The sequence below is a fragment of the Sebastes fasciatus genome, chromosome 6 (assembly GCF_043250625.1).
Source record: "Sebastes fasciatus isolate fSebFas1 chromosome 6, fSebFas1.pri, whole genome shotgun sequence".
Classification (NCBI taxonomy): Eukaryota; Metazoa; Chordata; class Actinopteri; order Perciformes; family Sebastidae; genus Sebastes; species Sebastes fasciatus.
In genome coordinates, this window is record NC_133800.1 from 29,105,174 (window position 1) to 29,227,069 (window position 121,896).

At 41.9% G+C, this 121,896-nt stretch overlaps 5 protein-coding genes across 31 annotated transcripts in view; 1 reads left to right on the forward strand and 4 right to left on the reverse strand.

The window, feature by feature from the left end:
* The window catches only part of kcnt1b (potassium sodium-activated channel subfamily T member 1b), a 117,592-nt gene extending 108,054 nt beyond the window's left edge, over positions 1-9,538 (forward strand). For 8 of the 20 annotated variants that reach the window (XM_074639031.1, XM_074639034.1, XM_074639033.1 and 5 more), the window contains 6 exons: positions 1-78; positions 2,579-2,641; positions 2,896-2,946; positions 4,817-4,828; positions 5,832-5,916; positions 6,091-9,538. The exon at positions 1-78 is cut by the window's left edge and continues 220 nt beyond it. In XM_074639031.1, coding sequence (XP_074495132.1) covers positions 1-78; positions 2,579-2,641; positions 2,896-2,946; positions 4,817-4,828; positions 5,832-5,916; positions 6,091-6,211 — 410 coding nt within the window. In that variant the 3' untranslated portion in view covers positions 6,212-9,538. The other 12 variants (XM_074639038.1, XM_074639039.1, XM_074639041.1 and 9 more) reach the window with 5 other exon arrangements.
* Positions 9,539-10,645: 1,107 nt separating this feature from the next.
* LOC141769702 (uncharacterized) lies at positions 10,646-17,217 on the reverse strand. 4 transcript variants are annotated; one of them, XM_074639052.1, is made up of 9 exons: positions 16,819-17,217; positions 16,646-16,741; positions 14,250-14,774; positions 13,991-14,182; positions 13,721-13,816; positions 13,329-13,427; positions 12,281-12,403; positions 12,136-12,201; positions 10,646-12,040 (listed from the first exon to the last, which is right to left on the reverse strand). In XM_074639052.1, the coding sequence occupies exons 1-9, from the start codon at positions 16,853-16,855 to the stop codon at positions 10,845-10,847; spliced, it is 2,430 nt and encodes an 809-aa protein (XP_074495153.1). In that variant the 5' UTR covers positions 16,856-17,217; the 3' UTR covers positions 10,646-10,844. The 4 variants fall into 4 exon arrangements, with proteins under 4 accessions (XP_074495153.1, XP_074495152.1, XP_074495155.1 ...); XM_074639051.1 differs by having other exon boundaries at positions 12,281-12,406; positions 16,819-17,215; XM_074639054.1 differs by lacking the exons at positions 13,329-13,427; positions 13,721-13,816 and having other exon boundaries at positions 16,819-17,215.
* An 828-nt stretch (positions 17,218-18,045) lies between these two features.
* Positions 18,046-46,345, reverse strand: camsap1b (calmodulin regulated spectrin-associated protein 1b). 4 transcript variants are annotated; one of them, XM_074639029.1, is made up of 19 exons: positions 45,902-46,345; positions 43,916-44,082; positions 38,698-38,960; positions 34,189-34,350; positions 33,100-33,180; positions 32,710-32,742; positions 28,348-28,489; positions 28,012-28,151; positions 27,724-27,820; positions 26,845-26,968; positions 26,240-26,325; positions 26,045-26,129; positions 23,248-25,516; positions 22,946-23,082; positions 22,636-22,856; positions 21,383-21,485; positions 21,137-21,249; positions 20,719-20,837; positions 18,046-20,316 (listed from the first exon to the last, which is right to left on the reverse strand). In XM_074639029.1, exons 2-19 carry the CDS (start codon positions 44,079-44,081, stop codon positions 20,020-20,022), a joined length of 4,638 nt encoding a protein of 1,545 aa, XP_074495130.1. In that variant the 5' UTR covers position 44,082; positions 45,902-46,345; the 3' UTR covers positions 18,046-20,019. The 4 variants fall into 4 exon arrangements, with proteins under 4 accessions (XP_074495130.1, XP_074495128.1, XP_074495131.1 ...); XM_074639027.1 differs by having other exon boundaries at positions 26,812-26,968; XM_074639030.1 differs by lacking the exon at positions 32,710-32,742.
* A 3,215-nt stretch (positions 46,346-49,560) lies between these two features.
* On the reverse strand, positions 49,561-59,363 carry ubac1 (UBA domain containing 1). The gene is made up of 10 exons (XM_074639024.1): positions 58,915-59,363; positions 56,653-56,773; positions 56,488-56,561; positions 56,247-56,354; positions 56,031-56,133; positions 54,449-54,557; positions 53,943-54,327; positions 52,959-53,045; positions 52,392-52,530; positions 49,561-51,990 (listed from the first exon to the last, which is right to left on the reverse strand). Exons 1-10 carry the CDS (start codon positions 59,050-59,052, stop codon positions 51,875-51,877), a joined length of 1,380 nt encoding a protein of 459 aa, XP_074495125.1. The 5' UTR covers positions 59,053-59,363; the 3' UTR covers positions 49,561-51,874.
* A 2,155-nt stretch (positions 59,364-61,518) lies between these two features.
* notch1b (notch receptor 1b) lies at positions 61,519-111,781 on the reverse strand. 2 transcript variants are annotated; one of them, XM_074639026.1, is made up of 34 exons: positions 111,524-111,781; positions 110,775-110,856; positions 94,271-94,533; positions 93,724-94,062; positions 90,038-90,160; positions 89,700-89,933; positions 89,244-89,399; positions 88,704-88,889; positions 87,202-87,315; positions 82,946-83,059; positions 82,569-82,802; positions 82,377-82,487; positions 80,571-80,763; positions 80,278-80,423; positions 80,012-80,125; positions 79,178-79,297; positions 78,651-78,803; positions 78,308-78,536; positions 76,983-77,184; positions 76,261-76,414; positions 75,944-76,128; positions 75,392-75,524; positions 73,792-74,049; positions 73,033-73,145; positions 71,813-72,384; positions 71,286-71,720; positions 71,018-71,166; positions 69,278-69,491; positions 68,863-68,953; positions 68,429-68,591; positions 66,271-66,569; positions 65,442-65,589; positions 64,450-64,547; positions 61,519-64,328 (listed from the first exon to the last, which is right to left on the reverse strand). In XM_074639026.1, exons 1-34 carry the CDS (start codon positions 111,579-111,581, stop codon positions 62,973-62,975), a joined length of 7,539 nt encoding a protein of 2,512 aa, XP_074495127.1. In that variant the 5' UTR covers positions 111,582-111,781; the 3' UTR covers positions 61,519-62,972. The 2 variants fall into 2 exon arrangements, with proteins under 2 accessions (XP_074495127.1, XP_074495126.1); XM_074639025.1 differs by having other exon boundaries at positions 68,429-68,594.
* Positions 111,782-121,896: the final 10,115 nt, after the last annotated feature.

Genomic DNA, 121,896 nt, shown 5'->3' on the forward strand with positions numbered 1-121,896 from the left:
GACGCTCCGAGCGACAGGAGCTGTCTGAGCTGGTCAAGAATCGCATGAAGCACCTGGGCCTGCCCACCGTGGGATACGGTGAGTGGAACCGCTGATGGCATGAGATTTAGGGAAGTGATAGGCAGTCTTTGCTTTGTTATGAAGAAGTTAATTTAATGCAATAGTTTAAAATATATTACTTATTGTCTAGCAAAGGCTAAATACAGTAAGGGTGGTTATTAACTATTTTTTAATTCAGTTTATTGCGATTTAATCATAATAAGTCATAATGTGCCTGAAAATAAATAATAATGCAAATGATAATGTTTCTTGCAAATTGGAGTCTAAGTTCTATAAACATTTCTTTAAGGCCACCGAAGCAGGAGGCAGAAATAATGTAATTGATTGAGTTAGACCTCAGTGGGTAGAGCCTTAGAATCTCAGCTCTGAGGTGAGACGATGTCGTGACACGTCACCTGTAGCTCGTCAACAGTGTCATGTGATGTGTCAAGCTACAGATTTTAGTTTTTTTAATACAGTATATACTGTATGCCATAAAAAATATATAGAATAGTATATCATCATAGTCACAGTGTAGTATGTCGAAAAATGTCATGAAAAAGTCTTACTATAGTATGTCATAAAAAGTAATGTATAATATGTCGAAAATATACATGATAAAAACTCATAGAATAGTTTGTCAAAAAATATGATAGTTATAGTATATGTCTAAAAATTTTATGAAAAAAATCATAGTATAATATGTTGAAAATCTTTCAAAAAAAAGTCATAGTATAGGATGTAAAAAAATTTATGAAAAAAAAGTCATAGTATGTCGACATTTTTTATAAAAAAAAGTCATAGTATAGTATTTAAAAAAAAGTCATAGTATAGTATGTCGAAAAATGTTCTAAAAAAAAAATCATATAGTATGTCGAAAATGTTTCTCAAAAAAAAAGTCATAGTATAGCATGTCGAAATTTTTTCTAAAAAAGAGTCATAGTAGGTTGTCGAAAAATGTAATGAAAAAAAGTCATAGTATAGTATGTAAAAAAAATTTATAAAGAAAAGTCATAGTATAGTATGTCGAAATTTTTTATAAAAAAATTCATAGTATTGCATGTAAAAAACGTTTATGAAAAAAAGTCTTGGTATAGTATGTCAAACATTTTAATGAAAAAGTCATAGTATAGCATGTCAAAAACTTATGAAAAAAAGTCATAGTATAGTTTGTCGAAATTTTTTTTGAAAAAAAGTCATAATATAGCATGTCGAACATTTTTATGAAAAAAGTCATAGTATAGCATGTCGAAATTTTATTTTAAAAAAAAGTCATATAGCATGTCGAAAATGTTCATGAAAAAACGTCACACTATAGCATGTCGAAATTTTTTTCTGAAAAAAAGTCATACTATAGTATGTTGAAAATTTCCTGAAAAAAAGTCACAGTATCGCATGTCGAAAAATGTATGAAAAAAAGTCAAAGTATAGCATGCCAAAAAAATTTATGAAAAAAAGTCATAGTATAGCATGTCGAATATTTTTCAAAAAAAAAAGTCATAGTATAGCATGTCGAATATTTTTCAAAAAAAAAAGTCATAGTATAGCATGTCGAAAAATGTTTATGAAAAAGTCATAGTATAGTATGTTAAAACATATGAAAAATGACAGTATAGCATGTCAAAAATTGTCATGAAAAAAAGTCATAGTATAATATATCATACAAATCCTATTATAGTACGTTCTAAAAAAGTAATAAGAAGTCATAGTATAATATGTCATTAAAATGTCATAAAGTTAAAGTATGGTATGTCATAAGGATAGAGCTCAGCTGATTCTTTTGCTCTACCCACTCTCAGCCAATTGAATTGTTTCAGCTGTGTTTGAAAAAACTCCAATCTGTGTTCCAGTCATTTAATCTCATCTAACTACCTATTAAGACGCGGTGCTGTGGGTCTTGATAGTTCAGATCATTAACATCACACTACATCATCATGAACTCTCAGAAAACGTCATTCTCTCACATCAGTTTCACACCCATCAAACTCTTCCCCTCCATTGTGCCATCACTCATACACACCACTTCACAGTCACGATCATACCAACATGTGAACACGTCATGCATGGAGATGCAGGAGCACCAAACCTCTCAATTGCATTTGATCATAGACTGCAATTGCCTGCACTCTTTACCTGCTCACTTCTGTACTTTTTATTTTCCTTCTTTAGTTCTTCTCTCCTCCCAGCTTCACGCTTCAAAACAAAAGCAGAATCATGATCCAGATGTTATGATAATTATGTAACGTGTCAATTAAATACATTTTCAGGAAGAACCTCAAAAGCTCAAGATCATCTTATGAACCATGAATGTCAGTGAGGATTACTGCAACAGGATCATAACATGTGACAGATTCTGTGCACACACCATTGCATGGCTTTCTTTGCATCGCTCTCACCTTTTTAGAGGTTATTTTTTGAAACTGCAAATGCATTCGCTGCCTGCCTGATTTTCTTTCTTTTTCTTGTTTTCCCCTCCCTCCTCTGTTCCTCCCCTACTCTCTCTCTCTGACTCTTCTATCTTCCCTCCTTTGGCTTGTAGAGGATGTTTCTAATCTCACTGCGAGCGATGTCATGAATCGAGTAAATCTAGGATATTTGCAAGGTAATTTTTTTGTGCTGTTTTATAACTCATTTTTACAACAATGTGAGTGGTTACGTTCCATCTTGTGGAGAAAGGAATTTGTCCTTTCACCAGCATCCATTGAAGATTAGTGCACTGAATTTATCCACAGAACTAGATATAGACATTTTTTAGAAGATGATTGTTTCCACTCTGATCTTTTTTTGTGGTTGATTATAAAAATTGTAAATGAACAAACTAGGATATTGAAGTTAACAGTGACTGCCGTTGGTTAGAGTTGCAGGACATTTCAGAGCACCCGTATACAGAGGGGACCAGGCCGTCAGGTTAGCTGGTTGATCACAGTACTGCAACTTTACTGCATGAGTGTGTGTGTGTAAGTGTGCGTGTAAGTGTGTGTGTGTGTGTGTGTGTGTTCTGTCAGAACGAGTAGTAGATCAATAGCCAATTTCTCCCTATCTCGCTCCACTATCTCTCTCTCTACCTGGTCTTTTCTGCATTGTGTTCCCGTGAGGTGACGTCCCAAGTGGCTAGAAATACTGCAGGGCATCAGAGTATGGCTTAAAGAGTGGAGCGGAACGCATTATGTCTGTGGATGGAAGGTTAGATGTAGAAATATAATATATTTATTATATATATTTATATATATATATATATAAAGAGTAATGTGTATCAGAGGTGTCCTGATGTAGAAAATAAAGAACTGTAGCTCGTCTGTTATTTTCATACAGTATATCAAGACACCTCAAAGTGTATTATCACACTTATACCATGGCCATTTAACCACTGGTAAAAAAGGTTTCTTAAGGTTTTGTTTAGTTAGTTTAAAGCATGGTTTGATCTAGTTTGGCTAGTTTAGACTTAACTAGTATTGTTGCTGTGATTGCCTGCAGTTTAATATACTGTAGCTGGTGCACTAATTTAGAGTGGTGGTTCACCCACAGAGTGTAATCCAGCACGTAAGTTTGGAACATTATTTATCCTTCAGGACAAGCTAGTATGATATAGTTGGTTCCAATGGGTTCCTTAGGTTTTCTAGTTTCATATGATACCAGCATCTTCACTCTAGCTTTTAAATTGAGCCCGCTACAACTTCAAAATCGCAAGTTGCGTTATTGCGTTAAAGAAATTAGTGGCGTTAAGTCGAATTTGCGTTAACGTGTTATTATTGTGTTAATTTTGACAACCCTAATACGTACATTTGCATATTTGCCCACTCCCATGTTGATAAGAGTATTAAATACTTGACAAATCTCCCTTTAAGGTACATTTTGAACAGATAAAAAAATTTGAGATTAATTTGCAATTTGTTGATTAGTCCCACCCACGTTAGTTTTGGGCAAAAAGAAACTGCTATGATTGAGACACATCACGTCAACCTCTCCTCAATCAGTCACTTCACAACGCAGAATCGAGTATTCATCAAAGCCGTGTAATAAGCGTGTTTAACTAAATAGGCCTGAAGTATTTCAGTTGAAAAGTTTTAGAATTTAAATAGTTCCAATGGTAGTAAGCATATGTTTAATCTGTGTTATGATTATATGTATGAGGGGGTCCATGGAAAATGTTCTCCCCTGGCCCCAAAACGTTTGAGATAAAGATAAAGGCTTACCTTTTTTTGTCTGTGGCCATGGTATAATCCATATTTAATACACTGAGTAGTCTGAAGAAAAAAAAAAAATGTGGATTAGAGAGGAAAACAAAACACACATAAATCCTGCAAACATCTTTTCTCACCACTTACTGATGATTTGTTAGTATTATAGAATAAAGACTCCAGCAGCAGGTTGACCTCTTCCACTCTCACACTCCCAATGTGTTCTGCTTCACTCTCAGTTTGGTTCAAGTCGCTCTGCGTTTGGTCCAGTCTGACGGATGCTGGAGCATGTCTCTCTGTGTCTGTGTGTCACTCTGGGTGGTGGGGGTTGTGGGGGCTGAGTGTCGTCCGTTGGCATGGCAACCTGCCGCCTTGGTCCAGTGTGGAATGCGCAGGAGGTAAAAAAAGAAAAAAGAATGCGATGGAGATCGACTTGTTGCGTAGCCACGGAGGCCGTCTGCATGCTGGCTCCGTTCTGACGCTGCGCATGGAGTGCTGTTTCAGTCAGCAGGCAGCATGGGCCTCCCCTTGTTCCACAAAGTGCCCTGTCAGTAACGGTTAGACCTTCTCTCTCTTCCACCACGCCTGGCTTTATAAAGGGCCACAAGCAGGTGGGTTGTCATGGAGACACATGTGCCCTCCTTTCCCTTCCTCCGTCCATCACGTAACGCAAGTAGGAGCCGCCGCCAGAGAGCACTCAACACGCATACAGACAGACACTAATAACACACACACATTGACACACACACTGACACACACACACACAGTACTATGAGTCATCAGGGGAATGAATGTTAAAGTCAGTTTCCTCTTATTGATTCTTGATCAAATATAAGACCTCGGTAGTGCTAAACAGTTTCCACGATTAAATAAACTATATTGTGGAAGCAATATAAGATTATTGTTGCAACTGTTAATGTTTACTGTTTATATAATAAATATTTAATGTAGAAACAATTTACAACTAACTGTATGAAGAAAACCAGAAGAGTTTTAAATTAGTGGTTCTCAAAGTTTCCCCCTTTGGAGGAATGACCATTTTTCACACCTGTGAACTAAGTTTAATTACCTATCAATTTACCATTTATAAATGATGGTGATTAAGTGTTACTGAACATTTTAAACAAATCTAAGGGATCCATATCAAGACTTTTTGTTAATGTTATGTGTGTGTATATATAAAGAAAAAATTGCTATCTGCTGATATGTCTATCAGATTAAATCTCCAAATATCTATTTCAGTATTGATAGGGCTATAGTCAAAATACTAATTGAATGAACGGCGGAATTTGTTTGTTAATTCAGCTATTTATTTCTCTTAAAAAACAGTATTGTCGGCTTGATTTATAAATCCCTCTACTGGTATAGGTTAGTGCAATTTTAAAAGTAGTTCAATTGTAATTGTTAACAGTTGTAACAATCATCTCTTCGGTTAACAGCTGATACTGTACGTGGGTCACTCCGCCTTCATCCTCACTGAAAGGTTGAAAAGGAGGGAGTCTGATATTTCCAGTGGTTAGACGGCTCATTACCTGGCTGATGTTCTGTATAATGGAGGAGGACGAGGGAGGGCTCCAGAGCAGCTCTGAACGTCTCCTCTGTCTCTTTTTCCAGACGAGATGAACGACCACCAGAACACGCTGTCCTACGTCCTCATTAATCCTCCTCCCGACACCATGCTGGAGCTCAACGACATTGTGTAAGAAGAACCTCACTTTTTCTTTATGTTGTTATTGAATGCAACCGGCCGTATCATGGAGCCTCAGTGGGCGCCTTCAGTCGTACAAACAGAAGAAGTCAAGCGTACGATGAAGACTTAAATCCATACTTACCGGTCGATGCTGCCAGATGATGTTGATTTTTGTCTTCACAGGTACATTATCCGGTCCGACCCGCTGGCCCACATGCCAGAGGACTCCCAGGTGGGACAGGCCCGCAGCTCCAGACAACGGCAGGACTTTGGCACGGAGACGAGAGACGAGACTCACCTCTGAAACTCCCCTCACAGTCCTCGACACCCTCACACCTTAACCTCCGAGCCCTCGCCCGGGGCCGACGGAGCATGTTTGTCTCACCACAGATGAAGGCTTGTCTCGGGGCCAAAAACAGCAGTCCATAGTGAATGTCCATTATGTGTCTCTCAGCCTCAGATCAGAAGTATTCCACATTTATCAAAGACGGCCCTGAGAGACCTGCTGTTTCCCCCACTGAGCTGCTACAGGAGGACGCATGAAGAGTGCCTCGCCATCGACCCCCCCCCCCGACTCCCATCGCACACCTTCTGTACTCGCACACGTCACCCTCGCACCAGGCACAGGAAACGGCTCTCCCTCCTTTCCAACCAAAGGACATTTGATGGATGTTTGCGAGAGGTCTTTAAGGAGGTTTATGTGCACACCAGGATATCAAATCATTTCACTCAGGGGTGAAGTTGCCCTTGTGCCACGACTTCCTCTTCGCCGGTTTCTGCCTAAACTCACAAAGAACTGACTCTCGGGGCAACTGCACCCTCCGCCACATCTTAACAGTCGTGTTTTTCTACAAGTAAATGCTCTGAATTTCTAACAATTCAAGCATTTACCGTGAAATTACAGTACATGTGCACTTTTTCTTAATTTATTACAAATGTCTGTTTGTTTTTTTGTCGGTTTCTAATCAGACAAGGTTTTCATTTTCTTTATGAGCACAAACTTTTTTACGACATCTGTGAATATACACACTGTAGTTTATCAGCCATATTAGAGTTATCAGCATTTCTCTCTTTGTTGTGTTGTTTTAGACAGATTTCTTTTCTTTTTTTTTTGTGGTTATTGTTGAATAATGAATATTGTTAATTTATTTCACTATTATAAGTGTCGTAAATCATATCTGCTATACAGTATGTGCCATTTTATTTGTTTACTCTATTGCTTTGTAAATATCTTATGTGCCATTTGCATCTGTTTTGTGATTATATATCAGTATTATTTTTTATTTTAGAGCCTGACCGGGGCCGATATTATCAGCTAATTTTAGTTTATCAAAGATACGTCAGGCTGAAGGCTGAAAAGATAAAAACAAAAATCTAATATTTCTATATTTATATTTCAAGTTTGCCCACAACACGTTCTACTTCATTTAATGTCTATTTAGAGTCGTATTTTTCGTAGCTGAACTTGAGCATATTCATGTTTTATTAGTGTTATGTTTTGACACGTTTTTTGTATTCAAACGTAAAATGTACGACTTGTCGGTAAATATCTTGGTCACAACAATTTCATAACCAGATTTAAAGGAATAGATTGAAATGTTGGGATATAACTTTGTGAAAAATAGCAAATAAGCTTAAGGCCTTTACACACCGGGGAGTGATGAATAAACACCAAGAAAATAGGAAATATTAATTTGCCTGCGAATATTCCGATTCAAAACTATTCATACCGGCAGCGATGTGAATTTGTGACAGTTGCAGCACTTTTTCAATAACTATTTTGAATAGTTTCACGCAGGCAGAGGACCAACTACCAGAGAGAGACCCGGAGTAGCATCTGGTAGTCTGTCTGAGGTAAATTGTTGTCAAGCCTAAACTACCGTGAGCTATTTTGAGTTTCTTTTCAGCAAAGTGAGAGTGAATTTGACGCCGGTTAGCAGTTACTCAGTGCATATGTCTAGGGCTTTTATTGTGAAAGGTAAGAACGTAAGAGTTGATCTGGTCTGCGCTGCTGTATGTGTACGTTTTGAATATGTCCGTTCTGCATAACATGATTGGTTGATGCTTTTATTTGCATTTGCATATCAGAAAAAATTATCTTGTTCCGGAAAAAAAGTTACTTTGCCGCCGCATAATATTCACGGTCTATGTGAAAGTATTCACGATAAAAACAACAGTTCAACGAATTAATCGCACGAAGAAAAACGCCCCCGATGTGTGAAAGCCTTTAGATGAGAAGCTCGACGAGAGTGGTATCAATCTTCTCCTCTAACTCTCAGAAAGAAAGCGAATAAGCGTATATTCCAGATTGTCAAACTATTACTTTAAAGTATTATCAGAAATATTTGTTAAAATACAAATGTATCAAATTCAAAAACCCCAGTATCAGTCAGGTTCTAGTGTTTTTATTGATTTACTCTTTTCACCTTTAACTCGTTGACGTCGGTAAATATTCATTCATATCGTGATCCTCCAGTTTCATAACTCTTAAACGAGTAGCAGAATCGTTTTGCACAGACGGCGACGGGCACAGTCAAGTCCATTTCTATCATGTAATGTTTCTAAATATTTGGAACGTACTTGAGCTCAAAACAAAAGTGCTCCCCCTCTCCAAATTGTACAGGCCACACCTTGTGTGTAAGGCAGTATTTAACCTTGATTTATGTAACGTTTTGTTTATGATCACTGTAAATAGTAACTTTATATATCGTTTGCCGTTTTTGTTCTTTTTGTTTCGGTCTCTTCTGTGTGATAAGAAGTGAAAGAGGACTTGAACTATTTTTGCACTAAGCTCTGCGGGGGGGGGACGTGTGGAGCATTACGGCATGACCCTTTAATCTGAATCCGTGCAACGCGGTGGACAGTATTCAACCATTCCTGTGAAGCAAAGAAGTCAAACGTGCGGGACTCATGCGTTTTGTTGTTTTGATTTTACCCTGCAGATGTTTGAAAGGCGGATTTTGGTGCCATTTTTATTTATCTGTTAAAGAATTATGAAGTGAAAGTATTGATGAAGAAGTAATCTCAGATGGATTTGTTTTTTCTCTTTGCCAATTTTTTGTTTTGCAAAAAGATCTTTGCTCAGCGGGCCCCTCACAAGTGTCAGTTTACAGGACAGGAGAGCTGAGGAGTGAAAGCGCGAGTGACCACGACGGAAGATACGATCGGTGTGCCGAACCATTCATTTAACGTCTTCCTCGGTCCTCACTCTTAAAAGAAAAATCTTAACACTCCACTAAAGAGTTCACTTCAGATCTCCTACTGTCCATACTTACAAATACCACAAGGGGCATGTTAACACTAAACAGCATGTTTTGATATAAAAGCTTGCCAAGAACGAAACATTTTGTACATTTAGTGGGATGTTCCCATGGCTAGAGAAAACACATAATCTAATAAGTCAACTGCTTGCAAGTTGGAGCCATTATTTGATACTGTGTATTTATATGAATGGAACATGCATGTTGTGTCCAGGTGTTATCAAAAAGCCTACGTATTCTGTTTACCTCCACTTTATGTTTTTAAGTCATTGTCAAAAAGGGGTTGATCCATTTTGTACTATTTCTTATGAGAAGCGAGTGTACTTCTCCACGTATAAAATATGAACAAATAAATGCTGCATGCAGCCAGATACTATGAACGAAAAGACTTTTTTATTTCATCTCAACACAACAACTTGATGAATGTGGGGACAAACACGTGTATTTAAATGTGTCATTTAATTTGATTAGAGTGCTATTATTTGAGTAGTATTGACTTTATCTCACAATTACAGTGTAACAAAGATTAAACTTAAACTGCAACAGCATTTAAAGTAAATTATTTTCTTTCAGGAATAGAGTGCTGCAGGAATGAGTCCTAAAACCTGGAAATGAGTTAGCATTTTAGCACTTCGGTTACCTCGTCTGGAAGTCAATGGGTTTTTAGTTAGAAGCCTGAAATACGGTCTGTGGTTAACACAAGCTGAAGAGATTTTAACGTTTTGTTCTACGATATAAAATACGTCAGTAAATATCTCACTCGTGAATTTTGAAGCCTTTATGTCTTGCTAACAAGTGGCTAAATGAGACGACATCACGCCGACTCGTCCTCCTTTACAGCCTCGTTGTGTATACTCGCGTTCATGCGACCGTTATATAGTTTGTTTATAGCCTAACGTTAGCTTTTCAATTCTGGAGATTGCATTCACGCTTCCAAAATCATAAAAGTGGTGTTCATTTGTGAAGATTATCTTGCTGAACAAAACGTGTAAGTATCATAAACGTGTGTTCTCCACAGAGCTTATTTTCTGCAATAATCTAAAGACCTAATGGAAAATCTCATTGGCTTTTTGTCGAGGGGAAACAGGGCGATGCTAACTTCCTGGTTGGCCTAAAAAAATACGTCATCCATGGAGCACTCTATAGTTCGACATTTTAGGAAATGCACTTATTTTCTTTCTCGCTGAATTAGATGAGAAGATGTCGTTTAGTAGTCTCATTTAGCCACTTGTTAGCAACCGCCTTTTAAAAACATGTAAAAGCTTAAATTCACGAGTGGGGTATTTACTGACGTATCGTAGAACAAAATGTTACAATCTGTTAAACTTGTGTTAACCACAGACCTTATTTCAGGCATCTGACCAAAAACCCATTGACTTCCAGACGTGGGAACTCATTTCCAGGTTTTAGGACTCATTCCTGCAGCACTCCATTTGCCCTACTTTATGGAAGTGCCATACTAAATCACTGGACTGTCCCTTTAATGGTCAGATCGATCTCCTCATCTAACTCTCACCAAGAAAACGAATAAGCATATTTCCCAAAATGTCGAACTGTTCCTTTAAGTGTTGACATTTTTAACTGCAGCAGGTAAAATAAGTAATGTGACTTTAACTTTAAGGGTGACAGAATAAAACTACAATATTTAGTGTCTTTAAACTTTGAGTGAATCTCTTTCTAAACTCCTTCGGTACCTCTGTCCGGACACCGCTGCCTCTTGACTTGCATCTTCTTCCACCTCTCTCTGGTCCAGCGGCCGTTGTTCTGCACCACTTCATGCAGCAGGTCCAAGGCGTACTCGTTGCCTGACAGCAGTGTCTCATCATCGGGCGAGACGCCACCAGAGGGAGCCTTTGAGCCGGTCTGTCTGCTCGTCACAACTCGCTTTGGCTCGTTCCTCTGTTCTGTCTTGTTGCTGCTCTTCTTGTGTGCAGGATTTTCTGCAGATTTCAGGTCCTGGTTCAGATTTTGGGTCCGTCTCACACTGGAAGGGTCCTGGATCGTCTCCTCTTCCTTCTTTAGCTGCTCCTCTGGCCTTGTGTCAGTGTGGGTAAGAGCCTCACTGAGAAAAGTGCTCTTGTCATTTGGGTTTGAGGTCTGAAACTTCATGTGAGCTACAGTCATTTTTAGGGGATCTTCAATTTGAATTTTCTCAATGTCATCTCCCTTTTGGTCCGAACCAGAGGGATGCTCCTCTTTCTTCACCTCATCTTGAAACTTTGGTGTCCAAACAGTGAAGACATCAGACTCCTCCTCCTCCTCCTTCATTTTACATCTCGCCCGCCACTGAACTGCAGTCGAAGGCCAGGTGGAGATCCTCCCCAGAACTTTTCCCGTCTGTGATCTTTGACCTGAACCGTCAGTGGACTGTTTGTTGAAATCATCAGGGCTGGGTTTATTCTGGTTTGTACCGATGCTCAGATAAGGCACAGCGTCAGCGTTGACAGAAACATGGTGGGAGTTTTCGTCTAGATTTCTACCAACATCCGTCTCAACTCTTCCATCTACTTCAGTTTCATCTCCCAGTTTCTGCTCTCCTTCATCTCGATTTTCTGCCTGTTTTGACTGAGCCTCAGTCTCAGTTTGTAAAGTCACTTTATCTTTCACAGGGGCACAAAAAGGAGACATTAAGAGAATAGCATTAGCTGACTTAGCTCTGACTCCAGTGAAGGATCTCCTCCATCCCATCTCTGAGTCCCAGTGATTGTTCTCTGTTTTCTCCTCAGAGCGTCCTGGAGACGGAGCACGACTGGATCTGCCGTCCTCTTTCAACTCATTCCTCTTTTCTTCAGGCATCACGGTTTTGCTGTTGCGTTTCCTCCGACGCAGCACCGCCAGGAAACACGCCACGAACAGGAGCAAAGACAGAACCACTGTAGAGAAGCACATTGTTAGAGGAAACATACGTTTTTAAGCATCTTATAATGTTTTTCAGCACAGAAACATGCAAAACAAAGACTAAACATACCGATCACGACAACGAGCATGCAGACAATATTTGTATCCGACGATGGTCGTGATGTCACACAGGTTTCTGGAGGGAAAAACAGACACATTAAGCACAAATTATATAAAAGGTTAAAACATCAAAAGATGAGAAGAACCAGACATACTGGTTGTTCCAGTGGGTGTAGATTCAGTAGATGTAGTAGATGTAGTAGATGAAGTGCTGGGCAGGTCAGAGGGTTTAGGATGGACAGAGATCTGCGTCACTGATGGAGGTGATGTCACGTTAGCTGCTAAAGGAAAAAACAAACAGACAAATTAGAGAGATAGAAACCTGCTCAAGCTGCACAGTCTTCTAAATGTGTTATTTTAATAACAGAAAATGTTTTTTTAAAATGTATTAATGGCTCATTCTAAGATAACAAAAACACGATTGTTATTTTCAGGTGATTAAACACTAAAGAAAACATCCTTATTATTTTATTCCATTTCTGCCAACAGATCCCCCTTAATGTTACACACTGGTCCTTTAACATACAGTCATAATATTAAGAGAAGTAAGATGCAATTTTGGGGGAAAAGTAATAAAGAGGAATAAAAAATATTACTAAATATTTTGTATGAATTATTATGAAAAGAGGGATATATTACAACGAACAGTGGGCCACAGTGCAAATAACAAAAGAACACAGAAGAAATGATGCATGAGAATAAAAACTCTCTAAATGACCACATGGTGGTGCTAGCCACAAAAAAACTCATTTGTTTCTTACTTTCTAATACCATCCATCTGGTACTTTTTGCAATATCCTGCTTAGTAACAGACAATTAACCTCAATCATATGTATGTAATGAGTTGCAAATATTCTAGTTTAAGGGCCACAGGAAAAATGAAAAAAGATTTCAAGAATAAATATGAAATATTTTGAGAAAGTAGATAGTTATTTTGAGAAGAGTCATAATAATCTGTGAATTTTATTACTCTGTCGTAGTGAAAAAGTGAGATTAGTCAGTTTTTGTGTGTCAAATGGGGGGGTGTGGATCACCTGAAGTTACAGGTTTCACAACAACGGGCACCTCGTTATCAGAGGTTTAATGATTTTAAAATTAAATCACCATACAAGTTTTTTCTCTCAGGTTTTGTCCCTAATAATAATAATATGTCATAATAGTCTAATTTATTGGTAAAGAAATTTAAATATGAACAAAACGTACCAGCGTTTAAAGTAGGCGTAGTGACCGGTGTGAGGATGTCAGAGGGTTTGGGTTGGACAGAGGTTTTTGTCTCTGATGGTGGTAGTGCTGAAGGTGTTGCTATAGAGAACAACACACATACTCAGCACAAATTTAATTAAAACTCTGATGGTAACTACTTTATAAAACAGAAACTGGGATAAGAAGAACCACTGTACCAGTGAGTGAGGACATTAGTATGGGTGCATCTGTGGGTTTGGGTTGGACAGAGGTTTTTGTCTCTGACGGTGGTCGTGCTGGAGGTGTTGCTAGAGAGAACAACACAGATACTCAGCACAAATTTAATTAAAACTCTGATGGTAACTAATTTTAAAAAACAGAAACTGGGACAAGAAGAACCACATGTACTGTACCAGTGTGTGAGGACATTATTATGGGTGCATCAGTGGGTTTGGGTTGGACGGAGGTTTTTGATGTTGGTCGTGACGGAGGTGTTGTCACAACTTTTGCTTGAGGGAACAACAGAGATACTAATTTTTTTTACAGCTAGTGGGTTATTGTTGTGAAATAAACCCTGACAGGTTGATGCAAATAAGCACTAATAATATGTGTAAGGAGCAGCAAATATCCTGATTGTGATGGTGAAGAATTTCAAGTATCAAACAGAAACTGAGAAGATGTACCAGATGTGGATGCAGGGCCTGCTGTGAGGATGTCAGTGGGTTTGGGGCGGACGGTTTGCGTCCCTGACGGTGGTCTTGATGGAAGTGACGTCACGCACACCGACACGTTCCACACAGGTAGACCCCTCAGAGATGGAGGACTCTCACAGGTCGTCTCCATCTGTCGGTCCAGCAGAGATCTGCTTCGTAGATCTGAGAAGAGAAGCAGCTTTAGGTTTCTACAATGACTTATTCGTCTATATTTAACTATTTCACAAACCATTTAGGAAGTCGACAAAGTCCTCAACGCCACAGGAACAGTCCCAGGGGTTCCCATCTAGTCTGATCCGGGCGGATCTGAGAGACCTGAAGACTTGAGGCGAGACCCGAGTCATCCTGTTCCCAGACAAGTCCAACTCAGCCAAGATGGCGAGGGAGCTAAAACTATTTAGGGCAATACTTGTGATCCTGTTCTTACTCAGTCGGAGTGTTGTGAGATTATTGAGCCCGTTAAGCATGAACTCACTCAGAACTTCTATTTGGTTTTCTGTGACAATGAGCTCGCTGAGGACATCAGGCCGACCAAACCAGTTTGGGTTGATCTCTTTCAGCAAGTTCTGGTGTAAACTGAGATTTCTGAGGTTCTGGAAAGAACTGAAGGCCCCTTCAGCGATCCCTGTGACGCCGGCGTCTTCGATCCTGAGTCTGGTTACAGAGGCGAGGTTGTCGCTGCGTAACACGGTGGAGTTTATCTCCCCGACGTTCTTCAGAATCATCAACAGAGATGAATAACCAGGGCTGAAAGCTAAGAGCACAGTAGTTAGTCAACCGCAACACAACAGCAGTTTTAACATGAATCAGCTGCATTCAGTAAATTACAGACCCCTTTTTTAAAATACACTTTATTGATTCTATTGGAGGAGAAAAAATGGCTACAGTAACAATGCAAATATAAAACTAGAATGGCACTCGGAGAGCGCATACCTCCGCCAAGGTGCCTGACTTTAAAAACAGATCACAGCTCACAGCTGGCGGTACCGTGAGGTGGTCGGCTTATTATCTGCGGATGTCTCTCTCATTCAGCAGGCTTGTTATGTCTGTATAACGTTACACTACATTGTCTCGCATCCCGTCATCTACCGCTTTTTTCTTTCTCAGCAGCTCCCGCACCTCGATGTCTCGCCACACATCCACACACGTTTCTCTCTGCTCTCAGAAGGAGGCAGGGTCACGCGTCATCAACGCAACATCAGTTACACTGTGCATGCGTCATACCCTGTGGTCTTAATGCTCAGGCTTATCGGATTTCTTAAAAAAATTCCTGAATCCGGATCGCCACCCAAATCTAATGGATTGTTCATTGTGCTACACAGCACCCCTCTAAAAAATTCTATTCAAATCCATCACGAACTTTTGGATTACCTTTTGGTAAGGGCCTTGAAGGAGGTAATAAGTGCAATAAAGGTGTAGTGTGTCGGATCTGGCATCATCTAGCGGTGAGGTTGCAGGTTGCAACCAGCTGAAATTTCTCCCGTGTGCCAAGCGTGTAGGAGAACTACGGTGGCCGACAGGAAAATGTGAAATGTCTGTTTCTAGAGCCTCTAGAGAATTTGTTTTGTTCGTTCTGGGCTCCTGGAGAAACAGGAGCTTCACGGCCGGCTCTGTGAAGAGGACCTGCTCTGTATGTAACGAAGGGAACGAAAACACAACAATTCTTATTTTCAGGTGATTATACACTAAAGCCAAATTCACACTACATGACTTTCAAAGTCGTCAGATCGCTGTACTGTTCACACTACACAACTTGCTGTCATGTAATCGGGAGCCTTTGAGTCGTTGTGGATTTCACACTAGATGACTGACCGCCGACAAGAGGTCACACAAGATCTTTCACCGGGAGGAATCCCGGATGTTTTTTTCACGAAAACGCACGCGAGAAATACACGGTAAATGACGCGATAACATATGCGAGACACTTTGCTGATGTGTTGTTGTTGTTGTTGTTGGCATACGTTCACAAAATAGCCTGTTTCCACACTCTTCTTTTACTATTTATTCCTCTAGGTGCAACAACAACTTTGCTCCGTGTTGCAAATGCAACACATACAGTAAGTGTTACAGGCGACCTCTCCTCCCCCAGGTTTCCCCTCAACTCGTGTCTCAAGCGCTCATTGGCTGTAGCTTGTGGCCAGAGTCCCCAACAGTTTTAGGGGAAAAGTAATATTGGAAGAAAAATATATTACCAAATATTTTGTATGAAACATTATGAAAAGAGGAATATATTACAACAAACAATGGGCCTTTTACTACATTGTATGTTTTGTACAAAATTTGGTGAAGACATTTTTCGAACATTTTGCATAAAATATAGTGGAGAATTTGTTGAGTAAGAAATGGGCAGGGGCTATGCCAACAGAGTTGTCTTGAATGAAGGAATACAAAATAAAAAATAAAACAAAATTTGGCTCCTCCATGTCTTTTAAGACATGCAATACTGTATATAACATACAATATAACCAGTGCAAATAAGTAAATAGAAAATGTTGAGAAGTGGGATCTATTAAGTGTGTTAAATATCATTGACAGAATAGTATAAATAAGAATTAAATACAAGCTGTGATAAGAAAGACATCTACATCAGAGGACATTTTATTAAAGGCTAATATAAGTCCTCACCAGGTGGTATCTCGACACAGATCAAAATTTGTCCATCTCCGGTACAAGAACGGCACAAACGCACATTTAGCAGCATCAAAACGAGACCAGCAACAACTGTGGAGACACAGACGAATCAGATTAGAATATCTCATCATTTCCTACATGTTATATGAGCGTGGACGTGCACTTACCGTTCATGGTGACCGATCTGATCGACGCTTGGTGCATATCTGGGGTGACGAGTCAGGAGGTCTTGTGATGACCTGAACTAGCAGGTGTGAAAAAGGAAACACAGTTGCCATGGTAGAGCAGAGTTTGCCATGGTTATGAGCGCCGGCGTTGAGGCGCTGAAGCCGCTGTTCCAGTTGGGTGGTAGAGTGTGAGACAGTCAGCACCACCAGGGGAGGTCTGAAGACGCTTCGACTACTTAGACTGCTTAAATTATGAAACCCGGTGTCATGTTGGAGGACACATTTTGGTTTGCTTCTTTGCTTTGACAAGATCCGTGCAACCCTGTGACGTTAGTGTGAACTCATACATGGGAAGAAAAATAAACATTTCAGTGAAAAGATGCAGCGCTGCCTCTAGGGTGACCAGGTGTCCCACTTTACGAGGGACTGCTCAGCATTTGTATCCCTTGTCCCACATATTGAGACGATGTCCCACGTTTTCATTTGCTGTCGTTTTAAAAGTCACACCACTGCAGGACAGACGCTTTTTAAAAATCTGGCTTTTATCCAATGGCTGTGAAGAAAGCAGGGAAGGCCGTCATCACAGGGCTCAAACTGCGCACACGTGAGTCAAGTGCAGGTTAATGTCTCACCTTCTTTGCTACGCTACGCCCAACGGAGACAATTGCGAGTCACCGCAAAGTCACAATATACGCAGATTTAGGCGGAATATGATGGAAACTACCACAAAGAAAAGGAAGAGCAGCTACAACAAAGACTGTGACACTACTTTATAGTATTTATAAGCTGGTGGAAGGCGATTCTTAGAGGTTTTTGTGAAATTTGCCAGTTATTTTTCAATTTCACACACGGGAGGAATACGACATGAAGCGACACAGTTCATGTGAGTCTCACAAGAAACGTGTGGCCCAAAAAGAGATGTGCCGATCTACGGATGCATTCGGGTAAAGCATAGAGATGTTACAAGATAAGGGGCAGAATAGACGACCTCTCAGCCTTGGTAACGTGTCCCACATTGTCCAACACAAACATACTCTTCGTCCCACATCTGGTTTGTTGAGATCCGATCACTCTAGTCGCCTCTTGTGAAAGAAAGTGAAAAACAAAAAAAACATTGTTGGTGAGCTGTCGCGTAAAGATTTAAAAATCAGTGTGGTGCCTAAAACTAGGAAAACAAAAGAAACAGTGGAGTCTCACAAATGGACAAAACAAGCCATGAGAAAAGAATAAAAATGAAAAATGTGACTTTTATTCACTTGAAAATGTATTCTGTTTCAGTGCTTCCATTTTTTGAAAATAAATAGATGGCATGGGATCAAAGATAAAAATCAACAAGGATGAAATAGTACACTAGTGTAACAAAACAACGGTGACCAAATGCCAATACAATCTTTTAGTTAACATAGAAACACACTGGCATACAATTTAAGGATCTGCCACCTCCTCCTCCTCCTCCACCCAAAAACAAATCAATATGCAGCAAATGAGAAATCAAGTATTCGGTTGTTTTTGGAGACAGCAGTAGTATCATATCAGCGGAGATCCTTTAGCTTTAAACGTCAGTATTAAATCTTAGCGTTTGGTTTAGTTTTAAACAATTTTACGCACAACAGCAGTGTTATCAATTAGTTCTTATGCCCATTCAAAAGGTAACAACAGACAGAAAGTAAAGTGCTCGTGCAACACTTCTGGTTGTTCTCGAGGCCAACAAACGGTTATTAAAAAAGCACTTTGATTTTTTTCTTTAAAAGACAGAGAGAAGAGAGAGACGACGTGGCAGTGTTCGTCAACACCTTGGAGGAATGTTCTTTAATGTTGGTACATAACTGAACCACAATCCCCCGTCCCCCGACACAGAAACCCCTTTTGTGAATATATCAAATACCGTCATTCGAAGCGGTTACAGAGCGGCACGAAAAACACCCTTCACAACAAGAGTGCGAGTGCCGCTCTCGTGGTTAAAGACGGGACGACAGGCCGACAAAAACACTCAGGGAGGGAAAGGAGGGAGAGAGGGGAGTTACATTGCATGAAAGAAGCCGTCGACAAGTGTTCATGAGTGCACCTTTATACAGGACAATTCAAGAGTGCCCAGTGGAGAGAGAGAAAAACACAACTAAGCTCTAAACATCAGAGAATTCCCGTTATGATGAAAACACATAACATCAGATCAGACTCTATACCACGTTGCTTTAATCATAATAAAAGTGAGAAAAAAAAGCTGAAACAAAACAAAAAAAAGCATCATTTCTGTACCAAAACATTTCATTCCCCCTCCTGACACCCTCAAGAAAAAAGGATGTTTTGACAAATAAAAGTATTTAAAATGACCGTTAATTTTTTTTTTTTTTGCTATACACATATCCAGTGCTACACGATCAGCGTCTAAGTTTAAAAAGCGGTTGAATAAATAGACGATAGTACCACGATGCGTGAAAGGCCAACAGATGTCTGAGGGGGAGACGCGACGAGCTCCCCCCCGTGACAAAAAGAAGAAGACAGTTCAGAGCAGCAGGTTTGTTTTGGAGATCCCTGGTGAGGCAAAATCGGCAATGCCAGCCTGATTCGACAGATTCGACAGTCCACGCAGGAAGAGATTGTTGTTTCGTTGGGACAGCAGAGCAGTCCGACAGTCCTAAAGGGGTTGTACAAAGGTCCCTTTGCTTCGGATTTTCTGAAAACAAGCGACATAAATGTCCCCCTCCTTTTTGTCCAAATTCGTCCGAAGGAGAAGGAAGGACTTTAGTGCTGCAGCTGAGCTCTCGACCATGACAGTGCTGAACTAATAAATACTTCATGTAAAAATGAACATCCACCACGTATGAGAGACGGAGAGAAAATAAAAAAGAAATGCCACATGCTTTGTTCGTGGTCGTCGTAGAAAAAACCGAGCCGGACCAAAAGAAACCCGAACAGATCGCACTGAGATCACAGGGAGAAGAAGCTAATTCAGCCGGCATTCCTCTTTTTGTTGCAAGCACCAGCCGTCAGACCACCTGTGACAAACACACATACACACACATACCTTTTCCCTTGTTTGTGCCTGGGGGCACCTACAGAGGGCCACAGGTCCTTAAGTGCGACCTCTCCCCGAGCAGGTTTCCAGGCCGAGCATGGCGGTGAGCATCAATGCATTCAATTCAGGAAACAAGCAAGATGGCGATAAGATGATTCGGATGATAAAGAGGGTTTTAAAATCTGCTATTTTCCGCTTTTCTTTGGCATAGCACCTCTCTTGATCTGCCACAGGTGGTTGTGAATGGTCAGGGCGTCCACGCTGACTGACACAGTCTTGGCAGGGATGACGGTGAACTGCTTCCGGTCGGAGCTGTACTTGTACAGCTTGTCGATCATCTTCTTGGTGATGCTCTTGGGTCCCGTTCCCGTCAGCTTCTGTATCTCCTCCGTGTCGGGGAAGTAGGAGTAGAGCGCCCGGAACTGGCAGCCGCCGTCACGAAACAGGATCATCAGGTGGTTGGACTCGCACTTGTCCAACTCCTAGTGGGGACGGAGGTTAAACACAAGTCAGAAAACTGTTAATATGGCGCTGATGTATATTACACTGAGTTCGTCGGTCCATAGGTGCAAAGCTGCTGGTTCAAATCCCAGAAAAGCAGAAAAAAAGAGACTTTTCCCCTAAAAAAAATGGAGAAACATCTTATATTCGAAGACATCTACATGTTCACAGATGCAGATATACTTTTGAAAAGAGTGACTACCTGCTCGTGTTGTGTATAACGTGGTGTTTTTAGTCTTGATGTAGTGTGTGCTGGAGTTAGTCAACCTCAAATGTGTCATGTTACAAGTTTTGACGTTATTTATTTATTTATATCGTAGCGTTTTTAACGGCAATTTCTAGTATCGATATACCGAGCAACACTAGTCTGGCGGAGCACTGACCTCTAGGATCTGGTTCTTCTGTGGCTCGTTGACTTTGCCAGCCAGACAGCAGTGAGCGATTGCATTATGGATGATTGGCTTGTTCGACTTGGCGCTGGGCTCCTTGAATAGTTTGGGACCTAAAGGAGAAAAGCCAGTTAGATCACACAAGTGTTACGTAACACATAACGAGACAGGAAATAATCAGACAGACGACTATAAATCCACTGCAGCTGACAAGTGTATGTCATGCGCCAGTCGCGTTGGCAGGTAGCCACCATCCAATTATTGTGTTCTGAAAATTATGACATCTGTCACAGTAAAAACTGACAAGCCTTTGTTGTGTACTAACATTGAACTTTTCCCCACTGTTATCACAGAGACATGTCTGATAATTGCTGAGAAAAAAAAAACAACCTAATAAAATGTGTGCACTTACCAGTATATTCAGCCATGGAGGCGATGGAAGACGCAGTGGAGCCGTTGTCCCAGTCTCGTTCTGCAGTTCGACTGTTGTTACGACTGCCTGGAAACGACTCCACAGAGTCACAGCTGGAGGACATAATGAAAAGGAGGTACAGCGTGAACAATAAGATAAACAGAAAATACTATAAATACTGCAGACATGAACAATACACAGAATATTCTTGAGCACAAGCTCACAAGGAAGCAAAACAAAACTGACCGCTGGGAGCCAGCCCCTCCAGAGTTGACGCTGTCGGCTTCGTTGGTTGCAGCGGAGGCCAGGGACAGACTGGAGCCTGACTGGGCGTTGCTCAGGTTGTCAGCTGTGTGAAACAGAGAGGACACTTTCTGTTATTTTGTAAAAATTACAATGTGACTTTAGAAACAACTGCTAAATACACAGTCTCGGATATCCTGTTGTGTGTGGGGAACCCAGAGGACAGCCGATGACGCAGTCAGGTGGGAAAGAACGATAGCAAATTGGGAAACAAGCTGACTGAAGAAGGAAGGACAACAATGTGTGAAGCATAAAGTAGTAGTAAGATGGACCTCAGGAATGGAGGACCAACTTGTTGATTTGTTTATTTAACGTGTCTCCATGACTTCATCCGTTATTTTTATTTTCTCTTCATGAATGTTCAGTACGAAAACTAACATCATTAATTCTTCCTTCCCGTCGTCCGCCATGTTTGTTTACACTAAAAGTCACGTTTGATCGCGAGACATTTTTCGAGATTTCCGTTCAAGTCAACACTCTTGTTGTTCATGTAAGGAATCTGTTAGCGTGTGGTGTGCCGTTTTGGCCAAATCATTGCTCTTCACACACTACAGGAGCAAAACTGTTCAATTTAACATGTCGTCATGTGTGGGGTCTCTCACATTTTGGGCCAGCTGTTAGATGTCAACGCATCTCACCATCAGTTTAGTTACTAGACGACCGCCTGAACGATAGAAAAACTTAAATATATAGCATTTGCTGCGTGAAATACCATCTCTTCTTTTCTCCGCAAGTTTATTTTTTTATTTCAAATAATTGTTCATTTTTATGATGTTACTGGTGGAAGTCTTTGTTTCAGGCGGGGTGGCCCAACATCACTATAAAACACGAGAAATATTTGACTATATTTGTTTGTTGGGTAGGTAATTGATATTCAATTTTGGTATTCGGATATTCATTATTGTTTTTTTAACTCACTTGGGATTACAAACATGCATAAAACACACCAAACCTTTTGGAAAATGCTTCTTATTCAATAACAAATAATACAAACAACAATACTGTAGAACAACATCCTTAAAAATGAATGCCTTTCTAATTAAACCGAAAGACGTGCTGCAGTGCTATGTGGAAATACTTGCAGTACAATAGAAAATGAGTGGCAGTCAGCCGGTGTGCCCCACAGCTCATTTGGAGGAAACAAAAGATGCACACCGTACTGAGATATGTCAAACTAATTGATGTCACAATCTTACGTGTGGAAGAAGAGCACTTGGAGAGAGTATCGCTGGAGGATTCCTCTCTGAAAACAGACTTGGGTCTGTGGGACTTGGGCTTGGCTTTGGGGGTTTTGGGCTTCACGAGTCCTTGTTCCTCGAATATCTCCTGCTGCTTCCTCCGCAGATAGTCCTGCTTTATCAGCTCCCGCCGGGTCTTCTCCTCTTCTTTACGCAAGCGGTCCTCCTCGGCCTTTCGTCTGATTTTCAAAACCAAACCACCAGTGTTAGCATTTTTTTTGGAGGAATGACATTTAGATCTTACGCTCATGTTAGTAAAGTAAGTTACCTGGCTTCGTCTCGTTTCAGCTCCGAATCAGATTCTAGTTGTTGTTTACGGACTCGAGCCTCCTCGGCTTTCTTCTGCTGCTTCAGCAAGAACGCTGCTCTCTTCTTAGCAAGCTCATCCTCCGCCTTCTGCTCATCCTACAACATGGAAACATTAAACTTTCATTCACTGCCGACATGAACGACTCGACTGATGATCAGAAAACATTATCAATGATAACAATTTATAGAATCATCGTCACTGCAATAAAAACTAAATTAAATAAATAAATAAATATATCCATTTTCATGCAAAGGCATTACCTTGAAGAAGAAGCCCATGACTGACTTCTGCCCGTCTGTCGTCGTGTCCTCAGCAGCGTCCTCTTCCCCGGGGGCTTTCAGCTCCGACAGATCGACCTCGATCAGTTGGGATTTGTTGCGCTGCACCTCGTCGGATGGTATATTTTCTTTCCCTGAACCATCTGAAGAGTTGAGCTCAGACTCTCTCAGGGTGCTGGACAGGCACACGTCAAAGGACACTTCTGGGGAAGCCAAAGCCTTTAGGTCCACTCGGGTCGGCAGGCGCACATTCGCCTCGTCGTGAAGGCGGAAGTTAGCGCTTCGAATGTGGCCGGAGCCTGGCCTGTCGATTGTCTCTCCTGCTGTGGGGGTCCTGGGGCTGTCGGGCTGGTCGGTCCTGGGGGACCTGCCCCCAGCTGACTGCCTTAGGTGTTGTAATGTCTCTGACCCACTCTGGGTGGGGGTGAGGGTCCTGGAGCCCTGCCGGTTCGGCTCCTTGGATATCTTTAGGTCTGATGGTTTGGACCTGGAGCTCCGGCCTGAGCTCAGCTTCGGGGGTTTCCTGTTGGGAGTGGTGCCGGTGGTGGAGAGGTGCTCCACAAAGTGAAAGCTTGCCTTTGAGTCACTGTTTTTGTCGCTGGTTACAGGAGGAGGTGGAGTGGCACCAGAGGGGGACTGTACATTCTGTTTCATCAACATCTCCTGCTGCAGCGACAGCTGCATCATCTGTTGCTGGATGCTGCCGATGGCATCGTTCAACAGATCGATGGAGCGGCTGCACTCATTCAGGTCCAACTCTTCTTCTGGATGGGAGCTTCCGCTGGTCCCTTTCTTGTCTGCTTCTAAGGCTTCCGCCACTGCTTTGTCCCCTCTGAGGGCGTCAACACACAAATCATCTTTACTTGATGGTGCTTTCAGCCCACGGTGCTCCTCTTTAGAGATGTCAGCTTTAAGTGGATTTGGTAATGTGTCACTCTTGCCTCCACCTTTCTTCACGATGTGCAGGAAGGCTGCCTTTCCCAGCTTCTGCCTCTGCCTCGCCGACAGCACTTCCATCTTCTTCTTCTGGTGCTCAATGGCACGTCGTTTCTCCTCCAGCTGCATACGGAGCTGGACTATCTCAGAGGCCAGCACATTAGAACCACCGCTACCATCGCCTGTACGAATGCATCCTCCCAACGGTGAGGAGGGGCTCTGGTCCCTTTTAAGCCTCCAGGATGAAGCCAGGGGCCCGCTGCTCTCTGATCCATCTGGAGTGGTCCTTTGGGAGCTGGAGGCACTGGAGCGGAGGTCGTGGTTGCTACCGAAGCGCTGCTGCTGGGCTTTGCGCTCAGCGAAGGAGGTCATGCGCACGCTGCCGCTGGCCATGCTGCTGGCCTGGGAGTGACCGCTGAGACAGGGGCTAGAGCGACCGCTGCCACCATTCATGTCTTTGTCCTCATGCTCTTTCACATTCATGTCCTCTTGGAGTTTGGCTGATTCTTCATCATCTTCCTCAAAGGCTTTCCTGGGGCAGTTGGGGTCTTTAGTGGTAATGGCTTCATCCAGATCCTCTTCTTCTTCATCCAGGTCTTCAAGCTCAGCGTCCACGCCCTGACCGGACTTTGGTTCTTCAGAATCTGAATGAAGGTAGAAACCCCCAGCTGGCTCTCTGGATGAGGGGTCCACACTGCTGGTAACAGTGGGGCAGAAATCTGCCTGACCCTGTTGAGGCTCTTCTGACGAGCCTGCCTCCTCACCCGGAGGAGTAAAGGTTTGGTTCAAGCTGTGGGGAGCTTTCCTACGAACGGCCGATGTAGCTCCATCTCCTCGGTGTAGAGAGCCCCTCCCTGAAGAGTGGGGCCCCTCACCACTCTCCTCCTCCTTGTTTAGACATACAGACTTCTCTTTAGCTGTTTTGATCAGGGAAGGCATCAGTGGTTCTAAGTAAAAGCTATCTGGTTCAGGTTTGGACTCAGTGGAAGGTTTGGGTCCCACTGTGGCAGTTGCTTGCGTCCCGTCAACCCGTTTGGGGACGACGGGACCATCAGTCCTGGCAAATGCCACCACAGTTTCTTCCTCGTCCTCAATGTTGACATTGCCCAGGAGGCTGTGGCCGTTGACTCGGCGCAGTGCAGCCTGTAAAGGCTGGTGGACAGATGTCTGGTGCTTGGGTGTGACGTTGACGACATTGGACGCCAGGCTGTCCTTACTTATGGAGCGAGCCAGACTCACGCTGTCGCCAGAAGCGACGTCTGCATCGCTGTCTGTGGCTGAGTGAAACATGTAGGGGTTCAGTGTGGACATCGGTCTGCAGAAGGAGTACATGGAAGAAATCTCACTTGTAAAGTCAGCATGATATACAGCTTACAGTATATGGAATTTCTATACTTTCTACATACGTTTCACTTAAATTCTAATTATATTCTTAAGGCAAATTTTTACCACTCTGATAGAGCTACTAGTTCATGGCAAATAAAAAAAATGTTTTCCACATATGATATCTGGTCAGACTATGCCTCATAAAAATAAAGCATCGAGCAAAGAAGCCAAATTGGATACAGGTGCAGGATTAACAATCAATTAACTTACTAATCACTGCAGCTCTGCAAGTATATTAAAAGTATATTATTGTACATGCTTACAGACATGGAGTGAACCTGTAACCTAAGAATATTTACATCCATCAGCAGATTTAAAACAAAAGGTGTCCTATTCTCACCTCTACAGCAGTATATGGACTGCCATATGGAAACAAACGTTCTTCCAAACCAAATGCATGAGTACAAACATGTGTTATAGATTAGAGCACATTAAGGTTTTTAATAACTTTAGGTACCTCTGCCTCTTGTCGGGCCATGCAACAATAGAACCTCGTGGTTGTCCGTCCATCTGAGTCAGGGAGTTGGAGCGGTTTCTGAGACCTAACCAGAAACACACACAAGCAATGAATAAGTATAAAAACAGCTGCAGGTCACCAATGACAAGCAAATCTGTATCTTTTGTTGGTGTGAACGTTGTAGACTGTCCTTACCCGCACCATCTTCTCCTTGCTGCTTTTGTTGCCTCTGTCGGAGGGGCAGGAGCGGGTGGGAAGGACTGAAGGTTGGACCCCCTTTACTAAAAGCCCAAAAACAAAACAGAAATCTATTTTCTTTTGCATTTTACAAAATCAGAACTGTCATTCAATCACTATCGGCAGAGCAGAACAGCAGAAAGTCTTCACTGGATTAGCGTGTGTGAAGTGCACAGGGTTAGGACATTTTCCCTCCAACCAAATGCATTCAGTTATCTTTCGACACAGACAAAAAGCCAAATATGAAACCAGACAACAGATGAGTGGCATGAAAAAAAAAAAAAAACTGTTCCCAAAACTTTCACACATGCTCTAACAGCGCATACACCGACAAAGACATGACGCAATAATCAGCTTAACATCGTGCAAATCCTTTGATGAGGTGACAAGCGGGTTAGAAGTGGAAGGGAACATGACAATGAAGGTCAGACACTGCTGCATATCTACCCATCCTTGTAGGACTACTGTTACTGGTTAGGAGACAGGATCACGATGAGGTGGAACAAAAAGGAAAGTGATAGAAGACTTACAGGGGGTCAGAGTCTTCTGGGTGCAGGAAGTACCTGTTACAGACTTCGGGGCTGCTCTGGTTATCGGCCGCACCAGGGCTTGCCAGGAAGCTGCGTTTGGTGGCGTTGGAGATAGGCACTGATGGGCGGGCACTCTTGGGCTGAGCTATGGCTCGAGCTGAGGAAAGGAGGAAGAAAGAGTTGTTGATCAAGCTAATTGTCGTAGTTAGGGGTGGGTGATATATCGGATATACTCAAAGTACTGCGGCTTGTTTTACGTGGGATGTAGCGAACAACTATATTGCCAAGTATATGTATTAGTTGTCCTTTTTTTAAGCCGCCAGCATGAGACTCGCCTTGGCGTTTCGCTTCTCCCGCAGCTCTCTCCCTCCCACAGACACACTCTCCTGGGCAAGTGTGTGTGTCATATGAGCATGGATGTGCGTATGGGCGTGTGTTTTTGTATCTGGAGAGAGCGAGAGAAGTGAAACGCCAAAGCGAGTTTATACGTGTTGAGGTCGGAAAAGGTGATGGCCAGCCTCCACTTAAAAAACAAGTTACCAGTTTTCATAATCACCACGGTCTCAGAACATACGAGACATACTGGTTTTGAACTGCCCGAGGGAAGAATGAACATGTAAGAGTCTGTCCATTGTGGATAAAAAGCTCTTTCCATATGTTGTCTTGTATGAAAATACTCAAACTGAACACTGTAAGAAGACTGCTTGATTACTATAAGCAAATTATTTAAACAACATTTGTATAGGAATGATTCCGAAGCTTTGATCACTGTAACCATGGTCACTATAAGCGGTTTCCAGTGTTTACCTGTGTCTACCTATTGTGTATTATAAGCTGCTTAGTCACCAGTCATTCACCAACGTCATCATTGACCACCGACAGTCAGCGTAGTAATCACACTGGGATGCTTACCATCTTTGAACTCTTGGAGATCTCTGGGCTGGACAAACTCTGGCTTGACGGTCTCAAACCACCAGAAGAGTTCAGCAATGAACACCATCACATTGTGCTACACAGAGAGCACAAGAAAACACGTTGAACACAGACTCTTGAAGTGGGTTTTAAAATACCTGGTTAAACAGTGACAGCAGCGGTGTCTGTTGCCTCTTGATATGATGGCTGGCTTTGTGTACTACAAGATTAAAATGTACATTTTTATTGCAAATGTTTTATGAAAACACAGTACGTCACTTTTTGTACCTTGAGCACGAGTGGCGAGTAAAGCATGTCCTCCGTCGTCAGATAGAAACCTTTATTCAGATACTCGCTGGCGAACTCTTTGAGTAGCTGGATGTTGTAAAGGCTATCAGCGATGGAGGGGACTTCCTTCAGGCAAATATCTAATCAGACGGGCAGAGAGCAGAGTCACAACTCAATGACCTGGTTGCTATAAATGTCACACTGACTAGATTGGAACAGTAAGCCATGTGCGAATGCCAAAAATAGTATCACACATGGATATTAAATTCAATGTGTTAGCAAGGACAGCTCAATGCTCTCTACGTGCGAGTGTGTGAAAGTGCAGGCAGAGCATACCCTCCAGCTTTATGAGGTCTGGGCAGTAGTAGTTGACCACAGTGAGCAGTGCAGCTCCGTCGCAAACATCCCTCATCAGGTCTTCCAGTAGAGGGAAGAAGGGCAGCTGTCGGCCTGAAGCGTGCTCCCGACGATACCGTACCTAACCACCAGGAGGAGAGGACGAGGGTTTTATGAGAAGAAAAGCAAACAGCAACAACACACACCAACGAATGACACCACATAAAACATCCTAAATGCAATGACTAGTGTCACAAGTACAAATCTCTTTTGTTTGCGAGATTCCCCTATGAACTAGTCAAGGCATATATTGATCAGGGATGTTTTGCTTTCGTCTGCTCTAGGCTATCCATTTAAGCACCGGATCAAGGTTCTCCCCTGGAGTTTCAAAGCAAAGGATATTTCTTTGTTTTTATATCAGATAATACTCCTCTTCAACTGATCAACAGCATGTTTAGTGTCATTTCCTGAAGAAATTAATGACAAAACTAGGGCTGACCGGATTGCTTTCGAAGCTTCGACCATTGCCATGGTATTCAACCTCCAAATCACTATTCAAATGATTCTTTTTTATTTTATTTATTGTTTTATATTTCATATATAATCCCAGAATAGCCCATGAAATAAGGATTAATCCCACAACTTTATTCATTATTTATATTCAACATGAATTATTATTAGTTATTCTGAGACGGATATCGCTGTTTGTTGTGGGTTGAAGTGCATGTGTGTCTCTGGCACTGAGAGTGCAGAGATGGAGACAGACTAGAAGAAGAACATGTCAGCCTGCCGCGCCGCGCTACTCCTCCAAGCTTCAAATACCTTTGAATATTTCTCACCGAAGCTTTGAAGCCCCAAAAAATGGTATTTGGGACAGCCCTAGACAAAACCATAGAAATAAAATAGGAGTAGAAGGGTCACTGAACTGTTTGCTGTGGTAATTTGACGAGTACTAAAAGGAAATGGTGATGGTTGTTAGTTGTTATGGTGACATAACATCACACATTAGTGGGGCCATAAAGTGTGGTCGCAGCTTGCCGGGAAGAGAGCGGACGCAGCACCCGGAGACTGCTGGCTGGATAGTTAGCTAAGTAGCTTGTTCCCAGGCGGAGGAACTGTTTAGACCCGGCTCTGCCGCTGGCCACCACCCCGCTGTTCGGCTCATTTTCCATAATCAATGCCTGGTGGAACCAGCCCAAGAGCTAACCAGCCAGCTATATTTCATTAATTGTGCAGCCCTACGCAACGGTACACATAAAAATGGTCGCCGCTCTGACCATCCTGCTACGTTGATCTGAATGGGAATGTCCGTTCTACTCCTATATTCTATTTCTAGGGACAAAACCTTGCGGCTCATGATCAGCTACTTTAGGGAGAACCCTAAAGACCTGGTTAACTGTGAGGGAGATGGAGGTGGAAGTGTTTAGAGCAGTGATGTGAACAACACAGAGTGGATGGTCAGGCTTCCTCAGGCCTCAGTGGGAAGGCAGCTAGTGAAACTAGGCAACGTGACCCAGCTGACTGGGAGAGGAACTGGGGTAATCACTGTCCCAGTTATGGAAAATGAGTGTGTAGTAAGTACAGGAACTCACTCACCCCAGATGCTTTTGTTTTGGATACATACTCTATACAGCTGGTAAGGATGGGCATTTTTCAGTATTTATTTCTGTTTCCACAAGTTAGTGATCAGATTGAACAAGCAAAAATTAACTAAATACTCAAATAATATAGGCTAAACATTGTTACATAGGCATTTGCACCCAGAAACTAAAAATGGAGATCAATTACAGACCTACACAGGGCTCAATAATAAGGACTGCCAGCTCCCCCGGGGCAGGTAAAACGCCATGTCAGGGTAGTAAATCTAGCAACACCTAGGAATCTAGGTGTTGCTAGATCTAGGAAGTAGCTAAGGAGTGAGCCATCTTGCTTCCTTCTCATCTCTGTTGAGAGTTGTGCAGAACCGTGAGAAAATGTCCCAGGTAATGACAAAGCTTATGAGCTGAAGCGCAATTATCTTGGAAACAGGCGTTTAGTTGGGTGGGGTTAGAGAATGTGGTCGAAACTCCAGATTCATTTACTTAAATAAAGATTAATCATGACAATTAACTTTGGTCTTTGTTGTTATTTGATAACCGCTGATTATTATTTTTATTAAACTATTTGTATCGGGGAAAGTAAAAATGGACTTTTGGCAAGTACTTTTCTGACCCACTTTCCCGACAGAGCAAGTGAAAAAAAAAATGCCTACATACGATCTGGAGCAATATAAATATAGACAGCACAGGATGCCAAAAGCACTGTACTGACTGCTACTTCTGCTTGTAACCCCTAATGATCCTGCATGACTGCAAGACAAATATTCACCTTATGCTGGGAACACCGCTCCTCCCTGTTATGTAATGACTAATCAGACATTTCTGTGGCACTTGTAATAGAGCCATTAAGAAAATGAGTGAAAGTTATTTAGAAATGCAGATTGCATCAGCCTTGCAGGTTTTCAAGAAATGTGCAAGATATTTGTATCACAATGCAGAAGTGGAAAGACTCCAAAAGAGCCAATATTAGCTTTTTTGTAGATATATCAGTATCTGTGTACATGTTGGTCGATAAGTGACAAAAAAACAAACAGTGTCACCATAACAAAGGGCTAGTTTGTCCACCGGAGAGCACTGACAAGTTGATTTTTCAACCGTTAAATGTTACATTCAGTAAGATTAAGAGAATCATTAAGATATCGAAGCTTTAAATTCATTAAACATGCCAAACCCTAGCACAGGTCTGGTGAAACTATGAGACAACTATGCACAATTTAAAAAGATCACAAACAGCACAACACAGACGAGCAGCTAAAAAGAAATCTATCTAAATAACTTACAACATGTACAGCATTTTCTTAAAGTCCCCTTGAAATGAATGCTGTCACTGTGTTAATTGTTCATTTATCTTTTGCTATATGCCAAATATGTAAAAAAAAAAAGAAAAAAAAAAAAAAAAAAGTCAGTATCGGAGTATCAAAATCCCCTTCTTTTCTCTTCCTGTAAATGGTTTAAAATGTTTGATGACTCATCCTGCACTTGGGGGCGTTTACAACTTTCTGCAGAGACTTTGGGCAACTAGCTAGCTACACTGGTCGTATGAAACTGCACTTCACAGTTTGTGGATCGTAGAAACTAACAGAGCAATATGGAGTGATAGGAAAAGATGTGTTTTTGGATATCAGTGAGCAAAAATATCTAAGTATCTAAGGTCTAATTCTTTCAAGAGAAACTTTGCCGATTTTCAACCGACTGTCAGTGCAGCAGTAAATGCAGATGAACGTCCGCCGGATGACGCGAAACAACGTGCAGGCTTTTGCCGACGGGTGAGCGGGGGGGCTCCAGGTGCCATTCATCTGCATGTACTGCCCACAAAGCCTCACCTCTCCCTTTAATCTCTCCCTCATCCTCCTCCTGATCTAACAACAGGTGAGGTAGGTATGTGTGTGGTGATAACAATCCTCTGCAGGAAGGAAAACATATCATCGGAACATCTCTAAGCTAAAGACTCCCTACCGTTTGTTTCATGGGGACTTTAACATGTACTATGATGCATCTACATTGCATTAAGAGGCCAATCCACAAAATTACACCAACTATACTGAGGCAGCTTTTGTCACAAGTCTCAGGTGAAACTACCAACCAGACTTAAGGAGCTCTACTACAAAGGAAGTTCTACATATAAGGGATTTCTCCTGACTAAGAGGAAACACTGTACCGCTTCAGAGAGCTCCTCTGGCTCCAGCATGCAGTGGGCCAGCTCGTGCATGACATCAGGCTGACACACACACAAGAGAGCAGAGATACTGTCAGAGGAGACCGTGTGTGCACACAGAGGAAACAGTGTGTGTGAGAGCAGAAGAGAGAGACCGGAGGGGGAATGACAAAGCAGATCAGTGAGAGGAGGTGGCCAGGGATGGGACTGCAAAGCAAAGAAGAGGTGTAGGCATGGGTTTGCTCTTGTTCTCACTGGGCAAGCAAATACCACACACACACACGTACAGGGAATCCACATGGCCTATTTGAGCTTGAAATGAGATAGCACACATTGCGTAGCTAAAAGAATATCTTCAGAACACTTAACAAAGGTTAGAATAACCTTACACCTGTGTGACATGTTTGCCACAAGGGGAAAAAATAAAGAAACAAAAAAAAATAGCTGTCAGCTTTCTCCCCCTTGCTGACACACTGGCTACAAGCAGCAGAGAATGAGCTTGAATGAGCCATGGTGGAGTGTGCGCACACATCAACACAGAACTATGCGTGCAAGGGGGAGAGAGGAAAGAAATGGGGTTATGTTGGGGGGGACTGGCATCCAACTTACAGGGACTAGCTTCCAATACCATTTGGAGGGAGACTATCCAGTTTGCAGGGATAAGAGAGGGGAGGTAGGGAGGGACATATGAGAAACAGGAGCAGAAAGAATAACAGGTCAGAGGTCACAGACAATAGGATCGGATCTGCTTCCGATTTCAACAGAGAAAAAGAGAGAAGGGTCAGAACAACTCCATCAGCGAGAAACATTCCTTATCAAAAACTAAGGATCTTGTCTTGAACCAAGTATTTGCTCGATAAAAAGGTTTTGTGGCGATGACACCTGGATAAAGACGAATGAGGAAAACGTTTTTAATATAGGAGTTACTTCGTTGGCCATATTCCCCCAGAGATGTCTCTCCTGTAAAAGAAGCAACTGCAAGACACTGAGTGGCTTTACCTTTTGGTGGCTGGGGGACTCCAGCGGATGGTGCTTGACTTTGTGCTCCCTTTCGGTAATCTCCCTCATCTTCATGTTCACCTGTAGTAGAAATAATGACGGTACGTTTAGATGTACTCAAGAAACCAGGTTACTCAGACAAACCAGATTATAGGGTGGGGGGGGGGAAATCAATTCACCTATGTATTGCAATTTTTTTTTTTTTTACGATTTTTAAATAAATATTTTAATGCCAGAATCAATATATTTGCTTAATTTGAGTCTATGCGGAGGTAGAAGGAAGTTATCGCTAATATTGTTGTCGTCTGAGTAACCTCATGTTGGGTTGGCTGCTCTGTATTTACAACTTCACTCTCCTCCTTCATGTCTGCCCAAATCACGTTACCTTTACATAACTTACAAGGCAGCTGGATTTGCGAGATCACGTGGGAATAGCCTCCACAGTGGAAACGGTATTGCCAAATCTCTAACGGTGGACACATTTCTACCGTCGCACAACCCTAAATGGAGTTCTGGAGGCCAGTTTGTGTTAGTCCAACCAAACAAGCCATTTGAAACTTGCTCTGAAAAAATTGTTATGGACACTTATTAATGTTTTCTGACATTTTATAGGCTCAACGATTAACAATCAAAATGATAATCTTTTATTCCCCCACTTTGGGAATAAAAACTGTCAATCCCAAACAGACACTTTCCTTCTTCCAGACAGTGATGGTGTCATGATCATTAATGGACACACTGAGTCACGGCTTTCGCTGCCTCAGGCCTTCTGTCTCTGAGCACCAGTGACATACAGGACTCAAAAAGAACAAGTGGGCCACTGTCGTCTATAATGTCAGCGTGAAACCGATTATTCATACCACATGAATGCCACCAGAGTGGCAGCTTAGGGTCATAATCAGATAGACAATTAGGGAATGAAAAGGCTGGACTCAGTGCAAGATGTTTGGAACGCTGTTGCTGTGAAAAGTTTTTAAATATGTGCTGCTGGGTTTCTTTTATTATGTCTGTGCTTTGTGTGTGTGTGTGCTTTGTGTGTGTGTGTGTGTGTGTGTGTGTGTGTGTGTGTGTCTGTCTGTGTGTTCCCACCTTGTTGATCCAGAAGACCATAGCGTCCTCCAGGTCAAAGGGCAGCTCCTTGGAGGCACTGAAGGTAGAGAAGCGCTTGACAGAAGCCACCACTTTTTCGATGCTGATCATCTCCACTGTGTAAGCCATCATGAGGGCATCAATCATTGGCATGTGAGCACTCTGGGTGAGGGAGAAATAGAAACAGAGGAAAATTCAATTTCATTGGATTTTTCCAGTGCAATTATGATGAAAGCTGCAGGCAAAGAGGCTGAAATTGCAATTTTACCCAAACAACATAAAACGTTATGGAGTTTATTAGTGTGGAATATAATCTAATGAACATGTTTACTTTGTAATTCCAGCAAATGAGGACTATGCAAAAAGAGTGAAAGTGTTTAGTGTGTTTTAAGTAGGCTGTCCCTTCCTGATAAAAAGTGAGAAATTACCACCGGCTGGAGACATCACACATTTTATCAGATTTTCCGCAGCTCCCTCCGGAGCCACAATAGGCTTCATACAACTTTTTATCACACATACAGAAGTACTCCCCAAGACCTGTAAACAGACTTGGATGAGTAAAATAGGTGGGGTTCCCCTTTAAGTGTTCATTATAAACATCCTTCAGACATGTTTGCACTATGAATGTCACAAGAACCGATACTTCAGTACCAGTTGATGCCAAAATTTTGATTTTGTTTTTCTACAGTACCGCAGGTACTGTCAGGGCTTGATACTAACAGCGTCCCGTTGTCCCGGAGACGATAGAAAATGTATATGGGATGCAGTAAACAGGGGATGCACCCTATTTTTCCCTGATAATGCTACATTGTGAACAACAAATCTGTGTTGAAATCCACAGGATGAGAGCTAGCTGTTAGCTCTGTGCAGGACTGTGCTGCTCACCAGCTGCTAACAGCTAACGTTAACTAGCTCTCGTCCTGCCGATTTCAACCCGGGAGGTGCGGTTGATTTTCATAATGATGAGTTCAGACTCTATTCAGTAAATGAGTATTGAGCGAAGGTAAATTCTAACGTCTAACATAGCATGATGTGTTCAAATGCAATCTTGTAAAATGCAGTTTTTGGCAAGAAACTTGAATAAACAGTTGTTTGAAGGAGATGTTTTCACTGCAATATAAAATAATAGAGAGGGAATTATGACCCGTTTAACTTCCTAACAAAAAACAGTATGCAAACGGTAAAAAAGGAGTGTATGTTGAAGTACATGGGATTTAATGCTTTACTTTTGTTTTTAACTGTGGTATCAAGTTGGTATTGAGAATTGTGGAATTTCACTGGTATTGGTATCGACTACCAAATTTCTGGTATCGTGACATCCCTAATGTGGACGACACAAGAGAAGTAGTTTTCAAGCATATCCCAGTCATTACTTTTGCTGGTAATGAACCATTATTTGAAGGTCATATTGTGTAATAAAACAGTCAGTGGATTCTGGGATGTAACAGCCACTATCGGGCGTAGATAAATGGATGAGATTAATGGACAAGGATGCTGTCTTATTCAGAGCTCTAATGGGACAATCCTGAGTTTCCTAAACAATTGTGTAGCTTTAAATAACCTGCCACGGTTTAATCAAAGGTGACACCTCTCATTCAGCACAATGGGTGTCCGCTCTTAAACCTGCTCTCTCTATCTTAATGAAATCAAGAGGCCCAGCAGGGGCACATCCCTACTCCATGTGGCCTAACACCTGGTGCCTACCGGTAAAAATATTGCTTTTTGATAGCCAGGGTGGGAATTAACACAGGCCAAATACTAATAAATATTTGTCCTCAGCTGGCAAAACCCAATTTTGGTAGTCAGTCTCTTTTTCTGAATCTCTATGTAAAAGTCTATTACTAAAGGATTATTCCTTGTCCACAACATCCCAATAATGCAGCACCTGAATCCATTACAGAACAAATACATACATGCCATTGTTTCAGTCAGTGCTTTGTGTAATGTGCTCCTGGCCTAATCCAATTGGTAGTGGAAGTGCACAGAGATTAGGCTTGTTAACATAACGAATGAGAGATATTTAGAGCATTCACCACAGCATGACCTACATGGACATTACCTCAGTGAAAATCTACTTCCAGACAAACCTAGACCATAAGATGTAAGACAGGGGAAAGTTAAAAATGATGTAGATTGTGCACAAAGGAAACTAAAGGCTGCTCAGCTTCTACTGAATCATTGGATTCACTCACACAGTAGCTACTGTTTTGCTGAGCTGTTTTCACAAGGAGATTTAATCATAAGCCTTCAGGAATTTCAGATAAATTCTTGTTCCTTTTAGACAGGCAGATCTCCGTTCAAAACTGCTGTTGCACTGACGTCATTAAAAGGATAATTCCGGTTTATCAAAACCCTGATCTTATTTCTATGGTTTGAATCTTTTCCTATGTCAGGTTTTAGTTTTCATACACAGGTACGGGTAAAATAGGTAACATTTTCAGTTCAATATGAAGAGAAGAGGCTTAATATATGTGCAACATGACTCCTGTATTAATTTACCACCCAAGTGTCAATAAGTAGTGCTCAATAAATAAACAAAAGCGCCAATATAATAGCATGATGTGCTGTTAAATCTTTTGTTCTCCTCCAACATGTATGCCCTTTATCAGCGCAGTGTGGAGCCCCATGGAGAGGGCTGCTGTTGCCCTGAGCTGTCTTTCAGTCTGTGTGTATGACAGACAGACAGCGTGTACGCGCACACGCACACACACACACACACACACACATACATACAAAGGTTTAAGTGGACTCAAGAGGATGGCTAGTTTCTCGAGGTTTTACAAGCCCCAGCTGTTGCCCCAAAAAGAGTGTGAAGGAACTGTCTGCAGGCACAGAAGCTGTTTCATTCACACAAAAATGTGAGTTGCTATGGAAACGCCTTGTCAAGTCAGCAAACTGGGAGGAGAGAGGGGGGTTCCAACAGTCTATCAGAGATAAGCGGTGTCCTGCTCAGGATTTTCCATCCCTGCTTTGTGTCTGGCTGCTTACACACAGGCCTGCATGGATTATTTTGTCAGGCCACTAGCAGGAAAAAACAGACGCACATCCCTGACTAGGGCACAGCCTGCAGAGAGGAGGCTCCGTTCAACACCATTGCTGGTTTCCATGGTAACAAACGGGGTAGGAAGATGGCTGAGAGCAAGTGAGCAGGCTGGCGTTCATTCTATCCGGTGTGAAGTGCTCTTGGTGAAATTGTGAGACATCGGATCTCATTGCTACAGTGGAGGGAGGTGGTGGGTTACTCCACAGCTCTGTACTTCATTCACTACGCTGTGACATGGTGCTGATGACCGACAGGATGTGGGTTACACACCGAGGACATTTAACCCGTCTAAGAGCTGATCACCCATATGATGACTACAGAAAGGGTCAGTACGGGCTGGATAAAAGGCATTTAAACTGGGCATTCAAGGACAAAAGGGCAAGATTTTCAAGTGCCAGCATTCAGCAAATGCTCTTAACAGATTGATGAAATTGCAGGTGGGAAAAAAAATCACCAACAATAAAACCCATTCTAAGAAGTATTAGCACAAGAGTAACCCTCTTAACACTGATGATTAAACTGCCTGTTCTGAGAGGGCACAAGCCTCATTTTTTATAAGGATTTGTATTATTATTTTTTTCATGAACTAGATAGAAGCTGAAATCTTTGACAAAGGAAAAAGGTATCAGATTGTTCCATATGTGAAAACTCCAGCAGAGAGGATGCTGAGAAAATATTATAAAAACAGCCAGCTTTACAATATTAAGTGCCCATACAAAATGAGAACAGGTTTTAATGTTTGGCTAACAGCACGAGAAAGAACAGATGTGGGAAAAACATATTAAATGTTTTTACGAGCAAAAATAAGTCCCAAGACAGACTGGAAACAACACACAACCAGCTCTAATCACATCCCTATCTTGCATTATAGTCCTCACACGACTAGCATGAGTAACAGTCAAATTCCACCTCCTAATTTGAATAAAAAATGATAAGGATTCAGCCAAATCATCTGTTTCACTAAGTCAAGCTGCTAAAAAATGTCTCTTATACGCAGTGTATGATGCAATGTGAAACATTTTCATGCCTATCCACAAGGTTTCAAAGTTACTCTACACAGTTCCCAGTGGTTGAGATTGATTGCACTGCTGGATGAGGATAAATGCAGTAATCTCTTCCACTGATTTCACTGTGGTAAGATAATACATGAGAAGCAGGAAGAGCTGAGGATGCGACAGGTAATGTGCAAAGTTGATACAGCTTCTGGCGTGATTTCTTTCCTCTCTAACATGCAATCTGTGCTACAAGTTACATTTGGTAAAAGCTTCCTCAATATCACGGCCTGCTTGGTGTTGAATGGGTCTGTAAACAATAGGAGTATAAACACATCAGTAAAATTTACTTTTAATTTCACCAAGAGCAGCAGCTTTAGTTGAAAATGGTCAATTAGTGTACACTGAGATTGAAAGACCCTTTCTCCATCGGCTACCAACACGTCTATCCCAACCTTAAGTCCATCCACTCACCATCTTGATGGGCACGCAAGCCAGGTCCTCATCTGTGACGGGTGTATCGTCACTCTCCACGACATATATGCCCTTTCTGGACAGAGACTGGATGACGGACATGTGGGACTGAAGAGACGCCGCCTGCTCCGTCTTGAGGATGAGGGCGCAGACACGGCAGTAGAGCTCGCAAGACAGCAGCAGGCGGATGACAGGCGGCTTGATGTGTTCCTGGTCGTACTGGTCTGTGTAGAACGGGTCCCTTAAGTCCTCTGGAATATGATCTGCAATGGAGGTAGTGGTTAGGTGAACAATGTGGCATTGCCAAGTGCTCCTAAAGTAGTATGTGCAGTTTAGCTTTGTTGTGACCTGGATTGAAGACAGACATTTGGATTAGCTGGTAAAATAACAACCTAATAAGTTACTGTATGATGAAGCAGGAATATAATGGTGCTTGGCAAGCACCTTTAACACCAGCCTCTTTGTCTGCCTCAGCCTACACCCATTAAACGTCTACAGTGTCAACAGGCTACAGAAATGCAACAACTTGTTATATTTGTTCTATGCCAGCTTCAGTTTACTTGGAGCAAACATGGCCATTTGTGATTGTAAGTCACAGCTTATTGCCTCAGGAGTACCTTGGGAAACGGATCCTTGCTAAGCCGAGTCCTCAGTGAGAGCAGGCCTCTCAGGTGACACGGTGGACTTTGCCAGCACTAACTTAACAATACAGTGGAAACCGCTTATTGAAGGTTGGGAGTCGGAAAAAGTTTTACTTTGGGGGCATTACGTCACGAGGCATTATCAATCCACTTGATGAGGGCAGCTTCACCCGCAGGTGCTTTCCCCGTGCGCTTTTGTTTTTTTATTCAGGGATGACTTTCCTTTTCCTTTCAAGATATCAATGTGCACGCAGCATCAGCCTCACTTATCCAGCCAGAAAGCAGACTGTCTGCGAGGCAAAGTATCAAGGGAGTAAAGTAAAAACAAAACAAAAATTCAATTAACGTTAGTCTAACGTAGTTTTAAAATGTTTTTCCAGATGTCATGTATGATTCTGTCCCAAGTTTTTTGATCCATATAAGCGGTTGATCACTGTAACCATGATCACTATAAACAGTTTCCACTGTACTGGATCCACAAAAACTAAAAGAAAACAATGACCTACACAAGAGATTCTGTTGCTTTGGATGTGAAGTCACTCTCAAAAACAGAAATCACAGCCATATAAGGGCAAGGGATGAAGCACTTGAATTCAGGCAAGCACAAACCAAATTTATACTGCAATGTAAACCACACAGAGGCTTAAAATAGACCTAAAATGATGCACAAAACCTGTCCAAAATCCTGCACTACACAAAACGGTGTGGTGAGAGAAAAAACCCTGTGCTGTTGAATCTGTTTTGAACTGTGCCAGAGCTCCAGTAACGCAGCATAAGCTGTATGTGTATATGTTCTTAGTGTCTGCTCTGACTGGCGGGATAAAGGGAGCCACTCGTCAGCAACCTCCTGCTCACGAAAACAGGAAGGCAGGCAGCATCTTCTAGCTGGTTTTGCAGATGATAATACATAAAGCACAAATGTTGAAGTGCAAAAGTAAGGAGGCAACAAACTAGGTTGAGAAATATATAAAATATGTTGGCAAAGAATAAATTATAAAACATGAACTAGCGTAGACAGTTTAGGTTGCACAGTTTTGAGATCCTGCTTTCCAGTCACAATTCCTTTCAATAGAAAATACAGCCTCTGTAATTCACATGTCTACGATAGCTTTTTAGAGCTGCAACAACTAATCGATTAATTGTCAACTATTAAATTAAGAAAAAAGTGTTAGCATGGATTATGACTTTAACTTCTTTGTATTTGTGTAATATTATCATACGATATGCGCACCGAGCTCTGATTGGTTAGTAAGCAGTGCTTTTATACGAGTTGATCTCTTATCGCAAACCTGCTCCAGAGCAGGTTATGTGTTCAGCACCGGTTACCATTGCAATCTACTCCGGTAAGAAGTGAACCACCTTCGTAGGATGGAAAACCCAGAGTTAACCCTGCAGTTACCTCACTAACCGCAAATCCTGCTTCGTAGTACAGGCCTCATATCACATCAATCCTGCACACACTGTCTTCCACAAGCATTACAACAACACACGCCTCACCAATATGCTGTCTGCCCCCGTACACATGGTGCAAATAAGGATGTCATTGTACAACAGCATTAATCTATTATGCACAACACCCAGCAGCGTGGGGTCATTCCTGGAGAGCTGCGGCTGAGTATATAAACACATAAGAACAGGGGGAATGATTGTGTGTGAAAACAAAGGGGTCTGGCTGGAGCGAGACTTCACGTTTGACTTCATTCCACAGACACTGATGTTGTGTGGCAGCTGCCCCCCCACCCTCCTGCCACCAGGCTGAAAAACTGTACTAACTGGGATGGGGTGGAGCATGAGGATAGGGTCTGGCAGCAAGACCCAGGATGTGCTACAGCAGAGTCAGCCAACCGTGATCAGCGCCACAACACGATCGGCACAAGCAGGGTAGGGCAGGGTAAGGAGGACCGGCAATGTGCCTGCAACCGTGACAGGTGCTCACTCTTGCTGTATCTGTCTGTCTGTCGCTCAGGCTGGGAGCAGCTGTGACACACGCAGAGGTCTGTAGGACCTGAGAGCATGATGTATACAAACATAGACACGCATGATCACACACTTAACAGGGAACGCACGCTGATGAATACACATCAGATGCACCTGAATCCCTGACAACCCACCCAACAACACGTATTTAAAATGAACTACGTCAACTGTGCACTGTTTGTGTCTGTCGGTCCTTGCACGAGCCGAGCAAACATCTGTGCAGCATTAGCAGCGTAGAGGACACCATATGAGGGTGAAAATCAAATGGGTCTAGTATATTCAGTTCCCATGGGAGGAAGATAATTGCGGCTGCACCTGAGAGTTGCCTCCCTCTGGGCTGACAAAGCTTTGAGGCCAATGTGTGCTTTCTACTGCAACTGAACAGCATCTCAGCATTGTTTTCGGAAATGTTGTTATGCTCCATCTTTAAGCCTGCATCGTTAGCCAGGGTCTATGATGGCAGACAGTGAACTGAGCAAGCAAATGCCTACGAGCTTTGGTATGAAGAAAATATGAGCCCAAGTAATTAACCTTAGAGCAAATAGAGTTTAGGGCTAAAAAAAGAGACAATAGCTTTCCATCCATAACCTGGATTACCATTAAAACTCCAGTCAGTTATTTAATATGAATGCTTCAGCGGCATTAGGAAATCTGTGTAATGACCGCAGATATACATGAGACCGCAGAATACAGAGGAAAGCTTAAGAGGCTCTGAAATAATGATGGATTGACTACACTGATGCAACAGACATGCAAAGCAGTGAATGATGGGCCTTGTGCATCAGCTTACACTGACTAAGTTTAACTTCTACAAGGAGGAGACACCAAAAGGTAAATAGCTGCCCTGCAGTAAAACAATGGTGGCATTTGTGATATTAATGGCTGTGACCTTTTCGGACGGGTGCTTAAACACCTGCCAAACAGTCAGGATGTTCCCCGTTGCCATGTCTGAGTTTAGAGGTTAAAAATGTATGATGTGAGCGAAGGCTCTCAGAGATAAATTAGGCCAACATTCTCACACAAGACATTCTTTTCTCATGGTTAATATATAGGTATGCACAAAGAAACAATGGACTGCACAGCCTTATATGAATTCATAGGGCTCTATTTTAACAATCTATAGCGCATGGTCTAAAGTGCATGGCGCACGTGCATTTCGGGAAAGTCCAACTCCACTTTTGCTAGTTAAATGGTGCATAATATGGGCGCAAAGTAAAGCGCAAGGAGTAAAGGGGCTGTATTTAGTCTCTTAATTAATCATGAGTGTTTTGGGTGCGACAGGAATTAAACCAATTGGAGTATCATCTCCCATTCCCTTTAAAAGCCAGGTGCGCCTGTACATTGGCGCATTGAAAGGCGGATTCGGCAAATTAGAGAAGCGAGACGTTTTCTGCTGAGGAAACGGATCTGCTTGTGCGCAAAGTGAAAGTGCATGAGCAGATCTATGTGGTCCTTGGCCCGTGGACCCTCTGTCTCTGCTGTTTCCCAATCCTCTGTCCCATCAACAATTACATTTGGCTGGCTTGACTGCATGTTACAATATGATAAGGTTTTCTGTCCATGACAAAGTTAGCATGCAGCTTTAGCCATGATGTCTAGCTCTGCTTTTCCCAAAGTGTTTCCATACTTTACTGTATGTGTAGTGTTTACCACTTTGGATTTAAAATGTCAGGGTGCAGGTCGTATCATGCGGACCCTCCGCAGCTTTCTACTTTTTCGTTTCAGCTCGCTGCGGCCGGCTGCTGTTTGTTTTGGTTGAAGAATACGGAACGGATATGATGTCACGTTACTCAGACTACAACAATAAAAGCGGTAACTTCCTTCTACCTCCGCATGGACTCAAATTACGCAAATATATCAATTCTGGCATGTTTTCTCCACCCCTAGTGATAGCGCTGTTTGTTTGTTTTTGTGCTAGTTCTGCAGTCACAGGGAAATTGCTCATTCAGGGTTGTCCTAAAATCCATTCAACTCGTCCTGACCTGAAATGTATTCAAGGCTCGCCTGTGCAAGTACAGACAGGACAGGAAAATCTGGCCTAAAGGCCCAGTTACTAATGCTGATACCATCTTAACAGGGAGTGACAGGAAGTGCAGATCAGTATTTTCCATGCTCTGAGTCCAGTCTAACAAATATAGCCTAATCGTCCTCAGTACCTGTCATTCAGTCTGTTTTGGGTTCAATCTCCCTGGCCAACCGACAAGAATGAGAGGATCTGATGAGTCAGTGAGGGAGGCTTCAGCTGCCAAGTGTCATGGGGGAATTAGTGTTGGCTGAAGTGCTCACATACATAAATATTTCTTTCTCTTTTCCTGTCAATGTTTCACTACTGAAGCTAGATTTACACAATCTGCTGATGGCAGTATTTGGATAAGACTAAACACATTGTTGCAACAATAACATCTGAAATAACAATGAGAGTATGAGGAAAATTCTCTCTCTCTCTCTCTCTCTCTCTCTCCAAATGTGCTACCTGTTAAATCTGTAATGGTAGATATATAGATATAATTTAGTAAGTAAGTCGTATTGCCGAGTGTAAATTTAAAAAAGAAAAAGGAACTTAGCATTTGTGTGGCATGAATATAAATTAAATTACTTACCAATGCCGTAGGCTTTGGCAAACAGCCACCGCAGGTTGGCAGCTATTTTTGCTCTGGAGGAGTCGTACATCTCCAACGGTACGACTTCCATTGTGCCCTCTGCAACCCCAACCAAATCCACTTTTCTCCTGGTACTGTCCCCGCCAGCACACAAATCAACATCCATCCTTAAAAAAATTAAAATAAATAGGATGTTACAGTCACAATTATACTGAACATAATGTTGAGTAAAAGGAACACAGTCAAATAACAGGACACATAGCAATCCACAATAACAATGCAATCTCACTGGCATAGTTTGTGAGTGGCTAGATGCTCTATTTGAGTGATTCTTCAATAAATAATTGAATAAAATCCTTATCTTGTGTTTGTTGATTATAAAGGAAAGTACTGTTTTGGGTGCTGCTGCTGCTAATCCTCCCTTTTGTAGTCAATTAGGCTTGCATCTGTTGTTGAGACAGAAGTACCAAAGTAGTATCCTTGCAGGCGTGATCACATTCATTAAGTCGAATGCTTGATGACAGAGAGGAGACAGCGTCTTTGCTGTATCTACTACTTAAATGAACCTATAGGGACAGTGCTGAATACAAGAAGGAAACTTTCTGGTCATTATGTACATTTTAGCAAGTGCACCGTGAGTTGTGTACTAGTTCACAACTGCAGAGCAAAAGGTAACGGATGTTGGTCAGTAACTTTCCTTCCAACTCTCAAGTCTCAAGAAATGAACCTGCTTGAACCAAAATTACTTGCAGAAAGTGCATTTTGACCATAAAAACCTGAGGGATCTTACTGATAGTTGTTAAGTTAAGTACCTCCATCCTCACATTGATAAACCTCAAATCCTGCAACAAAACAAAACTCACAACTAAAGACTGCCTCAGTGACTTCATTTAAAGTGTTTTGTCTCTTCTGACTCTGATTAAATGGGTCATATTTTTGTTGTTTTTAGTCCTTTGAAGCATCCTTGTTTCAAAAAGTGCTCTGCAATCAAAAAGTAGTATTACTATTACAGACCATCTGCAGTAAGTCTAGCAGACTTGTTTCTAATCAATGCCTCCACCATCAATGCCTCCACCAACTAAATGATATCTATACCACTGTACACCAACTGTCTCTCAGTACTACTCAGGTGTAATTCATACTGTGCAATATCATTTTCCACTTGTGCAATTTTGTTGATAGTCTGTTTACTGTCAATACTGTAAATACTGCTCCTTTTTATACTTCCTTCTATTGAAATGGTTCATATTTTATTACACTTTGTTTAGCTCTTTTTTTACTGTGTTGGCTGATGCATCATGTTTTTCTGCACTATCCCCTTTACTAATAAAGGAATATCTTATCTTATCTTATGAAACTCAGAGCACTTTCACTTTCAATTGCCTTCAGGGCTGATGTTTTCTTTCCTAGACATTCCCATCACTGGCCACTTTTTTTTTTGCTAGACTTCAACACAATGGACATATATTCTTACTGATATTTACAATTAATCTACCAAAAAGTCATTTCTAATTACATTAATTATGATAGGATGGTGATGGTGATGGTGATTTTGAAGGGACAACAAGTGCATACACCTGCTTGTCACATACTATTCTCCTTTATTTCGCCAGAAAAAATGAAGTTAACCTCAGAAAAGTAAATAATAATAACGTTATATTAAAGTTACCTGTAGCATTAGCTCAACGTTACCTGCCCACCTTTCACCAGTATGTTGCCACTAACGGCCCCAATGCTGCTGGCTGGATGAAAACATCTTCGTGGTTTGCTTTATATCTTTATTATTAGCTTTATTTGTAACATTAATATGCTGTTGTTATGGTAACCTCAAAGAAGAACAGTTAGGTGACACATTTGCCTAACATTAGGTTAGCTAAACGGCCATGTATGCAAATGTAAAACTAGCTACCTCAGCTAACCGTTAGCTTTTAACGTTACATTCAACGGCCGAGTGAATGACGTTAGGCTAGCTGGAGAAGACGTTACCTGGAAAGGTGTGGTGGTGGTGTCGCCAAGTCACCCTTCAGTTACGTCCGGAAGGAGTAAACAGATTATCCAAACACCTGCCTCGCTTCACAGTGGCCTGCTGCTGTGTGGAGAATACAGCAGCCGCAGCGGAGCATCGTAGCCAGCCAGCTAATAATGCTAGTAGTGCTCCCAGTCTGGATGGTCTCCTCCCAGCAACAAGACCCGATCCGCGGCCTGCGTGGCAACCGCTCCACGGCAGGCTTTCAGCTGAAACTAACGCTGTCCAGTGAAGAAACAAGAGGCTGTTCCGTTTTAAAAACAATCTATCTCTGTACTAGACGCCTCATGTTAGTTAACCACACATATCCAGAGTGGACTATGTAGCGAGGTGTGTTCGCGCTCTGCCCAGAGAAATGTAATTATCATCCCTGCCTTGGAGAAGGCAGCGACTGCGCATGCGTGATTACCTTCCAGAGAAACTGGTAATAGCTGTCAATAATAAACCAACAGTGATTCACTCTCCTGACTTTCATTAACTACTACTTATTATGTTGTATGAAGGAGCATAAGGGCCACATTGAGGAAAAATAAATAAATCTGAGATTTCGAGAATTAAGGAGAATAAAGTCATAGGTTTATGAGAAAAAAAAGTCGTAATATTATGAGAATAAAGTCATAAATTTGCGAGAAAAAAAAGTCGTAATATTATGAGAATAAATTCATAAGTTTACGAGAAAAAAGTTGTAATATTATGAGAATAAAGTCCTAAATTTACGAGAAAAAAAGTCGGAATATTATGAGAATAAAGTCCTACATTTAAGAGAAAAAAAGTCGTACTAGACGCCTCATGTTAGTTAACAGATAAACACATTATCCAAGTGGGCTTGGGCTATGCAGCGAGAACCGGTGGTTTGGTCACGCTCTGCCCAGAGAAATTAAATTATCATCCCTGCCTTGGTGAAGGCAGCGACTGCGCATGCGTGATTACCTTCCAGAGAAACTGGTAATAATAACTGTCAATAATATACCAAACAGTAATTCACTCTCCTGACTTTCATCAACAACTCTTATTATGTTGGGCCCTTCTTTTTATACATAATTACTCTCCTCACAATTGTATCAGGTCAAGTCAAGTACATTTTATTTGTATAGCCCAAAATCACAAATCTGCCTCGAGGGGCTTTACAATCTGTACCCCAATTCCCCCCCAAAAAAACTTTTAACAGGAAAAAAGAAAAAAAATGGAAGAAACCTGAGGATGAGCAACAGAGGAAGGATCCCCCTTCCACTGCACGTCATGTCATGTGTACAGAGTAACAACATAATGAAAATACAACATAGGCAATCCATATGACAAAAATGTATACATATAATGTGAATATATGTGAGAAGATAGATCCGTTATCACAGGAGAGCCCAACTCTAAATACATGGGTGGACATTACAATGGATATTTACAAAATGGAAAGGATAACAGTATATGTCAACCATAAACTGGAATTATTTTTGTCACGCAGGGACAACTGGGTCAATTATGTAACACCCCACAAACCAGATTTTATTTTTACAAATCTATGATTGTATGATAATGAAAAGATCACTCCCTATTTGTTCATGATGTAGTTTTCAATGTTTGTTTTTATGTGTATAACAAATCTTAAAATACGTCACTTTAGACAGACATGGTTTAGGTGGTGTATGTATACAGGATCTGTAAATTACTTTATGTATGTTTGTAGCAAAGTGTCATTAAAAATATAATAATAAAAAAGAGAGAAGATGGATCCAGGAGGATGTCAAGCAGCTTCCCAACGTCGCCAAACAGATAGAACCAGAGCAACACAACCTCCTCTTCACGCCAAACAGGTAGAGCAAAGACAAATTTCCACGCAATTGGACAATAAAGATGTCTATTCTGCTGTTTTAAAGCTAATATTTGCAAGTTCTTCGCAACTGTTAACAATAGATTCACTTTTTGTAATTGTAAAGGGGAAACTATTGAACATGTGTTTGTAGATTGTTTTCATGCTACTTCTTTTTAGTTTGATTTACAGAATAACTTCTCGAAACATTTTGATTGAGATATTATTCATTTTTAACAATTCAAGTTTTTTGGCAAATTAAATTCACATAATTAATTTGATTAATATTTTAGCAAAATAATATACTCATAAAATGATATGACTTAAAATAATACCAACTGTATTGAACTTTCAAAAGAAGAAAAAAGTAATTCACTCTCCTTATTATATTTCTTTATTTTTTTCAGTTTATATTATGTTATAAATCTGCTTGGTTTTGATTTATCTCCACTTGTTGTAACCACTAGCGCTGATCAAACCACTAGCATGTGTTGTCCTTGTGACATTGACCAATGTTGCCATCTAGTGGTGAGATGTAATATCACAATTTTAATCTTTTCACTGGTTTTGTAAAGCAGTGCCAACACTAATTTGTATGCATTGAAAAAATAATTGTTACCTATTCTAATGACCCGTCATTGAAATAAAATTACAAAACTGAGAATGTAGATTAAAGTCTGGCAACCTTTTGTAAGGGACTGTTCTATAATTAAGAAATTAAGGCCTCCACTAATACTGCATTGCATTAACATCACTATTTAAACAGGTATTTCTAATTTAAATATTTTCATCAATTAATTATCAATAAATATATACACAGTGTTATTACCCATCTTGAATAATGCGATTTAATAAAGTTTCTGAAACACTTTGTGTCGAAACACCCCTTTCGCTCGTCCCACAACTTTGGTCTCAATGTTGAGGTAGGTCAAATGAGCTAATTCAATTACAATATGACTTATTTCAAATGGAATTGTTTCATGTACATATTACTTAACACCATATATATTAAAAAAAATGTTATTTACAAATAATTTACATGATTTTTTCATTGAAATGTTCCACACTTCTGAGTCCTTGCAGAATTGAAATAAATCTGATTTACTTTTGTAAGGGCACTTTTTGGGCGGACGTTATACTGGCGTTCGACAGTCGCTTTCAGTCCAAAATGGCGGAAGCATAACTCTGTTGCTGGGCGCTGATGTTGACATGGAACGAACAATTGACTTTCATTCCTTTGCAATATACGTTCTTTGTCCTGACCCCTACCACTGGTTGAATGTCATCAATGTTATCAATAGCACCTTTAAATCTCAGCTTTTACACCAACATGGACGAGATGATAAAATCTTAATCTACTAAAAAAAACACTTGCACACTAATTGCACACCAGTCTGAGCCTCAGCACTACAAATAGACCCCAGGTATATACTGTAGTGGAACGATCGTCATGTGTTGTTGATGCTTTGAAAGAGTAATTCAAATGGTGCATGTGTTATCATTTTGTTGCAAAAATGCCATTTTGAAAAAGGATTGAGAAGTAGAGAGACACAGAGAAGGTAGAGAAGAGTGATGTTTATCTCCAAGTGTCGTATTTGGGTTGTGTGTAGAGTTATGCCACGATTTTGCAACAAATGTGTAAGCAACAAACTGACACCCACCTGACATTCAGAGTGGAAAACAGAAAACAGAAAACAGGTACCAAATGATAAAATCAGTCATACACATTCATTCACCTGTCTTAACAGTGGGGTTTTTCCTGCCTGTAGTTTGCTGACCTGCCAATCACTTAAAGGAAAAACAGAATCCACAGAGTACAGCCACAAAAAATAACTTTAATGCAATAGTGATTTAAATGCCAGTAGCCATGAGGCTGTCTGAATGAACAGACGGTGAGAGTATATTGCATAGGTTGTTAATCGGGGACAGTCCTGCATGAAAGCAGAGTGAAAACAAAAACCTGCGACTCCGACGATCCTTCAGTGTCCCTATAGCAATAAAGTTCATTTTGTTCTTTTCTGTTCCTGTTGACCGTTTTGAAAGATGTCTGCGTTTCCCTGTGGACATACAAGCTCCCGGTGTTTGCTTCAAGATATTACGGGAGAGTTTGGTATGCATACTAATGCCAAGCATGGAGGTGGTGAGACAGCTGGTCAGTGTGGCTATGATGATGATGATGAAGGTCCACTGCAGTGCAGGAAGTGTGTGTGTGTAGAAATCCTTCGTCATTCAAACACTACTTTAAAATCACGCCTACCAGTCCGTAAGCACATTTTACAATGGTTTGTAAAAACAACATTTGAATCGTTTAATTTTTTTTTCTTCACATTTGTAGATTAGCTTCGAGGTTTGCTAAAAATTTTATAAATAAGAACGAGTTACTAGTTTGGCTTCGATATAAATAATGTAATAATACATAGTTCAAACAGACACTTCTCTCTAAAAACATTTAAATATTTTTCAAATATTGCATTTACGAAACCATGTCTTGTAGTGCTCTTATTCATAAAGTTCTAGACAGATTAGTTAAAGCCATTTTCAAATGCCAAACTAGAATGGGGGGGTGAGCAAAGGTTTGCCATTAACGACAGGTTTAGAAAAACAATCTCAGCCTCCCTGAGCAAGAAGTCACATCAATACCACATTTTAAATATTGAATAAAAACACTCAAAAGCTTGGCAAAACACACCACCCTCCATATTGTTTTTAGCTCTCGGTACAACCAGGAGAGGCCAACCTCGCCTTCTTGTAGCTGGAGATTTTAAGTACTCAATGTAAAGGCTAATATCGTAGAACACACTACCCATTGCAGTTCACACATCTCTAACACTCAAATCAAATATATTTCTTTACAGGTCAACAGAAGTCCTTTGCTATTGCACAGAAATACAGGGTATTTTTAAATGGGTACAACAAATGACAAGGCAGGTTATATAATGTCATTTTGGTTTGGTTTGACAGCATAAATGTTCACTGCTCTCAAAAGAAAAGAAAAAAAAGGTAAACCCAACACTGGTTGTGTCTCAAATTCGATTATTTCTTTGTGTGCGTGTGTTTGTGTGAAGATGCTTGCACCTTCGCAGCAAGAAGCGAGCATCTTCATCATTCAAATTAAAGGTTTAAAAAGGCAAACCCCTTTTTGATTAGGCTCAGCTTCATTTAACATCCCACTACAGCCTGCTGAGACAAAACCCTTCTTTTAACTCCCTCAGTGCTGCAGTGAGTGATATTCATAGAGGTGAACAAGTGCTAAATGAGCGCAACATGATAATATGACATTCAAGAGCACATCGACAATAAACACACAGGCCTAATATATAATTTTCTTGTAAAAACAGGACTAAGACACAAACAGTTTAGTGTACAGCTTTCGTCTAAAAAAAGGCAAGAAAGTCAAATAAATATTCTCGAAGAAGCTCAAGGACAAATGCTTTAAACTGAGAGGCGGTCGACGCGTGGCGACCTCGCGGGCGTGAACGGAGAGAGGTAGTGCGTCCGAGAGCCCGTTCTGAACGAGCTCAACAAACACTCAACTTTGACCGCCGGCCTCTCAGTTACAAGCAGTTACTTTGATAAAAACAGGACAAAAGGAGGAAGAAAAAACAAAACATGACACTGACAGAAGTTTTCCACACATTCACCACAGATGAAATATAACAATTTAAAAGAGACAGATGAAACTGTAATTGATATTTAAATATTGCAAAACATACAAAAACAGTTTTCTTTGAAGTGTAAACATTAAATGTCTGATGTCATTTCTGCACATGGAGAAATTATATAAAATAAATCAAGTCTGTCATGACTATAAATTGTTCTCGTTAAAATGTAAAAACAACATACTAAATCTCTCTTTTTTTATTATTATTATTATTACTGTAATAATGTTTATGTTAACATTTGTTTTGTATAAGTGTTTTTACTGTACTGTTATAAATAGTTATATGTGTAATATCTTAATTCATACTTTGACTCCTCCAGCTTTGTCTTTACAAGGCAAAAACAATACTTGTGTCTCTGCCAGCCTCACTTACTCACTCACACACACACACACACACACACACCCCAATATGGTCGAACACACACACTCACAAGCTGCCACAGTCAAACAGGGGGTCACCAGGAGGCTCTATGTGCGATTGAGGGTCTGGAAGATTCTGGATATTTGGAGCATGACGGGGCCGGTCTCGGGGTCGTTCATCCACTGGGTGCTGTTCAGAGGATTCTCCAGCATGTCTTCAAACGCTGCGTACAAACACAAGGCACACTGATAAGAAATAGACTAAACAAAACCAGCAGCCTTTAAAAAGTCTTCAGAATTAAATGCACAAGCATAGTCTCTCCTATTCTGCCAAGATACTTTCATTTTGTTTGGGTAGTATATCTGCAGAACAATTCTCAGGCTACATTCACAATCGATCTTTCTAAGGAGCAGTTCTAAAGCTAGAGTGAAGATACTGGCGTCATATGAAACTACAAAACCTAACGCATCCATTGGTAACAACCATATCATACTAGGTTGTCGAGAAGGAGGCTAAATAACGCTCCAAACTTGCGCTAAATCTTGGTGAGGAAACACTGTGATTTCCAGATTCTTTTGTCACCTACTATCCTGGATTGTCCACTAAAATGTGATTAGACTCTACCTAGCAGGGTCTTGGGATTGGTTAGACCCAACTGGACCACTGGATTCTCCAGAATGGCTTGGAACAGCGGGCTGTTGGTGTCGATGCCTTTGTCCAGATCTTCTGGAGAAGGTTTCCTGTCTCCCAGCAGCCACTCACACTGCAGGACAGAAAAAAAAACACACACTGTGAAGAACCAAGATTCCCAACTGTCACATTAATATCTTTATGAAGGTCAGAGTGCAGGATCAGTGTTCATAACATGGCACATTTTGATTTTTTTTTCTTAAATAAACTCATGAATATTCCTTGAAATCGATATTTTAAGTCCAGCATTGTTGAGTTTTGAATTGTTTTAGTGTCAATGGACGACCGTTCATATTTTTTACGAAACAAGGTTTCATGGTGGTCCACCGGAAGGGGAGGGACTTCGCCTCTCTCTACAACTTGCCATCAAAACAAAGAAAAGTGAAATCATGAAGTCAGTTGGCCAAAATAAAGAGCTATTTCTCAAATCTGGTACTGCCGTATTTTTTTCCAGGACTAGCTCTGCTTGCAAACACTACTGTCGAAGATGTGTAAACCTACCGCAGCATCCTGTTGGTTGTTATTCACCCTCAGAGCATCGACCACCTCCTTCTCATCGAACCCCATCTCCATCAATGCAATGACAGCCTGCAGAAATAAAAAAGAAAAAGACTCTGTGTTTAGTTGAAGAACATACACAGTCACAGTCCTATGGAGCCTGGCAGGTGTCTTGGGGAAACACACAATTTGTGTGCAGTGAAAGAAGAAGCTGGGAATAAGTGTTGCAACCACCAGTTTTGTTGGAAGATGGCATTTTGATCACTTTCCTATTTTTGGAGCTACTGGGGAGCAGTGTTCCTTCCAGAGGTACATTAAGCTCTACAATTAGGGAAATTAGAACAACGTGATATGAAAACCCCATGACTAAACCCACTAACACTTTCCATCCATGAGAGCACATTTCAATAATCTCTGTATCTAAAGCTGGAACTAAAACTAAAGGTTCCTTCAGCCCACTGTTGTCTGCATTTCAACCGCAGTGCAAAGACCTGCGAAGATTCAGCAAATTAGTCCACTGACGTATGAAAAAGCAACATGACATGGGACGAGGGCTGCTGGTGGGCGCAGGGATAAACACACTCAGCAGCCTGGAGTTCAGTGTGCTCGCCTGTTTCATCTAAAATAACATGATGGAGAAAAAAAAGTTAGGTTTTGTCTCACTGCGACGATATTTACTGATGCACCGTGGATGTAATAAATGAAATGCAGCGGAGGAAAATGAAAATAAGAGCATCTGTCTCCACAATTCCAGTCCTAAGTACCGTATGCTAGACTGTGCAGTTGCAGAAAGCAAGTCATTTCACAGTTATCACAGCTGCATCTGGTAAAAATTAATTCAAGATCTTGGAGCTGTCTTGCATCTGCTCTGTCTGTAGAATTTGATAAATAGCATCTTCCTACAAAATACAGAGTAATGGAAAGCTCCAAGCTGAGTTATATACAAGGAAGTACTAGTCAAAGCTCCGACAGGATAAAGCCACCCACTCTAGAGTCCGGTCTGAACTCCCGTTTCCTGCGGATCCTCTTGAAGATCTCTGTGAGCTCGTCCTGCCTGCTGCTCTCTTCTGTGCTCGACTGGCTGGAGAGGCTGCGGAGGAGGTTGGGACCGGAGGCTGACGCTGAGGCTGACGCTGAGGCTGAGGCTGAGGCTGAGGCTGTGGCTGAAGCTGAGGCTGAGGCTGAGGCTGAAGCTGAGGCTGAGGCTGAGGCTGAAGCTGAGGCTGAGGCTGAGGGGCCTGGTGTGGCGGCAGCTGTGGCGGCAGCCGTGGCTCCTGCTGCCCCAGAGGAGTCATTGCCAGGTATGGGCGCGTCTACGGTGGGGTCATCCACATGCTCGATAAGCCACTCCATCGCCTGGGTGACTGACATGCTGCAGAAAGAAAGGATGAGATGTGAAAAAAAGGGTCTCTTTTCAAGATAAATGCTGTAGACATAATCCAAATAGTTTGTCTCATCATCAGTTGTGAGTGATTTAACCGACTCCGACTTACTGGTTCAATCTCAGAGCTTTGATGGCTCTGCTCTCAGGGAAACCCATCTCAGTGAGCTGCTGAAGGGCTGTTTCATCCACTCGGTCCTCTTCATCTTCATCCAACATCGCTACAAGACACAGAAACACAAAGAGATCAGAGAACTGAAATGAAGGGTTGGGCAATATGTGTGAAATGTCTACAACAATAAACACCCAGATCTATTTTCCCAGCAACAACACATATCAAAATATGGCTCAGATATGTAAAGGAAATAATCTAAATGAGGTTCACTGCATTGAGCTCAATGGCAAAAATTAAAACAGTACATAAAGACAGAAAATATATCTCACTACCTCATTTTGTCAGAGAATAGAATATATATTTTTTCAATTTAGAGAAGAGGCTGAGTGATTCGCACTGTTGCTTCACAGCAGCCAGCTGTGGCCTTTCTGAATGGAGTTTGCATGTTATTCCAAACTCTGTCGGTAAACTTTGGGTGCTCAGGTTTCTGCTCACATGCCAACTAGAAACCCTGTGCTGCCCTTAGACGTCAATGTGTTTGTGTTGTAATACACAGCCGACTTGTCCAGGGTGTGCTGAGGTTAGCTACAGACCCCACAATCCTTTATAGGCATATCATAGAGCGTTAAAGGGGCAGTGTGTAGGTTTTGGTTGCATCTAGAACTGAGTACCCCTCCGCTCACTCCTCCCTTTCCAAGACTGCGGTAACGTGAGCCGCCGAGGTCAAAACCGTGGTAACGCCGTTCACCTCACTCAGAGGTCATCCTCACCATAATAACACTACTTTAGGAGCAACGTGTTGGATAGGGCTGACCCAAATGCTTCAAAGCTTCGACTGTGGCCATGGTATTCGACCTCCAAATAACTATTCGAATGCTTAGTTTTTTAAATCTTTTTATATTTTATATATAAGTATGTAATAATAATGTATAAATCCCCAAATGCTCATGAAATAAGGAATAATCCCACAACATTATTCATATTTAACATACATTATTATTAGTTATTTTCAGACAGATATCCCTCTTTGTTGTGTGTAGAGGTGCGTGTAGGTGTAGTAGTGCAGCAGCAGCACTGAAACGGGGGAGATGAAGACAGACAGACCGTAGAACATGTCAGCGTGCTGCACCGTGTTAATCCTCAAAGCTTCGAGTATCTTCAAATATTTCTCACTGCCCTGTCAGAGAACTACTACTACTGGCCTTCAGGTAATGTTAATATGTGGAAGGCTCTCTCTAGAGCCAGTGTTTGGTTTGTCTGTTCTGGGCTACAATAGAAACATGGCGGAGCAACATGGCGGACTTCATGATGAGGACCCGCTCCCTATGTAGATATAAACACTAAGGTAACGAAAACACACTGATTCATAGTTTCAGGTTATTATACACTAAAGAAAATATACCTATTAATAGTATTTTACATTTCTGTAGATCAACAATAGATCCCCCGAAATGGTACACACTGGCCCTTTAATAAATGGATATATTAATACATTTTTGCCCTGTTTTAACAAACAATGTCTTCTCCCGATCCTAACTTTCCTGACTTTGAAACAGTTTAGAGGGATTGTAAGCTTTACCATTGGCCTTTTTGAAAAGTTCAACAGCATCCGGGTTCAAGGCAAGAAGCTTCTGGGCAACTTCAATGAGAGAAACCAGGATTTTTCTTAGCTCCGTCTGAAACTGGAACAACACAAACACACAAAACGTAACATAAATCAATAACATCTTTACCACACTGCCAAATTTGTAATGGTATGAAAATTCAGCTGAATCCATTCCACCAAAAGCCTTACATCTCTGATGTTATGCTGGGTAACAGTGCGGTCAGTGTGGCGGGTGGACAGGTTGCCGGTGGCTTTCAGAATTGCATCTTTGTCTGGAGCCTTGTTATCTTGTTTCTTCTGTGACAAAAAGGCGACAAAGGGAGACGATTAAAAGCAGGCAAAATAAAGACACCACATTTGGCGCAGAATTTAAAAATATTGATAAAGAAATGCTTTCAGTTCAGTTTTAAGGAAATCATAAGTTGATTACCTTTTCATCTGTACTAACTTCTGCCATCTTGGGAGGCGTTGGTGGCGGTCTTTTCTTTATGAGCAGCAAAACCTCTACAACAGATATGAAACATGGTCAGACCGTGGAAAACAGTGTAGGGTTGTTGTCGGAATCCCCAAACTTGTCAAATAGGGTGTTACGTACCTTTATCTTTGAGATTTTCATCAGCGACAGTTTTAGTGTCTGTGAGGACTCTCTCTGTAGCAGCATGTATGAGTTTATGGTGGGTAAGTGTTTTGGGGTCTTCTAGACTTCCGTGCACATACTGTAAACCAAGAACAATGTAAAAGCATCTCAGAAATAAAAAGCAAACAATTTCAATTAATCATAAAGTCTAGAAAATGGTAAAAAAAAAAAAACATCTTCAAATTGTGTTTTTAGTTGTTTGACAAACAGGGCAAAACCTGAAAGTATAAATATCAGGGCTGTCGGAGTTAACACGATAATAACACGTTAACGTGTTCGCTTTAACGCCACCTGCAATTTTTAGATTGTAGTTGGCTCAGTTTTAAAGCTAGAAAGAAGATGCTGGTATCATATGAAACTAGAAAACCTATGGAATCCATTGGTACCATGTCATACTAGCTTGGCGCAAAAGAGGCTAAATAACGCTCCAAACTTACACTAAATTTTGAAGAAGAAAAACTGGTATGGCCATTTTCAAAAAGGTCCCCTGACCTCTGACCTCAAGATATGTGAATGAAAATGGGTTCTATGGGTACCCACAAGTCTCAGCTTTACAGACATGCCCACTTTATGATAATCACATCCAGTTTTGGGACAAGTCATAGTCAAGTCAGCACACTGACACACTGACAGCTGTAGCTGCCTGTTGGGCTTGAGTTCGCCGTGTTATACTTTTAGCATATTTTCTATGCTAAATGCAGTACCTGAGAGGGTTTCTGGACAATATTTGTCAAAGTTTTTCTGTTGTTAATTGATTTCCAATAATAAATATATACATACATTTGCACAAAGCAAGCATATTTGCCCACTCCCATGTTGATAAGAGTATTAAATACTTCTCATCTCATCATATCATTGTAAATTAAAAATCCATTGGTCAGACAAAAACAAAACATTTGAAAACCTAACCTGGGACTCCAGTGACAAGTAGTTTTATGTTTTATAGAGTAAACTATTACTTTAAAAGGCACTTAATCAACTAGTTGATTCAGCACTAAAAGGTAGATGGAATAAAATAGTTAAGAAAAGCCTGTAACATGATAATAAACTTCATCATGATGTCTGTGCCCATGTGTGTGATGTTACACAACATTGTGTCATTGAATCTGTACATTTCCCCATGTTGTCATGAGAAACAAACATTAGACTATCACTTGAGGTTATGCTATAGGCCATAGAAGGAGAAGTGTAATAATAGACAGTAAAGCAGCATGGCTCTCAGGCTAGCCACTGGGCAAAAGGGGGCAGGTTGTTAGCTGTGCTCTCACTGCAGCCTGAGTGAGCCTGAAACAGAGCTACACTTCTGCACCAAATGTGAGAAATATAAAAACATCAGGGAAATATATTTTTAAAAAAAATGAATTTAAGAACTAAAGGTTTTCTACAGCTCTCAGATGAAGATAAATGATCCGTCCTACTGCTACTAGGAGCTTTGAGCTGGAACAAAGTCTGTCTGTGGAACAAACTGCCTCTCCACATCAGATCTGCTCCCTCTACAGAGTGTTTCAAAGCACAGCTTAAGACCCACCTCTTTTCTTTGGCTTTTGAATGTACTTGAATTGTGATGACTAATTGGCCTTTTATAATGCTCATTATAACAGTCTTTTACTCATGGATTTTAACTTGTTTCTGTCTGTGGATGTGTGAGATTTTGTTGTCTGCTCTGTTGACCTGTTTTTATTCTGCCTATGTCTGTAAAGCACTTTGGTCAGCTCATGTTGTTTTAAATGTGCTATAGAAATAAATTTGACTTGACTTGACTTGCTGCCTGCCATACACTGAGGGACAGGGACATAAATTGAGGGACAGGGACATAAACTGAGGGACATGGACAGCTGTCTGCACCTTGTTGTTGTTTGATTGTTTGTTAATTTGCTTCGTTTCCTGTTGATATCGTTGTTCCAATTGATTGATTGAAAATTATTTTATTTTATTGATGTTAATGAAATGTAACTATTGTACATTTTCATCATTTGAATATGCTTTGGCAATATGTATAATGCCAATAAAGCCATTTGAAAATAGAGATGTGGGGGCAGCCAACCTGCTAAATTATAAATAGCAAGGTCTACCCAGTTACTATAAATACAAAGCCAGTGACACTGACACTGACAGTTTATACACAGAGAGGGGGTATGGTGGACTCACAAACACCCCCCAGGCAGAGGAGTGACAAGACAAGACACAAGACATAAACAACAACCCCCCAAAAACACCTACATGTTTCAAGCACTTCTCCTTCAGTTTCTCCACAGTGGTGTCTTCAGTGACCTCCTCCAGCCACTCAGCGCCGTCCATGGTGCAGATGTGTATTTTCAACACTTTCCCTGCGAATATCTTCTCCTCCTGGACGAACATAGCTGCAGCAATAGAGAGTTAAAGAGTACCAGTCCAGTCCAGTGACGTTAGCTTAGCCTAGCAGCGGTTGCTATGAGAGCTAGCGTGCTAACGTTAGCTCCCAGCTAGCCCCGTCGTTTCGTTCAGTAGATAAATCCGCCGACAACACAGCAACGATTAGCTGAGGGCCATCTTCGTGTTTCTCCGCCAGTTTTCGCTGCGGTGGCAACCCGATTAAAATGTTCAGTGACCACCAAGTTGTTTATTATTCCCAGCGAACACAACAAGCAGCCAAGCCAGCCAGCAAGTACCCTATTTTTACTGTAATGTTTGAACTTTGAACTTCAACGGTGCTCTACGACCCCGGTGCATCATGGGAGTCGTAGTTCTTTTTTGAGTCCAAGGCTATTTCCATGGATAAAAACACACTAATGATAAGACCAATAACAAGTGCAATGTCAGCATCTAAGATATTTCCTTCAGACCTCCAGAGACCCCAGACCTCCAGGGACCTCCAGAGCCCCAGGCCTCCAGGAACCCCAGACCTCCAGGAACCCCAGACCTCCAGGGGCCCCAGATGTACCTGGCTCACTGTGTGTCAACTAGAAATATGATTTTGTCAATGAAATATGTGATTAACGATTTCTCATAATTATACACAATATTTTTTGGACAATGTCTAACCTTATAGATTAAATTGAGCCACATTTTGACTGTTTTGAGTGCTTTCTTTCTTTTAGACTAGTCCACTAGTCTAAGTTTAAACTTCTGTTTAAATGTCAGGGAAAGCATCAATCCAAAACCCAAAGATATTCAGCTAAAATGATTTAAAAGAGAGATGAACAGAAACTCCTCATACCATTCACGTGCATTCCCCCAGACATCTAGGAACCCCAGACCTCCAGGGACCCCAGACCTCCAGGAATATGCACCACTACAGCACAATATCACCTGACACAATAAGGACCATTATCGTTAATCTGACTTTAAAAACACACTAATAATAAGGCTAACAACAAGTGCAATGTCAGCATCTAAAATATTCCCTTAACCTGTGATAAGCAAGGATGGATTACCATTCACCTGCATTTCCCCAGACCTCCAGGAACCCCAGACCCCCAGGGACCCCAGACCTCCAGGAACCCCAGACCTCCAGGTACCCCAGACCTCCAGGGAGGTTTAATAAATTTGTTTTAACGCCAATAATTTCTTTAACACATTAACGCAACTTGTGAAAAACTAATTTTTAAAGCTAGAGTGAAGATACTGGTATCATATGAAACTAAAAACCTAAGGAATCCATTGGTACCTACCGTCATACTAGCTCGTTGCAAAGGAGGTTAAATAACGCTCCAAACTTACGCTAAATGTTGATGAGGAAAAACTGGTATGGCCATTTACAAAGGGATCCCTTGACCTCTGGCTTCAATATATGTGAATGTCCCTTAACCTGTGATAAGCAAGGATGGATTACCATTCACCTGCAGTCCCCAGACCTCCAGGAACCCCAGACCTCCAGGAATACGCACCACTACAGCACAATATCAACTGACACAATAAGGACCATTATCGTTAATCTGACAAGTATTTTCTTAATTAATCTATTAATAAATCGGTCTAAAAGAAATGTCAGAAAATAGTGATAAATGTCCATCACAATTTCCTGAAGTCTGAAATATCTTCAAATGTCTTGTTTTGTTTTTGAGCAACAATCCAAAACCCAAAGATATTCAGCTTAAATGATATAAAAGAGAGATGAACAGAAATTCCTCAGACTTTTTGTCACATTTGCAATAAAAAATAAGAGCTTTATTGTGCCGTAAGATTACCTGATGTTGAGGCCATATGTTGAAAGGGGGACCTGGGTCAAAACAGCTGAGTTTAGTGCTTATATGTTGCATATTTTATGTGTTTAATCAAATTTCTAATTTCCACAAAGCAAATGTGGAGTCAGATAAGTGTTCTAGCCTAGAAAAGCTGTACACCAAGCACAGAAACAGTTATGAACTGGGGATTACTTTGGATCCAGTAAATCTTTTTCTTACCCTGGTAGGTTAATCTGGCCATGGCAATAAGTCATTGCAAAGATCGCTCTATTTAGTTTTGGCTTTTACCCGTTTCCACAATATACACAAGCTGCAGAAACGGTGCTGGTGGACCTTTCATTTAGGTGAGTTAATTTAGATTTTTAAAGCTAATAATTACCCCCACTAGAGGGAGACACACTAAGTGAAATATTTGGCTGCTTCAGCAAATGTAAAAAAATGAGATGTGTATGAAGTGTATGAAGAGAAAGGTCACTTTAATTTTTAATAATAATAAATAAAAAAAACACTATCAATTGCAGCCAGGAAATATCAAAGGCCCCTGTTTATATACTGTGGTTATTGAACTAGATGTATACTTATTCAGCTTGTTTCACACAGTGTGTATAGAAGAAATTGAGATCTTCTACAGTAATTTAAAGAAAACAAAAGACAGTTCTCATAAGTTTAAGACACACAAGTGCCCTTTATTATAACAAGAAACATTTTTACAGATTGAAAATGAAAAGGGGAAATACATTTCTTGCAAATTATAACTGTATAAGAGGAAAGAAACATATTGCAGATATTATAATTTCACTACAACCTAATGTTTTTAAAAACAAATTATAACATTTTGCAAACTATACCAGGGAGCGTCTCAAAACGTCGACAACTTAGCCAACAGTTTTTCCGTTTAACCGAAGTGTAACAAAAACATTTAATAATAATATGCACAAATGGTTGCCTCAGTGGATTTTTATGTGTTACAGAACAGTAAATAAATATGAATTTATAAAACCTCAATATTTATGTTTTTCCTTTTTTTATGAGAAAAATGTCTCCTAACAATATATCGTATCTATTTGTATATAGTTCAAATTTATTTATGCATAAGGGACAGTTAAAATACAAAATATATATTCTGTTCTGTTTGACATTTTAGAGGCTGTTGACTGGCAGCGAGACCTATCAAAATTGCATGCTTAAGACATCAGATTTCTTAAACAAAATCTTGCTTACGAGGGAAATGCATAACATATTTACAAAAGGAGGAACACAGCCATAGGCTCAAACTAATAGGAGGGAGAGGGGACATGAAGTTTCCTTTTCCCTCTGGACAACAACATACACTTGTCTGTGACCGACGGGCCAGTTCTCAAACACCAACAGATACTCGAGCCAATCTCCAAGACGGCCGTATACTGTACAACATATCACATCTCCACCACATCTCTACGTATGAACGCAGTCAAATCTAGAGGCGCAACATAACGTCGTTCCATTGATTCAAGAAATGTACACAACTGTAGAGAGCGTAACTAAGCATCACATGATATTTAAAAAAAAAAGGGGGAAATTGTGAAAACATACAGGACATGTGTTCTGTTAACATTCACAACTTGTTTATCATCGACTGACTGACTAGAATATTTCCACAACAAATTGAAATAACACTGAAACTTAAAAATGTGCTATATAAAATGCCCCATAATCACAAGTTTATTTATAAACAAGATTATACAAAAAAAACAAAAATATAAACAAAGATTGAGAAATCATATGAAAAAACAAAAAGGCAAAGACTAAAAGTCCTTAAGGAAATAAATACCCAGTGTGTATGCTGCGGCTTCACTGCAGAAAAGAAATGCTAAAAGAAAAGAGGACTTTCTCCGACCCAGCACCATTGGATCCCCGAAATTTCTGTAAGCAGGCAATGCGTATAAATAAGGCATTAATAAATAAAAAGAATGGATGAAACGCAGGTGTTGCTGTTAGTATAAAAGCATATAAAAAATGTCCTATTAAATCGTGTTTACAGCTTTGCCCTTTTTCTTTTTTTTTTTTTCCCACAAAGAGTGCCTTTTTTATAAAAAAATATACAGCAGCTCGTCTGGGCGTAAAGATACAAGCGTTTTATTTAAACTGTTCCGGTATATGTCCGATCTGAGACTGCATGCTCGTCGGTGGACTTGAAATGCCCTCTGACCAGTCGGACATGTTGGAATGAGGAGATGAGCTCGACCACTGGTCGGGGGAGCCGGGGGAGGGGGTCAGAAAGGGGTGGTCGGGCACCTGGACCTGATGGTTTGGGGTGTTGTCCATGGGGCCTGAATAGCTGTGCTGGGAGGGTGGGGTGAGGAACTGGGTGCTGGGCATTGACTGGCTGATGGAGGAGGGCATGATCTGGGTCTCCTGCGGCAGGATGGTGTGGATGGGCATGCTGGAGTTGCCGGTGCCCTGCTGGAGCTCCGGGGAACTGAGCTCCGCGCTGATGAAGTTCTGGCTGTTGGTCGTGTTTGAGTTCTGGTGCTGCAGCTGGATGCTCTGTTGCTGCTGCTGCTGCTGCTGCTGCTGGAGCTGCTGCAGGTTCTGCATCTGCTGCATCTGCTGCTGCTGCATGATGTGCGGCTGTGGACCCAGTCTGGCATTCTGGATCCCCTGGTAGGCGATCAACTGAGACAGGCTGGTGGCTGGGTGGCCGTTGTGGAGGGAGGTCATCATGCCGTGCTGCAGACCTCCCTGACCGCCAGGCGCTCCTCTCATGGGGTTGAACTGGCCCGGCTGGCCCATGCTGCCGTGCATCCTGGACAGCCAATCGCACTGGCCGTTCATGGCGCCCGGGCCGCCGGAGCCAGACACGGGCAGATGGGTGAGACGGGGAGGCAGCGGGTCGAACTGCATCCGAGCCAGCTCCTGTTTGTTTGGCATCACCATGTGGCTCACAGACAGGTGTGGATCAGACATACCCTGCAGGTGGTTCAGGGACACAGACGGCGACTGCTGGAAAGGTGAGGTCATCATGGGCGGCGAGGCCACATCAGAGACGTAGCCGTGTGGAGACTCCAACGAGTCGACTGGTGACAGCACACCTGAGCTGTCCAGGAGGTTCCCGGACTTCCCGTCCTGCGAGTTTTTCTTCTTCACCTTCATGTCTTTGCCGTCCTTGCAGCCGATGCCCTTGGCGCTGGGCTTGCGTGCCTTCTTGCCCTGGCCTTGAGGCTGGGGCTGCTTCATGCCCAGGTAGCCGTTGGGCGAGCAGAGAGGCGGCGACAACGTGGTGCCGAGTGACCCTCCGTGCATGTGAGGACTCCGTACCAGGTTGTAATCGTCCATCAGCCGCACGATGTCGTGATGCATCCTCTCCTGTGCAATGTCTCTGGGCAGCCGGTCCATGTGGTCGGTTATTTCTCTGTTGGCGTAGTTGTCCAGTAAGACCTTGGCGGTCTCGTAGCTTCCTTCCCTGGCAGCCAAGAATAGAGGGGTTTCCTCCTGAGGCAGACAGAAAGGAGACGACACGGTTAAAGACATTCACAGGAATGTTGTTCTAGAAAGATGCTTCACTATTGTTCTACAGAACTAAGAGCAGGAAGAGACGGCTTGCTTTTTTTACCTTGTTGTTTTGCATGTCCTTGTTGGCGCTGTTCTTCAGGAGCACAATTACAGCCTCCACATTATTTACTGCTGCGGCCCAATGTAGGGCTGATTTACCTGAAGAGACAAAAACAGTGTTATTAGTTATGAAGTGTTCTTTTGATGCATTCAAGGCTCTTTGCATCCAACACTAAATTGCATTTATTTGTTAGGCTCATTAAAGGTCCCATATTATGCCTATTTTCAGGTTCATACTTGTTATTTATGTTTCTACTAGAACATGTTTACATGCTGTAATGTTAAAAAAAAACTTTATTTTCATCATACTGTCTGCCTGAATATGCCTTTATTTACCCTCTGTCTGACACGCTTATCAACGGAATTGCAACAGAATTGCGTTGCTAGGCAACATACATTGGGTCCATGTTTACGTCCTGTCAGCTGATGTCATTGGCTTCGTCCGAAATCCCATACTATGCACAACATACTTATGTGTGAATAAACAGCAGTATGTCTCTTTCTGGGCACACTGAGCAGTAATTTACGTTGTCACTTCCTGAGAGCCTCCTTGCTACAGTTTGAGAGAATCAGGTTATGGAAGTTCATTTTTCGGCACATAATAAGTTAATATATTGCCAATATAACGCCAAGCATATCATGTACACGACTTCCCATGTCGTAAACATGAGCTCATGAGTTTCATTTGAAGGCACCAATACACTGCAACTGGAAAAAAAACTGTGACACAATCATAATGTTTACATTCAAAACTGTGAAATGGTCTATATATTGTATATTTGTGACATCACAAAATTACAGAAATCCTGACGGCTTGTTTCAAAGGCTCACTTTCTCAATACGGGCTGTGTTTTACTCCATGGATTGAGTGTTTTGATACTTTAACAGTATTTATATAGCACTTAAACCTGCTTTATAATAAAAAAAAGACATGAAAATCTCACTTTTTACAATATGGGACCTTTAAAGTGGCATAAAAGAGAGAAACGTTACCGAAATCATCGATTGCGTTGACGTCAGCGTGGCAGTTTATGAGCTCCTCCACCATGCCCTCCACAGCCAGCCTGGCAGCCAAGATCAGGGGTGTAGTGCCGTCATGCATGCGGGCATCCAAGTCTGTGGCGCGGTTCCTTATCAGAATCTACAGAGACATACAATAAACGTGAATCCATTGGCATAATCAAAATGTCATACTTCAGAGGTTGACTCAAATTAAAACCTCTGGTAATTCTGATCTACAATAGCAAGCATCTTATTTGACAGCTATCATTTCAGGGCTGCTACTATTGACTGCGAACTGACTCATTTATCATTTTTCGAATCAGAAAATAGTAAAATGACTGAATGTTTTAGAAAATATCGACACACTTGAGTATCGCGATATTACAAAAGGTAGTGCTATGATGTTGGATGTCCCTTAAAGGGACTGTGATGAATGCAAATGCAGATTCCGCTCTTCTGATTGCATAAAAAGTAAAGATTTTATGATATGGCGCTGTGTTCTTTATACTATGACAGTTTTCCTAAAATTAGATTTAAAAAAAATCTAAATGTATCGCAATATGTTGAATGGTAACCCCTGTATCATGATACGTGTTGTGTTGCCAGATTCTTGCCAATACAGAGCCCTAGATCTTAAACCCAAAGTTATTCAATTAACAGAAATATAAAACAAAGAAAAGCAGCAAATCCTCACATTGAAGAAGTTGGAAATGTTTGATGAATTGTGATTGACTGATAAATCGACTCATCCTTTTTTAATTTTAGTATTAATACTTTAACTATTCCACTTAGGAAATCAATGTGTCATATGAGGACCCACCTGGAACACCCCCTGGGCGTCAGCTGCCACCGCAGCGTGCAGCGGCGTCCTGCCCATGTTGTCCTGGACGTTGGCGTCGGCGCTGGCCTCCAGCAGGCGTTTGGCGGCGTCAGAGCGAGCGTAGCGGGCGGCCAGGTGAAGAGCGGTTTCACCTGTGCGGTCGGTCTGGTTGTGAAGGTTGGCGCCCTGGTAGATGAAGTCGTTGATCACGTTGGCGGAGGCGTCCTCCTCTTCCTCGCTGTTGCCTGTTTCTAAACCTCCACCGCTGCAGGATGCGATCATCAGCGGCGTGAATCCATCTGGACGGAGGAGGGAGAAGGAGAGGGTATATGAAAGAAGGTAACAGACTGCATAGTCAGCACAGCACAGGCCCAGGAACTGCTGCAGCACTTCAAAGCAGCAGGCGGATCAAAACAAAGCAACAAACAAATCGAATGTGGATTTGACACTTTTGGCTGAGTTGAATCATCGCAGCGCTCCGCTTTCGATAACGGATTCTGATCAAGGCCTCGGAACCGGAGAAGCTTCAGAAGGAGAGCGAAGCTAGGGGGATAGAGGCCGGGGCTCGCTAAAGCTCGGCTGCTGCTGCAAAAAAAACCAAGCATTAATATCTAGCTGTGAGAGGCAGCTCAGTCAGTCGACTTGAAGAGGTTTTCTCCTCTTCAAAAGGATAGCAAGCCCCAGATCTCACAGATTTTAGTCGATTCAAGCGCATCGATCCACAACGGGGGAAAAAGTGTGCTCTCAAGTTGTTAACCCTGGTACTTTGATTTTTCATAGCTTTCCTTCAGGGAATTTGGCACTTACTACAAAATTGGGTTTTTGCATTTGATGCCTTCATTGGTTTTTGTAATGTGGAATAGAAAAAGGCCCATTACTGGTCAAATGATTAATCTGATCAGGAATCAGTGTTTTCCCCGAGGCGCCTGGCTTCGTCGGCTGCTTTGAAGAAGATCCTTTACCCTGTGGACACGGGGCTTTAGCTACTCCTACATGCCCGATTACACACACACACACACACACACACACACACACACACACACACACACACACACACACACACACACACACACTAGAAATGTGAAACGTTCGCTCAGAAAAGGCATGAATCAATCCAGACACACACACACACACGCATGCATTCATGCACATACTAGAAAGCTGAAATGTTTGCTCAGAAAATGTGTGAATCAAGTCACACAAACACAAACACACTACTAGAAATGCTCGTGCTATAAAAAAATAAGCTTGTTGTGACCCCTTAAAACAAAGCAAACTAACCCGTCTAACAACTTATGACCTTTTGTGCACATAAGTTGGTAAGGAGTCAACTTAATTATTTGAATTATTGAAGGGATCCTATTCATTTTCTAGTCTCTTCTTATTTATTTATTTATTTATTTTGTCTAAGTGTTTTCTTCATTTTTTGTGAGGTTATATTGTCATCTCATCATGTTTCTTATGTGTATTTTTCCTGTATAAAATAAATAAAAAATATATATATAAATATATTTTTTAAAAGTTGTGAGCAGTTCTACCAAAATGTTTTTTTTCTTTTTCAAATTGTTTCATTTGAAGCATTTTTAGAGGTCTGAAGAGAGGAAACTATCCAGTACTTCACAAGAAAAAAACAACAATAAGTCAAAAATAATATAATAGAGCTAATTTTGTGTAACAGAAATCAATTTAGTTTCTTTCTTAAACCTTTAATTGTCATGAATAGGACCCAATTTCTTCTAAAAAGTGATTCCATACATATGTTCCCACACAATTAAAGCTAGGCTGACATATTAAACCATGACATTTTATCTTTAATAAGATCTTGGAATATGTTTTGTCCTTTATAAAGACAGCCGAGTCATCCAGAATGAAAATGAACCAAAACAGGGCTGCAACTAATCGATTAGTTGTTTGGTCTATAAAATGTCAGAAAATGGTGCCCAAGATGACGTCCTCAAATGTCTCGTTTTGTCCACAACTCAAATATTAAAAAAAATTACTCAAACCGATTAATCGATTATCAAAATAGTTGGCGATTAATTTAATAGTTTACAACTAATAAATTAACAAAATGAGTTCCACATCCACTGATTCAGTCTTCATGCGTTGGAACAGAGCTCCCTCCAATTGTCTTATTAGTAAGTGTTCAGTCACCCACCTGGTCCCCGGACGTTGACATCCATGCAGTCGTTCTCAATCTCGCCCTGAGGGGGTGTGGGAGCGATGGAGGGGATGCGCAGGTCAGCGGCGTCCAGGTGCTGCTGCGTCCACTGGCGGTGGTCCGTCTGGTCGTCCACCTCCAGTATAGCCTGCTCGTCAAACTGCTAAAACGGGGACAGCAAGAGGTTAGGCAACTGAAACTGAGCATGAGGGTTTAAATCACATCACAATATAACAACTTAATTTTAACACAGATGACAAAATTACTCTAAAACTGTCTTCAGAAAATGTTTAAATGCACAATAAAGTCACTTTCCAATCCCACATATGGAATTTTAAAATTCAAGTTTTTGTAAGAAATTGTTGCTCTAGTTGAATAAAAAAAAAAAATCCAAAATCCTCCGTTGGTGTGTAATATTTCCGTTTCCTTACCCTGAAGCGTTTTGCATCCGAAGGCTCGTCTTCTCCCCATTCACTCTGGGGGTCATCCATGAGTGAAATGTCCGAGGTGTTTTTCAGTGGCCTGTGATGAAGCAGAAAACCCAGTTAAAATCCATGTTCTCAGCTGCTTCCATCCCATCTGAGCTTCTCACCATTAATGGTGCAGCAATGCCGAAAAACAAAAGCATTGATTAAATCCACACCCCACCCATCTGCCCCCAACAAGTCAATTAATGCGCACCTAAACCTGCGATATCATTATCATTAATGATCCACGCAAAACCCCCCCTTCCCCAAATTTGACTGATGACCAGTTACACCCATTTTGACCATCAGAACTGGCCCTTCACCTGACCCGCAGAGAAACAGGCACCCGATGACACCGAGTGAATAAACGGAAACTTACTTTAATCCCACGGAATCCTCTCCGACAGGCTCGCGTCTCTTCTTCTTGCTGGTGTCTGTGGTCTTGAAGCCCTCGGGGAGCCAGAGGCGCCCGTGCTCATGGCGCCGCTTTCGGGCAGCCACCATCCCCACTCCGAGGAAGGCCAGCATCCCGATGCCGCCCAGGACCAAGTAGATTGGGTAGAGGTCCTGCGAAGTCTTGCCTTCCACACCGCCTGGCAGGAAAAGGGACGACATGGTCAAGACGGGGCCGGGGCGAACGGAACGTGGACCGACGCAGGATAGACCAGCACACCCAGGATCCGCCTGAGTGTTCTTTGGCTCTTCCTCGCCCCGTTGTTCCCACTCCAGAACGCACCGCAACCGGCAGCGAGTGCCAGAAACTGACTGACGATCCTCACCGTTTGTAAAGCTAGCTTCCACTATCTATTCAGTAATAATCAGAATTGCTAACCGCTTTTCATCAAAAAAGAAAAAAAAGGATGGGGCGTGATAAAAAAAAAAAAAAGAAACACCAGCACCTCCTCTCTCCCTTTTCAACCCAGAGTACCAAGAGACAACTTTACCATTTCTTCTTTAAGAGAAAAAAAGGAGGGGGATTAATGAACTTCAAATTACTGCACGCGCTTTAAGCTGTAAAGACGAAGGATTTATTAGGATTTTCGAGATAACAAAGACTCCCAACTTCTAGCACACTCCCGATCAATTTTTCCCCTTCTCTTTTTTTTTCCACTAACGATTTTGAAATGATAAACTCCCCCAACCTAAACCCTCAGAGATGCATTAAGTCCTGGTATTACATTCAGCGAGGTGAAGGTTGCAGCAGCCCCTCACACTGCGGGATGAAGTGTGTGTGCGTGCATGAGAGAGTGTGTTATCTGTGGACGTATATGTGTACATGTCTGTGAAAGGGAGAGAGACAGACTCGGAGATGTGAGTGTTATATTGTGTGAGTGGTAGGGGTGGGGGGGGGGTGGGGGGGGGGTGGGGGGTGGGGGTGGGGGGGGGGGGGGGGGGGGGGGGGTTGGAGGAGTTGATTTGCAGCAATTAACCGTTTTGGAGCCTGAAGCCAGTGGATTTACACACACAGGGAAGGATTGATTGTTTAGGCCATGAGATTCACAATTGCATTTGTTCGCCGCTGCATAACAAATACACAATCAAAGAGCAGTAGGGTTAGGACCCGATCAGAGGGCGCGGCGGATACTTCCAGTTAGAGTGTGTGTGTGTGGAAGAGCACGTGTCTTATCCACTTGTAACATAATGTGTGGACAGTAGAGGAAGGCCTTAACCCATTAAAACTCTGCTATTCTGTCTTTCGGAGGTTGTAGCAGTCTTCAAGGTATTGGGAATATACTGATATCACATGAAACTAGAAAACCAAAGAATCCATTGGTACCAACTATGTCATACTAGTTTGTCATGAACATCGCTAAATAACACTATGAAGTTATGCTAAATTTTGGTGAGGAAAAAGCAGCCTGGCGAATTTCAAAGGGGTCCCTTGACATCTGACCTCAAGATATGTGAATGAAAATGGGTTCTATGGGTACCCACGAGTCTCCCCTTTACAGACATGCACACTTTCTGATAATCACATGCAGTTTGGGGCAAAAAACATGCAGTTTCTTGCATGCTGTAGAAATGTGTTATTTTCACATATTCTAAAATGGTGTATTTGAATATTTCTGCATACTGGGGTTTTCTTTGATTCATGCAGCCTTGTATGGGATGTACTCACTATAAACAGCTTCAATGGTGTAGGGAACATCCAGCTTGCCGCTGGAAGCCAAAGCCCCGAGGAAGGCTGCAGCATCGTTGGTGCTCTGGAAACACTCGCTGGACTGCTGGAAGCACTGACGGTTGTCCACCTCCAGATGGACGACTGAACTATAGAGAGAAAAGACAGCACATACAGAGTCAAATGCCGGTCCATTGTGAAATCTTGTAAACTGAATCATTAAAAAGTGTATTACAGTTAAATAATGAAATTGAATATTCTTGCTCACCCCACTATCTGTAAGTGATCCAGCTCCCTCCTTGCTCTCCTGCTCCCGTCTGCCACGTCAAACAGGCTCCTCTTCACCACACTCAGCACCTTGCCAGGAACCTCTGACCACGAATCCACCGAGCGCTTAATGTTGTACTTCTTCAGCTCGTGTTCGTTCCCGTAGTACGGGTATACCATCGTCTCGCCCTTGGCGTCCTTCCTGAATATCACGTTGGTGCGGAGGAGGCGGCTCAGCTCGCGCAGGAAGCCGAAGGAGTTGTTGAGGAGCTGCTCTGGGGTGATGTGGACCACCAGGACCAGCTGGCCCACGGCGAGCTTCTCGGGCATGTTGTTGGCGCAGTCCAAGCCGTCCCACTCGCACTCGGCGTTGTTGCAGCCCTGGTCGCAGTGGCCATCGGCGTAGTGGTCCTTGCAGTACTGGTCATACAGAGGACTGAAGGAAAAAGGTTAAGTTAGGGGTATGGCAATAGAAATTAATTAAATTCTCATTTGAATCTTGTCTGATTTATAGATATAAACACTCACTTGCACTGTCCCTCCAGATTCTGGCAGTCAAACCCGTCGTAGAGACATCCAGCGTTGTCACACTGCGAGTCGCACTTCCCATCGTTGAAGTAGCGCCAGCACTGCAGCGCGGCCGAGCAGTTCTTCCACGGGTCGTCGAAGTTGAGCGAGCAGTCGCCGTTGTCCCAGCCGCACGCGTGGTTGTTACAGAGCACGTCGCAGTACTTGTTGTGCTTAGCCACCTCGCACAGCGAGATGTTGCAGGTGACGTCCACCTCCGACGGCGGCAGGATGTCGTGGCCGAATCCTCCCGGGAAGCTGTAATCCAGGATGTGGCAGCGGAGGCCGTTGAAGTTCGTGGGGCAGACGCAGTGGTAGTATGGCGCCTCGGAGGTGTATTCACACGTGCCGCCATTGTAGCAGGGGTTGGAATTACAGGGGCTGTCGGTGGGATACTGGCACTCGGGCCCAGTGAACGCCGCGGTGCATAGACACTTGGGACTCTTGTTGCCGGAGATGCAGGTGCCTCCATTGCGGCAGTGGAGGCTGCCGCAGGCCTGGGCATCATATTCACATGTGGAGCCAGTAAAGCCCTGGACAAGAAAAAAACAGTTGAATTAGGATTACAATTTTATTTTACCAAATACTCCAGAGCTCAATATTTTAATAAAAATCTTTTATGCATACCTCCTATGTGAGGATGTAGTTTGTGGTGCACGGGCATAAGTAAAATAATATAAAACTCCTCTAATGACAAAACATCTTATTAGAAAATCATGAATAAAATATATACAAAGTGTGAGGCTGGTTATGGTTTAGAGATCTTGTGTTTTTCCTTATGTTGGCTAGAACATTTTGTAAGTGAAGTTATACAAGTAATACTATTATTTTTTTATTCTTATTGTTGTCATGATTATTATTACCGTTTTTTTTTTTTTTAAATCATAATTATTGTTTTTTTATTATGTATTTATTTATAATATATAATATTAATTTTATTATTCATTATTTATTTAATTTTTTTATTGTGCATTTATTTATTTATTTTTAAAAGATGTCAGTTAGGCCTCAGGGAATAAAAGAGTGACCCCAGTCTCTCATCCTCTATAGTTAAAGGATTAAAGTAAGGTTAGAGTAAGGGATCTAGATCTACAAAGATCTGTGTGTGTACGTGTGTGTGTGTGTGTGTGTGTGTGTGTGTGTGTGTGTGTGTGTGTGTGCAGGAGTGTGTAGGGACTCACAGGAGGACATTTGCAGATGAAGCCGTATGGGGTGTTACCGGCTACAGCGCAGGTTCCTCCATTGCGACACGGTTTTCCCTTACAGCCATCAAACACGGTGTCACAGCGTTGACCTACAGAGGAGTTCAGACACAAACATTGTTAATCTTAATGTGCTAATACTTTGTTTAAAGAGTATTTGGGCTGTCCTCAACCAAATAAATTCTTAGTCGACTAACACTTGATGAGTGGATTTAATCAACGGATCTATAAAAGTGAGTTTCTCCACAAAGAATTACACAAAAGCACCACTTTAAATATTGTGTTTACGAGAGATGTGCTCATTAAGTTTCTTGGAAATAAGTCATTCAGCATGAAAAAAGTAAAAAAAACGACTATTCGATTAAAGAAATCTTAGTGGGCTAAGACCAAAACGACAGATTAGTCGACTAAGAGGGGCAGCCCTAAAAAATATCCTCATATTTTCCACCGAGATTTCAGTTTAGGGCGGCAACTTTTAATTATTTATTTATCTGTTGACTATATTCTCGATTAATTGTTTGGACCAATAAAATTAAATTCAATCTACTATCACATAAAACAAAGAAAAGCAGCAAAATTCTCACATTTAAGAAGCTGGAAACAAAGAATATTTGGTATTACTGTAAGCGATTAGTCAATTATTACTCAGAAATGGACTGAGAAGCCTATTTCTCCCTCTTCCCTTCTCTAAACTGACTCTAAATGTCTGACAAGCTTCCCCTCTGAGCGGCTGCGTACCTGTGTATCCTGTGCGACAGTCGCAGCGGTAGTTATTGGTGAGCTGGATGCAGCTGTGCGTGCCCGGCGGGTCACAGGGGTTGGACAGACACTCGTTGACGTCTCCCTCACAGCGCTCCCCTACGTATCCTGCAGAGCAGATGCAGTGGTAGCCTCCGACTCGGTCCACGCACTTCCCTTTGTTGAAACACTTGGGCTCGTTGGTGACGGGGTCGGTGAACGGGTTGCAGTCGTCGATGTTGATCTCACAGTGCACACCTGAGGGAGGGGAATCAAGTAATGTCAGCTTTCAGTAGTTCAGAAAAAGGGAAAATTGTACTCCTTCATGTTTTTTCAACATTCCTTATCATACAGGTAATTCCTACATATCCCAGAATGACATTCAACAACCCTGAAAACATTTAAGAGGGCTCCATGCATAACTGCCTGATCTAAAGCCACAGAAACAAAACAATAGTGGAGGAAAAAAACTGCCTCATAATTTTCTTAAAAATGAAAAACATCTCATGTCTGCATTGCATTATGGTCCATTGAGGGTAAAGTCAATGGGAAAACTCACATTTCTGCCTCTTATATGATTCTTTCTCTCTGTGTGATTGCAGTCTGATGGTGTAGCAAAGTAAGTGCTCGTCATTTTTGCTTTTAATAAAAAAAATATTACAAAAAATGTATAATATTATAATAAATCTATAATACAATAATTCAGGTGAAAATTTGATTTGTAAAATTATATTTGTAGGGCAAACACTGCATTTACTTTAGGGGCTGCAACTACGGATTATTTTCATTGTCGTTTAATCTGTTGATTATTTTCTTGAGTAATCGATTAGTTGTTTGATAGATATTTGAAGATATTCAGTTTAATGTCATAGAGGAGTAAAGAAACCAGAAAATACTCTCATTTAAGAAGCGGGATTTTTCCTAAAAAATTACTCAAACAATTAATCGATTATCAGAATAGTTGGCGATTAATTTAATAGTTGACAACTAATCGATTAACCGCTTAATAATTGCAGCTCTACTTCACTTTCACACTGTTCACCTTCATAGTAAGAGAACCTCTTCTACTGTAAACTGCAGTGATCAGTGTCTACATGCAGGAGCAACTTTTGGATAGAAGGACATCAAATCCAGGTGAAATTTGGTGAAATTTAGGCTGCAACCTAAAAAGATCAATTGTGTTAATGCGTGAAAGAAATTAGTGGTGTTAAAACAACTTTGTGTAAAAACTGAAAACATTGAGCCTTAAAAATCATCTAAAAAAGGTATTTTTTAAGGTTGATTTTCCCTTAACTATATTATTTATTTATTACTTAGTTTCTTCCTCTGTCTCCAACAACATGTTGCATTTTTTTTTTGGATACACCCGACTCCACTGGCTCTTTGGGCTGACCTACAACACACACTCCCTTCATGTGTGAGAGAAAAATCAATGGCGTATTTGACAAGTGAGAGGGAAGGATGGAGGCAAGACGGGAGGAGGAGTTTGGCAGACATGCCCTGGATGCTGTTAAGCCCTAATTAATGAAGCGTGGAGACGAGGAGGGGAGAGGACGGAGAGGAAGAGCGGTGTGGAGGAGTGTGCGTGGGGTCCGCTGACCTTGGGTTCCCCGGGGACAGGAGCATTTGTAGGTATTGATCAGGTCAATGCAGGTGCCCCCGTTCTGGCACGGCTGGGAGAAACATTCATTGATCTCGTCGGAGCAGTTGGTCCCCACGTATCCTGGCAGGCACTGAGAGAGAAGAAGAAGAAGAAGAAAAAGAGGAAGACAGAGGGAGAAGAGAGAGGAAAGTTTAATCAATGACATGAAACAAAGATGGTTTTTGTTTACCTGGCTGTTTTCTGGCCTCCATCCTGCCAAGGCCAGCAGATCCTTTATTCCAGAGGAGATTAACAAAGCAAGCTGTTTGTCTTCTATTTATAACCAGGCCTCTTCATTAGGACCGCCTAGTGTTGTTTCAGCTGTACACCCAGGCATTTTAACTAATTCATCATACAAAACTGAGGTTTGAGATAAACCAATATGATTGATTTGATTTAACCAAAACAATGTTAATTTTGTCAGCTATTTTAGATTTAGTAAATTATTATTATTATTATTGTAAAAAACAATAAACAAAAGAGATGCATAGTTTTCTTCAGTGCTGTTACCTTGCAGGTGTATCCACCTAAAAAATCGGTACAGGTGGCTCCGTTCTGGCAGGGGTTCGGAGTGCACTCGTCCACCTGCTCCTCACAGTAACTTCCTGTATATCCCACCTGGCAGTGGCAGTAGTGAACGTTTCCTGCATCCAGACACTGACCCGAGTTACGACACAGATGGACGACGTCGACTCCTACGCAGAGAGAGGATGAAGATGGTGGGTTTTTCGTTTTCACCAACACACTAATTCACACTCAATATTGTGATTTTAATACGCAAAAAAAGAACACCTTTGGCCAAACCCTGGTACCATCTCCCATCTTACCTCTCTGCTTGGCTGCCACCTCACAGGAGACGCTTGGGACGTCGCAGTAGAGTCCCCTCCAGCCCGTCTCACACTCGCAACTATACGTAGTGCCTGTCTGCCAGCAGGTCCCTCTGTTCTTACAGGGTGACGAGTCGCACCAGCGAACCAAATTCTGAATGGTGCAAACACACAGTATCTACTCAGTAATTTACTTTTACCAATATAAAATATCCCAGTTTTGATTTGGTGATTTGCAGGTCAAAAGAAGTATATAAGTCTAAATTAAAAAATGCACGTATGGATTTAAATATTATGATCTACATTTTTTTTTTTTTTTTATAATAACGCAGAAGTAATAATTCAACCAGACACAAAAACAGTATCTTCCCGCAGGCTGTCACTCTGATGAACACTTAATCAGTCATACACTGTCAATAACCTTCTAAAACCAAAACATCCACTGCTGCAGTTATAAATTTGCCTATAATTTACTCTTTAATGCATATTTCTTTTTTTTAATATGTAAATATCATCTGTCAATATAAAGCTGTACATTAAGAACCCAAGTCATCTGAAAAACATGAACTTTTTGAACAAATTCAGCTCAGCTTTTACCTAGACATCTTTTGACCTGCAAATCACCAAATCAAAGTTTACTGGAATACTTAATAACACTTGATAAGAGAAGTGACTGAAGTAAAACCTTAAAGACAAACAGGCTAACATCTCCGTCCTCCTACCTGGCAGTTCAGTCCTACGTATCCGTGTGGGCAGGTGCACTTGTAGGTGCCGTAGCTGTCCTGGCAGGTGCCGCCGTTCAGGCACGGTTTGGAGTCGCACTCGTTGATGTCGTGCTGGCAGTAGCTCCCAGTGAAGCCCGGCGGGCATAAACACGTGTAGGTGTTGATGCCGTCCATGCAGCTTCCGCCGTTGAAGCAGGAGCTGCAAAAAAAAAAAAAGATAAAAATGTTGTAAATGAGTTGTAAAGTATTCAGCAGCTTTTTAGGAAGAGGAGAGCAAATCAATACAACTCTCATTACCTGAAGCTGCAGGCTAATTCACATCTGATTTGTTCACATAAAGTTAACAAAGAACAAATATTTATTTTTTCCAGATATGCCCAACTTCAGTGATTCTCAAAGAGGGGGGGGGGGCGGTGAAATAATTTGTGATGAATTATAAAATTGTGCTGCATCATTAAAAAGCATGTATCTACAAATGGGGGCGCCAATTTGCGCCAATAAAACAAGCATATTGTGTCCATTACTCCGACCCACGTTAGCTTTGGGCCAATAAAAACTCTGATATGATTGTGACACACAGGAGTAAGTTCATTATTTTTAAGTTGAAGCACTCACTGACAGTCAGTCTTAGACTGGTAACTTTCAACATCTGGATTTATTAGGACTATGTCAGTCTCTCTACTGTTCATTTCTTTAAATGCTTTTAAGATCAATTACTTGAAATGTAAGTTATAGATGCTCTCAAGTTGAGTCCAATTGCAGTTTGAATAAACTCACCTTCTGTTTAAAAGGCATATAAGTGGTATTAACATTCAATAACATTGCAAATTTCCCCGCTGTGGGACTAATAAAGGATTATCTCATCTTATCTTAACATGATTCAAATTGAAATGTGTTTCTGTTTATCACTATGAAACAGGTCTTAAGTATCTAGGTTGAAACGTTTAGAATACAAACAACTACTATAGCATCTAAGATTACAAATGGTAGTAAGCATGATCGGTGTTATGATTAAGAAGGGTCCCTGGCACAACTCTACAGTTAGAAGCTCAGTTAGAGTACAGACTGCTTAACCTCCGGTTTATGGGACAGCTGCAGTGTAAGAGATGTTGAAGTGTACATCCATACTCCACCAGAGGGGGCAGTGGTGGACAAGAAAATGAGCCCTATATTATTAACAAGTGGATGAAAATGAACCTGTTGATCTGAGCAGATGTCCTCACTCACCAAGGACCAGTGATCATCTGTCTCATCTCTCAAAATAAAAGCTGTGGGGTTTAAATATGATACTCTTAATATGACACTTTGTGATGTGTGTGTACCTCTCAGTGCAGTCAGGAGTGTTATTTTCACAGTGGATGCCGCTGAAGCCGGCCGGGCAGGTGCAGGTGTAGCTGTTGACGCAGTCGGTGCAGTTGGCTCCGTTCTTGCACGGGTTGCTCTCGCACTCGTTGATGTCCTCCCCGCACTTTGTGCCCCGGAAGCCGGCCAGGCAGGTGCACAGGAAGCCGTTCACCTCGTCTTTACAGAGGCCTCCGTTGCTGCAGGGGTCTGTGGGAGGAGGGGATGAAGGACTTAGCTCAGCGCATGTGTTTTGAGGTCTTTGTAATGAGTCGACAGTGTATTAATGAAAAGAAGTAAAGGGAGAGAGACTGGAGAGCGTACTGGGCTTGCAGTCATCGATGTTGCTTTCGCAGTTGCGTCCGGTGAAGCCCGGTTTGCAGCCGCAGCGGTAGCTGCCCAAAGTGTTCTGGCATATCGCTCCGTTGCGACACGGATTCTTCACACACTCTTTGATGTCCACCTCGCATGTTTGGCCTTGGAGGGGCGGAAAGAGGAAGATAAAGTAAACACACCTCTTCTTTGAAATGGTGGCACAAAACAAATACATGTGGGTATCAGGATAAGATAAGACGACACTTAGTTGATTCCCAGGAGGGGGAATAAGTATGTACAGTATGTCAGATGTCTCCAACCAACCAGAGCTAATTTGACTAAATGAAAGTGGCCGAGAGCTGCTCATACCACCAAGTTGTACTTCCCCAATACAGACATAATTGACGTCTTACTTTTATGGTCCTTTAATAATGTTTCAGCCATGGCAGTCATCACCTCTATCACAATCCCGCCATAGGCGAAGGGCATTTTTGTGTTTCGTTAGGACACACAGGTATGCAGACATTATTGTTTACCTTGCCATCCTTCAGGACAGACGCAGGAGAAGCTCTGATAGTCCTCCGACTCCTGACACACTCCTCCGTGCTTGCAGGGTTTGGAGCTGCATGGTGCCATCAAGGTTTCACAGTTCTCTCCTGTAACACACAAACAAAACAACACACACACCTTTAATCAAAAATAAATTACATTTAGTGATGTGTTTAACGTTCACTCTCACTGCGCGATATCATGTAGGAGTCATGAACTTGGAGATAACCCAACCCAAATGGACACAGAATCATCTTTCAATCAGTGCTATCAGAGGATTTTAGCCAGCTTCTGTCAGTATTAGAGGCCTGCGGAGACGTTTCCCTATCTGTTTCCATAACACACGGCTCGTACGGGAAGCCGGCTCCAGTTTCCGGCCATTGTGAAGCCATTTGCTGTTCTGTGAGACAGGAAGCAGGCAAACAGGAAATGTGTCAAGCACCCCGTTCCCACCCCGGCACAAGCAAAGGCCTTTTATTACTCAAAGTGCTGTGGATTTTTCCGAAAAGACGACTCGACAAATAGAAGAAAATTTGCCCTTAGACTTTCCACCGTTATCTGTTTTGACAAATAATAATGAGATGACATGAAAATATTTTCCACCTCTCTTATCGGGGAATGCTTGGGTATCGCAGAGGAGCAGAGTGAGTCAGAGGTTTGGTGCCTTTGAGGAAATCTTGCTGTTGAACTTTACTCGAGAGTTATTTCATCCGCCGCACGTTTTTCCTCTTTAATAACTTACAGTACACAGGCTGTGGAAACGGTCAGGACACCAGGCCAACACATGGGCGTATCACATATTTTCAATAATATTTTCATACCTGTGTAAGGCAGGACACAGTTGCACTTGTAGCCTGCGACGTCGTCGATGCAGGTCCCCTGGTTGAGGCAGGGGTTGGAGGCACATTCATTGATGTTGGTCTGGCAGTTCGGTCCTGCGGTTAGAACGGACAATACATTACACACACTTCAGTTTAAGATGAAGGTCAAACGGTCAAGTGGCGTGGAAGTTAAGTGTGGTTTGGATGACAAACACACACAATACGAGCCAAAACTTCAACACACATTCATCTACACAAACACTGACCTGTGAATCCCATGCGACAGGTGCAAACGTATCCGCTGGTCATGTCCTTGCAGGTGCCTCCATTCATACATGGGTTGGATTCACACTCATTGTTGTTGATGTCGCAGTTTTTGCCGCTCCAGCCGGAATCACACAGGCATTTATAGCTGACGGGGAGAAAACGTGGGAAAATCTCTAAATGTAGATACATTCAGTGCAGATGCAACGTGCTGGTGGTTCTATAATTTAGATTGAAATATGGTTTAAAGAGTATTTCTCTGCAGTGTCTTGGACCAGTTTGTGGATTGCCTCACCCGTTGATCTTGTCCTCACAGTGGCCGTGGATGCAGGGGTTGCTGAGGCACTCGTTGACCTGGGAGAAGCAGGTGGTGTCATGGTAACCTTCTGGGCACACGCAGGTGAAGCCGTTGATGCCATCGATGCAGGTGCCGCCGTTGTGGCAGGGGTTGATGGCGCACTCGTCGATGTTGATGTTACACATGGTGCCTACGAGAAAAGAGAGGATACTTTGTTATATTTTCTGGAGGAGTCTTTAAGTGTCAGTTCTCAATTTTGGTGAAATACGTTTATTAGCTTTCTTGGCGAGAGTTAGATGAGATTTCCTTTGTGTGATCAAATTCTATTTATTTTAAAGATATGCATTGGAGATTATTAACAAAATTTAAAAAAAAGTATTAAAATTTAAAAATGTAAAATAATGTAAAACCATTATTAATTGACAAAAGTTAATTATTATTATTATTATTATTATTATTATTGTTAATAATAATAATAATAACAACAACAATAATAATCATAACAGATACAAAAATAATAATCAATTATATTAAAAAATATATAAATAAAAAATATATGAATATATATTTAAAAATTTAGATGAGAAGATTGATACGGCGTACATACAATAAAAGTGTATTGATCTTCTCCTCTAACTTTCGGCAAGACAGTGAATAAAAGTATACCCCAAGATGTCAAACTATTCCTTTAAATGATGTAATCACATCACAAACTGTCTTTAATGGTTTATAGACAGTGAAGTGAGAATCATTTCTAAACACCTGTTAAACAGGACGATTTTGAACATTATGTGAATTATTATTTTAAATGCACAACGGCAACTCACACAGCAACGCACAAAGCAGCCGCACAATGAAGTCCATATCTCAGCGCAGCGAATGTATCAATTTCCAGAAACATGAGGGGTTTTAAGTCGCCCTTTGTCGGCCACTTGAAGCGTCGACGCCATTCAGCCTGGTGCCACGCATAGCATAAAGGCAGCCCATTTAGCTTTAAAGCAGGGACCGGCTTCCAAGCTTTTAAAAGCTCAACTTTCAGGAATCTTTCAGGGAATCTTTTCTCCTGCTCAAATCCCAGGTGACCGTGTGTGCCAGAGTGTGTGTGTGTGTCCTCTCTTTGTGCGGGAGGGCAGCTCGCGGTGTCCTAACAGCAGCAGGCCGGGGACAGGGTGGAGCTGGAAAGTGACACCGGTCGAGCCTCAGAGGAGCGTGCTCACTCGCTCGCCATCTGCCGCCCTCCCCCCGTCAAGACCTCTCAGTCCTCCGTCCGTACGTTTCCGTGCTCCAATCCGGCAACTTAAACACTCATTTTGTGTACTGGTCACCTGAGACGGCATCCAAGTTTAACCCCGCTTAAGTTAACTTTACATTCGCGGAGAGCCTTTCTGCAAATTGAAATGATTCAATAGGTAGAGAGAGAGAGAGCGTCACCTCCACCACACTAACAAGGATCAACTTTTACATCTTATGCCGATTGCCGACCTTACACTAAACGACTTTTCAAGTGATTTCACTGTTGCAGACATATTTCCAATCTTGATCGTTGAGTGTAAAGTGGTCTAAAAACTCAGTCCAAGCTGTCTTTTAAGTCTTTTCTCATCTTGACGTGTTGATAAAATCAAACAAGTTTAATATTAGCGCAAGTTCAATGACACGAACGTTGTCAACAACCAATAGGTGCGCTCTCTCCAGCGCCAAACAGGAACAAGCAAACGGGGTAGACAGTAAACAAGGAGAAACGGATTTCGTGGGCTGCAGCAATTTCTGTCCACTTGTTTCTCAACAGTTTTTCCTGTTGCTTACCCGTGTAGCCGGGTTCACAGGCGCACTCGTAGCCGTTGATCTTGTCGATGCAGGTCCCGTAGTCACAGGGGTTGCTCTTGCAGTCGTCAATGTTGATCTCACAGTTGATTCCTGTCAGAAAAATTGCTTTCAGTATCCTCGAATTTTAGAAGAAAGTTTAATGTTTGCGTCTCTATTTTGTATGTGCGTTACCTGTGGTGCCCTTGGGGCAGCTGCAGATGTAGGCGTTCTCGCGGTCCTGGCAGGTGCCTCCGTTCCTGCACGGCTGGCTCAGGCACTCGTTGATGTTGGTCTCGCACAGCCGGCCGGTGTATCCGGGGCGGCAGTGGCAGCTGAAGGAGGCCAGGCCGTCGATGCAGGTGCCGTAGTGGCACGGTCCAGAGTAACACTCGTTGATGTCCGTCTCACAGTGTATTCCAGAGTAACCTGGAATAAAAGAGGTGTTTTATTTTGAGCTGATGATCCTTTTTATTACCTTGGTCATGTTTTTTTTTTAATATATAAATAATAATTTCCATTCCCTTTTTGGAGGGCCTTAAATGTTTCTACTTCTGTAATTTGTTGTATACCTTCAGTGCACTCGCAGGTGTACTTGTTGGGTCCGTCTGTGCATTTGGCGCCATTTTTGCACGGCGTGCTGGCACACTCGTCTATGTCTATCTGGCAGAGGTTCCCAGTGAAGCCTGGAAAAACAACAAGAGGGTGTTACTGTGTGCATGTGAGCATGAAGGAGCGCGAATGTGTGTGTGTGTGTGTGTGTGTGTGTGTGTGTGTGTGTGTGTGTGTGTGTGTGTACTGTGTTCTCACCGTTTCAAACCAGTCCCACTCATAATCCTGAACCCGTACTATAAGAGCTCTCAACGAATCAGAAATCTGCATGTTAATTAACAACTGCGCAACACTACAAACTCTCTATTTTCCCTTTCACTTCTTTTCAGCACGACTCCAAAAGGAGACGGGAGAGTGGGGGAACCGATTTGTTCAAAGCGGGGGGGGGGGGGGGAGGCGCGGAGGGAAAGAAATGAGGGAAGAATGAAAGTTGCGAGGCCTCCTGACCGAGAGTTAAGAGACAAAGGAGGGCCTGTCTGCTCAACGCAACGCCAAACTGAGCCCGTTGCCTCCTTTTGTCCCCCAAAACTTTTCCATCACAATGTGCATTCTCCTGTCTTGCTTTCACCCGTTCTCCGCCACCCCCTCCACTCCCTGCCCGCCTCGAAAAAAGAACCAGTTTGACCTTTGACCCTCCACTATTCAAACTCCTTGTCATTCAAAATCAACCAGCAGGCTTTCTCCTTTCTTTCTCCTGGAGTTATTCTCATCGCTGATATTTTCGTCCCGTCTCCCCTCTGTCACCTGATGGTACAGTCCGAGGACTGGTAGGATGTTGTCTGATGAAGAGATAAAGTTCTACCCCCCCTCCTCCTCTTCCTCCTCCTCTACTACGCCACCGCAGGAACACACAGGTGGTTTAAGCTATAAAGACAGACTCAGTTGCAGCTAATCCGGTGAGGAAATATTTGTGTGGCTGGCGGCGAGCTGATTTCTCCCAGTGGACTTGTGCTAGACCCATTCACTGAAGACTGCAGCGTAGACACAGTGGAGACATGCATACAGGTGTGTTTTCAGTTACACACAAACTGTGGTTAGAAAGTATCAGGGGCGCAGAAAAAGAAGAAGTTGCTTCAAAATAATATAAATTTGGTACCACTTTCTAATAATCGGTTTTGAGTCAGATCTACTGTCTTTATTAATGGATAATAAATCATTTATTAATGCTTTATAAATCACTTTTAAGCTATTAATAACAGCAACTTTACAACTGAACTATTAATGATTACCAATATTTATAACAGTATAATTACCAAAAAGAAAGGATAAACACCCACCAAAGGGCATTGCCATCGTTTATAAAGGCTCAATAGTAAAAAAATAATTCACTAAAGCTTTATAAATCAGTTATAAGAGAGTAATAAGAATTTTTTTTTGGGAGGGACAGACTATGAAAAATCCCTTTGGCTGTTCTCTTTGGTAATCATGCAGTTATAAATGTTAGTAATCATTAATAAATGGTTAAAATGCATTTTGGTCCAGATCCTCCTGCAGCCTTTTTCCAGGAGGTCAAATGATCAAATCAGTAATTTTTCACAACCTGGCAACCCAAAAGTTGTTTTTATTAATGGCTTAAAACTGATCTATGAAGCGTTAGTAAAATATGTATTAGCCAATATTAAAGCCATTTAGGGCTGCAACTAACGATTATTTTCATTATCGATTAATCTGCAGATGGTTTTCAAGCAGGGCCGGTTTAAGGCAGAGACCATATGGTCGCTTAGGGTGCCATCTTCTAGGGGCCGCTGGTCGCCCTCTAAGAAAATAAATATATATAGGTTTTAAAAAAATGCCGGTGGGCCGACCTTCCTCATTTTCTGCATTGATGTAACATATGAACAAATAAATAAAGAAAGAAAGAAATACACTTTTCACCCCGGTAACTTTCTTGCATTTTCTGCCCAGCTGCACTTATTTGATAATAAAAGTGTAAATTGTAGTGAAACTGACACACTTTTAAGCCAACAATATCAAGGACCAATTGTTTATTTATTATATAATAAATACAGTTATTTATGAAAATAAAAATCTTAATTAGTGTTGCAGCCGCTCTACAGGGGGCTCCAAATCCAAATCCCGCCTAGGGCAGCAAAAGGACTAGAGCCAGCCCTGTTTTCAAGATTAACTGATTAATCATTTGGTATAAAATGTCATAAAATAATAAATAAATGTCCATCCCAGTTTCTCAAAGTCCAAGATGATGTCTTTAAATGTCTTCTTTTGTCCAAAACCCAAAGATATTCAGTTTAACATGATATATAAAACAGAGAAAAGCAGGCTGAAAACATCATTTTCTGCCATTTTTGCATGAAAAACTACTCTAACAATTAACCGATTATCAAAATAGTTGCTGATTATTTCTCTGTCGATCGACTAATAGATTAGTGGCCTAATCGTTGCAGCTCAAAAGCCATTATAACCCAAATCATATAAACTTTCTCTTCCTCTGAGCCCCATTTATTTCTCTAACCGAAGAGTTTGTATGCACAGTACTTGTTTTAATATGTATATTAATAAGACATTATTTAGAACCTATAAACACTTTATTAAGGGTGACTGTCTTATTAGGAAGTGGTACTAAATATCTTTTTGTGTCAGTAATTTTTTTTACTTCTATCTCACTATGAAGTACGCAGCCTGAGACAACATATGATTTTGGCACAGCCCTAGAAATGAAATGCTAACCACACACAAACTACTCAATAAACAATAAACAAAACAGCCAATGTCATAAAATACAAAACTTCAATGACAAAAACAGTGTTGCTGTTTGCAGGCCGAGAGGGGAAAACAACACCAGTCTGCCAGTTTTCCAGCAGCGGGAAAGAAGCCCGAAAAAAAAGAACCCTCAGCGGTACAAATTGTTTTTTTTGCCAAGATGTGATGCAAACGTTACGTTTCTTCACAGTTCAGCTACAGTGCCCCATGGAAGAATTCCTTCAGAGACACACACATGCATCCACACACAAAAGCTGAACACACACACACACACACACATCAGCCAAAGAGGGATTTATCCCCAGACTGCTGGAATCAGACATTTCAATGGCTCTCAGTGGGGTTTCCATGGCTATTCCATGTACAGAAATAATAAGAGGGGACCCTCGCCTCGGGCCTGGCTCGAAACGGGGACAAATTTACATCTCAAGCAGGGCGGTTAAGACCCCCTTCCCCTTCTTTACCCCTCCCTTCCTGCTGCAGTATAACGGTCTGTGCATCTCAACACCAACCCCCCCCCTCCATCTACCCTCCCAAAACAACACTTTCACCGCCACCACCACCACTTTGTGCTGCTTCCTCACATAACCCTCTCTCACTGTCACACAGTTTTCTTAGGCGTTAAGCTCTTGTGTTCACTCTTGTACCCCCTCTATCAATTCAAAAGCTTCCTTGTTGGGGTGTCTCTCTTTCTTTCTTTCTTTCTTTCCTTCTTCCTTTCTTTCTTTTTCCTCTCACCAGGAGGAATCCTGCCTCGCTCCACCCAGGCCTCCTTTGATCCACCCGACTCAGAGCTTACTCTATTTTCCTTCCCCGAAAAAGAAAGAAATCACTTCCACCTCACTGATCCCAATGAAAGAATGCAAAACAAAAAAAATTGGGGGAGTTTGAAGATCGTTCCTTTTGCTTTCTTCTCTTCTCTCTATCCAAGATTCAATAGTTGCATTCCTTCACCCCGGAACAAAACATCAATACCTCACGTCCAAATAGTGTAACTCCAATGGCATTTCTGGTAAGAAGGCTGAAGCAAAACAACTAGCGGCCCTTAAAAATAGACCAAACGACTACCTCATTCGCCATCACAACACAGGAAATGTCATTTTACAACAGCAGCTCTGCTTGCTATTATTAGCTCTCCCTTGTTCCCAGTCACAATCAGAAAGTCTTGTTTAGATCCACAAGTTTCTGCTCACTCATCAGACTTTGCAGAAGGGATAAGAAACTTGTTTCAAAAGTTCAAACTTCCCCGAGCCTTTCCCTATAGATTTTTTTCCTGCGTTCGTTCTGGGCTACCCGGGCCTGCGTAAGCCTGCCTCAGGGCTGGGATTAGTGCCCGTCCAGGAAGGTGTTTGTGTGTGTTTGTGTTTGAGTGAGAGAGAGAAAGAGAGAGAGAGAGAAAGGGTAAGGTAGAGAGAGATCGACCTCTGTGCCCCCTGGCCCGACGCCTCCTCCCTCCCTCCTCTCCCCTCCCTCCTCCGCAGCAGCGCGGCAGCCTCACCTGTGGGGCACTGGCAGTGGAAGGCGTTGATCTTGTCGATACACTTGCCGCTGTTCAGGCAGGGGCTGTTGGCGCACTCGTCCGTATCGATCTCGCAGAACTCCCCCTCGTAACCTGGCCAATTAGCAAGGGAGGACCAGGAGGGAGATGGATTGGTTAGACGGAGACACAGAGAGGCATTTTCACACTGCTGTTATATAAATATACTGCTGTAACTGATTTTAACTATTCACAGAGGCTACATGAATAATAGTAGAACTGCAATTATTTTCTCTATATTGAAAAATGGCCATCATAATTATTTTTAAGGTGACATCATCAAATTGCTAGTTTTGTCCAACCAACAGTCCAACACCTAGAGATACTCTTCACATAAGACAAAGAAAAGGAGCTAATTCCTCATCAATTATAAATAGGGCTGACCCCTATCGAAGCTTCGACCGTTGCCATGGTAATCGACCTCTAATTCAGTATTTGAATGCTTCGTTTTTTTTTTTCAACATACATTTTTATTAGTTATTCTCAGACGAATATCACTTTGTTATGTGTAGAGATGCGTTTGTGTACAGTAGTGCGACAGCGGCACTGTCCCGAAGCTTCGAATACCTTTGAATATTTTGTCACCAAAGCTTTGAAGACCAAAAAAATGGTATTCTGGACAGCCCTAATTATAAAACAGTTGCCGATTATTTACTAATCAATTAATCAACTAATCGTTTCAGCTCTATTTTTGAGATTAAACAATTAATAGTTTAGTTGATACAGTGTCAGAAAATTGTAAAAAATAACAATCACAATTTCCCAGAGCCCAAAGTGACACCTTAAAATGACTCATTTTATCCGAACAGTTCAAAATCTAACGATTTTCAATTTACACTCATGTAAAACAGAGAAAATCAGTAAATCTTCACATTTGAGAATCTAGAAACAGTTTTTTTTCTCTTTATAAATGGTGATTAAACGATAGTGAGTCCATGTTTGTAAGCCTTGATTTACTGTAAATAGGCAATATGAAGATAAACACATAGTTTAAGAAAGTCCACTATATCTGTATTTTCATAGACTGTATATAAGAAGTGGACGTAGTCACCATGATGTTACCCATTGGTTTGTGCACTACAGTTGTGAAGAGTTTTTTTACTCTAAATGGGACCATAATTTACTAAATGAACATCATGCTGTATTGAAGAAGACTTGAAACTAGCGATTGAGACCATAAACTCATGTTTACAATGTTTACTGAGGTCATAAATCAAGTGAAAAGTAGGATCATTTTCTCATAGACTTCTATACAATCAGACTTCTTTTTGCAACCAGAGGAGTCGCCCCCTGCTGGCTGTTAGAAAGAATGCAAGTGGTTGCCGTCTGGTAACGACAAATTCTGTGTGGTCGTGCCTTGGGACAACATGAAGAGCTTTGAAATGTGTTAAATGTCACTACAAGACACGGTCCAATAGCTAAATACCCACATTTTCTGTAATAAATCTCTCACAATGTCTTACCTGCCATGCAGATACAGTGGAAGTCTCCTATTTGGTCCAGGCAGGTGGCCTCATTCATACACGGGTTGGACATGCACTCGTTGATGTCCAGCTCGCAGCGCGCCCCCGTGTAACCCCGCTGGCACTTACACGTGAACGAACCCTTGGTGTTTATACACTTCCCTGCGTGCTCACACGGGTTGGAACCTGTTTGAACAGATTAACACTTAATAACTTCACCTAAACAAGCCGTCATGTATGCACACGACCTAACAAGGAGCAATTTGACTGTAAAGACATGACAATGAGATGATTTGGGTGGTTTAGCGAAAGCCACGGCTGTGTGTGATTACGACAATAATACCTCTGGGGGTGTTATTTACTGTGATTATGGGCACAATTACGGGCACCGAAGTACCCGTAATAACAGGAAAGAATGAGCTTGTGAAATGCTGTTCTTGACAGTAGCAACTGTTGAAATGTGCCTTCAATTATTCAGATTTTTGGGCTCAAACTAGACAACAGACAGAGAGTTTGTAGGTCAGATGGTGTGAGTTTTACCCAGTGAGCACTCGTCAACATCCTGATCACAGGAAGCTCCTAAGTATCCTGAAGGACAGGTACAGAAGTGATTCCCGCTGACGGGGTTGGTGTCACAGTTGGAGCCTTTCTGACAAGGGTTGCTGATGCAGGCGTCGTCCAGCTGGCACAGCAGTCCTGGTACACAACACAGAAGATGCACTTCACAATACTGGACTGAACATCCTCCCGTACAGTATAAAGTATTCAACAGATGTACGACTATAAGTACACATGGATGTATTTAGTTTGAAAAAGCACAAAGTTAACGTCAAAGATTTTATTTTATTTGTGGAAGAACAAGGAGGTTAAAAAAACGTCCCTCCAGCAGAACAAACTGATGGACGTCATCACATTAGCATCAGTGAGAAGTTAACTGAATGTCAAAATGTAGAAATTATATAACGTGTCATTTGTACGCTGCAAAAAAATATATACCTGTGCGGCCGTGGGGGCATTCGCAGTAGAACGAAGCTACGCGGTCATGACAGGTGGATCCTTGGTGGCACGCGGCGCTGGCACAGTCATCGATGTTCTCGCTACAGTCGTCCCCAGTCCAGCCGTTCACGCACACGCACTGGTAGCTGCCGTAGGTGTTGCCGCACGTGCCGCCATATTGGCAGGCGTTGGGCATCAGCAGGCACTCGTCAACGTCCTCTGTGCAGAGCTGACCTGTGGGAGGACCAGGGGTTAGAGGGTTAAAGTTGGTTGATATCCCAAAACACTTTATCTGATTAAAGTGATAATAAACTTTATAATAACTTCTCTACACAAACCTGTGAATTCTGGTTTACACTGGCAGTTGTAGGTGTTGACTCCATCTACACACGTCCCTCCGTTATGGCACTCGTGACCTGGACAGTCATCAATGTTCTGGTTGCAGTTTTTTCCTGTAAAACCTGAAACAAAGAGAAAAACATAAGTAACAGTCTCCTAACGGGGGCTTCAGATTTTCAGTTACTCCACCGTCTCTATTTACAACAAAGGGAGTGAAACTGACTACAGTTAAATGTGGTCAACTGTCTTTTTCTTCTGAAGAACGAAGGCAGCTTTACCCTCTCGAGGTCTGTGGTAACGTCGCCATGTAATAACATCCACACTGCTATACAGTTACACAAGAGGCAGCCACTGGACTGTACATGTGGCATGTTGGGTAATATAAATCAAAAACAGTACAAGTCATCACGTCTTTTTGGTCATCTTCATCAAAACTTGATGATGTTTTCTTAAACAACTGTTTGTTTACTTCTGGATTCATACAGCTAATAAAGTTGACTGTCAAAGTTAACGCGATTATAACGTGTAAATGCAAATTCGTTTTAATGCCACTAATTTCTTTAAGGCTTTAACGCAAAGTTTTTAGCTTATAGCGGACTCAATTTTAAAGCTACAGTGAAGATACTGAAGATACTGAAGATACTGAAGATACTGAAGATACTGAAGATACTGAAGATACGCGATCGGACGGTAAATAATGCTCCAAACTTGCACAAAATTTTGGTGAGGATAAACTGGCATGGCAATTTTCAAAGGGGTCCCTTGACCTCTGACCTCAAGATATGTGAATGAAAATGGGTTCTATGGGTACCAACGAGTCTCCCCTTTACAGACATGCCCACTTTATGATAATCACATGCACACACTGAAACACTGACAGCTGTTGAGTTTGCCATGTTATGATTTGAGCATATTTGTTATGCTAAATGCAGTACCTGAGGGTTTCTGGACAATATTTGTCATTGTTTTGTGTTGTTAATTGATTTCCAATAATTAATAAATACATACATTTGCATAAACCAAGCATATTTGCCCACTCCCATGTTGATAAGAGCATTAAATACTTGACAAATCTCCCTTTAAGGTACATTTTGAACGGATAAAAAAATGTGCAATTACTTTGCGATTAATTTCGATCGACTGACAGCCCTACTTAAAACTTGTGCAACATTTTATTGAAAATGTATATTTCTGCAAAATAAAATCAGTGTTAATTGCTTTCAACTACTGGACCTTTACGCAAATATATTCAAGAGGATGTGACAAGAGTTCATAATTCATCAAGCACCAGTAACTCCGTTACATCATTCGTTGCTGCTTCACACCAAAGACTCCATTTGTGTTTGTTTAAATTAATTCATTTGTTTTTTATTTATCCCTGTGGTGTTTTATATGCCAATATGGTGATGTAGAGGGAGGTGACGTGCAACAATGGTCCCTATCTGGACTTGAATTTGGGATGTTGTGATTACATACATGCCCAAATGGAGGCATTTATTGTTTAGCGGAGGCATGACGTGAGTGGTTTGTCTACAGGAGAAGAAGCAAAAGCAGGCGTCTTGATTTTGTCAAACTGTATTCATGAAAATGTTTTCTGTTATTGCATCTTTATGGTGTTTAGAATTATGAAACATGAGGAAAGTATGAAACAAACAAGGCACCCTGTGGAGATTTCTTCGAAACAGTAAACATGTTAGGCCTCGCTTGGGAGTCTTCTTCCCTGCATTTTGCTTTTCTAGCTTTCTTGGCGTATTACTACCATCTGTTGATCAGTGTGAACCCATTGGCAGGAATGTGTATTTTGCATCACCACAGTGCTTGGGTGCATGCATGTGCGTTTAGAGGCTGACATTTTTTCGTTTATCCTGTGGGTCACGGGATTCCTGTGGGATTCCTGCGGGATGGGACTCAATTCACTATTCATCACGTGACTGGGACGGGACAGGAAAAAAGTCACGGGGGGATCCGGCACAGGAATCATAATAACAATAGGTCAGTTTATATATATAAAAATATGCAGTTCAAATATGAATAAACACGGGAACGGGATGGGATGAGAGTCATTCTTACGGGACTGGGGCGGGAGTGGGATGGGACAGGAGTGAAAATCCACTCCTTTGTGTCCTCATTTGCCTGCACAAGATAAAACGGGTACCCACTCACCCAAACATTGCTCCCTGACACTACTCCAATACTTTAAGGATAAAGAGCATCGGCTAACTAGCTGAAATGTTAAAGCTACTACGAGGAACTTTAAGTTTGTGTTTATTTTGGCGGTCCCTGTGGACAAAAGTGGTAGTGTTTTTCCGAGCACCAGAGTCCATTTAGAAAACCTCTCATTTTACTGCAGCAAGGTCTGACAGTCTGCCCCGCTCAGTCCTGGTTCTGGTTCTCCCGTGCCTCCCTTCTCTCCAGCGGGCCCAGCAATACGGACTGGGCATCCAGCAGAGTGATGTCACTGTTGGCTCCCAGCGGGGGCTGGCGGAGCAGCGAGGCAAAGCTCTGCTCCTGGCCGGAGGAGGCCAGGCCGCTGCTGCCGGGAGCAGATCTCTCCATTGGAGGTCAAAGGTGCCCCGCTGGGGTCTGAGCTGAAGGAGTTTCTAGTGGAGCTGCATGATTTTGTGTGGAATCGGACCCGGTGGCGCCAATGACGAGCATTAATAATAACTATATATAAATATCCAATCTTCTCCCTGATGGTCTCGTTTGCTTATGTAGGTCATATAGAAGTATTAGTTTTAAACCAGTTAAAAGTTCTTCAAAGTAACTTGAAGTTTAAAATATATTGGGAGATTTTTCAAGGACGAAAAGAAAAAAATACGAGAGGATTTTCGAAGAAGACGTTTCGAGGAACAGCTTGTTATGGACTCGGTGGCGACAAACAAAAACAAGGCGAAGTTAGTCTGTGTGAAGGTGGTGGGCAGCAGGACTAAAGTCCCAGCAGGCTTTGCTTCACTCCGCTATGTGGAAAGGATGTTGTCCTTTGACCATTTCCTTATGATAAGCTCCGATGTCTTCCTGCTCTGCCTTGTTCACACACTGTACACACCAAAGCAGAAACACACACCTATGTGTGCACACACACACACACACAAGCAGGAACAGCCCTGCCTTAAATGACATCATCGCTTAAACAGCAACTAGCAGGCAGTAACATTTAAATTCAACTTGAGAGACTTCAGGAACATTTCGAGATGAACAAACTGACTTTAATTCAAGAGGATCACGTGATTCATGTCGGCTGTGATCGATATTTCACCTCAGCTCTTTTCCTGAAACTTAAGGACTTTTTCTTCTTCATAACAAGAAATTACGTAAAGGCCTGGAAACACCCGAAAGTGGCACAGAGAAAGTCATCCGCCCATCTTCACAAAATACTCACGTCTAGATAGCTTGGTGTCGTAGCAACTACTTGTAGAGCTAGTATGTAGATGACTGTAGCAGACGAGCCAGCTGCTAACGGCTATTCACATGCTGTACCATCGATTTCTGTCTCAAACCATTCCCTTTTTGTGAAGCATTTTATACTCTGACAGAGGAGGTTAAATAAAAGTGGATGGTGCAACGGTGCTGGTCACACCATCATATAATTCACACTGATTTAAATGGTGGTGCGACCGGGCCTTAAAGTGATGAAACAGCAGAGACCTCCTCCCTAACCATGAATTAAGTGTAACCACCCTACCTGGCACACAGGAGCATTCGTAGCTGGTCTCTCCCCTCTGGATGCAGGTTCCTCCGTTATGGCAGGGCGACGGGTTGCAGGGCAGGTAGCGGCTCTCACAGTGCTTGCCCGTGTACTCCAGCGGGCAGTGGCATTGGTAGCCGCCGACCTCGTTGATGCACGCGCCGCCGTTCTTGCAGGGCGACTGGCTCACGTCGCACTCGTTGACGTCCTGCTTGCAGGTCTTTCCGGAGAAGAAGGCCGTGCAGGTGCAGATGTAGTGGGACTCGATGGCGGAGCATTGGCCGCCGTTGGCACACGGGTTTGAGGCACAGGGGTCGGCTTGTTGGCACAGTTTACCTGAGGGAGCAGAGAAATGATGTTCTAGTATAGGCTGTGCTAGGCTGTTTTTCTCAGGGTTTCTTCTGTTTGACAAATGACTGATTTTGAGAAATCTGTAGCTTTTTCTATTTTCCTATCGTGTTTATCATCTTGCGTCCCCTCAGATATGTCTTACGATCACATTCGAAAACCGCTGCTCCACTGCCATAATACTATCGTGCCTTACCTGACCATCCAGGTGGACAGCGGCACTTGTACGTCTGGAGACTCTCCAGCTCGCAGGTGCCTCCGTTGCGACACGGCGAGCTGATACAGACGTTGTTGATGGGCGTCAGGCAGCGGCGGTCGGTGTAGCCCAGTCTGCAGGTGCAGTTGAAGTCCACCGTGTTCAACTTGGTCACGGCGCGGCAGGTGCCGCCGTTCATGCATGGCTGGTTGGTGCACGGGTCACGAAACTGGCACCTGCTTCCTACGTATCCGTCCCGGCACCTGAGAAAAAACACAGGCAGAGAGGTCAGCAACATGTTTTTTTGCAGAGGGCGTCAGCTCAGGGAGATAAATGACATCTGCTGACTGTGATATGCGTCTTTATCTCAGCTTTGACCCTTATTTACAGATTTTCTTTTCTTGTATCTGAGATTTTAAGTATTTAATGTTTCTCCCAGAAGTTTTTTCCTTTATAACTAAACACACTGTGCAGCTACTTGATCCCACCAAAACAGTAACCGGGCTCAAATAAGCTCATATCACCATTTCACAACTGTACACGACGACATTTCCACTTCCTTTCTCACGCTGGCTCGATTAATTAAAGTATGACTGCTTTGAAATTCTGGACTTTGGGCCCCATTTAAATAATTATTTATCAAACAAAAGATTATGAAGAACCACCATTATATCATGAATACAAACAATTTACTAATGATCTAATAAAAACCTTCTTTCCACAAGATATATTGGTCTACTAATAAATGTCCCTTCCTTCTTTATTTTCCTCATTTAAAATTAGCATTACAAAGAGTGGAATTGGTCAAAGGGAATTCCCAAACACTATTTTCATCCATCCAGTCTTTTTTAAACTCACGGATTGAAGAGTTCACAAGGGTGAGACAACAAGGGTCATCCCTTTGTGTGCTACAGTGCTTATAAATCAACTGTTCTAGTAACCAACAGGACTAACGATCCATTTCTCTTAAACGATGGTCCTGTCCCTGCTGTTTTTACAACGCGGCAACACGGTCATGAGAAAGTATGCTTTAAATGGGGCATTCGTCTTTCTGCTGTGGCCCCCCCGCCCCGCCAACAATGTGTTTCGGGCTGTAAAGCGGAGTGGAGGGAGAAGGGGGGGAGGCAAACTCCTGTGATGTTTCTCACAGGTTGCGTCCGAGTCATAAACACCGCTCGGACCCCAGCGAACAAGTTCCCAGAGAGAGAGAGAGAGAGAGAGAGAGGGAGAGAGAGAGCTGCTGCCGATCTCAGGGACACATTCACACATTTACAATTACAATGAGCCGAGTTGAAGGAAGTCCCCTGAGGATACGCACGGCTCAACAAAGAGGCCACACACACACGCAGAGCATCCACACTCTCATACCTACACAGTGTGCAGTCTTTTACACACACAGGAAGATTACGCACAAAGACTATGCACAGGATTTTGTATATTTACAATTGCATGCATATCCACACATAATACTTTAACACTCTGCAGCATAAAGACTAGAGCGGAGGTGTTACTACCAACAGTTTTGATATCTGATTAATCAGTTATAGGGCTGTGTATTTGCAAGAATCTGGCGATACGATACGTATCATGATAGAGGGGTTACGATTCAATATATTCCGATAAATTGTGATACTGTAAGCTAGGGATGTCACGGTGAGGAAGTTTTCCCACCGGTTAATAAACTGGTGACAACACCAGTGACGCTCAATATACTGTATGTAGCGCGCTTACTTTGATCTTTAACGTCGATAAAAAAACATGTCCTTGTTCCAGCTCCTTTTTATGATTATATGCTGATTTTATCTTGTTTTTTTAATCACTGAAGTCAGACTTCTGTTAATGTTTAATGTTTTCTCAACACAAGCAGTCATACGATAACTTTGCCTATATAAAATCAGCAGAATCACTGTAGGTTTTGAATCTCTGAATATGTGATTAAAGGAATAGTTCAATACTTTTCCCAAGAGTATAGGGCTGCAACTCACTATTATTTTCATTGTCGATTATTCTGTCGATTATTTTCTCAATTAATCGATTATCTGTTTGGTCTATCAAATGTCACAAAATGGTTAAAAATGACAATTAGTGTTTCCCAAAGCCCAAGATGACGTCCTCAAATGTCTCGTTTTGTCCACAACTCAAAGATATTCAGTTAATAATCATAGAAGAGTAAAGAAACCAAAAAATATTCACATTTAAGAAGCTGGAATCAGAGAAGCGATTAATCGATTATCAAAATAGTTAGCGGTTAATTTAATAGTTGACATTAATTATCAGCTTAGCATTAAGATTATTATCAGATTAGTTTAGCATTAAGACTGGAAACGGGGGGAAAAGTTAGCGTGACTAAGATAACAAAATCCACCTACACTACCAGTATCTGTCACTTATTGTGTCAAAGTGTCTAAACACAAGCAGTCCTACAAAAACTTTGACTGCTAGATTGTCAGAAATGGTTATAAATCAGTAAATATCTTATTAAAGAATAAGCAAACAAGAGTACGAGTTAGACCAGGCATTCAGTGCCAACTGTCAGCACTTGACAGTTTCAATACAGAGTGTGCTTCAGTGTGTTGAGGCCCTTTTTGCAGCTCTATTTGACACCAAAACCAACCACCTCAGACCTGCCACATTAGAGCCTCCCCAGCGCCACATTCCCATATTCATCAACTTCAGACATTCAATACTGTTGTCAACAACGCTGGGTGGCCAGGGAGGCTTGGTCATTACAAAAACAAAGCATCTACTCAATAGCACCGGAGACGAGAACAAAAAAAATCTGCAGTATTTGGAATTCTTGTTCCTAATCCGTCCTTTCCAAAAAGTCGAGACACAAGAAAAGCAGCCGTCATGGCACCCTTCAGCAGCTCTCGGGGGCCAAAATGTGCTCGCTTTGACCCTTTTGTCAGCACTCATTCATCCCGAGGACAAGGCAGCATCTATGCCACAGTGTTTGAGCTGCAAGCCAACGTTATGGACACTTCAAAGCACTTTGCCCCCACCTGCACGCCCGTTATTCTTCCCTCCCCAGAGAGGATTCGCTTCAGCATCAGACAAGGGATGGGAAGAGGATGAAACGGAGGAGACTGTGGCGCTACCTGAAAGATTTCTGCAAAGTGAATTCCTGCTACAGAGGAAAATCACACAGGGGATGTCTAGAAATCAAAATTTCCTAGACTTTATTGTTATTCTCTTTGAATATTGTTGTGTTTTACTCTCATGCAGAAACAATATTGTGCATAAAACATCCTGCAGACATCAAAGCGGCCTTTCCACAACATTAAAACCCGCCGTCATACTCAAATACCTGAGCAGAGCCAGCAAGTCTGTCAGCCCCGAGGGGCTGGCAGGACCATGTCCCCAAACATTCCCAGGGGGTCCACTATGTGTGTGTGTGTGTGTGTGGGTTTAGGGACAGGGTTGTAGGGACAGACGTGTGTTTAGACAGGGTCTCCCTCTCAGGGGATTAGGCAGCCTAAGGACTGTGGTAAGGAAAAGAAAACATCACATGCTAGGCTGCCCGCTGCACAAACAGCAGTAGTGAGTGGTGGCATGTCACCAGCGGAGAGTGGTACCTTAGCTTACTGGCATTTAGCCTGGGAGCACTGGAGCATTAAGGTCAGACAAGCACTGGTGGTGTCAGAAGCTGAAAGTCAAATCTGTTACATGCAAATAAAACATCTTTCTTTACAAAATCACACAGTCAAGTAAATGATTAAGTAATTAGTCAAGTAATTATATAGCCCCAAAGTGGCTACACACATGCTGAACCAATGAGTGACATCATCAGACTGTTCACTCAGACAAGGAAAAGTTCCCCCAAAAACACTTTAACAGTAGTAATATAGATACGGTAGGTATCTGAAAGACAAAGGAAACTTCTTCTAATCTGATGAAACATTGTGACGTTCATACTGTTTATATCTTAGCATATTCTTAACTACCCCCTCCTGTTTATTACATCTATGCCCATATAACGTTACATCTGTACATAACTAAAATGTGAGAGACCCTCTACACATAATGTGTTATTAACATGTTATGTTAAATTTAACAGTTTTGTTCCTATAGTGTGTGGAGAGCAACGATTTGGCCAAAACAGCACAACACACACATTTTCATTCATGAACAACCAGAGTCCCGACTAAAAAAAATGGAAATCTCGCAAAATCTCTCCCGATCAAACGTGACTTTAGTGTAAACAAACATGGCAGACCACGGGGAGGAAGAAGTAGCGATGTTAGTTTTTGCGTGACTTTGTACTGAACATTCACGAAGAAAAATAATGGATGAAGGCAAGGAGACACAAATCTACAAGTTGGTCCTCCATTACCGAGGTCCATCTTACTACTACTTTATGCTTCACGTTTTGCATTAGCCCATGTATTATCCGCGGTCACCATGACGGCGGTGGTTGTCCTTCCTTCTTCAGTCAGCTCGGTTCTCAATTGGCTATCGTTCTTTCCCGCGTGTATGTTTCATCAGTTGTCCTCGGGGTTCCCCACACGCAACAGGATATCCAATCGTAAATATTGAATATGTTTTAATATTTGCAATCAGTGCGGCCAGGATTGACTTGTAAAAAACACTCTTAACATACCTCACACCACAGGAATATCTGGAAAGATAATCTTTAGAACCATCAAAAAATTGGGGCTTTGCTGAAGATTGTCGAAGAATTGGGCCCAAAATCGGCTTGATTCTCTTGCAGTGTGTGACCCACATTAGTCGCTAAACTGCATTTTGTGCAATGACAATAAAGTTGAATCTAATCTAACAAACTTAAATAAAAGGAGCTGAAAGCCAACTGAAAACAACCAACCAGTCACGAATGTACCAGAGAATTAAGAATCCAGTTTTCATGTCACTTAAAATATGAATATACAATCCTGATTTAATGAGATCTCCACTTTGAAATTCAGCACTTTTTGTCTCATTACTGTAGCTGCTGTGATAGTGAAACTGTACTTTTGGCCACTTTGCAGGCTGTTGTTCCAAATTTAAACTTCAACATCCAGAAACTAGTGATACTGTTACTCTGAATACTCTGCTGCAGCTGCACTGATTTAATCTGACAAGACGGACGCATCTGTACTTTAAAACCTGTGGTGTGGCTGGAAATTCTTGTACATAATATCTGAGCATCTGTATGGAGTCCCTTAAGAGGACAGTAGGACTGTGTGTGTGTGTGTGTGTTGCAGGGGGGGGTCAGTGAAGATCTGGCTGCTAGAGGGCCAGTCCAGTTAAGTCCCAGCGGTGGCGGTGGCGGGTGCTGAGGTCGTGAGGCGCCACACGAGCTCGCTGGAAAAAGGCCGCAGGGAGCAGGTGCGCATGTTAATGAGGAGACGGCAGCTGCTGCCCCCCCACCATTCCCCCCCTCGTCCTCCTCCTCCTCCTCCTCTTCCTCCACCCCCCCACACCTCCCATATCCCACCACTCTGCCTCCTTCCTCTGCATGGCACGCCATCCTACTACTGTCCTCTAGCCTAGACGGAGACAAGGGCCACGCACTGCAAAAAAAATAGTTCATTAACTAATGAATTAATCTGAATTGGTCATTTTTACGGGTTTTTTTCTTAATATGATTGAGTTTGTGTGTGGTGGAGAAATGTTTTTAAAATTGTTAGAAAAACTACAAACTATGGCACGAGAACCGATACTTCGGTACCAAGTCGATGCCAAAATTCTGAAAATGTGATGGTACTCATTTTTCCTCAGTGCCGCAGGTACCGGGGATCAGGGCTCGAGAATAACGTCGTCCCGTCGTCCCGGGGACAATAGAAAATTGCCCTGATGATGCTACATTGTGAACAACAAAACCGTGTTGAGATCGGCAGGAGGAGAGCTAGTTAACGTTATCTGTTAGCTGTTAGCAGCCGGTGGGCAGCACAGTACTGCTTGGCTAAATAACGGACAGCTAACGTACGGTGGTTGCATTGAGTTACATCATGATGCGTTCAAGCTGTATTCAGTACAAATGAGTATTGAGCAAAAGTAAATGATAATGGTGTAAATGTAATCTTGTAAAATTATCTTTTTTTGCGAGAAACTTGGGGCGGATCATCACGGATATAATAATAAAATCACAAATAAAACAGTATGGAAATGCTAATAAAGGTTGAAGTACATGGGATTTAGTTTTATTTTTTACCATGGTAATGAATTGGGAATCCAGAATCATGGAATTTCACTGGTATCGGTATCAACTACTACATTTTTGGTATTGTGATCTCCCTACTTCAAACAGGACATTCAATAAATATATAAAAGCCATTTAAAAACAAAAAAATATTAAAAGTGTGAATATATTTCAAGAATGAAGCTGACTGGTGTTGAAAAAACATGTAGAGTTGGACACTTTTTACAGTGTTGGTATCTGAATGGCCGCTGCCCCCCCTCCCCTCCTCACTACTTAGCAGAGAAATGAAGAGCGAGCGAGGAAGAGGAGAGAGAGCGGAGGATGAGTGGGCCCATTGTTTTTCCTCCCCATTCAGAGTTGACCACAGGCCGGGCGTATTCAGCTGTTACACCTCCTCTCTCCTCTCCTTCCCTCCTCTCTGTCTCCTATAAAAAAGATCTTTCTCTTAATCTATCATTATATATGGCTCATCCCTGAATTTTCCCCCTTTTTTTCTCATCATCGGTTTCACTTCCTCTGTTCAAAGTCGTACGGTCGCTGGCATCCGCTGGCTCCCCTTCTGTGCACCTTCTCTCCCTCCAAACCCCCCCCTTCATTCCTTTTCATTTGTAAGACACCACATTAGGATTTATACGTCTCAACTGACTACCGCTCACTCCCCCTAGAACTTTCTTCCAGCGTTTTTAGTGGTCTGAGATGTTTGAGGCCAAGCGTAAGCCAAAAGAAAAGCTTAAAATCCAAAACACACACACAAGCAAGCAGCGGGGCAAACAAAGGGGTCTGAAAGAAAGGAAGCTGGAACTGGTTTGGTTGGGTTTTCAAGAGGAGAAAGGCAGAAAGGGGTTGCCGGTAGGAATTTTGGTGTTTACTCTAAAGAGTCTCCTGTCCTGATTCTTAACCCGACGCTCGCTGGCAGACGCACTTTATGGCCCCTTGAAAAAAAGAAACTCGCACCAGCTTTGAAACCTGGCATCTGCCCCTCGCAAAAAAACAGCCCGGCGTCTCACACCGAGGCATAAAAGACAAACAGATAGAGCCGTACCTCGGTGCACGTGGACGCACTGTGCAAACACACTCGGGCTGAGGTGCTATAGCAGTAAGTCAACTGTAGCACACGCTAGGCAAAGAATGCTAACAGTTTGCTCTTTAACTTGGCGAGAGCCTGTCAAATACAGCACAAAGCGGCGTTTACAGGCAGCGAGCTTAACGGCCTCAATGAGAGCACAAATGTATAAAATAAGGAGGGGGGAGACAAAAGATATAACGACTCTTTTATGGAGTTGACTGTATTCAAAACAAACAGAGCAAAGCAGCTGCTTCAACAAGAAGCCCGGTGAGCGGGATAATCTCAACAGCAGCAGGTAAACTGGGCCGCTGGAAAGGTAAATAAAGAAGACATGAAAAGAGACGCACAAATCAGAAGCTGAGCAAATATCAGGTGTTGGGGAGGTATCGTATAACTGCAGGACAGCAGTGGAATTATCTCCGCGGTAAGGCCGATACTGTTATTATCTTTTCTGTCATCCCTGCCCGGTAGCCCTCATTGTTCTCCTCTGCGCTCACTTCTCTTCTTCTATTGCTGCTGCCGCAGTAGCCCGTGGCAACAGGTCCCCGACACTGATGGGATGCATAACAGGGCCGGGCGGCGGCTCGAGCCGGCAGCAGATGTTGTGGTGACATCTGACCCTTGGCCAGGCGTCACTCCGAAGGGGCTTTCCTCAGTGTCGGGCCAATCTGCCATCTGCCATCCTTCTGAGGTCTCACACAGATGGGGACGGAGGCTTTAATATGGAGGCTACACATGTTGCACTGTATACAAATAAAAACCTAGAGCGAGCACACAGATTTTGGACCCCCAATCTGAATCCATTTTAAGAAGCTTAGTGAATTAGGTTGTGCATTTATTGAATTATCGTGCCGTGTAAAGCCCTGTGGGAGACAGAATCAGTGTCTGGGTCCATTTCTGTAAATGACATAATTACGATTATTTTAGGATTATTCTTTGTTTATCCATCTTTTTAGACATTTGAGCAAAACATAACAGAAAATAACTAATGTTAATACTGTTAGTTAAAGGAAAAATCTGGTTTATTACAATTTGGATCATATTTTCATGTTTTTGGAAATCGTTTCTATCGTTTCTGATGACTTTGTACTCGCCGAAGTAACTGCTAATGTCTGGGAACACGGTGACATCTCAACAATAAAATCTGATATAGCAACAAACACGCAAGCCGACAGTTTAATCAGATTACTTAACCACTTTATTTGGAGATACAAGTGAAAGTCAAAGCACCCAAAATGTCAGAATCCTTCAATGCAAAGCAAAACTGTGTGCATCCACAGCTACGGTAAGTGAGGCAGGTCAAAGCTGAACTAGGAACCGAAAATGAATTGGCAATGACATTGGTTCCAGCTTTCCGTGTGAGGATATGCTGATTATTTGTCCAATTTCAACGCGGATGTGTTGTTCAAAATGTAGCATCATCAAGGACATTTTCTATCTTCCCCGGGACGACGGGATGCCGTTAGTCTCGAGTCCTGATCCCCGGTACCGACGGTACCTGCAGTACTGTAGAAAAATGAGTACCATCACATTTTCAGAATTTTGGTTCGGTTCTCGTGGCATCCCTAATTGTAAATTGAATACTTTTAAATTATTTTAGTTGGTCGAACAAAACAAAAAAAGCAATTTGAAGACGTCATCTTGATCTTTAGGAAACTGTGACTGACATTTTTCACTATTTAATAGACCAAATGATCTTTAGCTGCAGCACCACTAACAAGTCACACTTTTGCTTTCCCTTGTTAGACTTTGTTCCTTTCAGAGACGACGGCCAAAAAGATGTACATAAGACACAAGTTGTAATAAACCACAGTTATGCTTTAACACTGTCAAAATATATTTTCTCTCTCTCTCTCTCTCTCTCTCTCTCTCAGGTGTCTCCTTCAGTGACATAGAGCTTTCAGTCAGGAGTCAAACTGTGTTAGTGGAACATGTTTGTACCTCTCCTCCCCTCCCCTCCCCTCATCCCTCCCCTCATCCCTCCCCTCATCCCTCCCGCCCGTTCTCATTTCCTGGCTGTTTGGTCCTGTGCCTGGTCTAAGTCCCCTTTAGTCTGGTCTGATCTGTTTTTAAAGCATTGCCCAAGGGGGGGCCTCTCCTTTCCCCCACACTTCCCTCCTTTTTCTGCCCTCTCGTGTGTTTTCCCAGCAGCATACAGTGGCTAACCACTGTGACAACTCCGCCACCACTGGTGGAGAAAATCAACACTGAAATAAACGCTTAAATTCAGCTTCAATCACACAAATCCGAGTCTAGTGAAATAAAAATAGCTCTTCCACTAAAACCAAAGCTGGCACAAAAAAGCAGGCTTGTTGTTTGTTGTGGAACTGAAACCAGAGTTACCACCAAATCCCCACTGGCTACAGAAATTACAGGGGGAAACGCTGCCCCTCTCTCCCTCTCCTTACATCCATCCTTCTTTTCCTTCCTCTCTAATCGTACAGGAGAGCTGACCTGGCCAGCCCACATCTGGCAGCCTTCATTAGAGACCCTGTTTATTTGGGAGCGTTACGGACACAGCCCATGGGAAAGAGCCAACTCCCCCAGGGACCAACCACTCAGTGTGTGTGTGTGTGTGTGTGTGTGTGTGTGTGTGTGTGTGTGTGTGTGTGAATGTCTGGAGAGTCATAGCAGCTCTAATGACTTCTGCCATTGACTACTTTACAAGGCTGGGAACCACTTAAAGGCTTTACGGGTGTCTGAAGGTGTAGCTGACAGTGACACCGGACACTCAGGTTGTTACTGTACACAGCGACTTCAAGGTCTGAACCAGAGCGCGCCAACATGTCACATCATTACATCGTCCCTGTGCCCAAATGTTAGGGGGGGAAAAATCAATAAAGCATAAGTATCGCGGTATTGTATCGATACACGGACGTCAAGTATTGATCTTTTATCATATAAACTATTAAGCTCTTAACAATCCGGCCGCTATTCTGTCTTTCAGAGGTTGTAGCGGGCTCAGTTGTAAAGCTAGAGCGGAGATACTGGTATCATATAAAACTAGAAAATAAAGGAATCCATTGGTACCAACCATGTCATGTTAGCTTGTTGCTAAATAACACTCCAAACTCAACTCAAAATTTTGGTGATGAAAAACTGGTATGGCCATTTTCAAAGGGGTCCCTTGACCTCTGACCTCAAGATATGTGAATGAACCCTCTGAGATGAACTGAGTGAGAACTGTATCTCATTAGATAAAACTGAATTTGACAAACTGAATAATCTGCAGTTGAAAAAAGGTAAAAAATCACAATATATCGCAATATATCTTATCGCAAAATGTTTAAAATCGCAATAAGATCGTATCGTGACTTAAGTATTGTGATAATATCGTATTGTGGGGCCTCTGGTGAGTCCCATTCCTACCAAATGTACCCCATAAATCAAGACCATGATTAGGCTGTTAGCAGGCTTTGCATTGTACAAGCAGTATGTTTTAGCCAAACTACAAAATGAACTGTTGGTTGTTAAATGGTAACTTTGCAAGCCAGTGTCTGCTCGCTCAGCCAAAGATGTTTTTAGGGGGTGAAATGCCGCTTTATATTGTTTTTGTTTCTGATTGTGTGTTTTAGTGGTTAAAAAAAGACCAACAGAATTGTTACTCTTTCAGACAATAAACCATCTATTGTTACCTGCCTGTGCATGTATGTTGTAGCTAGATACTGTAGCAGGACTCATTGACAGCTAATTCTAGCAGCTAAAGTGCAGACTGAGAGTTGAGTCATCACTAAACACAATGCCACTGATAACATAATGTTATGAATAGAACAATGAACAAGTTAATTTAGGTATCACAGTAACGTAACAACTTTGAAGTTGACTTATAGTAAGTGAAATGCAGATAAAATATTCATCAGTGGCACAGTTAAGTCCTGATGTAAGTTGTGGCTACAACTTAAGCCTATATTTGTTTACATTTGAGCAAATTGGCACCAATAGCAGTATGCAGAATCAGTGATTATCATTATTATTATGGCTCAGACACTACGACTTGTCATGTCTGGATAAGTGTTGTTGCTTCTAAGTCTTGAGGAAACTTTTTCCTTGTGTAACAGACACCATGATTGGTATCAGTCTCACGATCTGCATTGCTGCTTAACTGAACAAACTGCTCTGTTTCACCACAAAGGCATCGCACTCCTTCATTCTCCTGAATATCCTGTGAGCGAGCATCAGGCAGTGAGAGTGACTGAAAGCTAAAAGCACACCTGGCAGACAAAGTCAATCTGTTCCTGTGTGCAGCTGAATGGGCAAAACCACAAGTAATCATGGGTATTATGGAGCATGCTGCTGGGTGGGTGAGTGCACGTCCCTCTTAGTTGTTATACTATAACCCACAGACAGGTGGTCTGGCTGAAAGAATTAAAAAAAGAAATGAGGAAGTGTGGTTTGGAGTATGCCCAGTGTCTTTGTCCCACACACACACACACACACACACATGCTGTCAGTCCTCTCAGCCTGCGATCAAAGTTTATGTGATTTATCTTGGCATATGCCAACCAGAGAGGCTCAAATATCACTAATCCTCAGCGCTGAGGTTCAGCACCACCAAGTCACTTCATTCAGCCAGAACACTCTGACGATCAGCCCTCTCACCGGCCGGACTCCTGCCAACGGGAACCCAACACCGGCGGCAGCGGCCATATAAAAGCCTCGCGCTGTGTGTTTCTCGTTGTGTGATGATATGATCAGATACGGCACCTTTTCTTCCCTCGGGCCACTCCGAGGCTGTTTCCTGACTCTGAATGGATGCGTAGAGGTGGGAGAGTAGTGTGTGTGTGTGTGTGTGGAGGGGGGGTGGCTGAGATGGACTCATCTGACCGGAGTGAACAGAGGTGCCATTAAGGAATCCCCAGAACCGGAGAGACAAGGGCTCACTTTCATTGAAGAGGGTGTATACTGTAGCGGTCGCTGCACATACCAGCAGGGAATTAAAGACTCTGTTCGTTATCTAACACAGATATTGATTATGGGATTAAAGTTCTCACATTTTTGGATCTTAAAAGTTCATGCCATCCACACCTCCACAAAATGTTACGCAACATTTCAACTCATCAATCGCATCATTAATCTAAAGTCCTAATGTCAACCAGGCTTGCCGCAGTAGTCTGTACTACTGGTGTTCTGGCATACACCGACTACATTACATACCCACCGCAGTTTTGCTTTTTTTTTTTACAGAAATAAAACCCATTTAGTACATTTTCACGTATCAGCACCATGTTATCAATACTTGGTCGAACGACGGACGCTACAAACTGAAAGTGAAAGTGTTTGCTCTGTACAGCACAGAGTAGCAGGAGTCAGATTTCACGCACACGGGATGAGAGAAAGTTGACAGACAAGACGATGGCGGTGGATTCGGTGTCATAGCGAAAAGCAAAAGCACTTATTAGTCAATATTTTGGATTTAAACCAAATGCTATGCGGTGCAACGGCGACAAGTGGAAACCTGCTGCCCCACATCAAAAGCTCAACCGGAGAGGCCAGACAAACAACCATCCGATGATAAAGATCAAAGTAAGCGCTCTACACATATTGAGCGTCATCTTTCCTTGTAAAATGTTACAAGTTTCACCGTGACATCCCCTAATGTCAACAAAAAAGAAACCTAGACAATGACAGTTCAGTCATCTTATTGTGAAATGGAATAGAAGCAAATCAAGAGTTTATTAAAGCCCCCTTTAACTGACTGATTATAACCTAAAGTACAAACAGCTCAGGTCTTTGTATCCAACAAGACAAGAACCACATTATTTGTCTATATTTACAAACTAAAGGAATTTCTGTGGCGTCCTTCCAGTCTGGCCTCATCCAGGCCTTTATCTACTACGAGAAGCTAAATCCTGAATCACCACGTGACTCCCGGCAATCGTCAGGCTGTCAGAAATCGGTTGTATTATTTCATCACGCTGACTAACTGATGATGAAGGTTTGTGATCTCTCAGCAGCGTCCTTCCTCGCCCGTCATCTCTCATCTCTCCGGGCAGAGAGACGCTTTGATTCTAGCCATTGTGCCACTGGAATTTTGGAGTTATTTTTCCTGGTCTGGATCGGCTCGGCTCTGTCACTGCTCTCTCCCGCTGCCAAGCCTCTCTGCAGTAAATGAGAGGCCTCCTCGAAGCTCTTTGGAGATAAACCCCAGTCAGGATCTCACAAGGCCAGATACGAAGAGGAGATGGTATTTATGGTATGGCATGTCAAGTAGGCATCTCTGTCAAGACTATATAAAACTGAATCCCACTTGCTTGACCTCGACATAACACTCGAGTTCAAGAGCGGCAGCTTTTGGATTGAGGAGAAACCGAATCGTAATCCTGTCAAGAATGAAGTGAGGCTCAGGAAAGAAAACTCTCTGCATGCTTTCATTAGGAAAATATTGTCAGCCTTTATCCTCCAGAAAGATTAAAAATATATCAGTTAACTCTTTACCTTTAACCCAACAGAAGAAAAAATCTCCCGTGTTGCTTTAAAGAGAAGTTATTAACAATATTAGTCTCAAATCTAGAAGAAAAAATCATTTCCACACATAATGAATCAAGCAGCAGCTGGTTGAATGCTCACTGAGGAGACAAAAAGAACATCTTTGCTGATTATTTTTCTGGCGATCAACTGATCGATTAACCGACTAATCGTTTCAGCTGTAAGTTTCTGCTGTGACTATTTTGCTGCCTGAACTTGATGAACCTAAACTTTTGGTCCCGGCCCTCTGGTGGCACAGTGACGACTAACACAGCAATGTTTTAAACACACACACACACACACACAGAGCTGCAACAATTAATCAATTAGTTGTCAACTATCAAATTAATCGCAAACTATTTTGATAATCGCTGAGTAATTAAAAAAAAAAAAAAAAAGTCAGAATTATCTGATTCCAGTTTCTTAAATGTGAATATTTTCTGTTTTCTTTACTCCTCTATGACAGTTAACTGGATATCTTTGAGGACAAAATAAGACATTTGAGGACTTTGGGAAACACTGATCAACATTTTTCACTATTTTCTTACATTTTATAGACCAAACAACTAATCGAGAAAATAATCGACAATGAAAACAATCGTTAGTTGCAGCCCTGCTCACTACATCACAAACTAAGCCTTGTACCCGCTCAAACCTTTTCAAAACTGCGAGGACGTCTATCTCCATGTTTAATTGGTCTGAGGAGGAGGACGCTGCAGGCTGAGGCACAATGACGGCTTTGTGGCCCAATGAGGAGGTGGGGAAGGTGGGGAGTGGAGAGTAGGGGGGTTGGGGGTTAGGGGGGTGTGATTGAGGGGTGAATAACACAACCAGACCAAATTAAGATGTGGCAGTGGGCCAAGGTGGCTGCCTGTGGGTCTTGCAGACCTGGAGCCGTGACCCGGGCCAACCCAATCGTTCGCCCGGTCAGCGAGCTCTGCGACAGTAAGATGACACTGGCTGGTGCTGCTCATGCCAGGATGGAAATAGAGCCAAAGTCAGCTATTGTTGTAAAAAAAAAGAAGCTGGGCAGAGCTGGAGGTTATTGGTTTACATGTGGACCTGACAACATCTCCAAATACAAAAAAAAGACATAATGAAGAACTTGTTTCCATTTTTAGTAGGGGTGAGGAAAACAATTCACCTATTTATCGCAATTGTTTTTTAAACGATTTTGAAATAGATTTCTTAATGCCAGAGTCGATATATTTGCTTCATTTGAGTCTACGCAGAGGTAAAAGGAAGTTACTGCTTTTATTGTTGTAGTCAGAGTAACGTTCTGTATCCGTCACCACAACAAACAGTAGCCAGCCGGCCGTAGCGAGCAGAAACCGGCAGATACGACAGAGCAGAAAACGGCGGCTGGTCGGCGTGGATACGACCTTCACATTTTAAATCCAAAGTGGTAAACACTAAACATACAGTAAAGTATGGAAACACTTTCGGCTTGCCAGGAAGAGCAGAGCTAGACATCAAGGCAAAAGCTGCATGCTAACTGTGTCATGGACAGGATACGTTATTGTATCGTAACGTGCGGTAAAGCAGGCCGTCACTCTCATCTCCGTGGTCAAATCGGCCGACGCTACAACAGTAGAGCACCCACATACTGACATTTATGTTAAATGCATTCAAACGGCCCCGGTGGAGCTGACCATGGATGTATAAAGAGAACGGAGCTGACGGGGAGAGCTAGAGACGGACTTGGCGAAGTTAGCGGAAGTATACACGTGTGACTACGTCTGGTTTTCAAAATAAGGTGTTAACAAAGGGAACTAAGATTATATTATATAAAATAATATATAATATATATAATAAGATTGATTGGATTGGATTCACCAGGAGTACAAAACATTACACGTCCCTTATTAATCAAAAAGAAAATACCACTAATTTGTGAGAGAAATGTCTTTAGTCTTAGATTTTTGGGTTGCTGCAAAATAAATTCATAAATAATGCCTGACAATGACTGATATATTAGACTTCAGGACATCTGTTACTACATACATGCTGAAAATTAAACATTTTTACTGTATTCATTTAGATATTTTCTAAAGTAAAAGTCCCTAGAAGTGTATGATTTAACTTTTTCCCATGATCTAATGTTCAAAAAGTTAACAAAAAATCACAAAAAATCGTAATATCGAATCGCAATACTTATTGAATCGGCACCCAAGTATCGTGGTAGTACTGAATCGGGAGATAGGTGTATCGTCCCAGTCCTATTTTTTAGCAGGTTAAAAAACATCTAGCCAAAGCCATCTGTCCAGGGGAATGAGAGAGGGAGAGAGAGCACTGAGGGCCATTGAGGAGGGGACACAATCCCAGGAGAGAGGAGGGGTTGTGGAGGGGTGGCTGGGTGTGTGTGTGTGGGGGGGTGGTAGGAGGACAGGGTCTGAGGGTCTCTCTGGGAAGCCTCACCCAGATTAGTCACACAGAATTAATCGCAGCGGAGAACAATGGTCGCCGAGCTTCTGGCAACCCCAGCTGTCGCTCCGTGAAAGAAAAGAAATGCAAGATTTAGGGGCTGCAAGAGTTTGGCTGCCGAGGGGTAGAGTGTGGTGGCGGTCACACACACACACACACACACACACTCTCTCAGTGACCCCTGTCCTCATCAATGTCCACTCATTTCTGTCTCAGCTCTCTGACCATTTGCCTCCCAGAAATAGCTACACTGGTGTGAGCTCTCGCCCCCTTTTTACAGCCCTCACATGTGTCAACCAAAAATCTGAGTCATGTCAGATTCCACAATCACACATTTCTCTGCACCATTCAAAAGAGAAGAAGAAGAAGAAGTAGAAGAAGAAGAAACACAGATTATTATTACAACTTACTTGCACTCTCCATTGCCATCTGGAGTTGCCTCACACCTCCCCTGGTTCAAACACGACTCCGTGGGCATGGAGCATCTTAGACCTGCAAAAGGAAAGTTTTAATACACCTGCTGAAACTTTTTTAACAACTTTTTTTTAAGCAACCAGTTTGTGTCTGTGTGTGTGATGCAGAAAATGTTTGTTTTCCTCAGGGGGATCACAAATAGCACATGTAATACTCCATAAATGTGAAGTCTAGGTGTGACTTCTTGCCACCTCATTTTTGTGGTGAAAAGGTGGACTTGGTTTGGCAAGTTGCATGCTCCTCTCTCTGCAGCTGTCCCATAAAGAATGTGCTATTTGGGGAGTAACACAGCTTTGCAATAATATAAAAAAACACACAACCTACTCTGAATCCACAACTGCAAAGGCATGCATTCACATACTAGTGTGAAAAAAGTTGCAGGACAAGTGTGCAACAGCTCCAAAAAAAAAGAAAAAGCAAATTGATGCAGTAGAGCAGAAAAGACATGTTTAGGATACTGCACAACAGGTGCATGAAATCATATAAGTAAACTTGATTAATGTAACAGTAAACCTGCAGGATGAGTGAAAAAAAGCAATGTTGCAATGTAGCAAGTTTGCAGGGCAGTGAATGCAACAAGTTAAAAACAAGTTTTTAAGAGCAAATAACTACATTTTCTTCATCTCACTAATGAAAGAAAAACATCCCCAAATAAAGTGTAATTTCCCCCTCTGGATCCACTCACCTCGTGTTAGTGCTATCAGCGACAACAAGAAAGTTAGTTTCACAAAGAAAATATGCATTCCTTCTGGTTTAAAATGGTTGTATAAATCCACGTGGGTTTTTTCATAGATCCGATAGTGTGTCTTCCTCTCCCGTTAGATAAAAATAATAAAAACAGTTTCACTTCATCCTCGAGTAGATAGATCCACAGAGAGAGAGAGAGTAGCTACTGTGAACTCCGAGCATGAGATGTTGTCACTTCAGACTCCGGCTTGGAAATGACTTGAGGGGACGAGCTGCTCCATCCGCTGCATGGAGGGGCGGTATTATCCTTCCTTATTACACACTCACACACACTTTAACAGTCACACACTGTTGGTCCCCAGACAGGCACAAGCTTTATAAAGAGATAACACATATGGTTTTTAGTTGTTGTTGTTGTTGTTGGTTTATTTCCCGGACGTTTTCCCTCTGTAGTGATTGGTCAGCTGACAAGTTTGAATCATTAGTCCAGCAATTAGTCTGTCACACTTATCACACTTATCATGCAGCTAGCTAACGTTAATTAAGTAAAGTAAAAAAAAGAAAAGAAATAAAGTTATAATATTATTAAGTAGTAATTTTACGTGTTATTTTCTTTTTTTCTCGTAATATTACGACTTTTTTCTCGTAAAGTTCTGAGTTTATTCTCATAATATTAAGATTTTTTTTCTCATAAAGTTATGACTTTTTTCTCGTAATATTAAGACTTTTATTCTCATTATATTATGACTTTTTTTCTCGTAAAGTTATGACTTTATTCTCGTAGTATTACAACTTTTTTTTCTCTGATTATGTTAAAGTTATATATATATAAAAAATGAAGTTTTGTAACCCAAAAAGAAGGTATGAACTCCAGTAAAATGATACATTTTGTTTTGAAGTGAGCAAGGAGTAATACATTCTCAGTAAATTTATCACATTTTGTGAGGGATCCTCCCTTTGTCTCCCTGAAATAGTCATACATTATTCCTAATATCGCCCCAATTTCATTATATTTTCACTTACATAATTGCATTTATAAAAATCAAACTCTAACAACTAATAAACATGGTCATTTCAGTTGTATTTCATTTTACCGACATGTAACTATACTGTCCCACCATCTGAAAACATTACATTGTTTCCAAATGTGTAGAAAAAATGTGTAGAAAACTTGAAACCTTTATTTTGGCAGCCAGCCCAGTACTTACAAAAGCACCGCAAAAGATACAGTTACAGTTGTTACAGTTCTTTTTAATTTTCTAGAAGTTTTTTTTGACAAGAGTCACAATTACAACAAATAGGAGAGAGAAATCAAATTGGCCAAATGCAGCTTTAATCCAGAAACTGAGTGTTTTGGTCTTTAAAAGCCCAAGTCATCAGTCAAACTATGTCAAGCGCTCCATCAGGGCATCACAACCTGACAGAGCCTGAGAAACCAGTCAGTGAGCAGTTAGGATCTTCTACATTGATAAATAAACGCTGACAGCGACTCACGTTAAGTTTTCACTCAGCCGGCCTGCAGAGTCAGCAGGAAACAGGAGAAGATTCCCATCAGGTGGTTTGTGAACAGAGCCTGAGCAGCTTCACACAGGTAACTGGTGTCATGCACAGGTAGACGAGACGGCCCTGATGGAGCGCTTGACATAGTTTGACTGATGACTTGGGCTTTTAAAGACCAAAACACTTAGTTTCTGGATTAAAGCTGCATTTGGCCAATTTGATTTCTCTCTCCTATTTGTTGTATGGGAATGTGACTCAAAGAACTGTAACAACTGTAACTGTATCTTTTGCGGTGCTTTTGTAAGTACTGGGCTGGCTGCCAAAAATAAAGGTTTCAAGTTTTCTACATTTCTGTTAAAATAGTTGGTGCTCATCTAAGTGATTTTAGACATTTGGAAACAATGTAATGTTTTCAGATGGTGGGACAGGCTTTATGTAGATAGTAAAGAGGTGTCAGACATCATCTTAGTGCAGATTAACTGACAAATGAAACCTCTTAGATGCAGTCATTCAGGATTGTTAACGGTATGCCGTAGGTGGTAACTGTGTCTGTCAACGCCGTCAGGCTCTTGTTGTTTTAATAATAAACCACAGAGTGAAACATGGAGACTGTGCCAGGACGTTACAGGTAAAACAGCTGCCAGACAGCAAAGAAAAAAACGTTTAAAGCCTGAGGGCAGACAGAGCGTAGGAGTGAAGGAAGAGACAACGATGGAGAGAAAACGTTAAACGAGGAGGTGGTGGAGGTCACCATGAAAAGATGTATGTAACCTACATGTCTGTTCACATGCACACTGATAATAACATGATTCTACTCAGATTAAGGCGATACTAATGTGGGCATTGTCATGCAAATGTCTCAGTCTGGCTATCTCATAATCAGCTTTGGCTGTTTGGCTATTAACCCACCAGCTCAGTCAGTCAATTAATTTAATCACCTTAATAAGAGGATAGTCTGATTTCACTTTTTGAATGATCACATGAAATGTTTCTATACTGTACATGTACAGTTATTTATTTGCACTGTTTGTATTGTTTACGACTATCAGAACACTTGACTTGTATATAGACATTTTATTTTATTATTGTATTCTTATTTTATTGTTGGTCATTGGTGCTTTTTATAAATATTTATATAATATTTATATAAACACACCTATTCTTTCACTATGTGTACATAACAGTCCTGTTTATTCTTCACCTTTATTCGTCCAACTTTGTTGTCCTTGACCATAGCAGTTATTTCTATTTCTGTGTAAGTACATTGAGAGAGCTGCATAAAACTGGAGTCAAATTTCTTGTATGTATGTACTATACTTGGTCAAATAAATCTGCGGTGGTGGAAAATTAGATTAAACTTTAAATTAAACATTTGACCGAAAGCCCAGCACGGTTATGGACTTTGAGTTGAGATTGTTGAGATATCTGATGCCTCTAAAGTCAAGAATTAAATCATTTTGAACCTCAATTTTCACGCCAACACAGACTACAAGTCCTCAAACTACTCAGACAAAAAAAGAAAATTTGAACACAACAACAGAGCCATCTCCATCTGCTGATGAAGACCATGTGATATCGTCGTAAGCTAATACCAAATACTTGATTGTGCTCCTTGTAGTTTCTGAGATACAGCAATTTTCTTATCATACTATATCGAGTATTTGGGCACATGGGACTACTGTTTTTTTCCCCCTAAAATATAATAGAGACTATTGTTAAGACATGATCCCATCATGTGCTCAAAGACTAGATGTATTATAATAAGAAAAACTCACTAATCAGCCAAACGGCTTGACCGATTTTGAAAATGTCTTCTCCTTTGTGCTTTTAAAAGGCAAGTAGAGAACACTTCCACCAAAGGAAATTAAAAATGTCAGTTGCGGGTACAAGATAATAAGAGACGTAGGTTTATCTGAGGGAGGGTTGGCTAGTTGAAGAAGAAAAAAAGCCATCAAGACACGATTACTTTTTACTTTTTGTGTCTAATAAAGTGGTTGATTTGAGGGATGTCCAGCATTTTGTCACTTAAACAACAACTTTCTTTATGAACAGATGGTGTGTGGCCTCACTTGACATTTTAAACGTTGGACTTTCACGCCGACTGGGTCAAAGTTTGACCTCATTCTCAACTCTGATCTTTATCAAGGTCATTCGCTGGTATCAATTTACACATATTGACTATTTCACACTGCTGGTCTTCTCCCAGGTGAGTATAGGGGGGAAACAATCCCCCATCCCTTCTGAAAAGTTTTAAGACATTTCCAAACATATGCCTATAAAAACTCCCTATTGTGCTGCTGTTCATTGTGGGGAGAAGGGGGGGAAACGTGTTTATTGTATCACATTGTGAGGTGGAGAGTAAACAGGATTTGTGTTGATTTCCTCCTCATTGTGTTGACCTGGGGGTCGGGGTCTGTCCCATCGACTGGTGCGGCACAGATGGAGAGACCTGTTCTACTTTATCAGAAAAACAGAGACAGCTGCTCAGGGTTGGATCACATCAGAAAACTACAGTACAATCTGTTAAAGCCCTGATTTTTGTCATTCTAGCCGTCTAATAAGGGATTAGGGTAGAAATCTGATATAATAGAAAACACTATTCTGCAGTATGATGAAGACTGGTTTGACAGATCTGCACTTGTTCCCCTTCACGGTCCTCATGTGATCAGTTTAACAGATACACGCTGCACTTTATTCTCATGGCAGCAACTTTAAAGCCACCACAGAAATGTGTTACTTCATGAATTATTTGAGCTTCACTGTGGAGAATGATGTCTGAGTTTAGAAGGCTGTTTCCATCTGCTGAACTTTCTTTTTGTGTTTTTAAAAATGCTTTATTTTAACACAGAGAAATCTTCTGAAATTCATGTATAAAATATGTTTGTATTAACTCTTAACTTTGTTCCTTTTTTAATCAATTATCCAGGCACTTTGCTCTCTTATCATGAATTATATGATCACAGGAATATATAATCATCATGACCGTTTAACTCCTGACTTCTGGCTGCCTGTTACGTTGGTGACGTAATATAAACTTGTTCAACTTCTGCACTCGCTGTATTTCATGAATGAGCAGTCGTCTGCCAAGTCTGCACGATGTTAATATCACTTTGCATAAAAGATCTTCTGTTGGAGCCTTTGAGAAGGAGTGTGGGTGGGCGCCGAGCAGCCTGCAGCGGCAGATGTGGCGTGTAAGGGGACAAGTCGGGACATGTTTATGTAACACATCATGCAAAGTAGTTGTCTGGTATCTGTACATCCACAATGAAGGGTTTTGGACAACTGTAATGTCAATGGTTATTAATACTTACTGTATATGAAGTAATGCAGAAAATAAAACATGTAGAAACATTTTTTTATATCTTTTTTGATGGAAACATGATGACCCCTTTAGATAGCGTGGGGTGGTGGGGTTAAAGTAATTATTCTATAATAAAGTAATTATTCTTTGTAGTTTCTGTCAACTGGTTTGTGATTTGCGACATTTTCCAGAACACCTGTTGACGCTCATCAGAGAACGGACATGAACTTGCCTCATCCAGTTGTTCTATAATGAGAGTTATGGCAGCAGTTTATCCACTTGAGAAAACATCACAGCCTACATTTCTAATGGCTATAACTCTTTAAAGGTATAATGTGTAGGAATTTACTGAAAACCAATGTGTAGACTCATACAAAATCCCTCTCAATCATCACTTATGACCCACTAGAAGTGTGTGGTGGTGTCTCCATCTGCAGAGACCCTGCAGCCCTCTGCCTGTATTTTCTTATTTTAATGTGTTCGGGACAGTTCTGGATGCCAACCTCTATAACGTAGTGATCCTGGTGCCAGATCATAAGCGTGTAAGAGGAAGCTACGAAGGTGGACACTGAGCCGGAAAAACGCAAATATAGCAAAACAGAAAGCAGACAAAACTCCGAAATGAGAGTGAATCTGAGGTTGGCTTTCACCCGCTGGCGAGCACCATGCATGTATAAAGAGAACAGGATACAGCGTTGGAGGCGGGCTTCCGTTCATTCCTATGAGAGTTGCTCAGTGAGGCATGATGCCAAAATGGCTCGACTGCCGAGTGATAAAGTACCCGGATCATCCTGCGATCTTCCGTATCCATTAGGCCCATAGAGCAGGCGCACTAGCGATTCCTTTAACCCCGCCTCCCAGCCCTCGCTCCAGCCTCGGTCTGGGTCTCATTCACATGAACGGAGGAAGGAAAATAACTCTGGATTCAACTATCAGTGCATTTCACAACTTTTAGGACCTAATAATTTAATTAAGGTCTATTCAAGTGTTCGTACTGGGAAGTTGATTTACCTAAAAAAAAATTATCCGCTATGTTACAGACGTATCTTTCCCAATATAAGTCTATGGGAAAAAGTATTTTTGGGCCCAGTGGCATCACGTGACGGACACAGAAGTTGTAGTACCGCCGTTTGGCCACTACAAAAATTGTCATTAATGACCGGCGCTCTTCCTTGGGGCTTGGTTTTGTTGCTTAAACCTAACTGCAGCCATTACCGTAGTTTTGTAGCCTAAACGTAACCGCAAACGTTTTGCGGTAACAGTGTGGCATATAAATGACATGTGAAGAGCCTAAAATGCATTATCATAACACACGGGAATGTCATGCTAATTATATGCCTTCCCATGAGATTGGGTTGTCTGGACTCTAAAAAGGATTGCAGATATAAAAACATTTCGACCTTCTTTGACACCAAAACCCACATGGATAACTGAAAATGTTTTATTTTTGATCACTGAAAACATGTTGACATGACATTGTGTCCACAAAACACCTAAAATACACCCGGAAATGAGACGTAAATCTCTATAAGCTGTTTTTAACAGTGTTTTTGACTTTAAACTTTTATATTTTATCCTTGAGAGAAATAAAATCAGCCTCTAGAAGTGTCAATTTCTCTGCTAAGAATCATCAGATGAGTTTACAATTATAAGTGACTCAAGCAGATCATATACCCATTAGCAGAAGTGTGAACAACTGTCACAGACAGATGTGTTTATTGTCTATACACTTGACAATTTTCCCGCCGACACTTACAGTAAAAGACCGCTGAAAACTGAGCTCCTCTAATCCCCCGACCCGTCAACAGACCAGCTTCCTGCTGATTCCTTCGCCACAACTGTTGTGTCGACGTCCCTCCCACAGATGTTCGCTAAGCATCTTGAAGGGCCCCGAAGGATCCAAGCGGCCTCTTCAGAGCCCTGCGGTCTCGTTTCCTTTCCAGAAAATAACTACAACCAAGCCATTTCTAATTATACAGCCTTGTTTACTACTTACACATTCACAGGCCTGTAACAAGCTTCATGGATGGGGAAAGAGCTGACCCTCGTACCCTCACATCCCCCTCAGGGACTCTCATTAGCTGGACAAGATTGCTTGGGCCCAGTTTAGCTAAAGGTCTGTAAAAAACAAGGAACAGTGTGGTCTACAGTATGTACTCAAAACAATCGTGCCCTGTATTTATTCAATTTTATTGATTGTGTGCTTCTTTTTTTGTGTTTTTACTGCATTTAGAATTTGTTTGAACTTTTAACCCTCTGGGAAAAGCTGAGAAGCTGAAGATTAATTTGAGATGCAGCTCAGCACTGTGTGTCAAATTGTTCTAGTCATAAATCAGAAATAAACATGAATTATTTAATTTATAAATTAATCAAAATAAATTGTAAAAGTGTATAAGGGTTTAGAATATTATGATAGAAGTATATGATGGCCATTCCCATGCTCTATTATGTCTTTTTGTCAATTTTTGAGTTGATACCATTTGTTACACAGATTTGGTGCTAAATATAACCATTTTTTACCACTCGAAAATTGATAAAAATAATCAATACTCCCTCCAAAATACCACATTAAGACACCAAGACCTTGAGGAACACCATAGAAAAAGCCATGCTGTGATTTGGTATCAAAAACTTTTGACATTTTGAGATTTCTGCAAGAATTGGCGAGCACTTCTGTTGTGGAAACTGCTCAGAAACCCCCTTATTGTCAATCTACCTAGGAAAGCCATCCATCCTCTGAATGCCCTGTGTCTCTAGTTTGTGGTTGTAAAGTTTCATGAGGCTGTGATTATCCTAGAGGTCACCACAGGTCATTTTATACAGTGAGGTCAAGTTTCAAAAAATGGTCTTGTCTCACTACAATGAAATAGCTACTATGGGGTCTACCATCATCACACATAAATACAGTTGGGCTCATTGGATCCACAAGAATCTCAGCTTTACAGTGCTACCCAGCTTTACAATTTATGTAATTCCAACAGTGTTTAGGGACCCCAGTATGCAGAAATATTCAAACACACCATTTTAGAATAAGCGAAAATAACAAATTTATACTGCATTCAAAAAAACTGCATGTGATTATCATAAAGTGGGCATGTCTGTAAAGGGGAGCCTCGTGGGTACCCATAGAACCCATTTTCATAAACATATCTTGAGGTTAGAGGTTAAGGGACCCCTTTGAAAATGGCCATGACAGTTCTTCCTCGCCAAAATTAGTGTAACTTTGGAGCGTTATTTAGCCTCCTTCCCAACAAGCTCACATGACATGATTGGTACCAATAGATTCCTTAGGTTTTTCCAGTTTCATGATATCTGTACCTTCACTGGGTTAAAAGGGCCTTATTTTCCTCCTTCTCCTGCACATATCTGTTTTTTTATTTGTTTCTGAATAATTTCCACATTATTTCCGAGACGTTTCCTGGAAAGATCTATGCAATTTGGAACTAAGTATGTTACATTTCCAATAAATCAATTCCACATAATTGCTTGTAGGGAGTCTGTTAGTCAATGCACAGCAGCTCAGCTCAACATGCACATAGGGAAATTATGTGTACGTGCAACATTATTTCCTCTTATTTCCAATAAGTGAATCACATCATTGAAGAAGAACCGTGCACAAACGCTTGATCAGCTCTTTTGTCTGTATTTCCTTTTCCCAGTAAGTGGTTAGTTCGGGGCCATACCTTTAACACCAGCCGTTTGATTTATGGTCTAAATCTACACACATCCACCTCTGAGACGATTCTTAAAAAAGCGTGGTGTCCACGACGATACAAAGCATACCTGAGGGAGGGAAAATAGGCCATTGTATTGCAGTGGTATTATTTCCTGAGTGTTTCAAAAGCGTATTAATGTATCCTGGTGTTGCTGTATTGTTCTTATCAGGGAGGAGGGTTTACTGACTTTATTGTTGAAATGTAGATTATGTTGAGGATATGCAGGCGAGGGTCGTTGGCTCCTGCTTTCCTGCAGTAGCAAGGTTAAGGGAAGGAGGTGGCTGCTGAGAGTCTCAGTAGCAAATGTATTGTTGGGATAGTTTTGAAAGCTCTGCTCCGAAGTACAGTCTTAAAGCTTCAGTAGGCAACACGTTTTTTGGCATCATTGGGCAAAAATTCCATAATAACCTTTCAACATATTATAATTCAAGTGTTCTGAGTGAAAACTTCTGCACCTCCTCATGGCTCTGTTTTCAGGCTTTAGAAAATCTAGCCCATGGCGGGAGACTTTGTCCAGTCGCAGGTCATTTCAGAGACAGAGCGTTCCTATTGGCTGTGTTCCGACTGGTGGGCGGTGCTTGGTATTTTAGATCTCAACTTGGCTGCCGGGTCACAAACTTTCTCATTTTACCACTATGTACACTATGTGACGAGTTGGGATAAGAATGTGTTGCACATTGTCAGTGCTCATTATTTTTAACCCTCAAACGAAATACGCCGTATTATTACTCAGCTGTGTTGAATACTCTATTCTGATTGGTCAATCACGACGTTCTAAGGTCTGTTATTTCTTTATAGCAGACCGTTGCTATATATAACAGACCGTTGCTATGTATAACAGACCGTTGCTATGGGCGCAGTTCTGATGTTGGACTCTGGCGGACTGTTTTTGTGTCAAAATATTGATTTCTTCAGTAAGTAGCCGCCTAGTTGCCGCCTTCAGGGCGATGCCGCATCCCTCCGCTTCACGTCCCCTGTCGGGAATTCTTTCACAACAATGACCAGCTCGCTGCACATTATCCCTTACTTGTTTTGAGTGGCCCATTGACGGGAACGCATACTAGTCATCAAGATGGTAATCTTTCCCATCTCTAAATAAAGAATGGGAAAGCCACAGTCTGATAACACATTTATGCATTTATTTCAGTTCATGAACATCAATGTTTTATTGATATAAATTAAACTGAACTAGGTGCATCCTCACTACAATAAGCAGGACAATTCTGCTGCATGATGATCGTCATTTTTTATAGTGTGTATGCTTCTTCCACCACTGTCACTTTGTCGGGCATAAATTCATAAATACACTCAAATAAATTGGCACTAGGTTGAAAATAGGGAGTGATTTCAGACAGAGCAACAAACTCGAATTAGATAAATCTTAATTTTTAGCCACTGATGAAAAGAAACAGTCACAAAATGTTTCCACCTAACAGGAATAAGGTCAACCTGTCAAAACTACTGAGCCAGCAAGTTGAAATACCATTACGACTGCTTCCTGTGCTACTACCCATTAAGCTAATTACACTAATGATAGCTGGTGTGTTGCACGCCATTAACAACATACATTTGTCAATTTTACCGCAGCTGCTTCCCAGTATTGTGGCGCCCCGGCTACGTAAGCACAATGTGCGGACAGCCAGACGCAGCGGGTCAGTGGTTCTCCGGCCCAGAGTGAAACGGAGTCATGGGAGGTCCAGAGACCCAGGTTCTGTTTTTGGACGTATAATCACAAACAGGAAGTCCCTGCAAGCCAGTCACACAGCGCCACTTCCTCCTTTTGTTTACAGGGGGGGTTGAATTAAACTCCCAAAGACAAAGTTGTACCAATGTTTGCTGCTCCAGCATCCATTT

Coding starts and splice junctions, on each gene's coding strand:
- LOC141769702 (XM_074639051.1), bottom strand. CDS start 16,855: ATGCACCAAGCGTCGATCAGATCGGTCACCATGAACG. Junction 14,183..14,249: donor CTTTGTCGACTTCCTAAATG/GTTTGTGAAATA, acceptor TTCTCTTCTCAG/ATCTACGAAGCAGATCTCTG. Junction 13,817..13,990: donor AGGCCCTGCATCCACATCTG/GTACATCTTCTC, acceptor TGTTCCCTCAAG/CAAAAGTTGTGACAACACCT.
- ubac1 (XM_074639024.1), bottom strand. CDS start 59,052: ATGTTCGTCCAGGAGGAGAAGATATTCGCAGGGAAAGTGTTGAAAATA. Junction 56,134..56,246: donor CCCAGCATAACATCAGAGAT/GTAAGGCTTTTG, acceptor GTGTTGTTCCAG/TTTCAGACGGAGCTAAGAAA. Junction 54,558..56,030: donor ACTTTTCAAAAAGGCCAATG/GTAAAGCTTACA, acceptor TGTGTCTTGTAG/CGATGTTGGATGAAGATGAA.
- notch1b (XM_074639025.1), bottom strand. CDS start 111,581: ATGCATATTTTCTTTGTGAAACTAACTTTCTTGTTGTCGCTGATAGCA. Junction 73,146..73,791: donor CTGTCGCACAGGATACACAG/GTACGCAGCCGC, acceptor ACTCCTCTGTAG/GTCAACGCTGTGACACCGTG. Junction 64,329..64,449: donor AGGACATGCAAAACAACAAG/GTAAAAAAAGCA, acceptor TGTCTGCCTCAG/GAGGAAACCCCTCTATTCTT.
- camsap1b (XM_074639027.1), bottom strand. CDS start 44,081: ATGGATGTTGATTTGTGTGCTGGCGGGGACAGTACCAGGAGAAAAGTG. Junction 26,326..26,811: donor CCAGAAGACTCTGACCCCCT/GTAAGTCTTCTA, acceptor TTGGGCTTTTAG/TAAAGGGGGTCCAACCTTCA. Junction 26,130..26,239: donor GCAAGGAGAAGATGGTGCGG/GTAAGGACAGTC, acceptor GTTTCTGGTTAG/GTCTCAGAAACCGCTCCAAC.